Source organism: Nipponia nippon, unplaced genomic scaffold, assembly GCF_047370975.1.
Source record: "Nipponia nippon isolate SJK-2023a ecotype South Korea unplaced genomic scaffold, ASM4737097v1 scaffold_1, whole genome shotgun sequence".
Taxonomy (NCBI): domain Eukaryota; kingdom Metazoa; phylum Chordata; class Aves; order Pelecaniformes; family Threskiornithidae; genus Nipponia; species Nipponia nippon.
Window position 1 is genome coordinate 167124690 of NW_028262290.1, and position 121896 is coordinate 167246585.

Sequence of the window (121896 nt, forward strand, 5' to 3'; positions counted from 1 at the left end):
TTAAAGAAGAATCTCTGCCTCCAAAAATGCACTCGTATATTGTAGCAGAGGTTACTCTTTTTTTTTTTTTTTTTTTTTGGTCTGGGGCAGAAGCAGATGAGCGTTGCTCTTTCTCACCAATTTTAAACCTTAATCATGAAGTAGGAGATTAAAGCACTGGGAAAGCAAAGGAATACTGAAAGTTGGCCAGCTGGTCGCTAAAGAAACTTCCCTGACTTAGTTAGAAACTGAAACAAACTCTGCTAGTCTTCTGGTTAAGCCTGTAGGACCATATTCAGGCAGCAACCACAGCCCAGGTCCCCGTGCTGTACGTTACTGGTTGGCTGTGGGCCACCAGCGCCAAGGGGAAGGGCTGGAGCTGGGGAGATCGGAGGAATCGGGACCACCCGAGTCCCCGCAGCTTCAAAATCCTGTCCTTTCATTGCAGCGACGGCGCCTGCCCGCCGAGGAAACCCGCAAGCAAAATGGATCATTTTTTTTCTTCTGCTGACAGCTTTGCTGACACGGTTGCGCCCCAAGCTCCCCGTGCGCTGCCGCCGCCAGGCTTCAGTCTGGGAGAAGAGAACCGACAGCTTCGCTTGGCAGCATGATGAAAGAGCATCGGTGTAAGTATTGTTTCTAAGGTTCCTCATAGGGTTAGATTAAAAGATAGGTCGGAAGAAATCTTGGAGGGATTGTGATGAAAGAGAAATTTTCTGTTTGTATGGTAAACATGCCCAGTTATTAAAGAGTATTAGGATGCGATTTGTAACCAAATATTACAAATATGGCTATTTATTACCAAATGATCCTGTGGTAATCCCTTGGGGCTTCCCAGCCAAAATGCTCAGGCATGAAGAACAGAGAGAGAATCTCTCTTCTCGCAGTTGACAGACAGCCGCTTGTTCAGAGAGGAAAATCAGGCCAAAACTGAAAGAAGCGTTCAAAAAAAGGAAGTCTGTTGTTACGGGAAGGCTGGCGTCTCGGCGACCTACGGCACAAACCCAAAAAGCGCACAAATGGGGTGCTTAGCTGTGCCGTTGCCATTTATTTATTACTGAAAATACACTTAGCTGAAAACAATTAGCATATTTTTAAACACTAATGTTTGTTAAAAAATATCTTCTTTCCTGCCAGGACAGCTGAGAGGAGCTTAATGAAAGATCAGAAATGACATCCTGATGTTGTGCAGAGGCTAACTCCGCAGCCTCCGGAACAGAGCTCTTTCAGCTGAGCCTTGCAGTGATTATGTCTGGTTCTCATATTTACAGGCCATTAATTTTAAAGCATTTAAAGCTGCTGAACAAAGAGACAGCATAAAATTGCTATTTTGTGCATGTACATATGTACGATGATGCGCAGTATAGGATTGCTGCTGTTGTTTCCTCATAAGGCGTTCTGGAGCAGGAGTGGACGGCGTTGCTCTCTGTCATCACCGCGGACGCCTGCGGCAGGTCGCTGCTCGCCGCCGGCACAGCTCCGAGTGCGATGGGGAGGCAGGAGGCTAAAGGAACAACAAGGGGCTGGCGGGGAGGGATTCAGGCCGCCGCCAACCCCCACGTTTCTAAAAAGGCCAGGGCTGTCATGCCAGCGCCTATTGTCCCCACCTGGAACATCCCACATCTGTGGAAAGCAAGGCTCAGGGCTTGATTAAAATTAATTTTTGCACGGTTTGTCCAGCCAGGCTTATAAAAACCATTAAGGACCGTGAGTACTACCATTTGTGCAAATGTTGTCGTAGTACCCTTTGTACAAACCTTGGCTGCCGCTACTTGAATATTGAAATTCTTCTCAGTGGAAGTTTGGTGAAACAGAAAAGCGCCCCAGGGCATCGGTTATGGTGGGAAGAGAATGCGGTAAATCTCCGTATCTCCTGGACCCCTGCAAGCGCTGCGTACTGAAAGTCCCTGTGTACGCAGCTGAGCCATGCAGAGCTGAAGCATTTTGTTCTTTTCAACTAGAACAGCTTCTCCTCCTAGGCTGATGAAAATGTCTTGTAATGGATGCTTCCAGCAACCTGATACCGTGACTCAACCGAAATGCAGCCCTGGATGAGCTGGCTGCCCGGAGATCTGCTGCAGAGGCAGTTCTCGATAGGCCTGGCCTGCTGGGGAGCGGAGCAATGCTCGCCGCAGCACAGAGGCAGCCTGATTGCACAGGCGACTGCAGGAAATTATGGCAAAGACCAGCTCTGTTTGGAAATAACCGAGTTATTTATGAGTGGGTGGGTGTCTACATACTTCTGTCAATAGCAACATCATTCTAGGGAAAGAAAAGTCTATTCTAGCTGTCCTGCGGCGAGGGAGGAGAGAGAGCCTGGCTTACTGCGCTGGGATCTCCTCATCGCTTCCAGGAGGAAGAAAAAGCATCTGAACCCCAATTTTGCCATCAACGTATTCAGCAAGGCACGGAAGCTCCTACTCCGTTTTAGCCAAAAGCGGAGTGTGAATGCTTAGCTGCAGAAATGGGGGAGGAAGCTGCTTCAAGGCCCCTTAACCTAACGCTTGTCGTTTTTCTCAGGCTTTCTTACTGCGTCCCCACTAACACGCAGGAGGGTGTGAACGCGTGCGGCAGCCGGCGTTCCCTGCCACCCGCCAGCGGCCTGCCTCTGTCAATGCTCCCTCTGCAGCCCTGGGCCAGAGCCCAGGCTCCGATCCAAACTCGCTGCTCGCGACTCCGCACAAACATGCTTCTGACAAAAGGGACTCGTGCATCCATCTGGGGAAGAAAGGAGGCAGCACAAGAGTGTCTGGCTCCAAGTCCAGCTCCTGCTTCGTGGATGTGAAATGTCCAGGTTGCTGCAAATTCCCTGCTGTATTCAGCCGTGCTCAGCGCAGCTCCGGGCCCGTGCTGCTCCGCTCGGCTTTGCTGCCCCGGCCCGCTGGAGCAGAGGCAGGGCTGGCGGAAAGATGCTCTGTCAGGCAGAAGCAACACTATCCCAGCAAAGCGGGGTGTGAGTGTGAGAAGGTGAACGAGACACAGACAAGAAGGTGAAGAAGACCCTGAGGCTCGGCGGCTCACCTAAGCGCCGTGGCGCATCCAGGCTGCTGTGCGGCGATGCCCGGGGCTGCGGTGCCAGAGCCGCTCAGGAGCCGGTGCGTGGTCTCAGCCCCGCTTAGCCTGAGCGCTGGAGCGCTCCGCAGGGTGAGGGTCTGCATACGCCCGGGGGCTCCGTGCAGCCCGCCCTCTCCCTCACGTGGGCTGGATAGACCGAACAGAGGGCAGAGTGAGCATCCCGCGGTCCCCAGCCGGGATCCCAGGCTTTGAGCTTGCACGGCAGCTCGGCAGACAGCAGCGATGAAGACAGGGAGCATGGCAGATAGGGCCTTCAGCTTATGTACGGCTGCTCCACATCTCGTGGGGCCTGAGCATCGGCACAGCCCGGGGTCAGCAGGGCTGCCGGCATCCAGCAAAGCCCACGCGGAAATTCCCGGAGTGTTTTTCTATGAGGCACTGCTGGCTGTTTCTCTTCCCATCCCAGCACCCGTGAGCCAAACCCTGCACTTCTCCCTCGGCCAGAATCCCTCTGAAACCTGCCTCTCCCAGCAGCTGCAGGGTTGCTCTCCCCCTTCCCAGTCCTCTCTGCCGGTGCAGGCACTGCCAACCAGCCGGCCTCCACGCTCGGGATCAGGTCCCAGCTGCCAGGAGTTTCCCGGTGTTGAGAGGGGCATCGGGGAATTGTTTTCCACGGGCTCCAGCTGCTGTTTAGCAGCGCGCGAGCCCTCCAGGACTCGGCGGCTCCGCCGCAGCCTCCGTGCGCGACAGCCACTTGCCTCTTTGAAGCCCGTCCATGCTGTGGCGATAACAATCGTGCCTTTGTCTCCTCGGTCTGAATGTCTTTATTTCAACCGTCAGCTACCCAGGCAAGAGACGGTCTCCTAGGCCACGGACACACGTTCGTTTTGCAAACAGCTGCCGCAGTTTAAGATAATACCCCGCTCCCGCTCTCCCCTTCCCAAGCTGTTGTTGCAGCTTCTGCTGCCCCGCGGAGCTGGTGGACCTGGAGCTGAGAGCAGTCCCGTCTCTGCGCCGAACTCCACGGTGGGGCTTGTTGACACAGCACAGAAGGTGGGTTGAAATGACAGACCAAATCTTGCCTGATGTGAGTTTGGGGTGAGATCCCCTAGGAACGGGCCCTGGCCGCAGAGTGGGGTCAGACCGGGCGAGGAGCGGGGCGTTAGTGAGTGGAGAGACCCCAGTCCCCTGCTCGCTGCCCCCAGCACCCCGCAGCCCCACGGCCTCTGGTGCAGAGGTTTGCTGCTATCGCGGCTCTTGACAAAAACCAGACTGTGAACAACTCCAGTGGTCCCACCAGCACAGCAGCCAGCTAAAGGGTCAGCTGTGAGCAGCTGGGAACAGTAATGCGTTAAACGGCCTCAGCAGGATCCACAGGACGTCTGAGCACAGCCATAGCGCGTGTGCGTGTGCGTACACACGCACGCACAGCCCGCAGCACAACCAAGCTGTGATCTCCAGCAATGCTTCTGCTGCTAATCAGAGAGCAACTTCGGGCAATCGTTTAAGCAGGCGGTGCTGTAAATGAGAGCTCTGCCCCCGTAATCTCTCCTTCTCGAGCCGAGGGAGGAGCGGGTCCTGCTGGTTTCCGACAGGAGAAGAAGGAGGTGAGGAGAGAGCCTCTGAGGGCGGGAGGTGAAGCTGGAGAAGGGCTCCCCGCACCCCATTTCTACAGCCGTGCCCCGGTCGGCTCGAGCTGAGCCTGGCGAGACTCAGGGGAGGGGATGCTGGCCGTGCCCGCAGCATTTCCCCAAACGCCTCCCCAGCCCCTGCGCCAGGCCATCGTGGCGCGTTCTCGCTCTCACCCCCGGAGCGGTGCAGCCAGGGGAGGGCGAGGGGCGATGCCAGCTAGACGTGAGCTCCCCGCTGTCACCAAATTTCCTAAGATAATCCTGCAGCGCAGGGTAAGTCACTGTGGGCCACTGCCCCTCCGCTGGCTGTGGGCGCTTGTGTACCTGGAGACACGGGGCCGGCGCAGCCAGAGTCCTCCGTCGGGAAGGACGGGCAGCTTGTCGTCGAGAATATCTTGGTCTGACCACAGTGGTCTTCAGAGATGGTCTGAAAGCTGCGGGGGTCTGCAGTGGGCCTGGGAGTGAGCTTGGAGGTGGGAAACGGGGATTTCTGAGTGTGCCAGAGCCGGTGAGGGCGCGGAGGAGGGGAGCTCCTCCACCCATCCGTGCCATGGAGCACAGGCAGCTCTGCACTCCGGGACCTGCGCAGCGCGTAGTGCTGGACGCATGGAGATTTGGCACGGGGCCTCGGCCTCTCGCACCCTCTGAGTATTTTTGGGATTTAAGTGGCGCAACGCAGTGCTTTAGGGACCGGTTTCACCCCAGGGGAGAAAGGGACAGTGAGAAGCTCTGCCGAGCTAACGCGCCCCTCCAGCTAGCCAGGCTGGCTTGCACAAGCTGACCAGGCTGCGCTGCTTCCCATTAAAAGATCATTATCTTCCTCAGCAATTGTTTGAGCGCTCAGAGGACCCTCCAGGCTGCAGGAGAGGGTGGATGTCAAGGCATGGGCCCGTTTCAGCCCAGCCGTTTCCAGCTCAGCCGCGATGACGGACGGAGGCAGGACCACCTTTTGGAGGAAGAGCAGCGCTGCCGCCGAGGCCACCGCCCCGGTTTTTGCAGGGCACAGCCTGCCCAAGGGCAGCACCTTCAGGCTGGTGCAGAAGCTCATCGGCAAACGCCACGGTGGGCAATGGTCAGTGGCGTACGCGCTGCCGAAGGGCTCCCTGCGTGGCAGCGCTGTTTGAATCCAGGCGGTGCGTGGGGCTGCCTTCCGAGTCCTGCCTTGATTTTTGGTCAGGTTTCCCAGGGAAATGAGGCTGAGCAGCGGCTGTGTGCGTGGATCTGCCTTGCACAACAGCGTTCAACCTTCTCACCCAATTCCAGCCAGGTTTGATGGAGGGGAGAGGAGCAGCCGAGGGGGACGCAGATCTGTGGGACTGGTGGGGACGTGACCGGTTGTTCCCAGCGCGGAACTCGGGGCACCACTCCTCCTCCTGCAGCAACAGGGTAACGGCCAGGAGCAAAATCAGCCCTCTGCACCCAAAGCACCAACTCCACACCCAGGAAAACCCCAAACGCAGCCCCAAATGCTTTTGTGGTTGCTCTGCACGGGCAGACCCCGCGTCTCCTGGGACCGCAGCGATGCCTGGAGGGTTTCCGTGAGCACAGGGGTCCCCCACGGAGCTCGCCACATGCCGAACTGGTTAACCTGGTGGTGGGAGATAGGTCTGATTCCTTCATCATGCTGCTGCCTCCCAAAGCACAGCTCTGCTCTTCAGCCTGCGTGAGAAGGGCTGCAGTGGGTGGTGGCTGGAGTCGGAGACCTGCGTGGGCTCAGCTCCTGCTCCTGCCCCGTGCCGGCAGGACTGCCCCTGCCCCGGGGAGGAGGAAGCAGAGGTGAAGCAGGGCTGAACCAGGGACGAACCACAGCAGCTCTGGCACCTTCTAATTACGGCGTTGCTCAGTGTCATGCACAGCCAGGATTGCAGCGCTGCCGCGGTGCTGCCGGATCAGCCCTCCTCAGCGCGCAGCTCCGGGGCTGTTCCCAGGGCACACCCGCAACCCCCGCGCTCCCACCGCGCCGCTGCCCTCTGCCAGGGCGCGAGCCCCTCCAGCCCAGCTGCGGGATGGCTGTCCCCTGGCACGTGGAGCCTGCGCCCAAAAAGGGGCCGCGGCTCCTCCGTGAGCCTCCACGCAGCATCAAGCCACGGCAGCTGATCCGTGCCGGGTGGCGCGGAGGCCTGACACCGTGTGGGTCTCCCTGTGGGGCTGCTGCCAGCATCCCCCCAGGTGCCAGCCGCGCTTCCCGACCCACCGCCAGCACCGGGGTTTGCTTGCGGGGGGTTTGCGGCACGTGGGGAAGCCCCTACCCAGTGCGGGAATCCCGGTTAGGGGGTGGCGGGGATGAGCGCCGCGGAGCCAGGGTTGCACCTTCACGTGGCACCTGGCAGGCGTTTGAAGAGGCTTGTGCAACCACCGCGGTGGTGTTTGCAGGCGCTAATCTCAGCACCGCAGAGTAGCCGCTGTCTCCTTCCCCGTTCTGCTTAATTCCTTCGGTGGAGACACCCGGGATCCGGCCACAGGGCTCCTCTGCCGGCGCACGCGTCCCAGTGGGGACCGACCTTCCTGCCCCACCAAATGCCATGGCAAAAGTCACCCCACGCAGCCATCCACCGCAGTGGAGCGAAAGCTGCAGCACCGTTTCGGCCCAGCTCTGGAGGGGAGCTGCTTCCCTGGGCCCCTCTCCTCTGGCTGAGCCCCCCAGGTTCCCTGCCCTCCCCAGGACCCCTGAGCCGCTGTCGGGGACCCTCCTGCTCGCGTGGCCCCGTGGTGGCAGGGCCGCGCGGGGTCGGGGCCACGTCTCGCCTGGCAGACGGATGCAACGCAGTCCACGGCCTCGGGGATTTCCCACGCAGAGCAAAAGAGAAAGAAGGAAAGGGCGCTTGGCCACGTTCCTCTTGGCCTCCTTCCACTTTTGATGTTATTCTCCCTTTTTATGGCTCCTTCAAGCTTGAGCTTTAAGCCCCAGCAAACATCACTGGCGAGTTCATCCAACAGAAACAAACAGGGACATGTCTGCTGCGGGTGGAAAGCAGCAGAACCATCCCTCCGCCCCGGGACCAGCACGTCCTGGCTGCGGCTGCTGGGGCTGTGCCCCCCAGAAGCAGATAAAACCCCCAAAGGCAGGCCCGCGGTGGCCCGAGCGGCCAAGCCCTGGGCGCCTCGGTGACGTCCCTTCTCCAAGGGCACCCGAGGCTCTGCGGCACCTTGAGACGCTTGTGAGCGCAGCCCCGTCGCAGGAGGTGAAGCCGAGGGACGAAGCCTGGATGGGGCACGGAGGTGCCTCCCCGCCTGCCCACCCGCCCGGGGGAAGCATGTTGGGCGAGGAAGACCCCGGCGGTGCAGACCCCTGCCCCTCAGCAGCCGAGGGCAGCCCGTGCCCGGGGACCGGCGCCGGCAGCACGGCGTCGATGCGAGTGACAGGTCCGACGGCACCGGTGGCGTCCAGGAATAGTCCGGGCATGGCCTGCGATGCAGCAAAAATAAATTTCCCAGGAGCTGCTGGAAGGGAGGCAGGAGATGGGGGGAGGAGGCGGACGCAGCACCCGGGGAGCAGCCACTGCCCCCCACACCGCCCCACGGCCCTTTCCGGGTGGCAGCAGCATCATTTGCATCCACGCTCGCCGCTCCGCGGCTTCTCAGGGACAATTACGCCCTGGCCGCCTCGGCAGCAGGAGGAGGAAGATTTGTTGCTCCTGACTCGGCGGGAGCACAAGCGTTTTGGCCAACCCGCCCGCCGGCGGGTTTCTCGGCTCCGTGACATCCCGGTGAGGATGGTCCTGCCAGGGCGGTGCGGGAGGAGGCTGCGGGGCCAGGGATGCTCCTGCGCATGGCGAGGGGGGACGGGGCCCTCTCGGCCTGGGGGCTCCCCTTGTGCCACTGGCGAAGGGCAGCTGTGCCGCAGGGCGTTGCCCCCCCAAGGGGCAGGCGGTGCCTGGCTGCTGCCCACCTCCAGGACCCAGCCGACGGCGCCGGCCGCTGCCTAAGCACCTCTCAACAGAGCTCCCCGGGCAGACAAATGCACTGGATTTAATCTAAACGCACGTTCCTTGCCCGGCCCTGACGTGCAATCTTGCTTTAGCCACTTTAATCTGTTTCTGTGTGACTTGCAGGGCCTGCTCCCGTGGCAGGAGGAAGGATGGGGCGCTGCGGTCTTGCACAGCTGGGGACGGCCACGAGCCACGGGCACGAGTGAGCCACAGCCTGGACCTCCATCAGCCGGGGCATCACGCCTGCCTGGCCGCTGGGTCCCCTGGATCCCCGCCTCACGCACAGGGCAGAGGGTTTCCACCTGCCCCCGGGCGCTGGGTGACCCTGCCGTGCCTCCCCTCCACGCGCTGGAAGAGAGCAAATCGCACCGGAGCGAAGTGCCAGGTGAGCAGCGCGGGGCCGAGCCCCGCGCCCATCGGTTCCCCCACCCTGGGGGTCTGCGGCCCCTGGGGAGGGCTGGAGCTGGGGCATCCCGTCCTGGCCGTGGCACGGAGGGATGCACGCGGCATCGACCAAGAGCAGGCAGCACCAGGAGAGCGCGGCATCAGCTCCATGCCTCTAAAATAAGACACGGGGCAGAGCTGGGGCTGCCAACCGAGAGCCGCGGGGGCCGAGCGGAGCTGGGAGCGAGAGCTGCACGGGGGTGACAGCAGCTGCTCGGCGAGCACAGCCCCCAGCCCCAGCCGGGAAGAGAACAGGGCGCTGCCAGGGAAAACCCATCATTCCTTAACGCTGAGCAGACGGTCCGCGCCGCCCACCCGGGACCCCCGGCGTGCCGCTGCCTGCCGAGCGCCGCCGTGCAGGTTGGCAGACGATTCATCAGCCCAGAGCAGCCTTAAAAGGCAGCGGCCACCCGGGCCCCTCGGCGCCGGCGTGGGGTCCCGAGGAGCACGGAGGGACCCAGCGGCTCCCGCCACCGACGGCACAGAGCCGTGCAGGTGGCCGGACCCAGCGGGGAGGTGCAGGGGTGCACCCGGCGAAAGCCCCGGCGCTGGTGCATCGTGGCGGCCGCCCCCAGAGCCCCGTTCCCCGGGGCTGCGGTGCTGTGCCAGCCCGGCCTCCCGTGCGCCTTCCCCGTCGGCACGGGGACGCAGCCACGCTGCAGCCGCTGCCAGGCCCAGGGCTGGCACCCGCACGGGGAGTTTTCTCCAGCACGCCCGAAGCTTGGCTCGACAGCAGGAGATCCGCTTCGTTTCCAGCTCTGCCTGGATTTGGTGACCTGTAACAAGGACCTTCCACCCTCCGCCCTGGCTGGCAGCCTCCGCTCCTCGCTCCTGGCCCAGGGAAGGCAACGGGCCCCGCTCTCGGGGACAGAGCCGTCCCGTTTCTCACTGTTACTGGGCAAGTAGAGGCGCTGGTGCAGAGCCGGGAGCTGGGCCCGGCCCCTCGCCCTCCCCCACCCCTGCCCCGGTGACGGGGGGTAACTGTGCCCGAAGGGGAGCAGGGACCACGGGGCTTTTGATGGGGGACGGGCAATGGCAGGACGTCCCCGCGGAGCCACGGTGGACCAACGGGAGGCCGATGGGACACGGCACAGCACGGCCACCCCGTGCAGGAGAGGGCTCATGGGTTGTGCCACAGCCCCAGGAACGGCCCCATGGGAGCAGCCGCTGCCCGGCTCCGGTTCAAAGGAAACCCAAAAGGCAGCCTGGCCAAATCCCGGTACCAACGTTTCCGGGAATTACGCGGCACTGCCGCCCACACACCAGCTCTCCAGGGGACATCTTAGTCACACTCGTCACTAAAAGCCATTGCCAAGAGGAGAAGCCAATGGTTTTCTTAGCAAAGCAGCTTCTGCCCAGCAAAACCACCGGAATCTCCTTCCAAAAGCACTGCCCGCATCGCGGTACAGCCGAGATTTTGACGAGGGGACCCCTCCTGTCGCTTCTCCCTGCCGCGCCCCCAGCTTTGGGGAGGCAGCGCTCTCCCAGCCGCTGCCCTGAAACATCCAGCATCGCCGCTTGCAGCCTCGCGGGAGCAGGCTTGGTTCAGCAGCGCATTTTAGCTGCTCATTTGAGCCCCCCTGCCTCGATCCAGGCAGGAGCACTCAGGCCCTCACAGAGCACCTGGGTACCGGGGGGAGTTACCACGCTCCGTGCTCCTGCCAGAAGCCGAGATGATCCCTCCCGGCCTGGCAGAGCCTCAGGTGGGGGAATTTTCACTGGACAAATAACTACGGAAAATTGCAAGGCTGGGTTTCGCAGCGGCCAGGCTGCCGTGCACAGGGAAGGGAGGCTCCGAGAGGCCAGGCGAGAGCCATCGTGCAGCCGTCCCGGGCAGAGAAACCAGAGCTGGGAGAAAGGCAAAGGCAAGGTTTGGCAGAAAAGCTGCAAAAGGATTTAAAACCAGGGAATTGTCCACAGTTGGAGCTAAAACCACCTCTTCGTAGGGCCGCGGGGGGAACGCCGCGGCGAGGCAGCGCTGAGGGGACGTCCGACCCCGGCTCCTCAGCCCCCGCAGGAGGAGCTGCTGGCACGCCAGGGCGGCCGGCCCCGCGCAGCTCGCCTTTCTATCGGCCGCAAGCGTCGCAAGATAAAAAGACAGCACAAGCGTCCTTTTAGGGCAAAAAAGGTACAGCAATATGAAAGAAAAGACTAAGCTTTGCGGCATTCAGGAGCTCGCGGTAGGAGCCGATGAAGCCGTAAGCTGCTTTCCGCATCGGTGTTAAGGATGACAGACGGAGGGAAGGAAACCCCCCAGCTCTCTGCTTTAGCCTCCCCTGGGTCTGAAGCCACAGTGCTGTAGTTTAGTGGCGCTTTGAACGCTGACCCCGTTGCGGGCCACCCGCTCTTCGTCCCCACGCTTCCTGCGGAAGCTATGAGCGTCCTTAACCAAAGAGCCCTCCCAGGTGCAGCACAAGCAAGGATCTGCATCCAGCAGCGAGCCGCAACTCTCCGCCGCGCAGGCGGTACGATGGAAACGCGCGGCTTTGAGATTCAGGCGGCTGCAGCCCCGCTGTTCCCAAGTCACGGGAGCGATTGCAGACCCGAGCCCCCATCAGCCTGGCAACCGGCCGGACTGGGGCTGAACTGGGCTTTGCCAGCTCTGTCCATCCCTGCCCGGGTCCCGGCCGCCGCGCGAGGCCGTGAGCGGCGCCCACCCAGCCGCCTTTGCCAGCTACAGGCGCACAAATACCGTGCAGCCGGGCCAGAAAACTGTCCTTCCTCCAACGGGACCAATTCCTGCAGCTTCCAGGAAAACGCCCTGGTTTTCATCATTTAAAGTTATCCCGGAGCAAAGGCGGCGAGACAGGAGAAACAGCAACTGCCGAGGCAGGTTTCCTTCCGAGCCGCGGTGCGCGATGCCAGCGGCTCACAGCACACCCTCTCCCGCGAGACAAGCCGCCTTCGACAAACCGCCTGGATTTCGGTACTTTATTCCCTTAGGCCGCAGACGCCTATCGCGGTTGCGGGCTGATGGGGTGCAGACCCTGTTCAGACACATACGTCTCACAGCCTTCTCCTTCCCGCCCCCAGGACGCTTAAGGCACGCGCAGGACGGGGTGGGGTGTAACGCGAGGGGTCACTTCTCCATCTCCGCAGGGTTACCCAATGCCTCAAAGCGCACACTCGCGGCCCCCGATGCCGCTGGGCCGCAGAGCCGCAACGCCCGCAACGCAAATCTCGGGAAGTTTGGGCTGCTGAGCTGATTTAGGGGCACTCGCAGAGGTGCGACCGCAAAGCCGGGGATCGCTGCAATGGTGCTGCTGCAGCTGAGCGCCCTCAGAAGAGCACGGCGACCCCGGCACAGCCTCCATCTGCTTTTTTTGAAGGCGGCTGGCGAGTTAAACTTCCACGTGGAGCGACCATTTATTTACGTGCCGAGACACCGTGCCCAGCAGTCGTATTGCTAAACGGATTATTTACCGCTTGGGCTTGGCGCAATGGGTCTCGCGCCACAAAGCTTGGGTCGATGAGGTTGCTGCCGCGTGGCAGGCAGCCGGCCTCCCCCGCTGGCTCACCGGCACCAGATCTCCTCCCGCCCCGCGGCCCTCCCAGGCACCGCACCAGCCTCCTCCAGGTCAGACCTTCCAGGGGGGACGGGGGAGATCTGGTAACGGCCATTTCCGATTTAGCATCTCGCCATCTTCCCCTGAAGGTATTCAGCTTTGAGGGAAGCCAGCAAAATCTGATTTATTTTTTTTTTAAATGAGAAAGAGTTCAAAGTTTATCCTTTCAGTTATCACGATTAACAGCAGGTTTTACGAAGCAGTTTTTAAAAAATAAAATCAAGTTAAAATTCCACATAAAGCACCTCCATTTCAGTATTTTTTTGACACAGATACAAGGGCACGCAAGACTAGCTCGCACGGAGCAAGCCAAGCCGTGAGAAGCCTGGATTCCTGCTAAAGCAAGAGCCAAGAGCTTTCAGGACGCGTGGCTGCCCCCGGCTGCCCGCCCGGCCTCGGGAGCACTCGTTTCACCGAGGGGCGTGTGCGTGAGGAAGATGAGCCACAGCGATCGTCACGGCGTTGCTGCGGCAAGCAGCGGCCTTACCCTGAAATCACCGGGCCGCTGTAAGGTTCGTTAGTTGGGTCTTACATGACACTAAAAATTAGCAGCAAAGCAGTTCTAGGACCGGCACCGCTGCGCCGCGGAACCCCGCGTTCTGCTTTAGGTGGGCAAGTTGTAGGGTACAACGCCAGCGGAGGAAGCTCCTCTTCCTTCAAGAATTAATTGTGTTTCCTGCCTTTCCTGGCAGAAGGCGCTTCTGCTACTGGAGAAGCGGCCGAGGTCAAAGCCACGGCAGCAGGAGCAGTTTCAGAACGGCCTCCCAGGACCGTCAGCGCGATTCCTCACAGCCGGGCTCTTTTCTGGCCACATCTGATGATAATAATACGCAGCCTCGGAGGGAGCGGCCACAGTAAGTCGCTGCTGTTGAGAAACCTGGTAACAGCTTTGCCGCCCCGTACTTCTGGGATCACCCGAGCGCCTGTTTCCGAATTACCCTCCGTTCCCAGAAGTTCTCCTGACTTGAAACACCAACTCCTCTAGAACTAAAGCAGCAGCTAAATTCAAATTACTATGAAATAAAGCAATCTAGGTTAAGTAAACGAGGTGAACACGATATCTACGTACAATAAGCAATTTCCCCTTAGACTGTCAAGAGGCTTCCCACGGCGGAACACAGGAGTTCAGCGCAGCGGGAAGCTCTAGCTGTAATGAACTATTTCCCATTTTACATCACCGCGACGCGTTACGCTACCAAAACACAGAATCAAAGCTGCAGCTGAGAAAAAAAAGAATTAACACCCCCCCACCCCCCACCAGCAGGCTGCCCTTTAGCAGAAACAAGGTTTGAGTCCAGCCCAGATGATTCGACTGCAGCGGTATTAGCTTCATTTGACTGTATTTAAATAAAATAAAGCATTTAAAAAATAACAGGCACTAAAATACCCTCACTGCTTACACCACGCACCAGCCGAGCCCCGTGTACGTGGCGCGCGACAGCCTCTCCCCACCCCTCCCGGGGCAGGCTGTCGGGCAGTTTGTGGGTGTCGGAACAGGAGAAGCCATTCCCACGAAGCAGCCTAACAAGAATATTCAGAAGAGTCAGCTCCCAGCCAGCATCCGAGGTGCTCGGTTCAAGCCTGCGGCCGCAAGTTCCGCGGTGTTCCCAGTAAGACGAGGAGAGAGCCGGTACCCGAGAGCCCCAGGCAAGGAGCGGGCACCTCTCCCTCCCCCTGCAGCCTCCCCAGACGACGGGCAGTCTTTGCTTGCTCAGTTCAGCCCTTAGAGCTTCTTCAGGCGACTGTACAGTTCCCTTTTGCTCTTCTCACCCGCCCAGGTTCGGCTTTTGGTGCGGAACCTTTTCAAGTCTTCTTTAAAGTCCTCGTGGTGCATGGGGCGATAGCTCTGGGGCTCGCAGAAACTCTGGGGAAAGAGAGGCTGGTTTCATTTCAGCGTGTCGCAGGAGCGGTGATCTCCGAGACTCACCGACAGCAACCCTTTGAACAACTACCACCGGAACGAACAGAACTAGGACCCCCACCCTGAGCAGGAGCGTCATACCAGGGGGTGGTCAACAAAGCCAGGCAGCGGTCAGAGAACAGCTCCTTCAGAAGCGATAGCTGTTAAATGAGGGACTTTCAGTCCTGTATACAGAGCGCTCACCCCAAATTTTCCACCAGACACCAATACACAAAGTCAGTCCATCTGGTATTCACCCTGCAATAGCACAGATTTGAGGAATACCTCTCTCTCGGGCTGGCCAGCCCTGGCTCACGGCCCAGGCCGCTGAAGGCTGCCGTCGGCTGTTCCGTGCTGCCACCTCGAGGCCCTCGGTCCTCCCACCTCGGGAGAGGACACCCAGGCACCCACACCACAGGGGAGCCAGCAGATCGCAGGGAGAGCCAAAAAAAAAACCAGGACAGCACTCACTGCCATCAACACCGGCAGCCCCCAAGGCGGCCCAGGTGCTGGGAGACCCAGCATCCCCCTGGGACACGGCGCCCGGCCCCAGCCGGCCACAGACAGGCCAAAGAGCTCCCGTCTCTCTGACAACGCACCAAGTCACAGAACAGGAAGGTAATCCAAGAGATACTCTGAAATGCGGGGCCTGAGAGGGACTAAAGCGACAGCCAGGCCACCGCTGGTTTGTGTCAGAACAGCAGGAGGAACTAGCGGGAGAGAGAGTACGGCCGCCGAAACGCTGAAGCAGCAGAAGCCAAGCAATAGGAGAAACAGCATCCTCACAATGCTGGTGAGAAAGGTGCTGGGCATTTTTTAGTTTCCTTTTCTGAATTAAAGGCTGAAAACTCAAAACTCAAGCTTTTCAATGTTGCTATTTGAGTACAGTACGAGACTCCAGGTTTCCATTTGTTCTACGGCAATTCCTGTCAAGCCTCTCTCCTCTCCTAGGCCCAGGCTGAGAAGTCTTAAAGTCCTTCTCCGAATGCCATTTTGAACTCCTAGTTGTTATAAAAAGGCAGAAACCAGTTTTACATTTTCCTCTTGAGACAAGTGGAAAAACCTTTCAGCTATGGCAGCACGACAGCTCTGAAGTACGGAACCGGCTTAGAGAGCCTCGCTACCCAGTTTTAACCGCTCTCCATCCAGGAGACCACTGTGAAACGGAGCAGGAAAACCCACCCTGCTCCAAAGAGAAGTCTGATCGAGTATGAATGCATGGGTATTTCTTTCTCATTTCTTCTCTTCCGAGTGCGAAAGAGATGAATTTAAGAGAACGTTACTTACGCGGCATCTTAAGAAGAAGTCCTTGTAGCCCCCCTTCAGGACATAGAGCTCTGGGTAATGGAGGTTGGGGTATTCGTTACCCAGCCTGTCCCGCTCTCGCACAAACCGGCACCTGTAGCAGGAAAAAATCCTGCATTAAAGCTTGCACTTGACAAATAACGCACAAAAACAGCGCTCACCCCAAACTTCCCGTTCCTTGGACTACAGAAGCAGGCCGCTGCCCTATCGGGAGCGGGCTGACGAGCCACACCGGCTGCAAAGCCGCGGCTAACTGATTTTTCCCTTTCCGTCTCTAAGCCTTCCAGCGCGCCAGCCCAACTTCAACACGGCCGTTCGCATCATGGGTTGCGTCACATCCTTGCCAGAGGTGACAACCAACACCTGCTCATGACAAACTGCCTATTAAGTGGCACGCCAGCAGAGTGACTGGTGCCACCCCGAAGGCTTTGCTCTCGACTGGCACAGCAGCAAGCTCTTAGCTAGGGGTGCGCGGGATAACTCACATTCGAGGACCCCGCTCTGAAGAAAACTCGCAGTGGAACACTATTATCACTCGTTTGTTCTCCGATGGCTGGATTGGCTTCTTAAGCAAGTAGTCTTCCACGTCCTCTTCCATATGGAGGTTTACAGCACCCTGTAAAGGCAGAGTCACAGCCGAGCCCACACGGTGAGCGGAGGAGAACAGTTACAAACCCATCCCACTTCCTCGCAAGCTGTCTCCTCATCTTCGCTTCCCAGGAGTTCTGCCAGCCCTCTCCAGCCATTGGGAACACGGCTTCAAACCCAAGCAGGACGTTACAGATAGCCTAAGGCTGACTCTGGGCGACCCGGACCTGTTTCAGGTGGCCATTTCACCAGCTGTAGGTTGTGGCTCGCTGGATTTCCCTTCCCATCCCGTCGTGTTTGAGAGGGCCAGCCGGCTTGCTCAAGCAGCAAACCTCAAGGCCAATTATGTTTGCGCTACCGTTTGAAGTCTGTGGTTTAAACAAAGTTTAATATTCTAATTTTAGCTTCCCTAGATCTCAGGATGCTGGACAGCGAGTGTCTGACATCATCCTCCGGAACCCTTTCTCTGCTGGCCACACAGGCCACCTCCTCTGCTTAAGGAAAGCGGAACGCTCCCTCCTTTGAGGGAAAAGTCACTTTATGAACCAAGTGCAAGCTCAGTCTCCCGAGATTCCGGCAGTGCGTAGGCGTAACAGGATCCCAGACCCCAGGGGGGCACTTGGGCATCTCGGCTCTAACAGATCCACACGGCCTCGGATACAGAGCAGCCCCTCGTGGTGCCAAGTGACCCCAGTCTGCAACTTCAGACAACTCCGCGTCACTCCTACGGGGTCAACATACCTTGATGTGTCCTCCTTCATACTCATACGGGTATCTACAATCGATTATCACGCACTCCTTGATGAAGCTGGCAAACTTCCCAGTCAGAACAGACACAATCTGCAAAAAAAGGGAGTTCAGTTGTTTCAAGATGTTTTTGCGTTGGCTTCTCCCCCCCTCCCAGTAAAGAATTCTTCTATTGTCCCTGGAACACATACCATTTCCGAGTCGATATATTTTAAATCTTGATGCTTCCCATCGACAGTGTGGAATAAATAACCCTAGAAAACAGACAGCATTTAACTGAGAAAATTCCGAGTGTGAGCCGCACCGGGATAGCGCGGTGCTCAGCAGTTAATTTTGTAACGCGGATGCTTCGTTGTCAAGAATCTCTTCAGCAAAGCTCAAGAGTTAAAACTAAGAATTCTGAAATTCAGGGACAGAATTTTATTTCTTGCTCCTGTACCAAAGGGATTTTGTACATCTTTTTGAACAACCACAAGTGAATCACTTCATGTCTAAGGCATGAAAGCACCCTTCTCACCGACAGCCTTGACTAGGAATTTGCATATTTGAATATGAGTACTGTTAAAGACGGGAAGTGCTTTACTCGGGCTGGTTTGAGACATCTCTACCGAAAGAGACCGTTAAAACAAATCGCTTGAATTACCTTTGAGAAGTCACCGATAAGATCTCTCTGGTCGCTGTCCAAAATGCTTTCGATCTCTGCTGTGGAGGATTGCGTCCCTACTACCTTCAAACTCTAGAGGAACGCAGGTTAGAGATCAACGCCGAGCACTGGCAGCAGAGACCCCCTTTCCCAGAGCGTAACAGAAAACTCAGGGTTTACTCTGAGGCCCTGAACCACAACTCCCCAGATTCCCCTTTGGATTAAGGCAAAAAACTCAGGCTCAAGAGTACGCAACTACTGCACCAGCTCCCCTAATCCCCTACGCTATGCACAGGGGATGCAGGCTTGCTAGGTCAGCAATTCACCCAAAAAAGCTCTCTCGTTAACCTTCATAAACTCGACACCTATATTCGATCCTCTCCTCATCAATTCTCTGTTACAACATCAGATGCCAAGCCACCAACCATTGCATCCTCAGAAGGTGTTCCAGGCAGGCTTTTCCTCTTCTTGCTTTTCCCTGGAGAATTCTCTTCCTGCGACCTCTCCGTCCTCTTCTGGGTGGTTCTTCCTACACCACTGGGCAGAGATGAAGAGCCAAACAACCGGCATCGTTTGGCCTACGAGGAAGGAGAGAAGTTAGAGTTGCCCAGCAAAGACTGAGATTAGAAACTAAGCAAGCCTCAGACTTTCAGCCTATTACAAACTTTGCCTTGTACCAGACACTGCTGCTGCACAGCAACAGCGGGATGGCAGCAGGGTTGTCTAAACTCAGGCCCTGCATTTCCAGTAACACTTATTTCTTGCTGTGTGGACTGGGTGAGCCGGGAGCACCATAAGCAATACGATGTGCCAGCAGAGTGCTTTATCTCAATTAGCAGACAATCTATCAGCAGATTAAGGAGCTTTTTGCTGGAGTCTAAACTCCCTTCGCAGTCTGTTATCAGAAGATAGGGCTACAGGCATTCCAGGTAAGTCTGTGCCAAACGTATTCAAGATATGTCCCCAAGCATCTGATAAGGGAAGTCAAGATCTCCCTGCGTTTATGAAGTGTTTTTGTAAAAAAGAAAAGTTAATGCCTATATTCGCACACAACAAGCATTGTTTCACACTGACAGTCTTCCAGGGAAACAGGCTTTAGAGATAACAGAATACTGGAGGGGGTTTATGCCACGTCTTGGTTTGTTGTTATTAGGGACACAGTGCGATCGCTTGTCCCAGTAGTGACAACGGCTGCCAGAACAAAGTCCCCGCCTCTGTTCTGTTGTGCTCTGCCAGAACACTCACCCGATTGTCTGTTTTCCTCATGACTAGTGGTGCAGTCCAGAGGCTCGCCACATCAGATGGCATCTCCTCATCGTTCTGAGGAAAAAAGAAAGGTCATTCTCATCTATTTCACCGTGGGCAGACCGTAAATATCTCAGGCAAACATTCCAGTTGAAAACTGCTCTGGCAGCTGAATTAGGAATTTAACTCAATTACTAGCCCAGTACTCAATGAAATAACGGAACCGAGTTGGGACACGTTGGAGAAGGTAAGTTACATCAATTCATTGATTGATTAACAATGATGTTCCTCCAAAGCTTTAAGCATTTCAAATTCAGTTAGAAACGGGCTTCTGTTTAAGCGGCTTGAAAGCAAATACCACCTCTAGCTCTTTCAGCAAGTTGCTAAAGGAAAATGCCAACTGTTCAAATAATTCTCCCCAGTAACGCAATTTTCATCTGCCAACAGGAATAGCAGCAATTCTCGGACTAACTGCTGTTCGCACCCCACGTAAATCCCGTCGTCTGCACTAGGAAAGAGCACGTATAAGATAGAGACGCTGAAATACAAGAGTTGAAAACGATAAGGGTTTTCCCATCCATCTTCGAGGATTCCCTGGCACCTGGCTTTTTGCAGTTTGACTTTCCACACTGACTTCTGCTAGGACACGCGTGCACCACCGACACATATCGCTGGCAGACTCTTAACAGCAGACAGAGCTGATCTTGCAGTCTCCATCGTGTTTCCTTTGCACATACCTTCAAATCTTGCTCATCTAGCAGCTCTAGGAATCCATCATCATCTTCACTTTCAGAGGAAGTCAGAGAAGAGTGCGGCAGGAAAGCTGGCCTGTAGTTCTCCTGTTCACCCGTGGGCATTTCACCAGTGGGAGACTGCGACAAGACAGTTAGCTCTAACAACATTCCTCCTCTTTACTGCAGGGTGCCGTAACCACAGAGATGATGCCGTGCCTCTCACCGCACTACAGAAAACACGGTGGTTATTCCACCGCCTTGAATACACTGACGTGAGCAAACCCCAAACCGAGTTCCAATACTTTTCTTTGATCCTTACAACGGCAGAGTGCTTCATTAGCCTCGTTAAGCAATAACCCTCTTCTCTGGAAGAAGCTATCCAGTGAAGGCACAAAGGAGAGAAGTGGGTGGTGTCAATAGGAACAAGAATTAATATAAACTCGGCAGCTGATAAGAACAAGATCAAGAGTACGAAGCAGGATGAAGGACTACCAGATTCAAGGAGCAGAGACAAGACTTAGCCCCCGCAGCTCGGTTTCTGTGCAAGGACCCATCATGTTCTTTCAGTTGCTTTTTCTAAGCAATAGGATATGAAAAAGGTAGTATTTTCTTCCTGCCTGTCATGTCTGGGCATGAGATTCAGGTGCATCTACAGCTGGCTTCGCTATCCCAAATGCATCTGCCCCAATATAAATATCTACTTTACTGAGCATGAAAACCATTTCCAACGAGCTCCCTCTATTCCACATCGCTGCCCGCACTCCCTGGACTCACTGCAGCATAACCTCAGCTCTGTATTGACTAATCTCTCACAGACTACAGAACAATCCATGTTTCAAACTTCTGACCATCTCACGAGCCATACATGAGCAGAGTTTTCTTATCTGGCAGATAGATGAGTTTTTTTCTATTTGGCACATGAATAGCGGTGATTAACAGCATTGTCTTAGAATCGTGATGCAATTTTTCTTCCTCCCAGACCGCAGGTATGCAGAGGATTAGGTGAGAATTAGTTGTAAAGAACACTCAACTACTTACTATCTGAGCTGGAGATGAATTCTGCCTTGGTCCAGGAACACCTTTTCCATCACGGGAATGGACATGCACGGAGCTACGAGAAGCTGGTTTGGTTGGCTTCTTAAACTCAAACGATTCCTGAATTAAAAGAGGAGCAAAGCGATCATTTTACCAAAACTACAAACTGTGTAGGTTGTAGGATCATTTTCTCTGTTTAGTTTTTTTTTAAAACTACCTGACGTTTTAGATTTAAGTTCCCTGCTGCCAAGGGGAATAGTCTGAAGGCAAATGTTTTCAAATTAAAGGTGTTACAATAGCGATTCATTTAACATAACCAAGCTTTTATCCTCTTGATATCACCTACAGGCTTAAGGCTTTTCTATTTCTTTCGTCAGTCAACTTCTCGGCAAAAGAAATCATTGCTAAAGGCAGCCAAGGCTGTCTCCCGACGCCCGCTCTTCTGCGGAGACCTGTCGGAGTCCTACCGACAGGATTTCCAGCAGCAAGGCCTTCCAGACCAGGTAGGAAAAGGACATTTGTGCTGTGAGGAAGCAGGGCTCCCCGTGCCAGCAGGGGAACGAGAGGAGGTGATCTATCCAAACAGCTTTCTGGAGGCACCCCTCGTAGCTCTCTAAAGCTAGCAGTATGGATACATTTTCCCTTGCCACAGCCTAAGAGGAGTCAGGTTCGGTAGCACGCAGGTAGAGCTGCGCAATCAAAGTCTTCCAAATTTTTATTAACCTATAATCAGTTTGCAGTTGCTATAATCAGTGCTGTCACACTTCACTGCAAGTTCCCCCAAGATAAGCTACGCAAAACTTTGTAACGTCTGAACTACAGAAAGCAACACTTACGTTCTCCTTATTTTCTTCTTGTTCCAATAGTTGAAAAGCATCGTTATCCAGAGAATCAGAATGGCTTCTCTTCAGAGCAGGACTGCATCCCAGGAGGCTTTGCTACAACGTTCGTACAAAAGTGCCAGTTCAGTATTGCGCAATATAGCTTTTGCACAACTACATTTTAAGGAAAACGGGTTAATAAAGGCTGTAAGGGCTCCGACTGCAAATTGGCGCAAACTATGTACTATGTCTTTTGTGCCGACATCTCGGTACAGGTACCAAAATGCTTCGACTGCATTAGTGACAAAGCCCCATCACTGCAGTTTCACGCTAACTTCAATGAGATTTTGCGTTTACAAGCTGTAATTTTGACAGTTTTCATTAAGTACCACAGCAGCTGTTCTTGGAGACAGAAAATTAACAAGTTATGGAACGTATCCAACTAAAACCACTTAACACCCTAAATCCTTTCACGTTTATACAACACCGGTACCACCCTCACTTACTGGCAGCGAATGTATTCTTCTGAAAGGCATTCGAGTGCTACAATGAAAAAGAACCAAGATTTATTTCAACATTTTGTTTTAAAAGACAGTAACATGAGTAGAACTCGCTCCCCCCCCCCCCAAAACTCCATAAGCTACAACAGTCGCTGACAAAGAAGTGAAAATAGAAGTATACTTACTTCAGTCTGCTGGATTCAAGAATTGCTTTCTCAAACCTAAAAGCAAGCGAGATGCCCCACAGTTAGCACCGAGGGATAGCGCACTAAAAATCAACCTCGTATTTAAGTCGTGGAGTGGCATGCTAAGCAGAAGCCAGCATGCTTCTTGATGACACTTTGTCTTTCTCAAAAGCTATTTATAGCCAGCTTATCCCATTCTAGTTTTTGAAACACTAGCTAGACTCCTTCTCCCCCTCCTTTCCTTAAATTCTTTTCAGCATTGTTCAGACAAGAAGCTAGGTTAAAGGAAGAAGAGCCCAGTCAATCAGAGACCAAGGGCATCCATCCCCCATCCCTGGGGACAGAAGATTAGGAAAAGAAAAATAATCCAATTGAGAGCGGGAAATTCAAAGCTAAGAGCAACCGCCTGGTATCAGTTAAGGCATATACAAGCATCAATTATAATTTAAACGTTGAGCAAAAACTGCAACAATTTGGTGCAGCCTCAGGCTCCCGGCAAGGTGCCGATGTCGTGCTCAGACAGACTGGTTGGTACAACACATTCACTCAGACCCGAGACTTGTTAAGTGCTCGGGGACACAGACACGACAGAGCCTCGCATCTCCAGCTGCGGAGCACTGCAGCACACGCCTCGAGACGGTTAAGAGAGAAGAGCCCACTGCACACGTGCCAGCAAAGGGAAAGCCACCTCAAGCCTCTCATTAGCCTACGTTTGTTAACGGCGCAACGTGAAATGCCAAAGTCAGGCTTAGCATATGGTTACATACGTTTCCTCCATGATATCGCTTGAGGTTGCAGGACCAGGCGAATCCAAAGCACAACCTGCAGAGGAGAGACAGCGTTTTCTACCGAGTATTATCTAGGAAACACGAAGCATTGGACACTGCTACAGATTTCCTCAGAAAGACCCTGAGCTCAGACAGCAACCTAATGTGGAAAGTCCCATCTGCAGCCTCACCTTAGCGTAGGAGTAAATAAGGTACAGATACTCCATACCGTTGGGTTTGGCCATAGATAATCAGGTGTTGGTGCTTGGGGAAAAATAGGAGTAATTAAAAAAAGCCCCCCTAGCCCTGCCTAGAATGTCATATAGAAGAGAGCGCTGCCACATAACATGGAATACTCTTGGCTTATTCTCTCACACACACATCTTAATAAACAACTTAGTCCTTTAGGGTGTTTTAAGCCATGTTTTTAGTTACACCTCTTTGTAGGAAAAAATTTTGGGGTCGTTCCAAAAAAAAAAAAAAAGTAGTCAAAAGGCCCTTCTTAATGCATGCTAGTGTACTGGAAATAACAGCAAGCGCCCCATAAGCGCAAACCAAGTGAAACATCACAGCTACATAGCATTTAAGTACAGTCAAATACGAAGCTTACTTAAACACAGATTCCCCAAGGAGTTTTTGCATTGCGGTAGTAGTCACAAGCCCTAGGGATCGGCTGACAGCTTACCAGAATACACACTATGCCATCATGACAAGACTTGTTGCTACTTCAGCGACTGTGATCTAAACAAACAACTACAAAGAATTAATTTGACTAAGATGACAGGTAGTGGTCTCGGCACAGCAGAAACCTTCATCACGAGTGTTTTGTAAGCACTTAAGGCCTGCTTTGGAGACAGGAAAAAAAGAAAAAAAAGACAAGAAGAAAGTGGAGATTTAGCAAGCTTGGTTATTCTATCCCACTCCGTGGGTTTACGAGCTATACACGCATTTTAGCGGTTCGTAAAGTTCTTTTGAAGGCTGAAAGCACCATGCACCATCAGACTGGTGCATAAATTCAGATGGAGACACTGATTTCCATCGCTGGGCTGGACCAATGAAGTATCAGAAGCTTCCCTGATTCCACAAGTTATGGGGTAATAGCTTACTTCATTTTCGCTTATAAAACATCTCATCTGAACAAAAAAAAAAAAAAAAAACAAAAAACAAAAAAACAAACTTCTGGCCAAGTATCAGAACTAAGATGCAGCTCCCCAGGTTTCAGATAAACAATCAGCTCATGTTAACAAAAAGGCACCAAAAAAAAAAAAACCCAACCTCAAGCCACAAGGCAAACCCTCCTCAACAGCCTTGATTCGAGCGTGCAGAGCAGGTCAGCACAGTTTGGGTTTAAAGAGAGAAACCACATGGTGACAACTTGCTTTCATCAAAGTTATCGCCCTCCAAAGGGCAGAAACTCCAACCGGCCCCATTCAGAGCTGAACGCAGATATGCAACGGATCCTAACAATGAAGGACGAAACACTATCTCCCAGTTTTCCAGACCACAGCCCCAACACGCAACTATAAACACTCCCAAGCCAATATCTGCAAGACACCCCAGACCAGAGAATGGTGGGAATCCAATTCACCAGCGAAGCCTATCTTGGGCTATCTTCAGCAGCCTTCATCTTCAGCCGTCTCTACTGCAAGAAAGGCTGATAGACTCCCGATAAGGTGTTGACCTACTGCCATGTACAGAGCAGAACATCAAGGCAATCAGAAAATGGCAGTGATAAACATCATGCTGGAGTACAAAGCATGACAAGTCAGCAACCACGTCTAACAGCCATCCTAAGAAAAAAGGAAAAAGCCATCTCTGCCAGAGTCCCCCTGGGGGGGCAGAACCAGTTTTTCCTTCATGCTAGTTCTACTGCGAAGGTACTCCAGGACAATTAAAGCAAAAAAAAAAAAACAAAAAAAACCCACCCACAATCCAAACCGCGAACTGCAGAAGCTTGGCGAGTGATGGTTTGCCTGCCTCCCTCCTTCCAAGAGCGTGAGAATAAGAAGTGGCTGCGGGGACCGCAGGCAGGCAGCACTAGTTCTCTATCCAAACTGCTTGCAGTGGAAGCCACGTAAAGATACGATGCCTTTCATTTCTTCCTTGTTATTTATTAACTGAGAAAGCCGTACCTGAGTCTGTTGATTCCGATGACACTGTTCTTTGTAAACCGTTAGTATTCTTGTTTCCCAGATCTTGCTCAGCGTTTTCGTGCTGACTGTAAAGGAAGTTAGGTATTTGTTTTAAATGCTGATCGAAGCAAGAAATACAGTACAGGAGTGCCTGAAGGGAGATATACAGCACAGGTAATCGTAACCTGAAACCTTTGTCATCGGCCACACCAGCTTCAGGTTTTGGGTTTGTTTTTTTAAACCTGCACATGCAGCGCTGGTAACATTAGAAGTTAGGCTTCCGAAACAGAGATGGGGAGTGTCATTTAAGATAACCGTTCTGATAGCCTTTCTGGTCACCTTGCACCAAATCACCAAGCTTTTCTCCATGACATACTGTGAGGGGTTCTTTGAAATGTTTTAGAGCCTGTGCTGAGCTTGTGCCTTCACAAACGAAGGTTCTAATACAACAAAGTGACAGACCTTGCAATAGAACTTCAGGACTAAAAACTCTTTAAATGTGCAGTAGGATATCGGTGCCTGGAATCACATCAGCACCTCCCAAACCATTCTCTAGAAACGCCTATATCAGAGCCCCATTATCCTTCTTGGGACCGCAACCCTCTTTGGCAGCCGCGCATTTAATTATTGTTTTGCATAGAAAAAGTACCCAACTTCTAACTCAAACTCATTTTTATAAGTAGTTAGCTCTCAAATTTTGTCTTACAACTAAGCCAATTCTTCTCTGCTCACATAACCATCAGACCAGTCTAAATCACTCTGCAGAAGGGGCTGGAGGCATCCAGAGCCCGACTGATTAACACCAGCCCCTGACCTGACGCCGGTGCAAGTACAAACGCTGCTCTGCGAGCAGGCAGGGAACCTCCAAGCAAGCTCTCCTGCCCCACTGCTGAGCTGCATCAGGCACGCACTCGTTTCATACGTGGGCAGGGGTCACGGCGGCTTCAATACACAGAGGTGTGCATATCATATGTAGCCCTCCTCTATATTACCCTAAATAAGGGAAAAGCTACTTGAGCGTGGCTCCTCCATCACATGGGTTAATTAAAAAAATGCGCCAGGGCGCACGCTAGGGCTACAAACTCAAAGGACAGCATAATGAACGTGGAGGGGACGGGTGACTGGTGCGAACCGTTTACAGGAATTCCAGGAATCTGAAGGAGGGAAGGATCATACAGAAAGCAGGTGATTACAGAAATGAGAATGATATAAAAACAGCACACAAATGACAAATACCAGGAGGGCCATCAGGACCAGAGAGCAAGCCAGGGCAAAACAGGAGCCATACAAGAGACAAACTGTAAAGGTTACTGTAGAAATAACAAGACGAAGGAGTTAGAGACTAGTAACAGCAAAATTGGATTGAGCAACTGCACGGTTATGGGGAGAAAGGAGCGGCAGAGCCCCAGGACTGCAGCATTTTCCATATGTGAAACAGTAAAGGGAGGAGGGGTGGGCAGGAACAGGGTGAGGGTGCACATGGGGAGAAAGAAGGGGCTGAGATGATGCAGCTAACGTGGCGTGGAAGGCAGGAAGGACAGACACAAAGGTACCGGCATTAATTTGTGGGAGAGGTGAAAGCACCCAGTCCTGGGGCCAGGCACAGGAGCGAGGTGGATGCCCAGAGCAGAAGCAGGGGAAGATGGTGGCACATGGTGGGACGCTGCAGGGGGAAATGGCCCACAGCGCAGGAGCCAGCCGCATGTGGGCAGGGGAGCAGGGGCTCCCGTGGGGCAGAGCGGGGGAAGGCCCAGCCTCGGGGCTCCCTAGGGAGAAAGGGGCAGCAGAGAAGGGGGCTATTTGGTGGGAGAGGGGGAGGCCCCGAGCAGCAGGAAGGAGGGGGAGAGCTCTGCAGGGGTGGAAGCATCAGGAAAGGGGGGGTAAGGGAGTCGTGAAGGCCTCGGTTTTGCAAGGGGCGCATAGGAAAAAACTCCTCGAGGCCTCGGTTTGGGGGGGGGCGAGGAGAAACAGCTCCTCAAGGCCTCGCTTTTTTGGGGGGAAGGATAGGAGAAGAGGTCCCCGAGGCCTCAGTTTTAAGGGAGGGGAGTGTTTGGAAGGAGAGAACGGGGGGGTGAGGTCCTCAAGGCGTCACTTCTGGGGGGAAGAAGGAGATTAAGAGAAGAGCTCCTCAAGGCCTCGATTCGGGGGGTGGGGAGGGAGAAGAGATCCACGAGGCCTCACTTTTTGCGGGGGGTGAGGGGAGATGAGGTCCTGGAGGCCTTGCTTCTGAAATGGGGGGGCAGGGGAGGAGAAGAGTTCCCCGAGGCCTTGCAGTGGGGGGGGGAAGGCAGAGGTATAGGAGCTCCTTCAGGCCTCGGGGTGGGGGGGGTAGGAGAAAAGTTCTTTAAGGCTCCATTGCAGTGGATGGAACGGAAGGAGAATTTTTTTTTTTTAAATAGGGGGAGGAGAAGAGCTCCCCCAGGCCTCGCTTCGGGGCCGGAGTGGGGGAGAAGAGGCCCTTGAGGCCTCGCATGGCGGGGAGCTCCCGCAGGCCTCACTTCGGGTCCGGGAGGGAAGAAGCGGGGGGAATGGGTCCTCGAGGCCTCGCTTTTGGGGTTTTTTTTTGGGGAGGAGAGCATGGTAGAGGCCCTGAGGAGGAAGCGGGGGGTGCCCCGGCGCTCAGCAGAAGGGGCCCCCGCTTTGACTGACCCGCGTCCCAGCTGCTCCATGGTGAGGCGGAGGTCGGAGATCGGCGAGAGATCGGCGGGAAAAAGAGACTTGACCACGGCGGGTGAAGCGGGGGAAGCCGGGGAGAGAAGGAGGAGGCGGCGGCGGCGGTAGGAAGAGCCCGGTGTGGAATCCATGGAGCCGAGCCGAGCTGAACGCTCCCGCCCTCCTGTCAGCGCGGCCCGTACGGCTTTGACCCCAGCCGCTACCCGTCGCCCGCTCCGAAGCTGGCGCCAAACTCCCCCTCCACCAATCAAAACCCTTCTTTGCGCGACGTTTGAAAGGGGCGGGTGTTTTTCCTCAAATCTCCCCGCCCACCGCCCTCGTTCTGACCAGTAAGAACGGCCGCGGCCACCTCATTCCCCGCCTCCAACTGTTGCTTGACGTCGCTCCCGCCCAATAGAGAAGCCAGCCAATGGGGGCGCCTCAAGTAGCGTGGATGAGCGCCAAAGGGGGACTACATTTCCCAGCATGCAACGCCGAGGCGGGCAACGCGTGGAACGCGTTGCCCGCCTCGGCGTTGCACGCTGGGAAATGTAGTCCCCGCTTCACTGAGGCGCCCGCTTTGCCGCCACATCTCCGGCTGTCTCCCTTTTATCCCCCCTGGGCCTGAGGGGAAGCGGTTAAAACGGGGAAAGATGAGCGGGGGGAAAAGGGCATAAACCCAGCAGGTAACTAACTGTGCCTCGGTGAGCCGAGGAACCCTTCCCGCGTCGTTTCTCCTCAAACGAGATCTTTAAACGAGCAGCGTCACTGGCGGCCGCTTTTGTGAGGCGTTCGGTGAGCGGCGGCGTGAAATTAAGAAGCCAGCGCGCGTCCCTGCAGCGCCGAGACCTCGTGGAGCCATGGCACTTGTGAAATTGGAGTGGGAGAAGAGAGACTTGAGCGCACTGCGTGCCCACGTCAGCCCGCGGGGTGGTGCAGAAAGCAGGCGCAACTGGGCCGCCCCAAATAACCCCTGCAGACCTCGCTCGTGTCCTCCACCTGCAAGAACTGTGATATTTACCCAGGTGCTGCTATTTGCCTTAAAAATGGACACATGCCCAGCTTTTCAGAGGACCCGTTGCCCCACCTTGCCTTTTCCCAGCCCTGTCCCCTGCTGACGGTCGGGGAGCAGGACCGAGGCAGCAATGGCTGCGCTGTGGAAAGGAGGGGACTCCTGGCATGGGTCGTCCCTCAGGCCTGCCCGGTTGTGGGTGCTGCAGGCACAGGGGGGAGCAGTCCCAGCTCCAAAACACACAGTCCCATTTTACAGCTGGAGAAAGAGGGTGATACAGTGAAGCACTCGGGACAGGCAGCATGGCTCCAGCAGGTCGTGCCCCTTCTCCTCACATAAAGGTTTGCAGATCTCTGCTGTCAAGCCGAGTCCTTGGCAGATGCGCTCTGCCGGATCTCCCTGTGGCATTTCAGAGGCCGCTGTCTCTGGCTGCGAGGCTGATCACGTTGGGTTCAGCGTTCTCAGCGTGATGCAGAGACGTAAAGGCCTGGGCAGGGGATCCCACACCTCCAGGACGTGACCCGTGTTCCTCTGCCTGCATCCTGCCACCCACCAGATTCACAGGATCCTCCTGGTTCCTGCATTAGACAACACAGCATTTGCTCCCTCTCTGACCACCCAGAATCTCACAGATCCCCATCACACCCCCCATCACTGCTGCTCTTCCAGCCTGGGGAGGCTGGGGCTGTGCCCTCACTCCAGCTCTCCAGTTGGCCCTGTCCCCTCCCTGAACATTTTCCTTTCAAGCAAGTTTTTACAGGTTTACGTGAGCAGTTACCACCACTGTTAGCACCTCCATGGCTCCACCCCGAGTTCCTGGGTGTGGGGTGGCTGCATCCCCATGCTGCCCACAAGACAGCAGACCACACCGAGCCAAAGCAAGCCATGCAGCGCTGCCAAAGACCAGCACGGGCAATCACAGCATCTTCCCAGCCTCTCTCCGGCATATGTGTGTGTGTCCTCAGTGCCTGCAGGGACAGGTGGGACACCGCCACTGTGAGATCCGGCCAGGACACCAGCGAGCAGACACCCCCCGGGCAGGACAACACATCTTTAATGCTCCAAAGGACTTGGCAAGAGGAGATGCAGCCCAGGCAGAGCTGCAGTGAGTTTGCAACGCAATGCTGCGTCATTCCCACGCCTCTTGCCTGCTCAGCTAGCCAAGGGCACAGGGCACAGGGCAGGGGACCAGAAGGTGTCCGACCCCATCAGGCACACAGCTGGATGTAGGTTTCTTCTGACCAGAGCCAAAAGTATGGGAAGACCTTCTCGGTGAAGGAGGCCTTGAACTGCAAGATCTGCATCATGTTCTCTGCATTGTAGAAGGTCACTTGGCCCGCTTCGTAGTCCAGGTGGACTCTGATCCGCCGGGGCTCTTCCTCCAGTGCCAGCGGGGCGGGGGGCATGTGGAGGGCCGTGTACTGGAGATTCCAGTCCCGTCGCAGGGCCCAGATCTTCCCCATCGCCATGCTGAGCGAGTCCTTCCTCCGCACGGACTCCACGGCCACCCCCACGGCCCAGCTGTCCCCGTTCCCTACCTCCAGCTCCCAGTAATGCCTCCCGGCCGTGAACCCCTGGGAGCCCAGGATGCTGGGGCTGCCCGTGAATCTCTTGGGGGTGTCGGGGAGGTTTTGCTGTCCGTCTCCCAGCCGCACGGTTTTGCAGTCCTTCGAGAGGATCAGGTACGGGCCTGCTGTCTCTGGGTCCAGCGTCACCTTCACTAATGCACGACAGAGAGAAACGTCAGTCCGTTGCCTGCTGAGGAGCAGACCAGCACCTCTCCCTCCTCTTCCACAGGGCTGGGACGTGTCCTGTGAGCACAGCAGGCACTCGTGCCCCGTGAGCGCACACACAGCACCTGCGGTCCCCTCAGGTGGCACGGGACATGGGGCAGTCACTGCCCCCCATGCCAGGACCCATGGGAAAAGCAGCGCTCCCTGAAGCAGGACCGAGCCAGGCAGCGTCCCCACACACAGGGGATGGACACAATGGACTTTGCTAAACCTGCTTTGCTAATCCTGTGCTGGATATTGCTGGGTCTAAGCGCGATGGGGCTGCAGGCAGGCTGGGTGTGGGGGAGCAACATATCCCCAGAGCGTGAGGAAGCATTGCCTGCAAGGCAGCAGTGGTGCCAGGCCAGTCCCTGCTCCAGTGACAAGGGGAACGAATGCTCACCAAAGGGAAAACCAGCTCCTAACCCCGCTCCGCCGAGTAACCAGGCAATCTCACCGCAGAGCTGGAGCCGCCCATTCATGTGGGATGTTCTGCTGCCATCCCGCGGCCGTCCCACAAGGCCACAGAGGTGTCACCGCGCAGTGCCACAACCCCAGCCCCTCTGCTAAACCCGCTCCTCCAGGGCCCCGGTTCACGGCGGGGACCACAGCGTGGGGGAAACTGAGGCACACTTTCATCCCGAAAACTGAGAGGGCAGAGACTGGCCTCAGCGCAAACAGCTCCAGCCAGCCCCAAGCCCTGCGATGCTGCCAGGACTGCGTGGACCCCCAGCACCTGCAAAGGCATTTCCAACCTGTGCCTAAACGCCAGCTCAAAATGCATACGGCCCCTTTGCTTAACTAGTCACAGTCTTATACATCACGGCATAAGAATAAACTCTCCAGAGACAGGGAAGCTGAGGGCCTCGCGCTGCCCCAGGCCTCGTTTGGCGGGAGAGGACGGTGTCGCTGGGTGCTGCCGGGCATGGGGACGGACCTGGATTTTTATAGCAGGCCTAGTCAAAGTGAAAGGACCCGGTTTCAGACAGACCATGGATTTAGATGTCGTGGTGTGAGCCCATCTCTGCCCCAAGGACATAAGGAAACTCATTCTGGAAAGCTTTTCTTCCCTATTTGTGCCCATCAGCTCCAGAAACTTACCTCTTTCTCTGTCCACCTCGCTCAGCAGGTTCACTAGAGGAAGGAAAGGAAGATGCATGAGTCCCTCTCCTCTTGTGGCATCCTTCCTCCTCCCCGTCAGGACAGCAAGCCAGACGTGGAGCCTGCTCCCCAGCTCCCTGGGCTCCAGCAAAGCCCACCTCGGAGATGGGTCCCGGCTGGAGCAGGTGTGTTTTGCTCCCAAGCCCCAGGCAGAGGCCGTGGGTGGTGAGGATCTCCCACTGCATGGTGCGGGGACAGCAGTGCCCGGTGCCCTGGGGCAGCAGCACACCCGCCTGCGGCCTGGACACCGGCTCCACAGCCAGGCATCGCTCACCGTGTCTTTGCTTTACCTTTGAACTTGTCCACCGCACCCACGACCAGCTGGCTCATCTCAGAGAGGCTCTTAACGGTCCTCTGCAGCTCTGGGGAAACCGGCTCTGGGATCGGGGCCTTCGCCGCCTCGCAGCTGAAGGGGGAAACAACACGGAGAGGAGCTCTGACCCCAGCAGTCAGCCAGCACCCAGGGCCAGGAGGGAAACGGGGGGACAATCCCCTACAGCAACAGAACTCAGGGGAGCTGTGTCCCAGCTATTGGCACGGGAACCCCGTCTTTAACAGGGCTGCAACAGCCTCTGGTTCCAGATAACATCCCATTAAATCCCAACTCTTCAGCAGAGCAAAGCCATCTCCCCTCCGGCTGCTGCTGCTCGGCCACCTGCAGCGTTTCCAAACCTCCACCCAGAAGAGCCACGCGGGAGGAGAGCGACGCTGAGCCCATTTCATACCTGCTCAGGATTTTGCCAACATCCTGGAAGAGAGAAAACACCAGGTCAGCTCTGGCACTGCCGAGAAGGACCCCGGTCCCCGGGGCGGTGAGTTACAGTCGCTCCCCTGCTGCGTGAAGCAGGGTGATGGGGATTGGGGGGTGACACCGCTCTCCTGGGGACTCTCCGGTGACTCGCTCACCAAATCCTTGCCTCCCCTCAGTTCACACTGCAGGCCCAGACTCACGCCAGCCACACCACGCGCCGCGGCGTCACAGCCTGGCCGCTGGCACGCCGGCCAGCACCGTGCTGCCCTTCGCTCCCAGGCTCTGGGCTGCACGGGCACCGGGATGCAGGGGGGCCGGGTGGGTGTCCCCAGCCTTGCCGGGGGGTCACAGCGCCCGGGTGGGCAATGCAGCCTCACCATAAGGAATTCGACCACTGGCTGGTCACGTTTCTTCTCTATCTCCACAATCAGCGTGTCCAGCAGCGATTTCCTCTCCGAAACGCTGGAGATGTACTCGTGGCGCTCCTTGGTGAGCTCCCCGTGTGCCCGGTCGAGCTGGGCCAGCAGGACGCCCTCCTGCTCCCGCAGGAACTGCTGCAGCTGCTCGAAGGTGTCCCGCAGCCTCTGCCGCTCCGAGGCCACCTCCCCCTGCAAGGCACCCGCGCGGAGGCCCCTGAGCCATCCCGTCCTCCGGGAGCCTCCGCGCAGGCACGGGGACCCGGTGCTGCGAAGAGGCGGGCAAGGGTCATGGGGAAAAGGAGAAGAGTTTTTGGGGAGGAAAAGCTGGAAGGGTGGAGGGAGGAGAGGGGTGGCAAGCCTGGATGTTGATGGACACAAGCTGACAGCGGAGTCTGAATGACAGCAGGACGGAAGAAGGATATATGGGATGGACAGAGAGGGAGAGAGAAAGTAGTGTTGTTACGGAAAAGGGGATAAATATATGTGGGGAGAGGGAAAGATGGGATGCGCCCGTGAAGACGGGTAGGTCAGCAGGGGGGCACGGCGTGCGCACGGAGAGAGAAACGCCTACCAGCAGGCCATCGCTTTTCTTTTCTCCTTCGGGCTTAAATTCTTCTTTCTCTTTTTGTAGAAAAACCAGGTTGTTCTTGAGTGTCTCCTGGAAGGGGGGGGGAAACACAAAAAAAAAAGCGTTTTTGGTGATTTTGGGGTTATATTTGCAGGAGTGAGACGATGTCACCAAACAGCCCCTGTGGGGAGGGGTCACCGGGGTGGGTTTTGGGCTCAGCTCTGTGGGGAAGGGAAGCGCTCGGGGAAAGCACCCACCGCTCCCCGAGCACGCCTTAGAGACAGGCTAGGGAGATGCCCACGCGCAGCCGCTTTGGCCAGAAACATTGCTGGAATAGCTTCATGTGGAAACCCTGAAGTTTGTGGTTTGTTTGTTTTTGCTTTTTTTTTTTAATTAGGAAAAACAACTTTTGGTGTTGGAAGTGGGATTTGCGGGAAGAGGTCTGCAGTGACAGCAGCACTGCGTCTCGGACACACTCCATAAATTTGCTGGAGTATTAAAAAAAAACCCTCGTGCTCTTCCGCGGCAGAGCGAGCTGCTGGCAGGGGGGACCCCAGCCTACATCTCGGGGGGAGACCATGTCCCCTGTAGCTGCAGCCCCAGCCCCGTCCCTGGCTGGGGACACATGGGGCACGGGGACCTCGCGGGGCTGCGGAAGGGTGAGGAGCGAGAGGGACCTGCGTGGGCTGCGGGGAGGTGACGGGCAGTGGGAGCCACGGGAGAACCAGCAGCCCCAGCAGGGTGGTGGGGATATGGGACCCCAGCCCGTGGCCAGACGGGGACCCCAAACCCATACCCAGACGGGGACCCCAGCCAGCAGCTGGATGGGGACCCAAATCCGTGGCTGGACAGGGACCCCTAACCTGTGCCCCAGGGGGACCGTGACCTGCGCCCTGAGGGGACCCCAGCCCATGAATGGAGGGGGACCCCAGCCTGTGCTCAGAGGGGACCCCACCCCATGTGCAGAGCGGACCCAGATCCATGCCCAGAGGGGGCCCCAACCTGTGCCTGGAAGGGACCCCAGCCCATGCCCAGAGGGGACCCTGACCTCTGCCCCAAGGGGACCCCAATCTGTCCCCCGAGGGGACCTCAGCCCGTGCCTAGAGGGGACCCAGATCCATGCCCGGAGGGGACCCCAACCTGTGCCTGGAGGGGACCCCAGATGTGTGCCCCGAGGCGACCCCAGCCCATGCCTGGAGGGGACCCCAACTTGTGCCCAGAGGGGACCCCAGCCCATGCATGGAGAGGACCGAGATCCATGCTTAGAGGGGACCCCAGCCCATGCCCAGCGGAGACCCCAACCTGTTCTTGGAGGGGACCCCAGCCTGTGCCAGGAGGGGACCCCAACCCATGCCCAGAGGGGACCCCGACCTGTGCCTGGAGGGGATCCAGATCCACACCTGGAGGGGACCCCAACCTGTGCCTTGGAGGAACCCCAGCTCTGTGCCCGGAGGGGACCCCAACCTGTTCCCGGAAGGGACCCATTTCCAGGCTTAGAAGGGACCCCGGCCCGTGCCCGAGGGCGAGGGAAGGGACCCAGCCCGCGCCCCGCGCCCCGCGCCCCGCGCCCCGCTCCCCGGCGGCTCCCCTCCCCTCGCACCCTACCCGCAGCTGCTGGGCCGCCTCCTCGGCCGGGCGGGCGCGGTGCCGGCGGTGCGGGGGCTCCTCCCGGCAGCGGGCGCAGAGCGGGCCGCGGCAGCTCTCGCAGAAGAGCCCCAGGGCCTCGCCGTGGGCCGGGCAGCGGGGCCGCCGCGCCTCCTCCCCCAGGGCCCCCGCCAGCCCGGCCACGGCGCCCAGCGAGCGGTTGGGCCGCAGCGAGCCGGGGGCCACGGCAGCGCGGCACTGCGGGCAGGCGGCGGGGTGCGGCGGGGCCGCCAGCACCGCCGCCATGCAGGGGCCGCAGAAGTTGTGGCCGCACTCGGTGATGACGGGGTCGGTGAAGAGCTCCAGGCAGATGGGGCAAGTGGCCTCGGCCTGCAGGCTCTCGCCCAGGGCCAGCACGGCCCGCGCCATGCCAGCGGGGAACCGCGCTTCCCGGAACGGCCGCGGGGCGGGGCGGGGCTGCGGGGCACCCGGCGTGCGGTGGTGTCTGGGGGCACGCGTGTCCCTGCACACGCGTGTGCGTGCGGGCGTGTGCACGTCTGGAGCCCAAGGCTGGGGAGGAGCGGCTGGGGGAGCTGGGGGGGCTCAGCCTGGAGAGGAGGAGGCTGAGGGGAGCCCTCATCGCTCTCTGCAACGGCCTGAAAGGAGGCTGGAGCCGGGGGGGTCGGTCTCTTCTCCCCAGGAACAAGGGATGGGACGAGAGGGAACGGCCTCAAGCTGCGCCAGGGCAGGGTTGGGTTGGATGTTAGGGAAAATCCCTTCCCCAAAGGGCTGTCAGGCCCTGGCCCAGGCTGCCCAGGGCAGGGGCTGAGTCCCCATCCCTGGAGGGACTGAAAAGCCGGGGAGATGTGGTGCTTGGGGACATGGTTTAGTGGTGGCCTTGGCAGCGCTGGGTTAACAGCTGGACTCGAGGATCTCAAAGCTCTTTTCCAACCCAAACCATTCTGTGGTTCTGTGTGTGTATAGGTGTGCTGGCATGTGCATACGCGTGTGTATGCATGCAAGCGTGTGCATGTGTGTTGGCGCACGCGTGTGTGTGCACGTGTGCAGCCGTGTGCACGTAGGCATGCAAGTGTGCTTGCGTGTTGGTGTGTGCACATATGTGCGTGCATGTGTGCCTTTGCATTGGTGTGTGCATGAGTGTGTATGTGTATTTGTATGCATGCATGTTGGCATGTGCATGTATGGCAGTGCATCTGTGCACATATGTGTGCACGCACGTGCATATATGTGTGCATGCCCACGCGTATGCGTGGCCATGTGTGTTGGTGTGTGCGTGTTACTTGTGTGCCTTTGCATTGGCACGTGCACGTATGTATGCGTATGCACGCACGTGCATCTGCGTACACATGGATGTTGTGTGTGTGTGCGGACCTGTGGGTGTACATGTATCTGTGTGTGTGGGTACGAGCCTGCACGTTGGTGTGCGCACACGTGGATGCGTGTGCATGTCTGCATGTGTGTGTGTGTGCGCACAGGCACGTCTGGGTGTACGTGTCCGTGTGCATCTGTTTGCCTGTGTGTGTGGTGTGTGCATGTGCATGGTGTGTGCATGCTTGTGTGTGTGCATGTGCAAGCGTGAATGGTTTTGTACATGTGCAGCTGCACATTTGTGCGTGGCCATGTGTCTGTGTGCATGCATGCGTGTGTGTGCACATGTATGGGCGCACATGTCTGCGTGTGCGTGTCTCCAGACACGTATTTGGTTGTGTGTGTGTGTGCGTGCCTGTGCAAACGGGGGAGGAACGAGCAGGGAAGCCCAGGGCCCCGCTGCGTGTGGTGCGTGTGCCCGCATCTGCACGCGCGCGTGGCCATGGGCAGCCCACGGGAGTGGGGATGACGCCGGCAGCCGGCAGCCGCGGCCCGGGGAGGGCTGGTGCGTGTGTGAGCGTGAGTCTTCATCCCGCCCTGCACTGGGGCATTGGTGCAAGAGCCAGCGCGGGCCGTGGGGTGCAGCGGGGTGGGGAGACGGTCCCTGCTCCCAGACCCCGCTGCCGGCCCGTGCCCTCCAGCCACACCGCCCAGCAGCTCCCGGATGGGGAGGCCCCTTGAACCCCGCGGGACACCCAGCCTGGAGCCTGCCGCTGGGTTTTCACCCTCTCTGCTTTATAAATTGTTTAAAAAAGGGATGCTGCAGTCGGAGCCCTCCTGAGCACCCAGGGCTGCAAGCCGGCACGCTTCAGCACAGTGCTGCCAGCCGCCTTGGCTGCTCTGGCTGCTTAAATAAATTTAATCGTTTATAACCTGAAACGTGCCTGGGAGTGCTGGGGAGCTGCGCTCCGGCTCAGGCCGTTGCGGGCAGGTTGGGGGTGCAGAGCAGGGTCCTTCCCGAGGCCTCACGCTTGCGGGAGCCGCTTCCCACCCGCCGGGTTTGGGGGTTAATGCAGTTTAAGGGATTGTGTCAGCGTGGCAGCTGTGACATGCGGGAGCCGAGCGTAATCCGGTCCGTGAGCCGCTTCCCCGGGGCCGGTGGCCTCGCTGTGTGCTGCTGGCCCCTTCCTACATGCCTGAAATCCCACCAAACCGAGCGGCCGCCCCAGGGCAGGGGGGCTCTGGCTTCCATTCCTGCGCCCCATGGCCGCCGGCGGCTCTCCCAATGTCTCCTTTGCTCTTGCCCCAGCCCCAAAGCACCCAGAAGGCAGCAGCGGTGCGTAGGGAAGAGAAGAGGGCCCCCGGTAGCCCCCCAAGCCCCTTCAGGCATCTCTGCAGGCTGCGGGGGCACGTCCCCTCTGTGCTGCTGCCGGTGGGCTCAGCCCCTGCGGGTGGTGGGTGCCCAGAACCAAGCCCCCGTGTGCAGCCCTCGGCTCTGCTCCTCTGCCACCCTGCTGCGCTGCCAGCTGGGGCCCCAGGAGCGACCCCAGCGGTTTCGGGGGCACCATGCATCCCTGAAGTGCTGCTGGCGGCTGCGCTGTCCCTGGCCATAAAGCAGTCGAATAACCCTCCCTCCCCGGGTGGTTACTGCCCTGCCATGGGCTGTGCCCTGCCAAAAGCCCCTGCCGCCCTGCTGCCTGCTTCCCCACCACAGTGGGTCCCGTCCCGGCAGCTGCGGTGGGGTCGGCACAATGCTTTCAGCCCCCTGTTCACCGTCGTTGCAGCATCCCGAGGTGACAGCGTGGTTTCCCTGCTTGGCCAGAGCCTCTGGGCTGCAGTGCAGGCGGCACTGGGGTGCTGCCAGGGGGTACGCTGCCCACCTCACACCCAAGCGGGGACGGCGGTGGCTCCTGCTCGTCCCCTGTCCCCAGGCTGCTGCCTTCTGGCTGCAGCCACGTCCAGCTCTCCCAGCACCCTGGGCCAGGGAGGGCTGGGTGAACGTGATGGGGCCAAACCTGCGGGGACACGAGCCCTCGAAGAGTCGGTGCTGCTGCGGGACGGTGCCGTTAACCCCCTTAGTTGAGCAGTGTTTTAGCTGAGGACTGTGCAGTGTTCAGCACTCCCCAAACGAACCCACCCGCAATTAAGTGGAGGGTGCCGATCACCTGCAGACAGCTCGCGGGGCGGCGAGGCTGCTCGCAGCACGTGCCGCCCTCAGATTTGTGCCCTGCAGCACCGCCACCTCTGCGGTTTTTCAGCGCCGCTGCCACCCTGAGCTCGGTGCCCGCCGGGGCCCGCGATGGCTGTGTCCCCCCCGCCCTGGTGTGGGAGCTGCGGCTGCAGACAGGCTGTTGACACTCGGGGCGCTGAAGGTCACCTGGACGTTGTTAAATCTTGGTGGCGTCCAGTGACCGACGTGGCCAGCGAGGAGCAGCGCGAGCAGGAGAGCAGTCACTGCACGGGGCCCAGTGGCACCGAGCAGAGGGTGGGGACCGCCAGCCTGGCCACGCTGAGGCAAGGAGGGGGCTGCCCGTCCCCAGGGCTCCCGGCACTGCGGAGGGGCAGCCAGGCCCCCTTCGCTAGTATGGGCACCTAAGTGGCTGCTTTGCCAAAAAAAAGCAGAATCCGTCCATTTTTAGGAAGAAAAAAGGACAGTGCCAGGTCTGTGGCACTGCCAGCATGAACACAAGCTGCTGAGAAGCAGAGTCAGTTCTGCTTTTGATTTCTTTATCCCCCTTAATTGCATTTAGTCCTGATGAGGGGGATGCAGGGAAGCTGCCGAGGGGCACGGGACAGCCAGGCCCTCCTGTCCCACGCCAGCACCTCCCTCCCGGGACATCAGCCCCGTCGCAGCATGTTTAAGCCACGTCAGACTGCATGCCACAATCTGAAACCCCAAACTGTTCCCAGGGAGTTTCAAGCACCAGCCCGGCAGTGGGAACGCAGGAACCTTGGCTGGAGCCTGCCCTGGCAGCCCCGAAACGCTTCTCTCCGCGGCGGTGACCAGCCGGCAGCTCTCAGCAGCTCCGCGCACTTTCTAGTGCGGAAGAGGCTGTAAATTACAAATTTAGGAGGGGTTCATACACATGGAAAGTCCTGCAGCGAGGACTTTGGTTCTGCAAAGGCATTAACAGGTCCCGACAACTTATCCCATCATCGCTCTGTTTATTGATGCCACTGTCCAACATGAGATCCGACACCGCCTTCCCCACAGCACCCATCGGCCAGGAGCCCGGTGTGCACCAGGGAGCTGGCGTCACCGCTCCGGCCACGGCCCGGCCCTTCGGGTGCGCCTCACCCAGCCGCAGCCCAGCTACGGGAGCTGCGACGAGGACGAGCCGGGACCACGGAGAACTGAGCCGCTGGAGACGGGAGCTCAAACCAACAGCAAGGAGACTGACCCGTGTCCCACCCACCGCGACTGCAGCCATGGCTGCGTGGCGAGGGACCCCGGCAGCGGGTACCTGGGACCGGGAGGTCTCCCGCAGGCAGCCCCAAGCTGGGGCAGGAGTCCCGCTGCTCCCGCCGCTGGGGAGTGCGCGGTCGATGCCACCGGCAAGGGCAGCCCGCTCGCCGCAGCGCGTTTCAAAGAGAGCAGAAGAGCAGTTAAAACACGTCAAGGTCTTGCGCACAGGTACATCGTGACCCCACAGCACCCCGCGGCAAGACCCGCGTCTACAAACCGCTCCCGCGTTTCGCGCCGGCCGGCGATGCCTTCGGTGCAGCTCTCGTAGCGGCGGGAGGGCCGGGCGCCTGGGGTCGCCGCTCGCCGGAGAGGCGTCTGCCGCTGCAGAAGGATTAAGCGCTAGAAATGAGTGTTTGGAGGAGCCTTGCTGATGGGGTCCTACCAGAAAAAGGTTCTTTTACTGCAACTAGTATTTTATTCTATTGTATAATTCATGAGTGCATCACAGCCCCGAGAGCCGGGCAGGCACCTACCAGCGCTTCCAATCTAGACACACGGAGAACTTCCTCGTCATCTGGATCTATTTATTACTCACCTCCCCCTGGCCGGGAGCTCCTTGTCACCACGCGCTGCTGAGCGGCTGTCGCGTCCAGCCCGGAAAGCTGGGACGAGGCAGCGCCTCTGCAGAGCCCCTGGACAAAAGTGACTGTGCCAGAATCAGCCTACAGAGCATTTAAAAAAAAAAAAAAAAAAAAAATCTTGGCGATCCTAAGTTTGCTTATCAAATAAAACGTTCCTCCACATTTATTAAAAAAACAAACAGTAGATTTAAAAAGCAGTTAAGAGTCCTACTCCGGCAAAACACCCTGTACAGGTTTCTTTTGTTGTTGGTTTGTTTGCTTTTTTCTGATGGTGAGGATGCCCCCTAAATCAGCTGCTTCTGTTAATTTTATATATATATAATCTTTTAATTTTGCCGCGCATTGCTTGCTTTAATTAATTAATTTATTTCCAATCAGCCTAGCCGTCTCCACCAGACCAGCGGCGCTACCACACAAAGCTTCCTTGATGTCCATGCCCTGAGCTGGGGGGGGGAGGGATGGAGGGAGGGCGGATGAGCGGAGGAGGAGGAGGAGGAGGAGGAGGGCTGGAGGGATGGATGGAGGGAGGGAGGGGAGGGAGAGGAAGCCGTCGGCAGCCCCTCACTCTCCCATGTGCGTCCTCAGGTGGTACTTGAGGGACTGCTTGTAGCGGAAGCACTTGGTGCACTCGGTGCAGGGGTAGGGCCGCTCGCCAGTGTGCGCCCGCTGGTGCTCCAGGAGGTGATGCTTCTGGGTGAAGTTCTTGCCGCACTCGGTGCAGTGGTAGGGCCGCTCGCCCGTGTGGATGCGCTGGTGCTCCAGGAGGTGGTGCTTGCGAATGAAACCCTTCCCGCAGACGGCGCAGGCGTGCGGGCGCTCCCGGGTGTGGATGCGGTAATGGTTGGTGAGCTTGGACTTCTCGCTGAAGGTCTTCTCGCACTGGCTGCACTGGTAGGGCCGCTCGCCGGTGTGAGTCCGCTGGTGCCGCAGGAGGTGGGAGGGCCGGGTGAAGTTCTTCCCGCACTGGGGGCAGAGGAAGGCCATCTCGCTCTTGCCGGCGTGGATCCTCTGGTGCATGATGAGGCTGATCTGCAAGCGGAAGCTCCTCCGGCACTCGCCGCAGGTGAAGGGCCGCTCCCCAACGTGGGTGATCTGGTGTTTGCTGAGGCTCGACTTGTGGCTGAAGCTGCTCTCGCACTCGGAGCACTTGTAGGGCTTCCCCGGGGGCGGGGGCCGCGCCTGGGGCTTGAGGCCGTGCTCGGGGCGCCGGGGGACCCCCACGCCCCGGCGCGTGTGGCTGCGCTGGTGCAGCAGGAACTGCTGCTTGTTGCGGAAGCTGAGGTCGCAGTCGTGGCACTCGTAGGGCCCTTCCTTGAGGTGGTTGCGCTGGTGGATCATGAAGTTGATCTTGAGCATGAAGCTCTTCCCGCACTCGGGGCAGATGTAGGGTCTCTCCCTCGTCCGGTTCCGCTGCTGGGCGGTGGCCGGCTTCATCTCCCCGGAGTCCCTCTCGCAGGCGGGGGGCTTCCCCACACGGGCGGCCGCCAGGCTCCTGGGCTGCGTTTTGGAGCTGCACTGCGCCTCGCAGCCCAGCCCGGCCTCGTGGCTGGGGAACGCCGGCGGCTCGGTCCTGCCCGAGAACATGGCGCACGGCTCCAGGGTGTCGGGGTCGTCCTCCTCCTCCTCCTCTGTCTTGATCACGATCCCGTCCTCTGCGGGGAAAAAAACGGAACAGCGTTAGGGTCATCGGGTGGGACGGGGTGGCCTTTTATGCACCTGGGGGCTGCTACAGAAACATCTGCACAGGCTTCTGCAGCTGTTTGCGCCTGCCTGCCCTGCCTGACTGCCCAGACGTGAGCTGGCTCCAGCCCGGAGCCCCGCGCCCTGGGACGGGGCACGTCCTCTCGCGGCAGCAAGGCGAGCCTGCGCCCCCCAGACAGGCAGGACAGACAAACTGCCCCCTGGACAGGCTCCTTCGGAGGGTGCAGTGAGACCCGCCTGCCAAAAGATTCTGCAATTTCATGATGCTGCGAGACAGGGGGATAACAGCACCATCGGTTTGCAAGGACTCGGGCGGCAGAGCGATTTCAGAGCAGCTCCATCTGCTGCCGTTTCGCTGGGCTACAACAACGCTCCCCACACCCCGCACGGCACCGCTCGACGGAAACACAGCACGGGGCTGCCGAGACGACGTGCCCAGCCTGGGACCATCCCCTTCCTTCGGCCTCACTGCGACGGGGCGCGGGCAGAGACCCCCCTCCTTCCCAGAGGCAAACAGCGGTGGGACGGACGTCCGTGTGTCCGGCTCCCGCCTTGCGTCACTGACGCCAGAGGTGACCTGGTGTTTTTGTTTGGTGACACCTGCCCTATCGGGGACACACGCAGCCAGTGTGCCCCGAGGAAAGACCCACGGTGGATGCCTCGCACGTCACCCCGCGCTGGACTTTGAGCCAGGCCTATGTGCTTTTCCAGGAAGAGCAGCCACGCTTTCCCAAGAAGAGGCAGCCGATGGGCGCAGGATCTATCAAAGCTGTGGCCCTCTCCTCTAGGAAGGAGGGGTCAGTGGGGAAAACCCACATTCCCAGGTCCTCCTCCCCACCTCCTCGCAGCAAGGAGCTTTTCCTATGCAGAGCCAGGGGCTGTCGCTGCTCGAGCGCTGGTCACCGGCACCCGCACCCTGGTCAGAGCGTTGCCGCAGCTCCCGCTCAGCCCCACCAGCCAGGGCCCCACGCGTCAGCCAAGGCGCTGGCTCTCGGATGAGGATCGGCTCCAGCCCCACTGGCGACTTAACTGGTTTCCTTTAGAAAACCGTGAGGCCACAGGATCCACAAGACGGAGTTGAGGTGGACGTCAAGAACCCAACTCTATCTTTCTTGGTTGGCGTTACACCATTGCAAAGCCGTCAGAAGGCAGGAAACCCACCGTTCCCAACAGCCCATCTCCCCGCTCTCCCATCTCTCGCCCTCAAAGCACGTCTGTAGGACCTGGACTGTATCTGCCGCTCAGCCGGTGGACTTCTACACATGAAGCACCCAGTGCCATCTTCTCGTCTCTCCACTAACCTCACCGCACCCTTCCCTCTCAGCAGCTCACATCACGGACCCCTGGCCACCCTTGTCCCCATCCTCCAGACCTGCCCTGAGCGACCCCCACGCTGGTCGATGTGCAGGACCCCGCAACGTTCCTCCAGCAAAGTCTGGTGTGTAAGCACCCGAGCAGCTTACACCGTTCCTCCGCACGACTAACACCGGGGCAGGAGTCCTCGACCACCGTTCTGCCCTCTGCAACGGCGGGATTTTGGCAGCAGGAGCTCACTGGGGCTCTCATAAAGCGCTGTCTGGGACACGGCTTCCCTTGGTCCCTGTGTGTAACAAGGGCTTTTCCCACCCACGGAGGACTGAGCCGCTGCTCGCTCCGCTCTGGAACAGGGCAGGTGCCCTCAGCGTCCACGCTCTGATGTCCACCACGTATGGGCTGCCTCTTCCTCTCGGCCTGAGGTCTCACCGCAGCTGCTCTTGGGGTGGCGGCAGCCAAAAACTTTCCTTCTGGTGCTGGTTCTGGGGGGATTTACCCCTCCTCTTTCATCCAACCCTTTCCCCACCCTTGCCTGACCTCCCACAGCCTCTCCTGGGCCTCCAGCCCTGCGATGTGCCACGTGCCGCAGAGCTGCGTGCCAAGCATCTCACCTGTGCAGCTCCCGTGGTGAACGATGACCCTCTGGATCTCGTTGAAGTCAGCTACGTATTCGGACGAGTCACCCAGGCTGGTTCCTGGGAGGTCCCTCGGAGGGGAGACGGAACCGTAGGGGCTCTCGCAGGCTGCCTCCTCGTCTGGACTCTGGAAGCTCCCCTCCGACTGCCCCGACATCCCGTGCAGCTCAGGGTTTTCGGGGCTGTCTTCAGGAAGGAGCTCCTCCGTTTTGATCACAACCCTTATACCAGCTGCAGCAAAGAGAGATTCCCGCTCGCCGTCATTCCCGGGAGCCAGGATGAAGAAACCGCTCGCAACAATCCCTGCCGGCTCCCCGCGGACCAGCTCTGATCCTGCAGAGGAGTTTCGTTCGCTCGGCCTCTTCTGCTCTCCCTTCAGCCCCTGCCCTTCAACCATCCCCGCCACGCTCCCGCCTCTCGCCTGGGATCCTCTGCAGGCACAGGGGACTCCCTCCGCCCAGCCTGGGGGCTTGGCGCCTGCAGCTCAGCACCCCTCTGCCACCCCACATTCCCTGGCTGCAGCACTGAGCCAGCAGCTCCCTGCGGGCAGCTGATGATTTTTCTCTTCCCGTTGGCCTCAATTTAACTTCAAGATCCTCGTGACCAAGAGCATGGGCAGGGGGTCGGAGCGACCCCACATCCGCAGCCCAGGACCAGAGACCAGCAGCAGCGCTGGCACCATCTCTTCTAGGACACCTCCTTATCTCCCCCCCTTATCTCCGAGTGGGAGTTGCGCCGGGACTCGGGGTCCCTGGTGCCCTGCTCCCAGCCCAGCCCTGCCCTTGGAGAAACGCCTCAGCACCCCGGGTCCCTGCGTGCAGGATGGGGCAGGCTTCCCTGCCCCGGGGGGCTGCTCCAAGGATGAACCCAGGCACCATCCCCACAACCAGAGAGGGTGGAGAAGATTTTTTGGGAAGGCTACGGCTCCCTCGGGTGGATGGGGTTTCCCAATGGGACCCGATTCTCCTTTCTTGCTGGGCACGCCGGCTCCCTGAGGAGCTGAGCTGGTTGCAGATGTTTCCCTTGCTGACAGCTCCTAGTGCCCAACTCTCCGGGCTCCGCTTGCCCTGGTTTGTACGTTGAGCCGTACCTGGACATCAAATCTCTCATCAGTCAAACCTTTCCCGCTCGTACGCAAGGCTCCTCCCCATAACCTCCTCGGGCACGGCTCTCAGCAACACTCGCTTTAGCCTCGGGGCGAGCAGCTCCTCTGAAGGCAACCTAGGGCTCCCCTCGCGCGAAGCTGCCGTCTCACCTGCGGTGGCATCGGTAATGATCTCGCTCTCCTCCAAGTCCTGCTCATTCCTGACCCGTGATTCCTCTCCTTGCTCGATCTGAGACAAAACACCAGGTTTGGAAATTGCATAGTCTGTTGAGAGACAGAGGGATGGAGGAAGGGATTACTGCACAGGCAATCCTAATAGCGGCTTCCACCTCTCCCCAGCACCCGCGGGGACACGTGAAGACACTCAGGAGCATCCACAAAGGGTCTGCAGGCAGAAAAGCCTGGTGCTGCAGGCAGGCCAGGCTCCCTGGACGGGCAGAAGAGATTCACGGAGGCAGAGGCTGAGGTGCCACACACACAGAGGAACTGCCTTCGAGAAGAAACCCAACCCGTACGTTTTTCTGGCAGGGTTTTAGAACTTCTCAGGCAAACTCCTGGCTCTCCTGAAGCCAAAAGCGTTTCACCTCTGGCCCCAGCAGAGCCAGAATTTCTCCTGCAGCTTCAGTAGGAAATGCCCCAAAGGAGCGTAGCTAAGACTGCATCGGACAACTTTTCACTCTGCAAAAGCGTCCTCTGAAGGGGTGCATGGGCTGGTACCCGCTGCCGACCCAGAAGAGGAAGGGAAGCCCCTCCAACAGCCACGGGGAAGCTGCTGGTCCTCCAGGAGGACTCAGAAGACGCCCAGGCCTGCGGGCAGCCAGGAGCCCCAGGGAACCTGCCTTTCACCGGAGTGAGGACACCCCGTATTTACCCAGGGAGATCAGCGACTCATAGTTCCCCTTCATCACGTTCTTGTACAGCTCCTTCTGCCACTCCTCCAGCTTCTCCCATTCCTTGTTGTTGAAGTAGACGGACACGTCGTCAAACGTCACCGGCACCTGCAACCACAAGCAGCTCGGGTTCAGGCGGCCGCCTCGCTCCCCAGGAGCCCGGCGCGTTATCTCTGGCTGCCGGCAGCGGCAGCTCGCTCCCACTCGCACACGGCGAGGCTTCAGCTACTTCACGGCCATCAACAAGTGGGTTTTTATATCTAAACCAACTCCTGGGCAGGTATTTCTATGAGATTAAAAGTCTCAGCCAAACAGCCCGTTCCCGGTGATGAACCCAGAGCGTGATGTCCCCAAACGACACCGACCTCCTCCTCTTGGTCCCTGTGCCGGCGGGGACGACTCTCCAGAGGAGACCGGGCTTGTGCCCGCCTGGAGGCAGCATCAAGGAGATAAAAATCGGGCGCAAGGGCCAGACCTCATCTCTATTGATGAGCTGACGTAAAACCCCAGATTCAATTACCCCCGAACTCGAGGGAAAACTACCGGGGCCCGAAGGGCTCCCAGTTATCGTTAGTTATTGCGTGCAAGTTGGCCGGGAGCAGGCTGCGCTTTTAAGCCTGTCTGCTGAGTAATAATTTCTCAGGATAAATTCAGGATGCGCGAGCCGGGCTGTGTTCGGCTTCTGCTCCCCGACTGCGCTAACGGGGTGTCAGGGTGCGAAGCCCGCTCTTCCAGACCCGCGCCGCTGTCTCCGGCAAAGCGGCGGCTTTCACTTTGCCGTGGCTCACGCGGTCCCACCTGCAAACTTTCTTTTAGCGAGAGGGTCGTGAAACGGAAGGAGGAATTAGTGTTGATGGTGGGCTCCTTCGGATGCTCGGCTAAGGCCAGCTGTGAGCGCAGGGAGCTCGCCTGCCTTCCCCCGAATCCCAGAGGTTCCCCCTTCCTCGCAGCAGCGGCTCCCGCATGCTCCTTCCCCGGCCCGGGAGACCCCCACCGCAGCGCCAAGGTGGTAAAAGAAATGGTGGTGAAAAAAAAGAACCACCAAATCTGCGGGGTTTCTCTCAAACAGTGGTTAAAAAAAAGAAAAAAAAAAAAAGAGCAACTCGCACCCAGGCTGCCCAGCGTGGCGAAGCAGAACTGAAACCTCCGGCCGGAGTATGGGGGGCCGCTGCCCTCGGGGCCGTCTCCCACCGCAGGCGGGCCACGGCCAGGGAGGCGCCGGGAAGGTGCGAGGGGCAGCTCTGCTCTCGCCAGGTCCCGACGGCGAGCGACTCACCTGCGCCAGGGCCGTCCCCGCTCTCCCACCGCCTCTCCCCCCCCGTCCTGCCCTCCGCGAGCGTTTCGGGGTGCAGACCCGGGCTCCCGCACCCCAGGACACCGTTACCTTGGGGACTTCCCCCTTCCTGCCCGGGGGCAGCCGCAGGATCCAGAAGTTCCTGTTCTTCAGCAGGTTCTCCATGTTCTCCAGGCGCCGCTGGAGCAGCCCGTACTCCTGGATGAGGGTGCCCAGCGCCGCACACTTGCTCTCCAGCTGGTTCCCCAGCTCCGCCGCCGTCTTCTCGCAGTCGATCAGCTTCTTCTCCGCCATCCCCGTCCGCCCCTCCAGGTCGAGCAGGCGGGTGGAATGGGAGTCCACCTTCCTCTCCACCGCCTGCACGGCCGCCACCACCGTCAGGGACAGCTCGGCCGTCTGCGTCTCCCGCTCCGAGGTGCGCTCGGGGCCGGCCGGCGGCCGGAGGGGCGAGGGGCAGCGTGGCTGCAGCACCGGCTCTGGCGCCTGCGGGCAGAGGGGTGCCGGGGTCACGGTGCGGCGGGGGGGGGACACGACACCCCCGGGGCGATGGGGACCCCCGGGACGGGGGCCGCCGCAGAGCCCGGGGCGGCGGGGACGTCCCCACTAAGCTGCTTACAGTGGCGGCCCCGGGGGGGTCCCAGGGGACGGGGAGGGGGGGGGGCCCCGACACCGCGGGGACGGGAGGTGACACGGGAGAGCCGAGCCCTGCCGCCACGGGCACGGGCACGGGGAGGGGAGGCCCCGGGGGGCCGGCGGGCGCTGTCAGGGCCAGGCCGCCCCGTCGCCGCGGGGAGCGGGCGGTGTCACGGCGGGCGGGGGGGCGGCGGGGCTGTCACCGGGGCGGCGGGGGGGGCCCTCCCCGGCCCGCAGGGCCCGGCCGCCGGGGGCGCAGCGGGACGGGCAGGCCCGGCCCCCGACGGCAGCTCGGGCGCCGCCGGCCGCGGAGGCCCGGCCCGGGCGCGCCGCCCCCCGGGGCTGCCCGCGCCGCCGCCGGCCCGGCCCGTCGCTCGCCCGTCCCCCCGGGGGGCGGCCGCGGCCCCGCGCCCTGACAGCCCCCGCCGGCCTCCCGCCCCGCCGCCCGCCCCGCCGCCGCCCGCCGCGGCCCCGACGGCGCGGCCCGCCCCGACGTGCGGCCCGCGGGAGCCGGGCGAGCGGCGGCGGGCCGGGCCGCGACCCGCGGCGGGCGGGCGGGCGGGCGGGGCGCGGCGGGCGCCCTTACCTGAGCGGGAGCCCCCTCGGCCATGGCCCTTTGTTCCCTGCCCGGGGCCCCGGGGGCCGCGGCCGGGAGGATCCAGCGCCCGCTCGCTCCTTCACCTCCGCCCGCCGCCGGGCATCGGGCTGGGCCCGGGGCGGCGCGGCGCGGCGGGGCGGCGGCGGGGCGGGGGCGCGGCGGGGCGGCGCGGCGGGGCGGGGCGCGGCCCGGCCCGGCCGGGGGAGGAGAGGCGGCGGCGGCGGCGGCGGCGGCGGGGGCGGGGGGGGGGGGGGCGGCGGCGGCGAGAGACCGAGCGCGGCTCCGGGTCCCGGCTCCGCCGCTCCGCGCTGGGCGCTCCGGCCCCGCCGCTGCCCCGCCGAGCCGGGGGGGGGGGGGCGGGCCGCCGGCACCGCGCGGGCCGCGCCGGGGGCCGCGCCGGGCGGGGCGGAGCGGGGCGTCCGTCGCCAGCGCAGCGCCCCCTGTCGCACCGACGGCATCACCGCCCCGCCGCCGCCGCCGCGCACCGTCGGGGCCCCCCCCCGCCGCCGGCACCGCCCGGCACCGCCACCGCCGCCGCCCCCGCCCCGCCGGGAACCCACCGGGAACCCACCGGGGGGGGCGGGATCGGGCCCCTGGGGCCCCCGCGCGGGGCGGGGCGGGGGGAGGAACGGGGGGAGCGGGGGGGTGGGGGGGCGGAGGACGGGATGAGCGGGGGGTGAGGGAACGGGGAGCAACTGGGGAGAGACTGGAGAGTGGCTGGGGGGAACTGGGGAGGGACTGGGAGGAACTGGGGAGGGACTGGGTAGACACTGGGAAGAACTGGAGAGGGACTGGGGGGAACTGGGGAGGGGCTGGGGTGACTGGGGAGGGACTGCGGGAACTGGGGAGGGACTGGGGGGCACTGGGGTGACCGGAGGGGCTGGAGGATCTGGGGAATGACTGGGGGGGACTGGAGAGGGGCTTGGGGCGACTGGGGAGGGACTGGGGAAGGACTGAGGGCAACTGGGGGTGACTGGAGAGGGACTGGGGGTGACTGGAGAGGGACTGGGGTGACTGGAGGGGCTGGGGGAACTGGGGAAGGACTGGGAGTAGCTAGGGCAGCCCCAGGGGTAACTGGGCTGACAGGGAGGACTGGGGAGAGATGGGGGAACTGGGGAGGGGCTTGGGGCGACTGGGGGGGGACTGGAGAAGGACTGGGGGAACTGGGGAGAGGCTGAGGGTGACTGGAGAGGGGCTGGGGGGAACTGGGGAAGGATTGGGGGCAACTGGGGAGAGACTGGGGGTGACTGGAAAGGGGCTGGTGTAACTGGAGAGGGTGGGGGGGATGGGGGAGGGGTGGGAGTAACTGGGGCGGCCCCAGGGGTAACTGGGCTGACGGGGAGGACTGGGGAGAGATGGGGGAACTGGGGAGGGGCTTGGGGCGACTGGGGGGAACTGGAGAAGGGCTGGAACAACTGGGGAGAGACTGAGGGTGACTGGAGAGGGGCTGGGGGGAACTGGGGAAGGATTGGGGGCAACTGGGGAGAGACTGGGGGTGACTGGAAAGGGGCTGGTGTAACTGGAGAGGCTGGGGGAACTGGGGAAGGGCTGGGAGTAACTGGGTCGGCCCCAGGGGTAACGGGGCTGACAGGGAGGACTGGGGAGAGATGGGGGAACTGGGGAGGGGCTTGGGGCAACTGGCGAAGAACTGGGAAAGGACTGGGGGGAACTGGGGAAGGATTAGGGGCAACTGGGGAGAGACTGGGGGTGACTGGAGAGGGACTGGGGTGACTGGAGGGGTTGGGGGAACTGGGGAAGGGCTGGGAGTAATTGGAGGAGCCCCAGAGGTAACGGGGCTGACAGGGAGGACTGGTGGGGGCTGAGGGTAACTGGGGGGAACTGGGGCTGTTCCTGGGGTAACTGGGCTGACAGGGAGGACTGAGGGGTGACTGGGGAAGGACTGGAGGCAACTGGGGAGAGACTGGGAGTGACTGGAGAGGGACTGGGGTGACCAGAGGGGCTGGGTGAACTGGGGAAGGACTGGGAGTGACTGGGGAAGGACTGGGAGTGAGTGGTGAGGATGGCAGGGGAACTGGGGCTGTTCCCAGGATGACTGGGAGGACTGAGGGGTGACTGGGGAAGGACTGGGGGTGACTGGTGGGGATGGCAGGGGAACTGGGGAGGACTGAGGAAGGGCTGAGGAAACTGGGGGGGTGAGGGGTAACTGGGAAGGCCCTGGGGGGACTGGGGGGGGGGGGGGCAGGGGTAACGCGGGGCCCGAGGGACTGGGCTGACTGGGGGGAGCGAGCGGGGAGAGACTGGAGGGAACTGGGCAGGCACCGGGGGAGGCCGGGGTGACGGGGGAGGCCCTGCAGGGCCCGGGGGAGGACGGGGGGCCGGGGGCGGGCGGCAGCTGCCCCCCCCGCCCGCCCCGCCGGGCCCCGCCATGACGGGGGGCGGGGCTGGCGCGGGCGCCCCCTGCCGGCCCCCCCCCCCCCCGCGGCCTCGCGCCCCGCGGGCCCCTGAAATGGCGGCCGGAGGGCGGTGTCGCCATGGGAACCGCCCCCCCCCCCGGGACCGGGGCTGCCGGGGCGCCACCGCCCCACCGGACCCGACCGGACCCGACCGGACCCGACCCGGGCCATCCCGGCCCGACCGGACCCTCCCGGCCCGGCCCCGCCTCTCCTATCCCATCCGGCCCGGGCCCGGCCCATCCCACCCCAGCCCTGTCTGCTCATCCCGGCGCGTCCCCTCCTGTCCCGTCCCATCCCATCCCCATCCCATCCCATCCCATCCCATCCCATCCCATCCCATCCCATCCCATCCTAATGCCCATCCCATCCCATCCCATCCCCATCCCATCCCATCCCATCCCATCCCATCCTAATGCCCCTCCCATCCCATCCTAATGCCCATCCCATCCCATCCCATCCCCATCCCATCCTAATGCCCATCCCATCCTAATGCCCATCCCATCCCCATCCCATTGCACCCTGTCCCATCCCGTCCCGTCCCATCCCCTCCTGTCCCATCCCATCCCATCCTAATCCCCACCCCATCCCATTGCACCCTGTCCCATCCCATCCCATCCCACCCTGTCCTATCCCATCCCATCCCCTCCCGTCCCATCCCATCCCGTCCCATCCCATCTCGTCCTGTCCCCTCCTGTCCCATCCCATCCCGTCCCATCTCATCCCGTCCCACCCCATCCTGTCCCATCCCATCCCCACCCCATCCCATCCTGTCCCATCGCACCCTGTCCTATCCCATCCCATCCCGTCCCCTCCCCTCCCGTCCCATCCCATCCCCTCCTGTCCCGTCCCGTCCCGTCCCGTCCCGTCCCGTCCCCTCCCCTCCCATCCCCTCCCCTCCCCTCCCCTCCCCTCCCCTCCTGTGCTGTCCCATCCATCCCATCCCGTCCCATCCCACTCTGTCCCATCCTCTCCTGTCCCCTCCCGCCCCAGTGCAGCCGCTCCCGTGCTCAGCCCCGGCAGGGCCCCGTGCGTGGCGGCAGCCCCCGGCACTCGGCCTCGTGCCCGGTCCTGACCTCGGGGACCCCCGGCACGGGGTGACAATGGGGGGAAGTCGGCGACACGGAACACAGGGAAGGGCAGGAAACCCTTTGGAGTGCGGAAAAAGGGAGGGGACGAGGGGGACGGGATGAGGCCGCATCCCGTCGCCGCTGCGATGCCGGCACGGGGGGCGCAGGCTGCCCACCGGCACCCGCGTCTCGGGGAGGCACGCCTGGCCCCCCCATCTGGGGTGACACCGTCAGGAGGGGACACCGGGAGCAGCTTTGGGACAGGGAGGGTCACCACCCCGGGCCTTGTCCATCCCAGTGCAACTGGGGAGACTGGGATCCAGCGGCAGCTACTGGGCAGAGGGAGTGCCTGGGCCCAGCTGCGGGGGGGACCCACGCGGTGCGCAGGGTCCCGATGTATATTTACGGTGTATATTTACGGTGTATATTTACGGTGTATATTTACGGTGTATATTTATGGTGTATATTTATTTCCCGCTTGTGGACCTGCATCATGACCAGCCAGAGAGGGATCAGGATGCGGCCACTGGTGCTGTGTCCGTGTGAGTGCTGTGTGTCCATGACCTGTGCTGCCGGCCACATACGTATGAGTATGTATACACACACAGCGCACGTGTACGCCACAAAAACATACGTGTGTACGTATGGTGTCTCCGTGTGCTGGTACCAGGAGCTGCGCTCAGCCTCGCCACCGCCGGCAGCCGCCCTGCGCTCGGGCTGCCGGATCCAGCGCGGCGCTTTTCCCCCTGCCGCGAGCCGTCCCACGCGCTCGCCCCTTCTCCCTCCCCGCCACCCCCGTCCCCACAGCCCTCCCTGCGCGGGGCAGCCCCAGCCCCAGAGAGCGCGGTGGGGATTCGGCCGGGGTCACCCGGCACGGCTTGGGCCGGCTGAGGAGCCCCGGCACCCTCCGGTCTCAGCCCGGCAGCGAGGCCGGGGACCCGTGGGCCGCGAGTGCCACGTTCCCACGCTGGCTCGGGCCCACGGAGAGGCCCCACGGGCCCTGTCCACATCCCACATTTGGTCCCGAGCCAGAAAAACCCCGTGGGCCCTGCCAGGGCTCTGGGGGGCTCCGGCGGAGGCCAGGCTGCACCGCGGGCAGGGCTGGGAGAGGGGACCGACCCCTGTGCCAGGCTCTGGCAAGGAAGAGCGCCTGGAGGGGCAACGCATCCCCCCCAGCACCCCGTGTGCGGCATCGCCCAGGCACCCCGGCACGGCGGGCAGCTCCTTACCGCGGCCCAGGGGAGCAGGAGCCGGGCGGTTGCCCTGTGCCCGCTCCAGGATGGGAACAGAGGAGAAATGGGAGCTTCCACCAGCCCCAGGGCTTGGGCCCCATCTGCTCCAGCCGCGGCCACCACTGCAGAGCTGCAGCCCAGGGCACCGGGGACGGGGGGAGCAGGGGGAAGGTGGCAGAGGGGACACGGGGACAGCTGGGGACACGGGGACAGCCGAGGTCCCGGGGCAGAGGCCCAGGAGCAGCCCGGGATGCTGGTGCCTCTGGGGCTGCGCCAGTCTCTCCTCTGCCAACACCCCAGGAGCGAGGGGACCCCCCGGCACCCCCAGGGTGCGACGAGGGGGCGAAGGCCGAAGGGGCCCAGCCCAGGCGGGCACAGCGCTGGGGGACGGGCTGCTGGGGAAGGGCAGGACCCTCCTGGGACACCGCGGGGCACCCGCTGCCCCCCCGCCAGCCCCACGGCTCAGCCCTGGCAGCCGGCACCGCGTTCCCCGGGACGCGCGAGGCCCCTGCCCAGCGAGAGAAAACGGGGCGCTGCCCAGCAGGGCCAGGCCTGGCAGGAACAGTTTATTGGGAGCCCCGGTACAAAGAATTTAGGTACGTGCGAGCGAGGAAGCGGTGATGCAAATCCAGCGCGGCCCGGCTTGGTGGCTCCGGTGGGCAGCGGGCAGGAGCGAGCTCGGCCCCGCATGCCAAGGTCCTTCCGGCTCTTCCGGGACGCCACGGGGCCAGGCCACCCCATCTGGCGAGAGACGAACCCACAGCGTTGGTGGCCGGACCCTCGGCAGAGCACGCCGGGGCTCTTCTCGCCCGCCGCAGCAGGCCACAGTCAGTGCTGGAGGGCCAGTCCACGACATCCCAGCTCCACGGCGCAGGGCAGCACCGCAGCCGCATGTGCCGGCGCTTCTGGCACGGGACTGTCCCGGCTCTACCCCGCAGCAGCGCCTGGCTGCGGCCGGCGACTCCTTGGCCACTGCTGCAGCCCTATTTGTGCGTGGCGCAGATCAGCTCCCGGAGCTGTGACGTTATTCTCGCATAAAACCGAAGTCTGCATCCAGCCGTAGCGGCAGCAGAGAAAAAGCTTAAAAACACGAGCCCCGAACGCCGGACACCAACCACAGCAGCCCCAGAGCTGCGCCGAGCAGCCTCGCTTGCCGGCTCTGGCTCCCCGGATGCTCAGCGTGGACAGTAACAGTGCTGAGCAGAGCCCGCTGGGCTTGCGCAGTTCACCAGTTCTGCAAATTACCTGGAAAACGCTAATAAATAACAGCCGGGTGCTGGGCAAGGGCGCGTCAGGCGTCAGCGCAGGAGAGGGGCGAGCAAGGACGAAACACAGAGGCCAGCGAGGGGACCGGGGCTGCGATCACTCACCCGACACGGGCTTCAGAATGGAAACACTGTATTGACAGACTTTACAAAAGTTATTACAAAACACGATCACGAACCAGCAGCTGACGATACACAGCGGAAGAGACACCACTTACAGCCACCTCAGAACAACACCGATTAGCTCCGAGAACTCAACCAATATTTACACAGACGTCTGAAAAACTCCGGTCAGTTAGCTCATACATGTACGAGTTTTAGATCAACTGTGAAATATAGTGCCACACATTTCCTTGTAGTATTATAATAATAATAATAACAATAATAATAACAATAATAATAATAATTAATAATAATAATAATATACTACTTGTAGATTAACTAAAAACCAAACAGCTCTTTACAGGGGTTAGGAGAAGTTGCTTTCACTCATCTGACTTACCTGAGTGTGAGACCAAACCCAGTTAAAAAATAATAATAAAATCGCCTTCATTGACAGGAGTTCGTGTGACGGACCAGCGGCTCCGTTCCCTTGGGCCAGAGGGAAAGCACAGCCCCGCTGGTGCCAGTAACATCCTTCAAAAGAACAGAGACGCGTCTTCCTCGGGTGAGTTACCCGACCGCCTCCACACGCTGCCCTTCCCGACTCCTCCTGCTCCAATGTCCTCAGCCCCTTCTCCTGCCCGTCCTTTCCTCCTGCACCTACTTTTTCTCATCTTGCTCTTTGCCGCTCTCTCCTCTCCGCTTTTTTTTGCCTTCGACAAATCCTGCGTCGTGCCCCTAACCACGGTTTCTGCCTCGCCTCTCTTCCCTTCATCCCAGCCCCGGCCTCGCAGCACGGGGCTGCCGTTCGAGGTGCGGCAACGCAACGGGAGCGGGCGGCCGGTTGCCTGGGAATGGCACCTTCCTTCCTTCCCTCCCTCCCTCGCGCTTCCAGCCTTGCGGTGAAACGAGTGGAAAAAAGAAAGCGAAAGCTTGTCACTCCTGAATATGCACAAAGATAGGTGGGGAAACACCTGCTAAATACGGACCCCAGAGAATCGCTCGGGATTATTCTCTACAGGCAAAATCCAAACCTGCGTAGGGGACAACTAGTACGAGGCCTACGCCGCTATGGAAGTCCCACAGAACCCCGCGGGGTCGAAGAGGTGCCTAGGCCGTCCGATCAGAGTTTTTAAGAGGAATTCCTTTGATGCTTCAACAAAGCGGGCTTTGTAGCATGACCACATGGATTAGCTGCGATACAAGTTCACCTCCCATCATGCTGCACGTCCACCTGCTAGACCGTTATCGTCACCGCGAGCCCTTCTGCCCCGGCCTCCCACCGCAGCGCTACTGCTTAGTTTCTTTTTTCACGCAGAAATGGCCGGTTTGAGTTGCCGACTCCAGGTTGTGCTGCGAATCCTCCATGGGCCGGGGGTTGCGGGAGTGGATTTTCTGGTGACAATTCAGAGACTCTTTGTAGCGGAAGTGCTTCCCGCAGACGGGACACTGGTAGGGGGTCTCGCCGGTGTGGACGCGCCAGTGCTTGAGCAGGTGGTCCCGCCGGATGAAGCTCTTCCCGCACTCGGTGCACTGGTACGGCCTCTCCCCGGTGTGGATGCGCTGATGGCGGATGGCTTTGGACAGGTCTCGGAAGTCCTTCCCGCAGTAGGTGCACGTCAGCGGCCCGTCGCCCTTCCCCGTATGGAGCTTCTGGTGCAAGATAAGGCTCACTTCCAGGCTGAAGCTCTCCTTGCACTGGGAGCAGGTGTACGGCCTCTCCACCATGTTGTTCACCTGGCGCCTGACAAAGCCGTACTTGAAACCAGAGCTCTTCTCCCCATCAGGGCGCTTGGCCGGTTTGGAGCGGGAGGGCCCCTGGGCTTTTGTAGGGGTTGTTTTGGATTTCTGCCTGAAGCTTTCTCCGTGCTCCAGGGAAGTGCAGGCTTCCTCGCTGGCGTGCGCCTTCTGATGGGTGGCAAAGAGCTGCTTGTCCAGGAAGCTCTCCCCACACTCGCAGCAAATGTACGGCCCCTCTTCGGCGGCCACGTCCTCAGCAGCGTCCTTCTTGGCCAAGTCTCTCCCGCGGCGAGCGGAGCGCCTCAGCCCGTTGCCTGTTGCGGTTCTCTGCTGCGGGGTGGATCCGCTACGGCCCTTGCTGCTTGGCTTCATCTCTTCCTCTGGGCTTGAGAAAACCTCTTCCCACTTTCCTGCCAGCGAGCTAGGAAGCTCAAGGCTTTCGGGACCTTCCTCATCACACTGCTGTTCATCTGGCAGAGCAGAGACATTCATGTCATTTCTTTGAGATAACAACTGCCTCGTTAGTTAGACCGCAATTCTCTCGGGGCAGAGGTGGTCTCTGCTTTGCACACTCAGGACAGTACCCGGCACTACAGGGTTGCAAGTCCCATCTGGGAGCTACCTAAGCAGTACTGGAACACAGAAAAAGCCAAAGTATTTTGACTTACAAACATAGAATGGTTTAGGTTGGAAAAGACCTTTGAGATCCTCAAGTCCAGCTGTTAACCCAGCGCTGCCAAGGCCACCACTAAACCATGTCCCCAAGCACCACATCTCCCCGGCTTTTCAATCCCTCCAGGGATGGGGACTCAGCCCCTGCCCTGGGCAGCCTGGGCCAGGGCCTGACAGCCCTTTGGGGAAGGGATTTTCCCTAACATCCAACCTAACCCTGCCCTGGCGCAGCTTGAGGCCGTTCCCTCTCGTCCCATCGCTTGTTCCTGGGGAGAAGAGACCGACCCCCCCGGCTCCAGCCTCCTTTCAGGCAGTTGCAGAGAGCGATGAGGGCTCCCCTCAGCCTCCTCCTCTCCAGGCTGAGCCCCCCCAGCTCCCCCAGCCGCTCCTCCCCAGCCTTGGGCTCCAGCCCCTGCCCCAGCCTTGCTGCCCTGCTCTGGCCACGCTCCAGCCCCTCCGTGTCCTTCTTGGGGTGAGGGGCCCAGCGCTGAGCACAGAACAGGCCTCTCAGAACGTTGTTCAGGATAAAGGCAAAAAAATTGAGGGAAGGGGAATAAAACCTCTTTTCTTTCTGGGCTTGTACAGTGCCAGGGGCCGAAGGATCTCCCATGGTGTAAGTGGCAACTCAAAGCAACCACCAAGGACCCTGGCAAATGGAGGATGAAAAGAGCCCAGAGGATCTGGGGATGTGGAGAAGAGGGCTGAAAAAACCACAGGTTTCTGCAGAAGGCGAGAAGGTAAAGCCGTGCCGAGCGTTTGCGTGCCCAGAGAAGACCGCTCGGCACTCCCTATCGCAGGGCTCTTCATCTGCCTGTCACTTTGCCAGACATCTAACGGTACGGCTTGAAAACAGGCCGCTTTGTTTGCATCAGGCTGAAATTCTGGAAAAGCATCAGCCAGAACAGTTGAGCTGCTTCTGAGAAGGAGACCGGGAAGCCAAAAGCACATCCTCGCAAGGGACGCTTCCCAAAGCGGCTCCCGTGTCCCCGTGCTCCAGAGCAGCGAGCTGGAGTGATGGGGTGGTGACAAGGACACCCCTTTCGCTGCGCCACAAGAAGCCTCACGTTTGGCTGACAGAGAAAGCTGTGAAAAATATCACTTTACACACTCCTGGAAAAGACTTTTAAGAACTTTGTTGCTAACGCCATCGAAGCTTGCCCACTCCCGCTCATCTCTGCTTCGAGGCTGGCCAAACACGCTACCTTGCCGAGTGATGCGACACCGTACAGGTGATCCGCACCCCCGAGCCAGCCCGCAGCTGCTTTTACAGCCTGCTGCTCGTGTACCGCAGCTTCTTCTGTGCGTCTGCCATCCTTCTGCCTCGGCTGCCATCCAGCGCCCACGCTGACTCTTGAGGCGAGCCCAGCAGAGACCACGGCGCAGGCAGGATCTCACCCCGGTGATCCCCGGCCAGCGCCAAGAGCCTGAGCCCGCCTCTCTAACTCACATGTACTGGGGACCTCCATGCTTTCCTCTTCCTCAGAGCCCTCGTGGCTTTCAGCCAGAGTCTCTTCGTATTTACTCCACGAGCTGTCATCGGGACCAGGAAAGGAAAACTCTGTGCACAGGAGAAAGAACGACAGGAGTTTACGCTCACGCCTCCCAGCTGCTTTACAGAGGATTTCGGGAGAGATGGCTGCATCGGGTGAGAGCTGACTAGCAAAGCAAAGTCATAGAATCAGAGAATCATAGAATCGTTAAGGTTGGAAAAGACCCTTAAGATCATCGAGTCCAACCGTTAACCCAGCACTGCCAAGGCCACCACTAAACCATGTCCCCAAGCACCACATCTCCCCGGCTTTTCAATCCCTCCAGGGATGGGGACTCAGCCCCTGCCCTGGGCAGCCTGGGCCAGGGCCTGACAGCCCTTTGGGGAAGGGATTTTTCCTAACATCCAACCCAAACCTGCCCTGGCGCAGCTTGAGGCCGTTCCCTCTCGTCCCATCGCTTGTTCCTGGGGAGAAGAGACCGACCCCCCCGGCTCCAGCCTCCTTTCAGGCAGTTGCAGAGAGCGATGAGGGCTCCCCTCAGCCTCCTCCTCTCCAGGCTGAGCCCCCCCAGCTCCCCCAGCCGCTCCTCCCCAGCCTTGGGCTCCAGCCCCTGCCCCAGCCTCGCTGCCCTGCTCTGGCCACGCTCCAGCCCCTCCATGGCCGCCTTGGGGTGAGGGGCCCAGCGCTGAGCACAGCATTCGAGGGGCGGCCTCCCCAGTGCCCAGCACAGGGGGACGATCCCTGCCCTGCTCCTGCTGGCCACACTGTTCCTGATACAAGCCAGGATGCCACTGGCCCTCTTGGCCACCTGGGCACCCTGCTGGCTCGTGTTCAGGCAGCTGTTGACCATGTACCCCAGGACAGAGCCGGCAAAAGTCAACAGCAGAGGCAAGCAGAAGAGTGCGGGCGGGCGGTGGCAGCCACGTGTTTGCTTTCCACCTCCCCACCGAGTCCTCAGAACCGTATGGCTCACCGGTGCTGGGGTCTGTAGGGGTTTCTCCTCCCTCAGAGTCATCCTGATCCTCCGCGTTGGGATCCTCTCCCTGCTCAATCCGTGACAGGAGGTCAGGCTTCGAAATGGCAGCATCTGCAGGTAAAAAGAGGATCAGAACGTTTCCTTTGCCCTCGCAGGAGAGAGACTCTCAAACCTTCGCCCACCAACCTTCCTTCGCTGCTGGGGATGACGAGTAATGGAAAGAGAGGCTTAAGAAGATGCTCTCACACATCTGCACCGCTCACCTTGGCTGGGCCCTGGGAACATGAGCGGACTGCAGGAGCACACCCTGCTCCGGTGAGGAGCACCTCCCAGCCTGCAGCGTGAGGAGGAGAATAAGAAAATGCATCTGTGCTTACCTCCAGGCTTCCTTTCTTCTCCTCTCTGCTAAGGTCCGCGGATCCATTACAATGGGGACTTCAGCTCGGGGACAGCACCAGAGCTGTCAGCCAGCGGCAGCAGGGGAAGTGCCCTCCCCATGCGGATCCCTCCAGCCAGGACCGCTCCATCCTACTCGTCCGAGTCACAGGCTGCTTGCGGATTTTGGCGGGGGAAAGGGGACAATCGCAACCTCTCCTAGGGCGGAGAGCGGAAAACTTCATTTCCAAACAAGTGTGAGTCGCTGGGTATTAACTTCCACCGCTGCTCTGGTGGATCCGTTCGCCTTATATGAGGGCCAAACCCCTAAACCTCGTTACTCAAAGGAAACCTTCAGATGAAGCACAGATACATTTTTCTAAGCTCCAGGCTCAGATCCATAGATCCCCTTCAGCGGGACTGTTACGTTCCTGCGCCCCCAGAGTAGGAAACGGGACTGGTTTTTAAACAGGAGAATGGGGGCGCGTATTTATCCTTCACCTTTTTCCCTTACACACAGGGACTGCAGACGACCTCTGTCCAAAAAAAATAAAGGAAGAAAGGAAAAAAAAATAAAAGGACAAAAGGCCTGGCTCACCCAGAGTCGGATGGCAGGTGAGCCTGCACAGCAGCGGCCTCAGCACAGGGGGGAGACGCCCGTCTACCAGGGACGGTGTCTGCGCTCCCACCGCTGCACGCGGACGTCCAGCCAAGGCAAGGTCACTTCTCGGGACACGCGTAGGTGCTCGCGAAGGCAACGCGTCCCCCAGAGGGAATCCCCGCAGCCGGGACTGGAAGGAGCGAGCGGAGCACGTTCGTTTAGCTGCGATGGCGCTGCCCTGAGCTGCCGGAGGGGAAAGCAGAAGGCAGAGCTTGCCTTCGCCGGCTGCTTCTCCCCAGCTCTACCCCTGGCGATACAGGGGCAGACGCCGCAACAGCTTGTGCAAAAAAACGTTCCCTGGGCTGAGGCTGGGGTCAGACAGAGCACCAAGGCAGGCAGCTGACGAACCTCGCTCTCCTGCCTTACGGAAGGCTCTGCAGCAGAAGGACTGAAGGACTTTCTGCACAGAAAGGCCTGGAAGGAACCTCAGAGGCCAGGCACCCCTCTGCTGCCCTAAGCGGCGAGCAGGCTGATGCACCCAGCGCAGTGGATCTGTGGACCTTGGCGTGACAAAGAAAACTCCCCTCTTCCCCATCTTTGCTTGGCTTGAGGGTCCCCTCGCTTCCCCTCCTCCTCACGACCCAGGTGCCCGCTCGGCTCCCACCGGCCACAGAGACGCGGTCACTGCAGCGATGCTTGTGACGTCCAGCCACCGCTACACTGAACCGGGGAGGACTGAACTAACTGCCAGGGCTGCTGTCGAAAGCCGGCGTAACGCGTTCCCGGGCCAGCACGCCCTCCCCGATCCTGCCAGGCACGGCGGTGCTTCCATCCGCCAGGCCCCGGGAAAACCTGGCGCATCAGAAGGCTCAGGGCAAACCCCAGCCCGTCTTTACCCATCGAGATGACGGCCTCGTAGTTGCCTTTCATGATATGCCTGTACAGCTCCTTCTGCCACTCGTTCAAGCTCTTCCACTCCTCCTCGGAGAAGTTAAACGAAGCATCGTTGAACGCCACGGGGACCTGCAATTGAAGCGTCACACGCTCAGGCGTTTTGCTTCTTGTTGAAGAAAACAACCAGGGACGTTTTCTCCTTCAAACCCCTCGAGCACCGCACAGGACAGTTCCACGCAGCAACGCCCGCTCCTTCCCCAGGCAGCTTCCCCCCTGCCTGCGAGGGACAGGACGCGGCTCTCCCTCGTCACCTGCCCGCCCCCACCCCCTCGCGTTGCCCAGCACCCAACGACAGACCCTTTTCCCACTTCATTTTTGACACGGTTCTGCCTCTGAAGAGGAACCGGGCACACGTTGCCAAACCCGGGCAGGCAGACGGGGCTGAGCCACATCAATTCCGCGCGACTCAAACACGGCTCCGGCCACGCTAAGGAGTCTGCAACCCCGCGCAGAGCGGCCGATGCGCTTTGGCGAGGATCGCGTGTCTATAACGAGCGGCACGCAATTAACGCGAAGGGGCCTGTGCTGGCGCCTCTCGCCGAGCGCTAGAGGAAAGAGCTGCAGGGAAGCTGCGTCCCGCTCAGCACGGCGGCTGCCCTGAAACGGGGCTGCGAGCGCAGCGTACGTGCGGAAGAACCCCGTTTCGAAGACGCGGAGCAGAGGACCGTTACCTTGGGGACTTCCCCCTTCGCCCCCGGGGGCAGCCGCAGGATCCAGAAGTTCCTGTTCTTCAGCAGGTTCTCCATGTTCTCCAGGCGCCGCTGGAGCTGCCCGTACTCCTGGATGAGGGTGCCCAGCGCGGTCCACTTGCTCTCCAGCTGGTTCCCGAATTCCACCGCCGTTTTCTCGCAGCCGATCAGCTTGGTTTCCGCCATCCTCATCCTCCCCTCCAGGTTCATCAACTGGGCGGCCTGGGCGTCCACCTTCCTGTCCACGGCCTGGATCTCGGTGACCAGCGTCAGGGAGATCTCGGCGGCCGGTAGCTCGGCCTCCCCGCCGGGGCCCTGCTCGGGGGCGGGCAGGGGCTGCTCCAGGGCCAGCTCCTGCGGCTCCATGTCCCACTCCAGCTCCTGCGGGGGCACAGACAGGGCCGTGGGCTCCGCCGCCCGGCTGCGGGGTGAACGGGGTTCCGTGGGGGAGACGGGACAGGCCCGCACCGGCGCTGCGAGCCCTCAGGCCCGGGAGGCGGGAGACGGGGCCAGGCCCCGGGGGCGGCGGCCGGCGGGGGGGAGGGAAGGGGGGAGATGGCGGCGGCAGCGCTTACCTGAGCGGGGGCCCAGTCGGCCATGGCCCTGCGGGGGGCGGCGGGGGCGGCGGGGGCGGCGGCGGAGCGGGGCGGGGCGGAGCGGGGCGGCGGCGGCGCGGGCCCGGCGCCTCTCAGCAGCGGCGGGGCAGAGCGGCCATGCCGAGAGCGCGGCGCACGCTGGGAGCGGCGGCGGCGGCGGGCGGCGCCACAGCGACACCTAGCGGCGGGCGGACCGCGGAGCGGGCGGGACGGCGCCGGGGCAGCAGCAGCCGCCGCCGCCGCCGCCGCATCCCCCGGCCCCGCGCTGATTGGCCGGCAGCTCGGCCAATCCGCGCGGCGCCCGCTGGCGGCGGCCCAATGGCGAGGCGGAGCGGAGCGGGGCGGGGCGGGGCGACAGGCGCGGGGGCGGGGCGGCAGGCGCGCTCCCGCCGACGGCAGCGGGGCCGCGCGGGGCGGGGGCGGCGCGGCCGGGGCTGCACCGGGCACGGCCGGGCCTCACCGGGCGGGCGGGGACGCGGCCCGGGCCAGGTACGGCAGCGGCACCGGGGCGGCACCGCGGCCCACCGGGGCTCGGCGGCCCCGGCACCGGCCGCTCTCCACAGGCGGGCGCCGCCGGTGCCCCGTCCCCCCCCGGGCCGGCCGTGCGCCGTCATCCCGCTGCGGCGCATCCTTCAACCGCCACCGGCTCTCCCGCAGGCGAGGCCTCACCGGGAGCAGCACCGGGGGCAGCACCGGGAGCGGCACCGGGAGCAGCCGCCGCCTCTCCCCGAGGAGCCGGGACGGTGCCGGTGCCATGAAGGAGGACCGGGAGCACCCCGTCGCCCTGGGTGAGGCAGGCGGGTCCTGCCCGGTACCAGCCCTGGCGCTGCCGGTCGTGCATCAGAGCAGCCGGTCACCGCGCCGGCGGCACCGGCACGGCGGGTGGCGGGAGCAGGCGGCTGCGGGGTCACCGCGGGACTGCCGGTGTCCCTGTCCCCATCGGGGAGCCGTGACGGGCGAACGCCAGCCCGGGCCCCTCACGACCGGCTGCTGTGGTGCCGTGCGGCGGCATCACCGGCGGCATCACCGGCGGCATCACCGGCTGTCCCTCCTCTTGTCTCCATGACAGGTTACGCCGTCACCAAACCCGACATCCTGGCCGAGGTGGAGCGAGGGGAGGAGGTGGCAGCGGCGGCCGGGCGCTACGGGGAGCACCGGAGCCCCCGGCCGCGCACAGGGCCCGCCGGCCCCTCCCAGGGTGAGCGGGACACGGGGAACCGGCTGGGACCGGGCTGGGGTGACGGGCCGAAGCCTGCCGAGCTGGAGGGGTCGGCCCCGCGGCGTTCCCGGTGAGGGGGTCGCTCCCCAACGCGCTCCCGTCTCCGCAGGGGACTGGCTGGGGAAGGAGGTGAAGAGCGAGGAGGGGGTGTCCCCGCCGCCCGGATCCCCCCCGACCCGCCGCACCGGCCCCGGCGACTTCCCCGTCCCGCCGCGGGAGCGGGGCTGCAGCTACTGCGGTGTCCCCGAGCCGGAGCCGAATGCTGGTGCCGGTAACGGGGGGTTCATCCCCCCGCCGCCTGCCTTCGAGAGCCGCCGCTGCCGGCCGGCGGAGCCGCCGCTCGAGTGCACCGAGTGCGGCCGAGGCTTTGGGCAGAAGCCGGACCTGGTGCGGCACCGGCTGGTGCACGGCGGGGAGCGCGCCTACGCCTGCGGCCGCTGCGGAAGAGGCTTCGCCGAGCCGGCGGGGCTGGGGGCCGGGTCCCCTGCCGCGGGCAGCCCCTGCCGCCCAGCCCCGTGTGCCGGCCGCTCCCCAGGGACGGCGGAGGGGACGGCGGCACCCCGGAAGGAGCGGAAGGAGCTGTCGCTGACGGAGAAGGTGCGGGTGCTGGAGATGCTGGAAGGCCCCAAGGTGTCGCAGAGCGAGCTGGCCAAGCGCTTCGGGGTGTCGCAGCCCCAGATCTGCCGCATCATCAAGAACAAGGAGCGGATCCTGAACGAGTGGCACCGCAACGGCGACCCTGAGCGCAAACGCAAGCGGGAGGGGAAGGACGTGGCCCTCGAGGCCGCCCTGCTGCGCTGGGTGGAAGGCGCCCGCGCCGCCGACCTGCCCGTCAGCGGCCCGCTCCTCCAGCTCAAGGCCAAACACCTCGCCGAGGCGCTGGGCCAGCCCGACCCGGAGCCCAGTGGCGGCTGGCTGGCTCGCTTTGGGACGCGCCACAACCTCGCCTTCAAGAAGCCGCCGGCAGAGAAAGGGGACGCGGAGCAGCCCACAGCCGAGCACTGGGCCGGCACGGTGCTGCCCGGCCTCCTCCGCAGCTACGCGCTCTCCGAGATCTACGCCTGCGGGGAGACAGGGGTCCTCCTCCCGGCCAGCTCCCCCAGCAAGGGCGAGAGTGCTGGCGACCGGCTGACAGTCCTGCTCTGCACCAACGCTGACGGCTCGGAGAAGGTCCCGCTGCGGGCGGTAGGGGAGAGCCCCCGGCCCCGCTGCCTTCAGGGGGTCAACCTGGGGCAGATGCCCTGGAGCTACCGCGCCGGCAGCCTGGCCGCCGTGACCGCCCCCCTCTTTGCTGAGTGGCTGCAGGAGTTCAATGAGGGGATGCAGCGGCAGGGGAAGAGCGTCCTCCTCCTCCTCACCAAGCACGAGGCGCACCCCTACCTCCAGCTTTCCAATGTCAGGATGGTCTTCGTCCCACCGGCCACCGCCCTGGCCCAGCCCCTGGACCGCGGCATCGTCGGTGACCTCAAGGGCCACTACCGGCGCCGGTTGCTGAGGTGGCTGCCGGCGGAGCGTGGCGCGGGGCAGCCGACCCTCCTGGATGCCCTGCACATGCTGGCGCAAGCCTGGGGCGACGTGCGGCTGGGGCTCATCGCCAGCTGCTTCCGTGCCGCCGGCTTCAGCCCCGACGCCGGCGCCGAGGCCCCGGCGCTTGCCCTGGTGCCCGGCCCGCTCAGCCAGGAGCAGCGGGAGCGCCGCGCGCTGATGGACGAGGAGCTGGAGCACGACAGGGAGGCGGACAGGGACGAGGGGACAGCGGAGGGCGAGGACACGGGAGAGCCGGCGGCGGTGCAGCCCTGCCCCTCGGAGTGGGAGGTCTGGGGGAGCCTGGCCACGCTGCGGCGGTACCTGGAGTGCCGGGCCACCTCGCCGGACCTCTTCCAGGCGTTCTATGAGCTGGAGGACGTGGTGCACATGGTGTCGGCCAGCGCCGGGCGAGCCCTCGTCAGGGACGCCCCTCCCAAGCAGTGAGCGGAGCGGCCAGCGCGTGCCTGGACCCACTCGTGCCTGTGACTGGGACAGGCGCTCATGGGGGCTGTCACCGGATTGGCCTGGCCGCCGTCTGCTGCGGCAGTGCCAGCTGAGTTGTGCCATGGGGTTTGCTGTGGGTCCGACTGGCTCAGGGGCAAAGCGGGTGCCCGGCGGGGAGCACCATGCACGGGGGCTGTGGAGCCGCCGCGCCCTGGGTGCCACCCATCGGGGCAGTGCCGGGGGCTGGCGGTGGCAGCGCTGGAGGCACAAACCCGCTGCCAAAACCTTCTCCCAGGGGGTGGCTTCTGCAGCCGGCGGGAGCTGTCGTGGAGCTGCCCCTGGGGGGGATTTGCCCTGGGTGGGGTAGTTGTGTTTGCTGGGGGGGGACATGGGGTGGTGCTGGGGTGACCCCGTGCCGGGGGCAGTGGCTCCTTCCCGTGGGGGCTCGGGGGGACCGGGTGCCACCGGCTGCTGTCATCGTGCGGTGCCCGGCGGTTTGCAACAGGCATTAAAAAGGCAGAATGCAGCAAAGCGCAGCACGGGTGGTGGTTGTCATATTTTAACGTCACATCCAGCCCCGCCATGAGCCGGGCAGAGCCCCTGCACTCCCCCGGGGCTGCCGGGAGCAGCGGGGCCGCCCCAGACCTCCCCTTCCCCTCCCTCGTCCTGGCCCAGGGACACTGTGCCTGCTCCTGGGCCCCCGTGGCACCCCGATGCGCGCCGTCCCCGCCCGGGTACCAGGGCCCAGGGCAGCACCCACAGGCAGCGGGGACCTGGCGGACGACCCACGTGCACCCGAGGGTCCCCTGCACAGCCCCACTGTGTACGTGGGGCCGTGCGCCCTCAGAGGCGCCTCCGGGCACCCTGTCCCTGGCACGGTGACCGCTGCCATCCTCTGCCACACCGGGGTCCCCAAGGTGGGACGGGGCATGGGGACAACCCCCTGCGTGTGCACAGAGAACCAGCGGTGGCTGGAACCCGCCAGGCCAACCCGTAGCCTGCGGTCCCGGGGACAGACGTGTCCCCACAGCAGCATGGCACCCAGGGGTGCTCTGCACCCAGCCCTCACAGCTGCCCCTGCGGAGGGGACCCCGGCCAGGACCCGAGCGGCGGTGCCCGGGGGCGGCACAGGGGGGGTTGGGACACACCTGGGAAGGACACACAAGGGGTGCTTGTTGGGGTGTGCAGGGTGGGGGCCCATCGGGGGGCCCGGGGCAGGGGGCCCATTGGGACACAGCGAGCGGTGTGTGCGAGGGGCACCCAGGTGTGGGTTGGGGGGAAGGGGGCAGGGGGTGCAAGGGGCACCCATTGCATGGGACAGGGGGCACCCAGGGACCTGTTGGGGCGCTGGGTAAGTTTGCCCAGGGGTTGCCTGCGGGGATGCACGGGGTGGCCGTCGGGGTGCAAGGGGCACCCACGGGGGTGCATGAGGCACTGAGCACCATCAGGGTGCACAGGGCAGAGAGTGCAATGAGCAGGGTGCACCGGGACGTGTCTATCTGGGTGCAGGGGGTGCCAGGGTCCCCCCTGGGGTGCAGGGGGCACCCAGATGCCTGCCGGAGCAAACGGGGGAGAGGGCGCTCCCGGGGGTGCACAGGGCAGGCTGCACCGAACGGTGCCCGGTGGCATGCATGGGCACGGGGTGCAAGGGGCAGCCCGGGGGTGCGGAGGCAGGGTGCACCCAGGAGCCCATCAGGATGTGCAACACGGGTGCACAGGGGTCCCCCGCGGGTGCAGGGGCAGTTTGTACCGCAGGTGGGGGCATCAGGGTGCAAAGGGCATCGGGGTGCAAAGGAAGCGGGTGCAAGGGGCACCCAGGGGCGCGCGGGGAACTAGCCACCGGGATGCACAATCACGGGGGTGCAAGTGGCATCAGGGGGGGCTGCAGGGAGGGGGTGCACAGAGAAGAGCCCACAGGAGTGCATGATCACCGGGGTGCAAAGGGCACCCGGGGGGGAGCGGTGCAGGGACGGGGTGCACGGGGGGTGCCCACGGGGATGCGTAATCGTGGGGGTGCAGGGACGAGTAGCATGGGTGGGGACACTGGGGTGCAAAGGAAGGGGGTGCAAGGGGCACCCAGGGGCGCGCAGGGAAGTGCCCACCGGGATGCACAGCCACGGGGGTGCAAGCAGCGCCCCGGGGCGTGCAGGGACGGGGTGCACGGGGGGTGCCCACGGGGCCACACAGTCACGGGGGGGCGGGGGGCTCCGCCGGGGGCGCAGGGGCAGCGAGTACCGCGGGTGTGGACATCGGGGTGCAAAAGAAGGAGGTGCAAGGGGTCCCCGGGAGCGGCCACGGGGGCCGCACAATCACGGGGGTGCACGGGGCTCCCCCGGGGGTGCGGGGACAGCGTGGGGGCGTCGGTGTGCAGAGGAAGGGGCACCCCGGGATGCAGAGACGGGGTGCGCGGGAAAGCCCCCAGCGGGATGCACAATTACCGGGGTGCAAGCAGCACCCGGGGGAGCGGGGGGGGGGGGGTGTTGCAGGGCCGGGGCGCGCCGCGGGACCCCCGCGGGGATGCGCAATCACGGGTGCGCAAGCGGCCGCCGGGGGCGATGGGGTGCGGGGCCGGGGTGCGGAGGGAAGCGCCCGGCGGGGGTGCAGAGCGGCGGGGGCGCACGCGTGGCCCGGAGCGCGGGGCGGGGGCGGGGGCGGGGGGGGGTGCGTGGGGGGTGCGTGGCTCCCGTCCCCGTCCCCCCCCATCTCCCCCCCGCGTCCCTTCGCGCCGCGGCTCCGCGGCGGTGCCGCCAGGGGGCGCCCAAGGGCGGGCGCGCGCAGGGCCCGCGCCGCGCCGCGCCGCGCCGCTCGGAGGCGGAGGAAATGAAGGCGAGTTCCGCCGAGGCGGGAGCCATTACCCGCCGCCGCCGCCGGAGCTGAGCCCCCCTCCGAGCCCGGCCCCTCCGCCGCCGTCCCCCGTTCCCCCCCCCCCCCCCTTCGCACGCCCGTCCCGGCACAGGTAGGCGCCGCCGCCCTGCCCCGGGGGGGGCTGGGGGGGGGGGGGGGGAAAAGGCCTGCGGCCGCGGCCGGGGCCTGCCCCCGGCCCCCCCCCCCCCCCTCCTCCCGGGGGCAGGCACGGCCCCGGCCCCTTTGTCCCCGGTGCCCGGCGGAAGCGCGAACAAAAGCCGCCCGCTGAAGGCCCCGGCCCTGCCCTGGGGGTGCAGCCGGTAACCGGTCGCCCCCCCCCCCCCCCGCCCTCGGGGCAGCCCCGCCGCTGAGCGGGGAGAGGCCGTGGCACCGCGGGGAGGGCGGGTGAGGGTGCGAGGCCTTGCGGTGGCCGCCGGAGGGATCTCGGCGGGGCCTGGAGATGCTGAGGGCGGTCGAGGGCTTTGCCATGGCGCCGGGGGGCTGAGGGGGTCGGGGCCTGCGCCCTGGCGCTTGGGGCGCGCCGGGGCCGAGAGCCTGGCCCGGGCTCACGGCGTGGCCTTCGGGTGCTGACCGTGGGGCCCGGGACCTGCACCGCGGCCGCGGTCTTTGCCAGGGTCTTGAGGCACCCAACAGGAGCTTGAGGTGTTCACCGTGGCCAAGGTCTTCACCATGGCCTTGAAGCACTCGCCATGGTCTTGGCCTTTGCCGTGGCCCCAAGGCCCTCACCGGGAGCTTGAGGTGTTCACCATGGCCAAGGCCTTTGGCAAGGTCTTCACCGTGGCCTTGAAGCACTTGCCGTGGTCTTGGTCTTTGCTATGGCCTGAGGGCCGTTGTAAGAGCTCGAGGTGTTCGCCATGGCCAAGGCTTTCGCCGTGGCCTTGAAGCACTCACCATGGCCATGGTTTTCACCATGACCCTGAGGCCCTCAGTGGGAACTTGAGGTGTTCACCATGGCCAAGGCCTTCGCCATCACCTTGAAGCACTCGCCATGGTCACAGTCTTTGCCATGGCTCCAAGGCCCTCAACGGAAGCTTGAGGTGTTCACCATGGCCAAGGCCTTTGCCAAGGTCTTCGTCACAGCCTTGAAGCGCTTGCCGTGGCCACAGTCTTCGCCATGGGCCCAAGGCCCTGACTGGGATCTTGAGGTCTTCGCCATGGTCAAGGCTTTTGCTAATGTCTTTGCCATGGCCTTGAGGCGCTTGCCATGGCCAAGGACTTCACCATGGCCCCAAGGTCCTCACTGGCAACCTGAGGTGCTCACTGGGGTCCCGAGGGTCTCACCATGGCCAAGACCCTTGCCAAGGTCTGCATCATAGCCAAGGTCTTTGCCATGGCCTTGAGATGCTCACCATGGCCAAGGCCTTTGCCATGTCCCCGCGACCTGTGCTACGGCCGAGGTCTGTGCCGTGGCCCTGAGGCCGTTGCTGGGATCCTGAAGTGCTCACCGCGGCCAAGGCCTTCACCATGGCCCTGAGGCCCCATGCCGCAGCCCTGGTGCTTTCGTCATGGTCGTGGCCCTTGCCACAGCACCGAGGTGCTTGCCATCACGGAGGCCCTTGCTGTGGACCTGAGGTGCTCACCATGGCCAGGTCCCTCGCTGTGGTGCTCACTGTGGCCCAGAGGCGATGGCCGTGGCCCTGAAGTTGTTGCTGTGGCTCTTGCCATGGCCGTGGGGTGCTTGCCAAGGCCGTGTCCTGGAGGCACTCGCCCTTGCTGTCAACGTGGCCACGAGGCCCTCGCTGTGGCCTTGAGGGCTCCCCATCACCCTCAGCCTGGCCCCGAGGTGCTTCTTGTCACCCTCTGCATGGCCCTGAGGCACTCGCCACGGCCCCGAAGCGCGTGCCATGGCCGAGGCGCTCGCCACGGCCCCGAGGTGCGTGTCGTGACCCTCACCGCCGACTCTGTCGCGGTCCCAATGCTCGCACCGCGACCACGACCCTCTCTGAGGCCCCCGTGGTAGCTGGCCGGGGGCCCCCGGGTGCCTCTGGTTGGAGAGGGCCGGGGGCCCTTGCCGTCACCCCGCACTGCCGCCACCCACCGCTGCCCTTTCCTTTTCTCCCCTCCCAGGTGCTCTCGAGCCGGGGCGAGGGGATGAGGTGCCCCCCTGCCGCGTGGTGTGCCGAAGCGGCTCTTTAGATCCTCCCCGGCCCAAGCCTCCCCTGCCATGGATGCCTCGGGGGCTCTTGCTTCGGCTCCCTCCTCCGCGGCTCCCTCGGGCTCCCGCAGCCCCATGTTCCCCCCAGGAGCTGACAGAGAGGAGTGGGGACCGAGGTTCAATTGTGCCCCTTCCACCTCTGCCGCAGCCTCGCAGGCGATGCCAGCGTCTGGCCGGAAGAGGAAGGCCAACTTCTCCAATGACGAGACTGAGACGCTGGTCTGGAATGTGGTCCGGCATTTCAGCGCCCTGTATGGGTCTGAAGCCCTGCGGGCTCACCCCGTGCGGCGGAAGCAGCTCTGGACCCAAATCCAAAGCCGCGTCAACTTCCTGGGCTACACCGAACGCTCCATCGACGACCTCAAGCACAAGTGGCGCGACCTGCGGTTGGACGTCAAGAAAAAGATCACCTCCAAGAAGCACCTGCCGATGAACCGCGCCGGCGGGCCCCTCCACAAGCCGCGCCTCACGCCCCTGGAGAAGATGGTGGCTTCCACCTTCTTGCAGGCCAGCCACGACTCGGAGCCCGAAATCATCTTGGACCCAGGTCAGTCGTGGTGGTTCTCTGGGGAGAGGAGAGTTTGAGTAGCAGAGTCCTGTGCTGCGTCCCCACCTGCGCTCTCCGATGATGTCTGGCCTGAGAACGTCACCAGGCCGCGGTCCCCCCGAGCTCCGGGGTCTGCCGAGCGTTCGCGTTCCGTGCTAGCCGGTGCGGCGTGGATCGTGGAAGGAGACTTTGGGGTTTTGCTCTCGTGCGCGGTTTGTGTCGGGATGACGGCATCCGGCAGGGCCGTGGTCCTGTCCTGCCTGAGTAGCAAACCAGCAGGGCTGGAAACTGCGTGCGCTGGAATTAAAAATCCACTGTGGAAATAACCTGGGATCAACGGGAACATCTCAGGCTTTGTGGGAGCGGGTCTTTCCTGTCTTTTTTTTCTTTCTTTAATTTGACCCCGTGCCTGGCCTTGCTGGATACCGTCTAAAAGCAGCCGGTAAAAGATGGGATGGGATTTTATTTCCCCCGTTCCTGTCAGGGTCAGTGTCCCCCGTGGTTGGCCGAGGTCAGAGGGAGCGGGAGCAGCTGCCTCAGTGCGAAGTCGCACCGTCCTCCCGCAGCATCTTGCGCCCGGGTGCCGCGCGTGGCCGGGGGAAGCCTGCGGGTCCCTGGGCGGGCCGTGCCTTCTCGATGGCGCAGTGCCTCTGACCCCTCCGTCGCCTGCAGAGCAAACCCGTGTCTCAGCCTCCCGCAGAGCGCAGAGCCCTCTTGCCGGTCCTGCTCTCGGGTAACGCCTCTTTAGCTCAAACGCCCAAGAGATGCTCGGGGGGAAGATGTTGGCGAAAGACCCGACACCCGTCCTGCAGTAGTGCTGGGCTGGGCCCGCGGGTGCGCCCCGGCTGGGCTTTGTTACTGGCCAGGAGGCAAATACCCCCCCTGCCCTTTCATTTCCACAAAGGGGATGTGTCCGGCTTCTTTGCGTCCCCAGAGGACACCAGGGTTAGTTGTCCCTGCTCCTTCCTCTGCTCTTTGATTTCGGCTCAGCCCGGCAGGTTCCCGTGGGGATGGGTGGGTGGCCCCGGCAGGTTCCCGTGGGGATGGGTGGGTGGCCTGGGTCTCATTTGACTCGGTTCGTGCTTGGGCTGTCTCTGAACCAGACGCCCGGCTTGCTGCAAAGCAGAAAAGCTCCAGGCTGGAGGAAGAAGTCCTGCGGGACATTTAGGGGATGCCAACCCCCTCGGGGCTGGGCGAGTTCAGAATGGTCCTGGAGGGGGTGAGGGCGAGCGATCGCATGGGCCGGCCTTGCAGGAGGAGCATCTGCACCTCGGTGCAACCGTGTCCCCCGCACAGCGTCGCTCCCTGGCCGATTCCCGTGGGACCCTTCTTCTGGGGAGCCCCATCCGCCCTTCCGCGGGGGCACGTGAGCCGCCGGCACTGTCGTTGCAGCGGCTGAGGCTGGATTCTCTCTCTCCCCGCAGATCTGTTTTTCCCCGGCGCGACCAAGCAGTCCTTCATGCACCTGCAGCCCGGCGTCAGCCACCCCAGCATCTACATCGACACCAACGGGCAGCCCTCGTCCCTGCCGGACGTGGAGGGCTCCGCCGTGCCCCGGCTGGCGGTGCAGAGCCCCGACCCCTCCGTCATCTGCGAGTACAGCCGAGGGGAAGGACAGAGCAGTTCGGGTAAGGCTGCTGCGGGGCTTTAGGCAGCGGAGGGAGGGCGCAGGGTCTGGACGGAGATCCGCTGGGAGCGTGGCGGCCGGTAAAAAGTTGCGGTGGTTTTTTGCACCGAGAGCCCAGTCCCGGTGCGGCGTCTTGCTGCTGGCGGGGCTGGCTGCAGCCCTCGGCACGGCGCTGGGGGTGGCACTGCGGGGGACACCCTGATCGGAGACGCTTCCCTGCGCCTTCCCGGCCTGTGCCATTGTCTCCCGGTCTGCGAGTCCCAAAGGGTTGCGGATGCGTAACTGGGAACTCGGAGCACAGTTTTGTAACCGCTGAGGGTTGTGCGGTGGCAGGAGAAGGCGGCAAATCCAAGGGAAGGCGAAGGCCGTGGCCATCCCTGTGTCACCCAGCGGCCTGGGGAACTCACTGAGGGGGGGACGAGGGGCGTGCGAGGCAAGTAGGGGTGAGGACTGCACGGATGGGGCACGTTGGTCTGCTGTGTCCCGCAGGGATGTCTGTGAGGGGGATGTCCGTGTGCCGGAGAGGGGCAGGGGGCAGGGGCAGCGGCTGGGGCTCACCGGAGGGCTTCTCTTCTCTTCCAGCTGAGTCGGGACCGGAGCTGCGGACTCCGGACATGTCAGCCATTTCCCCGTCCCTGCGAAACGAGTCCCTCGTCTCCTACGCCTCCATGTCAGAGGAGGAGGAACGGGAAGGCCGGGAGGTGGAGAGGGGCCACGGCGGGGCCGTGGGGATGCAGCCGGGGCCCGAGGCCCCCATGTCTGCGGAGGAAGACATGAAACTGTCCCGCCAGGCCATGCTGATCCGCAGGTGCAGCTCCCAGGGCTCCGTCACCTCCCTGCCCGAGGACCCTCTTAACCCCGTGGACGCTCACTCGGACTGGGGCCACGAGGGGGTGTCCGACCTGCCCCCCTTGGGCCGCGGGCTCGACTCCTCGCACCCCGAGGAGCAGGCGGGGGGCCCGGGCCCGGAGATGGGCGCTTTGCCCAGGGTACTGATGGGGCCCACCTGGGAGAAGCCAACGGCAGAGGAGGAGCCCCCGGCCCGCTCCCCGCTGCACGGGGCCCTGACCGAGGAGTCGCTGCCCTCCTCCGCCTCCCCCCCGGGGGACGCCCCCGCCGCCCCCGGCCCGCCCCGCGGCCTGGGCTGCTCCCGCCTGCGGGAGGACCGGCGGGAGAGCTGGAGGACTAACATCCATCACCTGCTGGACCTGGAGGAGCAGTGGGACCAGCTGTACCACCAGGAGCTGGCCATGTGGCAGGAGGAGCGGGCCACCCAGCGCGAGGAGAGGGCCCGCGACCGCGAGCTCCAGTTTCGCCTGCTGGGCGTCCTGACGGACATCCGCGACGAGCTGCGCTACCTGCGCCAGGAGAGGGCCAGCGCCCGGCAGAGCCAGGCGCCGCCGGCTGAGCCGCGGCCGGACCCCAGCCCGCTCCTCGAGCAGCCCAAAGCCGAGCCCAGCTTCCCTGAGCCGCAGGCCGGGACCGCCAGCTGGGGAGAGACCGCTGTGCCCAGCCGAAGCCCCTTCGGGAACCGGGGCCGGGGCCGGCGTCGGGGCCGGCCGCGCGGCTCTGCCTCCAGACACAGACGGCTCTTCCTCACCAACAGCTAGGGATGGGCGGGGACGCTGTCCCGCGAAGGACATGGTGTGCCTGCGTCCCTCCCGGCGCCTGCGCGCAGGGCTCCGGCCACGCGGTGGGTGCCCGGCCATGGACAGAGGGGCGTGCGCGTGGGGGAATGGTGCGCGTGGGTGCGCGCGGGAGGCGTGCGCGAGCGTGCGGCCGCCAACAAGGTTGGCGCCTGCCCCGCTGGCGCGCCCGGGCCCCCGCGAGCGCGGGGAAGGTACAAGGGGGCGCGGGCGGCCGGCGCTGCGCACGCCTGCCCTGCGCTGGGAGCGTGCTGGGCACACGCGAACGCCTGGGGAGGCAGGCGGCGATAACACAAGCGCGCGAGCGCCCGGGAGGCCTGCCTGCGCCCACGGCTCTGCCTCTGCCTGCGCGGGCAGCCCCGGGGCAGGGCCCGCGAGCGTGGCCGGTGGGGCGCGCCTGGGCGAGCGGGGAGGCGTGGGCGTGCGCGGGTGTCAGCGGGGCCGTGTGACAGCGCTAGTCGAGTAGGATTACTACCTTCGGGGGGTGGGGAGTTAGGAACACTTAGTCGCTGATGTGCGAACATTTTATGCAAATCATTTAATGACCTAATTTGCATATAACCATAAACTTCTGTTAAAAAAAAATCCCCAAAAAACAGAAAAACCGTCTCTGTGTGTGGACTCGGTGCTGGGGCGGCGCGGCGAGGAGTCCATGCTGCCCGCCGTCAGCCTTCCCGCGCCGTGGTCCCCTCTCGGCCAGGAGCTGTGCCGGGTGCCGGCTGCGCCGTGCCGAGCCGGCAGCGATGCCCACCGTGGCGAGCCGCCCGTGTTGGACACGCACGGATTAATCCTGCCCTTGCGAAGGCAGCCCCTTTCCCTCCATCCTCCTCCCCGGGGGGTGCTGAGGCTCCCCGCGGAGCCTCGGGGAAGTTCCCGAGCCTCTTCCGCCGCCTCGGTCCCTGCTCGCTTGTGCCAACGCTGCTCGGTTGCTGTGTCATGCTGCTGATTCGCCGCTTGCCTGTGGTTCCTCCCCACTCAAAATCCCCGGTGCTGCTGGCACGCTGCCGCGCTGGCCTGCCCTATTCTCCGATACGAGGTCGTTTGCCCCATGGGCTTGCCCCGCGCAGCCCGTGGGCTGCGCGGGGCAAGCCCATGGGGCAAACGACCCCAGGCTCAGCACCGAGCTTCACCCCACTCATTTCGGGGAGCCCAGCACCCTGGGACCAGGGCTGAGGGGACCAGGACCCGCAGCCTCGGGCTGTGTTGTCCGTGCCTCGGCTGCCTGCGTGGTTCTGGGGCAGCGGGCACAGCTCGGGGCCAGCACTTGTGGTCCCCTGGGCAGCGGGCAGGGTCCCCAGGGAGTGTCCAGGGTCCCCAGGGAGCTCCGGCCCCGCACACCCTGCCTCCTCCTCTGGCTGCAGCCCACGTCGGGTTTACAGACCCAAATCGAGGGTAGGGGGGACCTGGGACCGGTTCGGTGACAGCGGGCAGGAGCTGGGGGGGTTCAGCTGGTTTAAGTGAAGGCAGGACACGCGGGAGGCTGCCTGCGCTGCTGCCGATGCCCTCCGTTTGTGTGTGACTGGTGAAATGGTTTGCGGAGGGGTGTGGGGACACAGGCTCCGTGCCCCGGGGAGGGCTTGGCCACAGCCTGCTGCCCACGAGTTTTGGGGAAAGGCAGGAAAAATGCGAAATGTTGGGGATCGGCGAGGCTAGAAAGGGTTTTGACGAGGGTTTGATGTGCACACGCGTGCCCGCACGCCCTGGAGCATCGGCACCTGTCCTTCCCTCTCCCTGCAGGGTTTCACCCACGGGTGCAGCTCTGGGGGGGTCTCTGCACAGCCCTGCCGGCACAAGGCCACCGCAGCCGGTGACGCCGGGACCCCTGGCAGCCCCCACACCCCTCAGCTCCGCGGCGCTGCCGTTCCCACTGCCCCATGCCCTGTGCTGAGCCACGATTCCCACCCCCCCTTCCCCATCCCCACTGCCGTCCCGGGTGCAGGACCCCGGGGATGGGGCTGGCGTGCGGCCGCAGGACCCAGGGGAGTTGGGGGACACCGGGGGGACGAAGGCGCTGCAGCCCAGCATGACTTTATTCCGTATCGCATGGTCCATACAAAACTACACCCCGAGCACTGTACAGAGCGGGACGGCGCGGGGCGGGGGCAGTAAAAATAAGCGGCGGGGGCTGGGGAGCAGAGCGGCAGGCGGGGGTGGTGGCGGGGGGACGTGGCGGGGGGCTGCTCCCCACCCTGTGCAGCGAGATTGTCTGGTGGGGGGAGCGGTGGGGGCCGAAGAGCGTCTGTCCGTGGCAGGGGCCGGCCCCGGCTGGGGAACCTGGGGGTACAAGGCCCCCCCGGGGCTCCCCGTGCCCCCCGCCCCGGCCGGGCACCTGTATTTGGTAGGAAGCTGCATGGCCGGCGCCTGCCCCCGTCCCGGGGGGGTGTCAGTCCGCGGCGGGGCGGCCCCTAGTCCCCGGGGGGCAAGATGCCGGAGGGGGGCAGCGGCGGGGGTCCCGCCTCGGCCCCGTGGACCCGCTGGTGGTCCTTGAGGGACTCCTTGTAGCGGAAGCTGCGGCCGCAGGCCGGGCACTGGTAGGGCCGCTCGCCGGTGTGGATGCGCTGGTGCTTGAGCAGGTTCTGCTTGCGGATGAAGCTCTTGCCGCAGGCGGTGCAGGCGAAGGGCCGCTCGCCCGTGTGCAGCCGCTGGTGGTTCTGCAGGTGCTCCTTGCGGCTGTAGCACTTGCCGCACTCGGTGCACTTGTAGGGCCGCTCGCCGCGGTGGATCATCTGGTGCCGCACCAGCCCCGAGTGGCAGTTGAAGCTCTTGCCGCACTCGGCGCAGGGGTAGGGCCGCTCGGCCGCGTGGCTCCGCTGGTGGATCCGCAGGCTCTTCTTCCCGCTGAAGCTCTTCCCGCACTCGGCGCAGCTGTGCGGCCGCTCCTCGGCGGGTCCCGGCGTCGCGGTGGGGACCCCAGCTGCCTCGGCCCCCGGCCCCGGCTCCGAGCCCGGGGCTTTGCCCAGTCTGTGCTGTGCTGGCAGAGCCACCGCCGCCGCCGCCGCCACCGCTGCCTGTCCCTCGGGGCTCCCGAAGCCCGCGCCGGGGAAGAGCAGCTCCCCGGAGGCGCCCGGCAAGCCCACCTCCTCGGGGGGCTCGGCGTGGGGGCACCGCTCCTCCGTCTTCACCAGCAGCCCCTCGCCGGCTGCAGGGGAGGGAAAGGCTCTGGTCAGTCCCTGCTGGGGACACTGGGGACGTCCCCAAGTCACAGCCCAGCCTGGGTGGGTGCTCCCCCCCCCCAGCCCCATGGGGCCAGGCTCAGCACCGCTCACCGGGACCAGGACCAGGACCCGTCAGCATCTCCCTCTCCGGCAGCTCCCAGGGCTCGCGGACGCAGGGCTCTTCCTCCTGCTTGATCCACGACAAGAAGTCGTGCGCTGTGATCAGGGCGTCCGCGCCTGCAGGGATGGATGGGGACGGGGACTGAGCTGAGCGGGGCCCCATCCTGCACCGGGCAGGCTGGAGGAGGCAATGGCTCCAAAAGACAGCAGCTGCTGCTGGGGTCGGGCAGCCGGTGGGCGAGCGGCGCAGCCCCGGGCTCACCTGCACAGGGGTCCGCCGGCATCCCCCGCTCCTCCGCAAACTGCTGCTCCCCGACGAAGGCCACCTCCTGCTTGATCCGGGACAGGATGTCGGAGGTGGAGATCAGCGACTCTGTTTTCAAGGAGAGACTTAGCTGGCAGCAGGCTGCGGCTGCCTGGCACGACCCACGGCCAACGCACCATCCCCGGGCTCTGGCCGTGAGGGACGTCCCCGTCCCACAGCAGTTATGGGGCATCAAACACCCCCCCGGGGGAGATGTGGGGATGGGTGACTGTGGGAGATCCCATGGGGACAGGTGACAGTGGCACAGCCCTTGGGGATGGGTGACTGCGGCACAGCCCACGGGCTCTGACGTGGCGTGGTGGCAGTGGGGGATGCAGGGATCTCCCAGCGGTGGATGCCCAAGGCCCCCGGCACATCAGCCATGGGGCATTTTCCCAGGTGACTGACGGTGGCCCCCAGTCAGGCAGGGGGACCAGAGCCCGGCTCTGCCTTCAGAACTGCTCCCTGCGGGGCTGGGACTGCCGGGGCAGAAGCAGGGGTGGGAGACGGTGGGGCCGGGGGGGACCCGCCACTGCCCTGGCTCCCGGCCGGTGCCTCACCCGCGCAGGCGTCCGGCGGCAGCTCCCTCTGCTCCAGCTCCCTCTGCTCGGGGACGCAGGGTCCCTCCCCGCGCTCGCTGCGGGGCTGCGCCTCGCTTCTGGAGAGGGCACCGTCTGTGCGGGGAGAGAGCGCGGCTGGCACCGGCGGCGGGGCTGCGCCCGCCCGACCCCCGTCACCGAGGTGGGGGGACGCACAGGGCTGCCAGGCCCTGGCATCTCTCCTGGCGGAGAAGCTGCCTAAATTCGGCAGGACCTCCGTGCTGGAGGCCTGTGCGGCACAGACGCTCAGGCCATCACTTTTGGGGGACGAGGACCCGCTCCAGCTCCCCGGGCGGCCCCACGCGACGGCACCAGCATGGCACGGCACGGCACGGCACGGCACGGCACGGCACATCATCCTGTCCCCACAGCACGAGCTGCAGAGGCTTCCCTCCGAAACGGGAGGCCCCGGGGCCACGGCGTGTGCCGCCACCGACCGCTCACGAGGCACCAGGGCACCCACGTCCGGGACCCTCCGGGGAGACGCCGCCATCACCCCGGCCTGCCGGGAAAGGGGCGAAAAGGGATGTTTACCCAGGGAGATCAAAGACTCATAGTTCTCCTTCACCAGGTTATTGTACAGCTCTTTCTGCCACTCCTCCAAATTCTTCCACTCCTCTGCCGAGAAGTAGACGGCAATGTCAACAAACGTCACCGGCACCTGCAGGGACAAGTCCCCGGCGGCTCAGCGGCGCCCGCTCCCTGGGGGAGCCGAGGCTTCCCCCCGCCCGGCCCGCAGCCCCCCGGGAGCCGTTACCTTGGGGACCTCGCCCCGGGGGCCGGGGGGCAGCCGCAGCACCCAGAAGTTCCTGTTCTTCAGCAGGTTCTCCACATTCTCCAGGCGCCGCTGGAGCAGCCCGTACTCCTGGATGAGGGTGCCCAGCACGGCCCACTTGCTCTCCAGCTGGTTCCCGAACTCCATGGCCGTCTTCTCGCAGTCCAGGAGCTTCTTCTCAGCCGTGCCGGACCGACCCTCCAGGCTGAGCAGGCGGGTGGCGAGGAGGTCGATCTTCCTCTCCATCGCCTGCACCGTGGCCACCACGGTCCAGAGCGAGGCCTCGGCGGAGTGGAGCTGCGCCTCCCGCACGTGCGCCCGCTCCGGCAGCAGCGGCGGCTGCAGCGGCATCAGGTGGGGGGCCTCCACGTTCCACTCCTGCACCTGGGCCGTGGGGAGGGCGCGGGTGGGAGGAGGCCCATGGTTGCCCCCCCCCGCCATGTCACGGCCGGAGCCCCGGCCCCGCAGCAGGCACCGCTGGCCACCACTGCCCGCCGCCACCCCCAGCGCCCCGCCGGGGACCCCCACGTGCGATGCCCACCGCCACCCACCCACCCAAGGCCAGCAGCCCTGCCCTCGTCCTGCCTGCCCACGCCGTGGGAAGGGCCCTGCCAGCCCCGGGCACCACTGGGGACCTGCCCTACAGCCGCCGCCATGCCCACCCCGGCACCCCCTGCTAACGGTTCGGCCCGGCAGGATTTGGCCCCTGGAGCGGTCGGCACTGCCCAGGCGAGGAAGGAGCTGCTGGGGCCTGGGCTGAGCTCCGGAAGGGGACAGGGCAGACAGGCCGGAGGGGACGGTGAGGGGCAGCCAAGGAGGGTCCGCCAGCACTGCTGGGCAGGATGCGTCCCTCTCGGCCAGCGGGCTGGGGAGGGATGGCAGTGCGGCCACGGTGGCCACAGAGTCCCCAGGGGACACCGGCCAGCAGCGGGCAGGTCACCGTGCCGTGCGGGCAGCAATCTCCTCCCCGGCACCCTGCACCCCCAGCCCTTGCGGGGGCTTCCCTGGGCCTGCCCAGGCAGGAGCCGCCCCGGGAGCAGGACGGGGCCGGGTGGGCAGGGAGCAGCCTGGACCAGGGGTGCCCGGGGACAGCCCGGGGACACACGGGCACCCAGCTCAGAGGTGCCCAGGGCATCCCGGGGCAGAGGTGCGGAGCATCCCAGGGGCACCAGAGCATCCCGGGGGCACAGGGACATCCCAGGGCACCAGGAGGCATCCCCGGGGCACCGGAGCATCCCGGGGGCAGAGGACATCCCGGGGCAGCGGTGCCCAGGGACATCCCAGGTGGCCGGGGACATCTCGGGGCAGAGGTGCGGAGCATCCTGGGGGCACCGGAGCATCCCGGCGGCAGGGGACATCCCGGGGCAGCGGTGCCCAAGGACAGCCTGGGGCACTGGAGCATCCCGGGGGCAGAGGACATCCCGGGGCAGAGGTGGCCGGGGACATCCCAGGTCAGAGGTGCGGAGCATCCCGGGGCGCAGGGACATCCCAGGTCAGAGGTGCGGAGCATCCCGGGGGCACCGGAGCGTCCCGGGGGCAGGGGACATCCCGGGGCAGCGGTGCCCGGGGACGCCCCGGGGGCGGCGGGAGCAGCCCGGGGCAGGTCCCCGGGGGCAGCCCGGGGCTGGAGGGCGCGGGGGCTCCGCGGGCTGGGGGTGCCGCTGGGGGCCGGGGGGGGCACCGCGGGGGTCCCGGCCCGGCCCCGGGCGGCGGCGGGGAGCGGCCGGCGGGCGCGGGCAGGGGCGGCTCCGCCTGCGGTGCCGGAGCCCGGTGCCGGTGCCCCGGGCCGGGCCGGGCCGGGCCGCGCTTACCTGGGCGGGCGCCCACTCGGCCATGGCCCCGCGGAGCTGGGCCGGGCCCCGGCGGCTGGGGCCGGGCCGCGGCGGGGAGACCGCGGAGCGGAGCGGGGCCGCGCTGCCGCCCGCCGCCGCGCCGGGGCCGGGGCCGGGGCCGGGAGCGGGGCCGGGGCCGGGGCCGCTGTCGGTGCCTGCGCGCTGCGGGCCGGGCCCCGCCGCCCCGCCGAGGAGCCAGGGGCAGCCGGGGAATTGCATCCGCCTCCTCCGGGCTTCGCGGCAGCGGGCGGGGGGAGCGGCGCCGAGCGCGGAGCACTGCCGCCTACCGGTACCGGCAGCCCCGGCCGCCCGCCGCCGCCGCCACCGCCGGGACTGCCACCGGCACCGAGCCCTGGCACCGCCACCGCCACCGGCACCGAGCCCTGGCACCGGCAGCCCCGGCCGCCCCACCACCACCAATGGCACCGGCACCGAGCCCTGGCACCGCCGCCACCACGGGCAGCCCCGGCCGCCCCGCCACCGCCACCACCGGTACTGCCACCGGCACCGGCACCAAGCCCTGGCACCGCCACCGGCACCGGCAGCCCCGGCTGCCCTGCCACTGTCGGTACTGCCACCGGCACCAGCACTGAGCCCTGGCACCGCCACTGCCACCAGCACCAGCACTGGCACTGCCACCGGCACCGCCACCGGCACCGGCACCAAGCCCTGGCACTGTCAGCCCTGGCCGCCCCGCCACCACCGGCAGCACCAGCAGCCCCGGCCGCCCTGGCACCAGCACTGAGCCCTGCCACTGGCACCAGCAGCCCCAGCCACTCCACCACCACTACCGGCACCAGCACAGGTACCGGCATGGGCACCAGCACCAGCATTGGCACCAGCACCGAGCCATGGCACCGGTATCAGCATTGGCATGGGCATTGGCACCAGTATGGGCACTGGCACCAGTATCGGCACCAGCACCGAGCCCCAGCACTGGTATAAGCACCAGCATGGGCATCAGCACTGGCGTGGCCACCGGCACCAGTATCAGCACCAAGCCCTGGCACCCATATCAGCACCAGCACCGAGCCCCAACACCAGTATTGCCATCAGCACCAGTGTCAGGATCAACATCAGCACTGGTACCGACACTGGTATTGGCACTGGCATGGGCATCGGCACCGGTATGGGCGCTGGCACAAGTATCAGCACTGGCACCAAGCCCTGGCACCGGTGTAAGCGCTGGCACAGGCATCGGCACCGGTATGGGCACCAGCACCGGTAGCAGCACCGAGCCCTGGCACTGATATCGGCACTGGCGTTAGCACTGACACGGGCATCAGCACTGGTACGGGTGCTGGCACCGGTATGAGCACTGATTCCTGGCACCAGTATCAGCACCAGCACTGAGCCCCAGCACTGGCATAAGCGCTGGCATGGGCATCGGCACTGGTGTGGGCACTGGCACCAAGCCCCAGCACCAGTATTGGCACCAGCACCAGTGTTGGGATCGACATCAGCACTGGTATCGGCACTGGTATTAGCACTGGCATGGCTGTCGGCACCGATATGAGCACTGGCACGGCCGTCGACACTGATATGAGCACTGGCACCAGTATCAGTACCAAGCGCTGGCACCCGTATTAGCATTGGCACTGGCACCAGTATTGGCAATGAGCCCTGGCACTAGTATTGGCATCCGCACCAGTGTCAGGATTGGCATCAGCACTGGTATCGGCACTGGCATCAGCACTGAGTGCTGGCACCAGTATCAGCATTGGGACCAGTGTCAGCATCGGCACTGGCACTGGTACCAGCACAAAGCCACAGCACCAGTATTGGCATCGGCGATGGTCTCAGGATCGGCGTCGGCAATGGTCTCAGGATCGGCATTGGCACCAGCACCAGTATCTGCATCAGCACCAGTATCAGCACCAGTACCAGCACTGAGCCCTGGCCCCAGCCCCAGCGTCGGCCCCAGCACCAGTACTGGCACCAGCACCGAGCCCAGTGGGAGCCCTGAGCCCAAAGCCCGCGGGCTGCCCCGCTCAGCCGGGCACCGCATCCCTGCCGCCCCCCAGGCTCGCGGCCCCGCAGGCGGCACGTCGGGGCTGGGGAAGGGGGTGTCTCTCCCCCCGCCCTCGCGCTGTGCTGCTGGGCCCCCCCTTCTCCCTCCAGCAAACACCTGGTGACACCGGAGGGCCGGGAGCCCGGGCCGTGGGGCGAGCGCCTGGTGCGGGGAGGGGACCCGGCCACCCACACCGGGACCCCAATCCTGGCCAGGGACGGGTGGGAGACCCACGTGCGGGGATGTACGGGGCTTGGGGGACCCCCTTGTGCGCTCACCCCAACCCCAGGACCCTTCGGTCTAACAGCGCCAGGGGCTGGTGCCGGTGGAGACCAGGGAAAAGCGTTACGGTCCTGCCTTCACGGAAACCTCCCGGGAAAAGCTCCTCCGGCACCTCGGTGCTCCAGGGGTCGTACGGGTGGGCCGCGGCAGGGGCTCCCCTCTGCCGGACACAGACCGGGATGGCCCCAGCCTCCGGGCAGAGAGGGAAGCGGGACGAGAAGGGTTAACGGGCTGAGCAGGCGTCACAGGAGCCCGAGCAGCCATTTCGCTGGAGGATGCCATCGCTCCTGCTCCCCTCCAGCGCCACGTCCCCCAGCTGGGGCACCCGGAGCCCCCTAAAGCCCCCGCACCGCTACCCTATGGCCCAGCACCCCGGGGGCTCCCACAGCCACTGCCCTCCCGGTCCCCGCGGCCGAACCGGGGCAGTTGGCACCCACCGGTGCCCCGGGCAGGATGAGGGCTCTCCAGGTCCTGCCCCGGGCTGGGGGACGAGGTCGTCCCCTGGGAGCGGGGGTACGGACTCAGCCCCAGGCGCGAGCTGGTGGGCAGCTGGTGGTGCCCCACGGGCGCCGGGGAGCTCCCAGAGCTGGGGGAGGCGGGACGGGGACCCCAAAGGGAACGGCTTAAGCAGCTTTTCTGGGGAGCTCGTTCTCTCTGTGCAATTAAGGGGAGGAGGTGGGAAAATGAAAAAAAAAAACTGTGCTCTGTGGCAAAATAAAAAAAAAACAGCTCAGGCGCGCAGAGCTGCTGCCCGTCCAGCACTGCCCTCTCCTCCCCGGTCCCAAAGGCGCCCGGAGCTCGGCACCCAGCACCTCCGACACGACCGCGGGGGACCGGGAGGGCTCCAGGGGACAGCGTTTGGTGGCGGGGACCAGCAGACAGACGCGGCACAGTCACAGAAGCCCCGTTTCTTTGGGAAACCAGCAAATAATGGCAGTTTGCTGTATTTTTTTCACTCCCCGCCATCCCCTCGCACCCAGCAGCTCCGGGTGGGAAGGAGCCAGCTCCTGCCGAAGGGCACGGCTGTCCCCGCCGGCTGGGGACAGGGACCGGCCGCTCTCCCACCTTCTCACCAGCGCCGTGCCGCAGGTCCGTGCTCGCGGGGAGCAGGCGCGGTGATGAACGCATGCAAAACTGACACCTCGACATGCAGGAGACAAGAGGGACCCATGCGGGCACCGTGGCCAGCAGCAGTTTTGGTTATAAAAAACAACGTGTCTCCATAAAACCTGCTCCGAGCTGCTCAGGATCGGTGACCCTCGGAGACCAGGGTAGGAAACCAAGCCCTTTCGGTGATGGGTGAGAGGAGGGACCCGCTGCGTCGCCGCTGCTGGTCCCTGGGGGCTGCTGAAATCCCTCCCCACCTGCAGCGGGTTTGCATCTCTCGCGTCCCCTCTGAGCTCTCCCTGCCGTGTTTCGGTACACCCACCACGCAAAGCCACCGCTGCCGGGAGGGCACAGGACCAAAAAGGCTCCCTGGACGGCGCAGGGGGCTGGGGCACCCAGCACCCCATGCCCAGGGCAGCGAGCCCCACGTTTTAGCCTCTCCTCCCACGGGACCTCTCGCTGGCACGTGGTTTTGGTGAGATTTGAGGTTACGGCTGCTCCTGCGCCATATAAAAAGGCAGGTTAAATCAAGAGCCGGGCAGCAGCAGGCAGCGCTGCCCACGATGGCTCACCCGGGTCGGAGACTCGCTGCGCTCGGAGCCGGTGCTGAGCCAGTGCTCGTCCGCTGCTGGAGCGGACCAGGAGTTCCCGTGCTGGGGCCACTGGGAAGAAATGTAAAACAACTCCTGGGACCTGGGGGTTTCTTCTTCTCGGCCATGGATCCAGCTGGCGTCAGCTCAGGCAGGGTTTGCTTGTTTTATCCCTGAGATTTTTCAAATGTCTCTTACCACGCGGGTAATATTTCCCCGGGAACGTCAAGTACTCCTGGGGGAAGCTTTGATCACCCAGAACAGCTTTTGCTAAAGACCCCGCTCTTTGCGGCGGTGGGGAATGAAAAGCGTGGTCCGATGCCATGGCTTTGCCCCCTCAGGAGGAGCGAGGGGTGCTGGGGCCAGGAGCATCCCGCGGGATCCAGCGCTCGGGAGACAGAGGAATCATCCCCTCTGCAGGGACCGAGAGGCACCCCGGCCCGGGAGGACGCATGCTCTGGGAGGGCTGGCAGCGGTGCAGGATGCCGGGGCTGTGACGCCATGTCCGTGATGCCACGTCCCACGCCGGAGCAGCCCGAGCGTCTCCAGGACTGGGTGAGTTTTGCCCGTTTTGGCACTGACAGCTCAAGAGCTGCCCGCTCGCTGCCACAGACCCGGGGCTCCCTCGAGGTGGACGCTGCACCCACGCAGCCTGTCCACGCCGCCGCTCGCTCCCCACGTCCTCTCCCCGACGTCCCTCCGCGGGCGCCTGGAAGATCCCAGGAGGCCGTAACCCCACAAGGCCAGCGGCAGCAGGTCAGGCCCAAGGTCCAGCTGGGCTCAGACCTGTCCCAGGAGCAGCTAAGGCGTCGCCTAGGAAGGGCCTAAGACCCCGGCGAGGGTGCAGTACTCACGCTGAAGCCTCTCCGCCACCCTGCAGCCCAGGGACACCCTGAGCCAGAAGCGGCATCTCTCTATTTAAGAGTTTCTATCCATTTTTTTTTTTCTTCTGGGAATTTATCCAGCTGATTCTGAACCAGCGTTAAGTCCCTGCACCTGCAGCAACTTGCTGCACAGAGGTCACCAGCGTAACCAACGCTGCGTGAAGAACCATCGCCTTCCCTTCGCTTTGAACCCGCCGCTTTCCGGCTTCACTCGATGTCTCCCAGGCACCCTCCGCGAAACCGTTTCCAGTTCTGCCTCCAAACTGGAGCAACTGGAAGCGCCTGGGGTACACAGCGCGTGGGCACAGCCCGGATCCACTCGGGATGGGGCAGGATGGGAATTCTGCACAATAAACAAGATAAGGCCAAACCCCCACAAAAGCAGATGGAGCTTTCTGGAAAAGGGGTTCTTTTTTTGACTGCTTTATCGAGAAGGGAAGACAATCTCTTCCCAGAAAGCGCTTGTACAAGACCTCAGCTTCTGTTGTTTTGTGTTTATTTGCGTCACAGCAGCACCCGCAGCCCACGGGGCACCCATCGAACACGCGAGATGAGGCCCTTCGTCTGAAGGGGTAAGCAGAGAGGGAGAGATGCAGAGAAATTTTAAAAAGAAGTAATCTTTTATCAACACTCAGCATGAAACGCCCGACCTCTCTGAATTTGCAAAACAGAGAGAACAGAGGGCCCCGGCCAGGCTGGAGCCATGGGCCCAGGCCACGGGGTGAGGGTCAGCAAGGCTCAGGGCCGGGTCCTGCACTGGGGGCACAGCAACCCCAGGCACCGCTGCAGGCGTGGGGAGGAGCGGCTGGGAGCTGCCCGGCGGGAAAGGGCCTGGGGCTGCTGGTCGACAGCCGCTGAACACGAGCCAGCAGGGTGCCCAGGTGGCCAAGGGGGCCAGTGGCATCCTGGCTTGTATCAGGACCAGTGTGGCCAGCAGGAGCAGGGCAGGGATCGTCCCCCTGTGCTGGGCACTGGTGAGGCCGCCCCTCGAATGCTGTGCTCAGCGCTGGGCCCCTCACCCCAAGGCGGCCATGGAGGGGCTGGAGCGTGGCCAGAGCAGGGCAGCGAGGCTGGGGCAGGGGCTGGAGCCCAAGGCTGGGGAGGAGCGGCTGGGGGAGCTGGGGGGGCTCAGCCTGGAGAAGAGGAGGCTGAGGGGAGCCCTCATCGCTCTCTGCAACGGCCTGAAAGGAGGCTGGAGCCGGGGGGGTCGGTCTCTTCTCCCCAGGAACAAGCGATGGGACGAGAGGGAACAGCCTCAAGCTGCGCCAGGGCAGGTTTGGGTTGGACATTAGGAAAAACTTCTTCCCCGAAAGGGCTGTCAGGCCCTGGCCCAGGCTGCCCAGGGCAGGGGCTGAGTCCCCATCCCTGGAGGGATTTAAAGAACGGATAGATGTGGTGCTCGAGGACATGGTATAGATGGACTTGGCAGCGCTGGGTTAACGGTTGGACTCGATGATCTTAAGGGTCTTTTCCAACCTTGACAATTCTATGATTCTATGAATGGGAGAGGGCACTTCAGGCAGCAATCCGTAAAGCGTAATTAAAACAGAATGGACAGAAAAGTGCCACGTGCTACGTCCTGACCTTGCTCCTACCGCTCAGAGGACATAAGGGCTCTCAAAACTAAAAACGCTTTATTCTCAAAGGTGTTTCTGTCCCCGCCGCTCCTGACAAGGTGGTATGCAGCGGGGCGAGCTTTACATTGGCAGATTAAACATGACCTAAAGGTTTTATAAATAAATAAATAAATGTGTTGGAAATTCTCTTTAAGGAAAGCCTGTCTTGCCAAAGATCTGACATTTTTTCCTCTGACTGCACAAACCCAAGAGTTGATGCAGTCGCTTCTATTTCCCAAGGCATGGATGTTGTTTCTCAAGGCAAGTACACGGATTCTCAGCTTAGGTTTCTTATTAAATAACACAGTCTATGAAAAACTCTTACTCTGCCTGCTGCAAGAGAATTAAAGTTTCCCAGAGAGGAACTGAGAGAATCTCGCGATTCCCAGTTCCCGTGCCTGCTCCTGGGAAAAAGACTGGGGAACAGCGACTTTCTACACCCCTTCCGCTCGCTTCCCACCTCAGCTTCCCACCGACCGCAGCAGATGCCGCACTAAAGGATTACCCCATTTCTACCCCACTTCAGTCAAGTTTGTCCTGTTCTCCCGCAGCCTAAGCTAATTGCTAAGATAACTGTTTATCTCCCTGCGCTTTCTGATGCTTACCTTATCCTCATTTATTTTTTTTTTTTTCAATTTAAGCAGCACGTTCATTGCGCAGGTGATTTAGGTCCGGTGACAAGGGGGACAACGCTGCCTCGTGACAGAAGACACCCGAAGAGATGCGCCGTAAAAGCGGCCGCGCGGGAGGGCATCGCACCGCTCGGGTCTTCCTGCGAACGGGCTGCTGCGCTCTGCCGTGAATTGCTCCGTGATACCGAAGGGCAGAAACGCCCCGAGCAACCTCTGCGCGTTCACGTTTCACGTCCCTTAGCGCGGGGCAAAGATCTTTCACGTTTTACCTTTCAGTGTTATTTTTTTCCATGCAGACTGGAAACACAATGTTTAAATATAGCTTCAGAAAGAACTCTTTTTGAAGTTTGTAACAGTATAACAGCAACGCGCGGAGGGAACGATTACTCTCACGCATCAACTATTTGTTTAATCATTCTGGGCTAAGCCAAGGCTCAATCAAGGCAAAATTCCCACCAGCATCAGTGGAATGGGAAATCGCATCCGCACTAGGAACAAACCCAACAACACTTATCTTTTTTTAAGCTGGATCTCCGCATTAACATCTCTGCACTTTTTATATCCCGAGCAGAGAACATCCCACCGGGCCGGCGCAGCGAGATGCTGGAAGAAGTCGTGTTTCTCTCCGCGTGCGCTCCGAGCTTCAGGCGAGAGGGTCGGGACGCTGGCAGAAACCCGCCTGCCGCCCCGGAGCCCTCCTGCTTACAGGCGAAAGGAAACCGACACAAAAGTTTTTACCAAGTCATAGATAGAGCGTCTCCTCCCGCTGCTTCTGTCGCTCGTTTCTCAGGATCCGCCATTCCAGTGCCGTCTGACTCCGGATCTCCCCTGCATGCCTGAACTTCTCCTGCTCAAACAAGAGCACGGACCCGAGGAGCTGATCTTTCAGTGCTTCTCACCCAGTTTTATTACTGAACCTCTTCAACGTTTTTGCTTAATTTTGTTGCTTAAGATTCGCTCAGCGTTTTGAGCAAGTGAAACACCACACACCGTCACCGTTTCAGACAGCCCCGCTGCCCGTGCGGCTTTCCGTCTCGAACTCCATTTGATCTCTGTCTCCACTTAAACCTCCAAACAGGGTGATTATCTGTATTTCGGTGCATACAGAGTCTCAGATTTAAGCGACCGCCTCTGCCTGGCGGGACGCTCCTTAGCTCTGTGCTTGCAAGCGGGGGAAGGAGGCAGAGCTTCCTACACGCGGTTTCATCCCAGATTTACTTCCAGCAGCTCCTGAACCAACCGCTGCAGGCGTGTGACCACAAGCCCTGCTATTCCAGGTGTTCTGCCACCGTTTCACAGAGGGAACCGCAGTTTGGGTAGGATGATGTTTTACAGGATTTGCTCCACAAGGAATCGCCTCGCTCCAAAGAATCCTCATTCAGGAGCAGAAAGCGTACTCGTGACCACGAAGGCATTAAGCTGTGTGGGAGAAGACTAAAAGAAAAGCTGATCCCAAGGCGATTATGAGAAGGAAATAACGAGAAGACAGTGATAAAAGTTTTCTGGCCATTATTCCCACATTTGGGATGGGCAGGGATCCCTCGGGCCGAACGTATTCCCCCAGTCCCCTTCAGAAGCCACCGAACCCCCGCAGCACCAGCCGTTTCTCGCTCTGCTGCTCCGCACGGAAGCTGAGGACGTCGACGTCCCTCACGGGCTCGCTGCAAAGCAGGTGCCCGAGCTGGAGGTAACACGACTTTTTCACTCTTTGCACTCAACTGGAATAAGCAAAAATGCTGAGGATCAGCAGCCTGGGGAGAGAAGAGGCGCGATCTATGAACGCCGTCCTGCAGGACCCCCCTCCCGCCTGCTGATCCTGTCCCCGCAGCTGCAGCCACTGCTTTCTTTTTCGTTTACCGAGTAATGTTACCTATACTTTGCACAGACGTTAAGAATAGGCCCGTGCTCTTTTCCAGAAGCTCAGAAATTAAATGGGCATCTCGCCCCCAGTAAACAGGTGTTTGAAGCAACCGATTCTGGTCATCATTGCCATGTGACAGCGCGTTCACTGCCACCGCTGCCCTGCTACGACTGTAACTGCTAAACTAACTTTTTTTTTGGTTGCTATTTTTACATCAAACCCAACCGTTCACCTTAACCTCCGCTCTCAGAAGCTCCATTTCCTGCGTACAGCTCTGCGGACGATCCCGTTCTGATCACGACATTTTCTCAGTCTTCTCATACCTGAAAAACTCCCAGCGTTTTTCCACATTATTCCAGGCATTCCCTAGCACGCGCCCTTTGGTGCGCCAGAAGAGGTTTTCAGTAACGCTTTTCGGTACAGTCAGTGCTGCTCTACACAACCCTTCCTCCCTGATATCATCTAGCCGCTAATTAAAATCAACTCCTAATCAATGACTATGAGGCTGGTACCAACCAGATACTTTTCATGCTTGAACTTGATTCAGTTTAGTAAAACCGTCTTATCCTAAAGCTTCCCCTATAATCGATACGTGACTATGAGCCATCATCTCCGGATGGAGAGGGATTTTTTGATAACTGAATGGAAAATCCATCCCAGGACAGCTTCTGGCGCACCCACTACATGTATATGTTATGCGTTCGCAAGTGATTAGTGAGTCTCGGTTTTTCCATAAAACTTTTTTCACATTCCGTGCACTTGTAAGGCCTCTCCCCCGTGTGAGTTCTCTGGTGGCGAATCAAGTCTGCGTGGCGACCGAAGCTTTTACCGCAGTCTGTGCATATGTACGATGAGCCCGGATTCTTTTTGGTGTGGATTTGCTTATGTTTTAGAAGTCCAATTTTCAATTTAAAAGTCTTCTGACATTCTGTACAGAGGTACAGTCGTTCTCCTGCATGGGTTTGCTGATAGAAAAGGACCTCTTTGAATTCCTTAGATTCTCCTTCCTCACGAGAGCTGTTACCTCTTCTGCTTCCCGTTGGATTTGTCTGATCTGTTGCGGAATTCTGATGACTCTCGGATGTTACCCCCTTGTCCGAACTTTGGCAAGTCAGGTCTCGGGATCCTCCTGAGAACGATCCACGCAGTTCTGCGTTTTCTGCACTCTTTGTGTGATTCTGCAACTCGGATCTGATCACAAAACCACCGCAGCCTGGAACGGAAAGATTCCAAACGCTCCCTTTATCTGATGTGCTAGAACATCAATCTCCAAATAACAAAAATTCCCGATTCACTGTGGCTACATCCGTACAAACAAAAAGTTTTGGGTAAAAAAGCAGGGATGCATTAGAATCCCCCCCTCCCTCTAATCCTACAGGCCCGTGCAGTTTCAACGTGTTGCCAATTTAACTTTTGATGCGTCTCAGAGCACCACGCACCTGCGCTAAGATTTGCGGGAATCTCCCTTTCCTCAAAATCCTGCTGACCCTTGACATGCAGCGCTTCTCTTGCCTGGATATTGCTTTTGGGAACAGGATGGTCTGCACAAGGAACAGAACATGGAAGTGATGGTTATTATTTTCCTCTGATTTTTTTCCATTATTACAAAGATATTTCCTAACCTACTTTAATTGCATCGATGTGGACAATGGATACGTTGCACAAAGACCAGTGCCGAAGACAGCTTTTTGTCAGCCTGTTCACTTCACCTCTCTGAGCCCTGTAGTTCACTTATGGCCTTTTTTTGGTAACATGACTCATTTTTGTTAATTTACATTAAAAATACTGCCTTTTCCTTTCTGGAAGAACAACAATTTTCTAGTTGTTCCTAGAACTATAAGACAAGACTTTGTGATGCTGTTTTCTAGCCAATACCTGCACTGTCTCTTTTACTCCGGGGAAAGGTCCAACGAGGAGGTACCAGCAAATGCAGCTGCTCTGGCATCTGGAGAGGGTGGCTGGGAAGCAGGTGAGCAATATTTGTTTTCCAATTTTTAAAATACTCCAGAAATTATATCCAAAAGGTTGAAAAGTTAAATGTTCAGAAGTGGAAGGCCTCAAATTGATTACAGCCATAAAAGTGTAATTCAGCTGTCCGGTGCTGTATTTGTGGTTCAGTCCTAACCGCCTTTCTGATACGTGAACGTATTTTCCCCCAGCCAATCCCTCCTCGTGCAAGGCACAGCACATACTTTTTTAACAGACCAGAACTGTACAAAATCGAGGCAGCTGTCTGCAGACTCTAGCTCCTCTGCTGTAAAAAATAGAAGGTATGTAAAGAATAATAAAAAAAAAAAAAGTGGAATTACGTCGTCTCATTATTTCACGAAACGTCAAATTTGAAAGTGCAGAAGCAGCAACAGAATGAGGGTAGGCTGGATCAGCGCTTCTCAGCTGAAGCTTCCTCAGAACTGAAGAGCGTCACAAAGCGCAAACTAGAGTATGTGACACCTGCGGCTCCTGGGGTTCCCAGCGCTTCTGTTCCTCCAGTCCAGAGGACAAGCAAAAGCGCTTTTAGCCCTTAATCCCAGCAGGTTCTTCTTCTATTGATCCAAGGAATTACCTGAGTTGAGGAGCCAGTGAGGGCTCACACCTGCAAATTTAAAAAACCAATGACTTCAAACAAACGTTGAGTTGGGCACTTGAAACCAACTGAGACTTCTTCACTTTCTAGGGCATCGTTCATGTTATTTAACTATTTCTGCATCAAAACAGTTCAACACTCTTTAGCGAATCACAAACCCAAATGTACATCAGGATTTGGGGACGATGAAAACATTCACAACTTAACTATAGTTAACAAGTCCACAGGATTCACGATACCGTACGTCACTGCAGCTCCTGTATCTGGACCTTTCCCACTCTCCTTTGCTCCTTCTTTTAACTGGCACGTGCATCGGGGGGGGGCACGGTCAGAGATCCCCTCAACCAGGGAGGGCCTCCCACTCTCTGTTATTCCACCCGTGTCACGCAGAGAAGGTGCCACCTACACGCACAGAGCGAGCGCCTGTTGATACAGAGCGCGAGGAGGCAGCAGTCGTGGAGGCGCCAGAAAAGCGACCGTCCTTCAATCTTTAAAGAAAAGGCTGTGGAGCTTATTGCCTCTCACAAAGATTCAGAAGTGTCTAAAGAATAATTCACCAGAAACCAAGGGATTTGAGGAGCGACTGTTAGACAAGAGCCAGGCCAGAAACAGCATAGACATGTTAGAAAGGGAAAACTCACCTTTACCCAACGTGGTTAAAGATTCACAATTCTCCTTTATCACTTTCTTGTGAAGTTCTTTCTGCCAGTCTTCCAAGTCCTTCCCCTCACGCGCTGCAGCACTGTCAGATGTCCCAGCGACCTAAAACAAAGCGTTCGATAGTCAACGCCATTGGCGAGTCGTACATCCTTGAAATCCTCTTTTTCAAACAGTATTAAACAAGCGGTCACTAATTAAGGACTTTATACAGGAATCTTTTACTGTTATTTCTGTATGTAGCTCACGATGAGTAAAATTACTTAAAAATAATGGGACTCAGCTGAAACAATGACTTTCTGTAATGACTGGGTCAAACACTAGTTGTAAAAAAATAAAATTATCTCTGGTCACCATCGATACCCAGCCCCATCAGAGAACTTGGCTCTGCCTTTCACTGAACAACAGAAAATACTCCAGAGCGTATTTTAAATAAGCCCTGATAATATATTTTAAATAAGTTGATAAATTGACAAATATTTTAAATAAGTGCCAGGGTCTGCCAGATCTGCCCGCGACAGTTCTAACACAAACGAAAAATTAAGCCCTACAAACACTGAGAGATGAATCCCGCATCTTTTGCGGTGTATATGTACATACCGTCTGCGTGTGTTGTATCTGGACTTTATATCTAGAGTGCCACGTTTGTACGTGCTTGCCTTTGAATACGCTTTGATTTGCCTTTTAACCTAACGCCCACCTCACTGGTTCGGGTGTTTTGCGGCTCGCACCACGTATAAACCCAACTGTACAAATCCCCCGCCAAGAGAAATAATTACGTTTCATTCGTTTGTCGCTAGATGGGATCACAATCCAAATTAAATACACAGGGGAGAAGGCTGAGCGGAAGCTAAGCCGTGGTCTCAGCCCCGACCACCCACACCGCGGGCACTGGGCCACCAACAAATCATCGCGCTGACTCTAAAGGCAATTTTTCCGAGCACAAGGACTGTCGCGTCCCAATACAGGTCTGCGGGGAGCGAACCCGTTTTACAGCGTGAAGCGGGACCGCGTTGCCAACAAACAGCAGATTTTTCTCCCTGACGTTTCGGCACAAAATTGGCATGGGAGCACAAAGAGCACCAAGAGGCCTTGAATTTCCCCAGTCACCGACCTCCCAGCGCCGCCTCCACCCTCTGCAACACCAGGGAGAAAAACGAAACCCGCTGCCTCACTGGCAACATTTTACGGCCACGTAGCATGTTTCACCTACCGCCGCTTCCTTGAAATGCTTTACATGCAAATCTTCCTTTAATTTAAGGGAAGGAAATACAATAGCAAACATCTTAATTACCCTCGAGTGCTCAGGATTCCGGATTCGTTTTCGAGTTTTATTACTTATCCCACCACAGAAACTTCGGGGTGTGCCAACGAGCCAGCTTCCGTCTTCACCCAAAATGAATTTTTTGGGAACAGCTTCTTTCAGCAGACGTCTGTTTTTCCTAATTTTTAAGGGGTCAATTTCAAAAGAACTGTCCTCAAAATGCTTCGAACACAGGCGCTGATGCCTGGAAGGCGTTCCCATGTCCCGGCCCATGTTGTGAATCCACTGCTCCAAGAGAGGTTGATTTTGTAAAGGAAAACCGTAGAAAGTAACAGAACTGTTCTTGTACACCCCGCTGGTGGCGTTTTGACAGTTCAGCGCCGAGCAATAAACCATTGTAAAATGAGAAACAGGAACAAATCCAAAAACAACGTGCCAGGAGGAGGGTTTAAAGCGTTTCTAATCAACTTCAGTACTAAACGGGCCTAAACTTCTCAAGAAGGAACATGGTTTTGAAAGACAGAAAGGGCTGAGGTCACAAGAAGTAAAACACGGTGCTGAACTTCACCGCCAGAGACACGGAGCTCCCCGCCGCTGAGGTCTGCAGCCCACGGAGAGGAGGAGCCGGGTCCCCTTTCACAGCACGCGGCTTCCCCGCTTCAAAGCGGCAGCATACAATCTGGAAGGCAAAAAGCTTTAAAATCAGCTTAATGGACCATTCCTATGCAGATTTACATTTAAAGTAACTCCCGCTATGTATACATATTTATATGCCCTTTTTTTTGCGTATCCACGAGGAATCCTCCCGCGCTCCAAAACAATGCTCGTTATACAGTTATTCAGAAGGCAGCAAGAAAAGGGCAACGGCCAAATAACTTCCAAAAAAACTGAAGACTTGGGTTTATAGGTAGGGTCCGAACAAGGGCTTCCCCACCGTATGGGCTGCGCGCTGGAGGCGGAGAGGAGATCTTTGGACGGGCGCATTGGAAAGAGGAGAAAACCACAAAGAGGCACCGCTAGAAAAGGACGAGGATAGAAATCGTCGGGGCGCGCCCCGGCACAAAGAACCCCGGAAGGGAGCGAGCTCTGCAGAGCACACGGGGAACGTTTCTGGAAACAAACATAGCCCGGATCTAGCAACGACCCTCACCGTCCCGTGCGCCTCGGGCAGCGCGCGCGGTTCGCGACCCGTTCCGGTAGCGGATGCGGGAGGACTCTGCCAACCCGGAGCCCCGCTGCGGGCCCCACTCACCGCCCGGCGGGGCGGCAGGCGGTGGTTATCTCCCCCGGGGCCGACGCCCCGGCTCGGTCAGGCTGGCACCGGAGGAAAACAGGGCACGGGGAGCAGCGGCGGCCCTGCTGCCGCCCCCGGGGGTCTGTCACACCCTGCCCCCGCGCTCCACAGCCGCCGGGGGACGCCCGCACCAGCGCCCCCCACCCCCCCCCGCCGTGCTGCGGGGCAGCCCCCGGGCCCCGACGGAACGCGCCCCTGCCGCCCGCCCGGGGGAGGCGGGACACGGCCCACGGCGGCCGGCAAAGCCCGCTCCGGCGGCCGCGGCACCGCGGGGGGACGCAGGCCTCCCCCGCCCCGGCCCCGGGCCTCTCCCGCGGCCCCCCGGGGCGGCCGTTCCCCCGCACACCACCGGTGCCGGGGGGGGGGGGGGACGCGGGCCTCCCCTCAGGGCCCCCGCACCCCGGGGGGAGGCCCCGAGCGCCGCGGGCCTCTCACCGCCGCCGCCATCTTCCTCCGCGGCGCCACGCCCCGCCCCTCGCCTGGGCAGCAGCCAATCGGACGGGGCGCCGGCCGCCACGCGCAGCCAGCCCGGGGCGGGGTGGGCCGGACCACTTCCCCCCGCCATTGGCCGGCCGCCGTTTGTCCCCGCCCTCCCGTTGGGGGCGCGCTGCCCCACGACAGCCAATCACGCGCGTGAGGCGCGGCCTCCACGGGGTCGGTTCATTCCAATTGGCCACCGCGCAAAGAACCGGGACGCCGATTGGAGGAGAGAAGCGTGACCTCACGGGCAGGGAAGCGGGGGTTACGAGCCCGCGCTTTCTCGTTGTCATAGCGACGGCGGCGCGGCGCGGCCGGGCCTGAGGCGCTTCCCGCCGCGGCGGGGCCGGGGGGAGCGGGCGGGGAGGCGCCGAACGCAGCGGGCGGCTCCCGGGAGGCGGCGAAGCCCCGCGTCCCGCAGAAGGAGCGGGGCGCAGGCCCGGGGCCTCCTCATGGAGCGAGCGGCGGGAAGGGCGCTGAGGGCGGTGGCGGGAAGGGGGATGCGGCCCGGGGACCGGGGGCACGCTCGGAGTGCCCCCCGCCTGGAGGGCGGGCTGACCGCGGGGCCGAGCCCCAGCCCTGCCCGGTGCTGACTATTTCCACAGAAAGCAGAGATTTGCCTTGAAAACGGGGCTTGGCGGGCAGCAGGCCCAGCGCTCTTGCTTCAACCTCGCTCACCTTTCCTCCACCCCCTGCAGAACGGCCCACGGCATTTCTCTAACGACTTTAATTAAAAAAAAAAAAAAAAAAAAAAGGAGAGAGAAATTTCTAACCCACAAAAAAGCAACTTAGCAAGAAACATGCACATAAAAAGGCTGTTTAACAAAATTTGCCACAACCGGCTGCCGGCGAAGGAGCGCTGCACCAACGCCGGCTCTTGCCCGACTCCGCCAGCGCGGCCGCTTCCGTATTTTTTTTCCCCACGAGGCTCACCGCCATCGACAAGGTGACAGACGATACACCCAGACTCTCTTTATTACTAAAAGGAATGAATCGCGTCCTTGCAACGTCACGACATGTCAGACTCCCAACAGCGCTCTCCCCCGTGAGCAAAACCACAGGTTCTGAAGGAGAATGTTTAACGAGCATCTAAATTTTCTGGTTTCATAGGATTCAGAAAATTGAACAAACACAGAAGACCTGTAACAACGTGGTCAAGTCAGTGCAACACAACTTTAAGGCTATGAAAAAATGAAAATCCTATTCCAGGCTTCCCGGTCATTCTACAACTGTGGGCGAGGACGCCAGCCTTGGGGAATCCTCTCCCGGGGTTCAGCAGCACGGAGCCCCGGGAGCTCCGTGGTTTCCCTGCGGGAACGAGCTGCCTCTCGGGCTCTGCTCCCCTCTACTCGCCGCTTCCGGAAGAGGCTGCTTTCAGGCAGCCACAGGGTCAACGCTTCCTTTCATCAAAGCGTTTCACACGAAGTGGGTGTTTCCTCACACCGTCTCACTTGTTTGGGGGACAATCAGTAACTTTAACTCGTTTTCAGCGCAGTCCCCGGACTCCGGACTCTCAGCAGCCTAGGGACAGCATTTCGGATGCTCTCCAGCCTGAAGCGTTACAAACTGTTCCCGTGTGTCGATGCGATTTCTCTCCTGTGTGGATTCACGGCTAGCAGTAACTCCGAGCACCGCAGACTCCCTACAGAGCTCCAACACAGCCTCGACAGCTACAGCCACCGGTCAAAGCTGTGAAACAGCTCCGCAGCCCACTGCAACACCGCCTGCGGAAAATAACCCCCCGACCTTCCCCTTTTGCCGGGGAGGGGGCTCGGGACGGCTGTTGGACAGCCTCCGCCTCCCGCCAGGGTCCGGCACAGAGCTGGGAGATCCTGCCATGGCCCTGCCTCCCGCCCAGCACGGGCGATGGCCAAGTGGGCTGCGAAACCCCCGGCTGGACGGGATTTTCTACACGGAGTGCAGCACAGACCCCCTGATCTCCGTGCAGGGCCAACCCGCCAACGTCAGGTGTGTTTCTTGCATGTGACTTTCCTGATGCTTCATGAAACTCCTCCTGAGCACAAACCTCTTCCTGCAGAGGGGGCACTGGAAGAGCCCCTCTCCCGAGTGCCGGCGCTGGTGGTTCAGGAGGTAATCCTTTCTCCTGTAGCTTTTGTCGCACTCGGAGCACTTGTAGGGCCTCTCTCCCGTGTGAGTCATCTGGTGTCTAACGAGCCACGAATGGCAAATGAAGCTTTTCCCACAGTCGCTGCAAATGTAGGACTTGCCCCTGCCCTGGCTCTGCTGCTGGCTTGCTGGGCTGCCCCGGGGCGCCGAGTGCCGCCGGCACCTGCTGCAGGCCTCCGGCTTGTCCTGCGGGTGATCCCAGCAGGGGCTGGCTAACGGCTGTTCCGCAGGGAAGCTCTCCTCGCTTTCCGCAGGCGGCAGCTCCTCCGCGCCGAGGCCGCTGTGGTCACGAAGCCCGGTTCCGCCCGCGGGGTTTTGTCGGCGCTCGGTGCAGGGCACCGGCTGCGGCCCCGCGGGCAGCCCCTCGCAGCAGGCGGGAGCAGCCCCCTGCCTGACGCCCTTCTCACCCGGAGCGCACGGCTGCGAGTGCAGCAGATGGAGCGCCCTTTCGCCGAGACTCTTCTCACACGTGGGGCCTGCAAACATCTCCCCTTCTCGGGCTCCCTGGGGAGTCTGAAGATGTTCCTGCTGGCTGGAGTTTCTCTCACGTTTGTTGTACGCGCACGGTCCCTTTCCGACACTGTTTTCCTGAGTGCTAAAGAGATCTAAGTGCTCACCAAACCCTCGGTCGTACCGATTGTCACCCTCAAGGCTGCTCCTGGTGGTGTTTGTTTCCATCGTTTCTGAATTCCACTGACTGTCCCACGTCACTCCGGGGCTGGGATCCTTGGAAAACTTCTCTCCAGGTCTTCCCGGTACCTCCAAGTCACACACCGTGCTTTCAAAGCGATCTGCCGGAGGGCCCCTCTTTGTGTTTTCATCGGGCACTGAAACAGACAGATTTCAGAGTCTTTCAATTAAGGAAGCCGCTTAAGAATATCCCTCCAACCTACAGCCATGTCACGCTAACGGAAAGACAAAGTAACCAAGGTGGGAGGCTTTAATACTGAGGGGAAGAGCGAGTACTAGCGTTCCACTGAAACAAAACCTCCAGGAAAATAAAAGGTCTTTTTGCAATTATTTTTTTAAATCTAGGGGAAAATTCGTGAATGCAATGCTTCATCTTCACCCTCGCATTCAGGTGCCTGAAGTGTGAGGCCCGAGTTCCCTGCCAGAGCGGACACCGTCGCACGTCCGCGCTCTCAGCCGCTCTCCAGACACTCCAGCGAGCACCTAGAGAAGCAAGGGTCCGAGCCGAGGCACCGAAGCCAGCTCAGCAGGGGTGCACCCCTTCTGCTACGCGAACCGTTGTCTCCGCAGGCCGGGCTTCTGCGGGGAGATGCTCTCCTGCCATGTCTCGGTTCAGAGAGCTCGGAGCAGCGCTGAGCAGAGAGGACGGCTCTTGCCCCTTACAAGTGATCCCCAGAGAGGCGGAGAGCTCCGGCTCGATGCAGAGGCATGCCCAGACTGAGGGCTGTCAGTCAGACTGCCTCTCCCCTAGACGCCTCTCCTGCTTTCCTTGCAAAACACTTACAATTCCTGATAATCCAACCCAAAAAGGCACCTGGCGCCTTAGCTGCTTAGGCACAGCTCTAGATTTGCCACTGGACAAAACTGTTCTGCTGACCCCCAGATTCCCTCATTCTGTAATTACTGTTTCCTGCGACAAATATCCAGTGTTTCATTTTCCTGATTATTTTCACCAGTCCTCTTCAGCCCAGCTTTCTAACGCTCTGAGATTTTTCTGTCCCCTAAGACCCGTGACCCTTCCTACATCTGAGAGCTGCTACAGAAAGACGCCACCGAGCATCGTGAAGGACCACGGGTCTCTCCGCAATGCCAGCCAGGTAAGTCCAAAGCTACCCACACCGCGTAAACATCCTGAGCTCTTATTTCTCTGGCTGCGTAGTAGGACATCAGCACACAAACGTGTTACCACAGGCCAAGCTAAAGCGTGAACGTAAAAGGCAGCGGTTGCTCTACGGTAATTGTCTAAGCATGTCCTCTCACCCCAGTAACTCCAGGTTACGGGTAAGCACAGACTGGAAGGTCTGGAACAGAGTCGGCTGGGGAGCCCACCCTGCGAGCTCTCTCGGAGCAGCTGGAACAGCTCTGACTCAGGAAGGGGTCAGGTGGAGCTGATCCAGCCTTGCACCAGGGCCATATCCTGGACAACCTGTTTCTGCGAGGCAAAACCATTCACATCGGCAGCTCCCATGCAGTTCCCAGCATACCGAGAGTTTATCCCTTGATTTACTCTATAGGAACTTCATCACGTGCTCATGAATGTTTAAATAACTCACGTGAAGGGAAGGAATTCCAGGCTACCAACCGATTTCTACGCAGGATATTCCTCCGCACCCCCTCCTCAGTGACCCACTTGAGAGCTACGCTGAGCGGTCCCGGGCTGTGGCCCAGGAGGTTGTATTTAATTAATATCCCCATCCAAACTGCACGCCCGTTCCCTGAGGTTAAGCCTCGATCCAAAGATGAATCTCCCTCTATTAACTCCACCCCAAGCGTGACCCATACCCCAAGCGCGCTCTGTACAAAAACTCCTCGGAACGAACGTTAGCATGTACGTCTCCAAACAGCACGTCCTAAAATCGTTTTGCATTAAAGCTGCCTTCTCTTTTGCTGCAGGATGGCTCTCCTGCTTGGGAGCGGGAAGCCAGGGCTCCACGTTCATCGGTACCAGGTTTAGACACCGTCAAGCCAGCTGAAAGTACAAACCTGATCCGTAAGGCCTGAGCACCCCACTGTGCTTGCCTAAACAGAAACTCAAGACAGCGCCTATGACAGTTTTAGGCCAGCTGAAGGAGGAAGGAGCCCCTTCAGCTGACAGAATCTGAAATTTTTGTGAACAAATATTAACTAGCAGGCTGAGGTTTGTTCTTGTTCTTTCATGGCTTACATTATAAGGTCGTGACATTTAATACAGTATAAAAAAAACGCTTTAAATTAGATTTACTGTCCCAGAAATCTCAGCTGAAATCCATTACTGACCCGTGCTTGGACTTGTAGAGACTTCTTCTTTCTCCAAGTCTTGTCGTTCAGGGCAGCGTGGCTCCTCCTCTTGTTTAATCCATGATAGAACGTCAGTTGCATAAGTCTGAAATCCTGTTCATCGGGGAGAATTTACACAACTGAGAAACACTGGGGAAAGATGCAAAGCACGGAAGATTCGGGAATTCACAAAGATAAGAAAAGTGCTGAACAAAGCCTCAGGGAAGGCACGGCACGAAGAGCCACCCGAGGGGTGATTCCAGCAGCGGGAGTTTCTGCCAGGGAATCCTCACCTGTGTCCGGGTCTCTCGGGAGTTCCTCGCCCTCTGCGCCCGGCAGCTCCCTGGCGTACGCCTCCTTGCCTTTCTGGGCCTGACTTGAAGCCTCAGGCTCATACAACGCTTGCTCTGCTAAAGGAGAAAATTCAAGGCAAGCGTATCAAAAGAGCGTAAGCTCAGGATTTCACAAGGGCTCTTATTTTCCCCCAAGCCAACCCTAGATTTTACACCAGCTCCCATGAGCCCAGTTTCTTAACGAAACCTGATGGAAAGGTCTACAAATCCCAGCTGGCTACATGCACTGGAAGCCAAGCAAAATTACAGCAGAGCCAACAGATAGAGCTGCTACCCTTTGTAAAGCGTACGGACAGCCAAGCTCCAAAGCGGAATACTTTATTTGTAACGCAAAGAGGTACCACCAAGTGAGAAGGCAAGAAACAGGTCCCTGGGCTGCGCGGCCTCCCCGGCTACCACCCGTTACGGCAACAGCACCACCAAGGAGTCAGCGCGCTCGCTCGTGTACAGAAAAACCACAGAGGAGAAGGGAGGAGGGAAAAGGCAACCTGAAGCCACTGGATATGCAGAAGGAGAGGCACCGTGGCCCCTGCAAGAGAAGGCTGCAGGGGATGTGGAGCTGAGGAGCTGCCACAGCCGCTCCGATTCCCCTCCAATTCCTCCACGCAGGCGCAGCCCCGTGCAGCCGATGGCACCAACCACAGACCTCACTCCGGCGCTGATTTTTGCCTCCTCCAAGTTAACCCATTGGCCCCAAAAAAGCGACTAATGGCCCACTTTGCACTAGATATTTAACCAGCTTTGAGCTATCAACTTGACGGAAGCAAAGTAAGGAATTTACAGGAGAATGAAACATTCCCTATTCCCCACTGCCCTGCTGGGATGAAAACCAGCCACGTACTTGGCAAACTCCAAAATGGCCGTGAGAAGGGAAAGACGGAATACCAGCCCTTACCCGTCGGGACTGGTGGCAAGCCTGTTCAAAACTCGTGAGCTTTTTATAAAAGATTTGGAATACACGAGAAGAGGTGGAAAAAAAACAACCCTGGAATTTAATTCCTCTGTTTCATTTTCCCTCCGAGCTATGCAGTTACTCACCCGGGCAGGGCTCTTCAGGAGCTTCTCCAGCCTCCCCCTCCTGCTGATCTGCAGCGCACAACTCGTCCTCTTGCTTAATATGGATTATGCTGTCTTCTGTTAATAGGAACCAATGTTATTTTAATTCCATACACAAAATTAATTCCAATTCCCATCCTGTCCCAGGCACAGCAGCTCTGGTCTAGCTCACATTCTAGAGAAAACCTCACTCCAGTTCTAGTTCTCGCTGACCAAGGTCTCCTAAACAGATCTAAAATATTTGTCACAAACCCCTCAGCAGATGTTTGAGCTTCAGAAACACAAAAGTTTCATGCAAGTGTAATGTCCATTTTGTTGCGGTGCCCATTAGCAAATGCAAACACTCCCTACATGGCCCCGGGAGAGGAGAGCACCACTTGAGTTCTCGTTCTCGAGTTCTGTTTCTCTTTTGGCTCTGCCAGAGTTATGCCGTTCCCTTTTCAGTCGCTCTCGGTAAAACACACACCGCTTCTAACCCATCAGAAAAGCACTAGTGAGAATTATGAATGAACCTTTTTGGAAAAAGAAAAAAAAAATTAAATATATAAGGAAAAACAGACGGGCTACTGCTCTGCACGTTACCTTCAAGCCTCTAACACAATGAATTAGAGGAATACTTCGCACGTGTGTAAAAGAACCTACAGCGCGTACGTTTGTGCACACAGAACAGAAAGTCCTCTTGACAGCCAGCCTTCGGGCTGGAAAGCAGAACGTCATCCCGCTCTGGCCGGCAACGCAGGCACGGCCTAACGGCCAGGGTTTGACACAGGCAATCGCAGGCAGCTCGGCAAGCGGGAGAGGGAAAAAAAGGTGGTTTGATGTAGCGACCTGGTTAAGCCTGGGAGGGACGAGATGCCCAACGGCCAAGTTTGGAAGACCACGCTCAACACGGCAAGCGCCGCGGAGAGAGGGTGATGTCCCAAAAAGAGCCCGGCTGCCGGGTTTTTGGCGGTCGTCCTGAAGCCACTCACCGGTGCCGGCCTCCGCAGGATCACCTCTCCCGTCCCCATCCTCGCAGCGCCGAGCACACGTCTGGTTCCCATCCTCCGACCGGGCGCAGGCATCGCGTCTGGAAGCGTCGGGCTCTGCGGGAGGCGTGAGGTGAGGCGCAGCCGGGGGTCCCGCCGGCGCGGGACGGACGGGGGGGACGGCAGGGACCCGCCACCTGCCCGTCTCCCGCTCCGACCCCTCGCCGCACGCCCGCCGTCGCCCCACGCCCGCTCGCCTCGAGGCCGAGGGCAGCGGCCGGCGCTCACCGAGGGAGAGCAGCATGCGGTGGTTGCTCCTCATGACGGCGCGGCGCAGGGCCCGCTGCCAGCCGCGCAGCGCCCGCCACTCCCGCTCGCTGAAGTGCACCCACACGTCCTCCAGGTTCACCGGTACCCGCGCTGCCGGAGGCCGCGCTGCCTCCCGGCCGCCGCCGGCCGCCCCACGCCTCGCCGACAGCCGAAGGGCCCCGCCGCCGCCGTTCTCCAGCCGCCGCTCCAGCGCCTGGAGGCGGCCGCGCAGAGCCAGCGCGGCCCGCAGCTGCCGCTCCGCCCGCGCCAGGCGGGCCTCCAGGCGGAGCAGCCGCGCCGCCACCGCCTCCGCTCGCCCGGCCCGGGGACCGGCCATGGCCGCCGCCGCCGCCGGCCCCGCCGCCGCCGCGCTCCGCCGCCGGCCCCGCAGCGCCCCCTGCCGCCGCCCCGCGCCGCGCACTGCGGCGCCCCCCGGCGGGAGGGCCCGGGGCGGGCGCGGGGGCCGCGGGGACCGAGGAGCGCGGGGCCGGCGGCGCCGCGGAGCCGGGGGGGATCGGGGGCCCCTCTGAGGCGGGAGGGACCGGGGGTCCTCTCAGAGCCGGCGGGGATCAGGGTCCCCTCAGAGCTGTGAGGGACTGGGGATCCCCTCAGAGCCAGGAGGGACTGGGGATCCTCTCAGAGCTGTGAGGGACTGGGGATCCCCTCAGAGCCAGGAGGGATCAGGGTCCCCTCAGAGCCAGGAGGGACTGGGGATCCTCTCAGAGCTGTGAGGGACTGGGGATCCTCTCAGAGCCATGAGGGATCAGGGTCCCCTCTGAGCGATCAGGGATCCTCTCAGAGCCATGAGGGATCGGGTCCCCTCAGAGCTGCGGGAGCTCAGGATCCCCGCAGAGCTGTGAGGGATCAGTATCCCCTCAGATCCATGATGCACTGGGGGTCCCCTCAGAGCCATGATGGACCAGCATCTCCTCAGAACTGGGGCGGCTCAGGATCCCCTCAGAGCCGTGAGGGATAAGTTCCCCACAGAGCCATGAGGGTGCAAGATGCTCAGAGCCATGACGGATCAGAGTCCCCTCAGAGCTGTGAGGGATTGGGATCCCCTCAGAGCCGTGAGGGTGCAGCATCCCCTCAGACCTGTGAGGGATCAGGGTCCCCTCAGAGCTGCGAGGGACTGGGGATCCTCTCATAGACGTGAGGGATCAGTTCCCCGCAGAGCCATGCTGAGGGTGGCTGGAGCAGACTTCCCCTCCAGTGTTCGGAAAGGACCAGGCCCATCCCAGGATTATCGTGACACGTGCGTGGTTGTGGTCCTCTTGGCGAGGGACAGACCTGCGGGGAGAGCCAGGCTGCCAGAGGACAGTAGGGCTTCTCCGTACTTACACGTATTCTTCTTGTCTTGCATTTAATCGTTAGGTAAGGAGCTGGATGCAGGAGAGCCCGTGTACCTCTCCAGAATGCAGCGTTCCATGGGACGCAAAGAATCCCTGCCTCTACCTGGTAAAACACAAAGAGGCTTTTATAAGCAAAAACCTGAAGTCATAAAGCAATAAAAAACTTGGAGTTGCTCTAACAGCAGCAAGTACTTGCAAAACGAACACACAAAAGCTTGAGCTGCTTTTAAGCAAAACAGTTTGCATTTGCCAGAACTTGAGAATCCAATAAGACGTTGCTGTCCTGGGTGCGCCTGGGTCAGCTTTGGGGTTTTTTTTTCTGTTTTTCTGCACACGCCTTTGCCTTCTTTTGTGAAGAACACCTCAGCCTGGACATCTGGCTTTGCAGTGGAGGCTGCTGTCCTGCTCCAGCCTGAGCTATAGCAGCCCAAGTAACGGAGGCTCAGAAAAAAGTTGCACACAGAGAAGCGCTACCCAAGGACGATAAAAGCTCGGCGCTTGTTCATAGAAGGCACGAAGACTTCACGATGCATCTCAGGGTGGGTGCAGGAGACCTTGCGCTCCCAAAATACCCCCTCCCTCCCCATCACCACGTCTTCTCTTGCCTTCCCCTGCAGCTTCTGCTCTTTTCTGTAAGCATCCCTCTGTCTGTGCAAGGGGAGGATTTATCTTCTTTCTCTTGGTCTCAGAAGAGCAGCGCGTTTCTATGTCACTCAACATTTCTTCTTGGATTCCGGGTTGAATTTTTGCAATTTAAGCAGTGCTAATCTCAAAATAGCTCTGTGATTTGTTATAAATATACATATTTGTCTCTGAAATACAGGGGAGCTGGGCTAGGACAGGGAAACTATGACTCACTGTGCAAAATACTGCTTTATCTGTATTATCAAAGGCAGCATCAAGAAGTGATGAAACAGGAGCACGTCAAGCGCTTCTGATGCTCAGACAGCAGCTAACATATGACATCTTCCAGTAAAAATAGGAGAGCACTGTTGAGATGGCGTAACCCTCCCCAGCTCGTGCTTCTAAAACACCCATCTTCTCACCATCCGGACACCGATTCTTTCACGGTCGTGGCTACAGAGACATCTCTCGGATGTGAACACGACAGCTTCTTCGTTTTCTCTTTCACTAATGTTTAAAACTAAACTGTCTAACGACAATGAAGTGGTAGGAGGTCAGCCTTAGAACACAGACGACAATAGTGCAACGGGGAGGAGAGATGCAATGTGGCAGTACTTCGATGTTTCTTGTTATTGGCCTTTTGTAAGACGCAGAAACAGCCCAGGAAAGGCACCTGAAATTGTTTGTTTGTAGAATAACGAACGAGCGCTGCCGAAGCGATCCTAACCAAGACTCGGGATGTTCTGGTCCCAGGGGGATCGGTGACAAGTGCCCCTCCGCTGCTTTATGCGGCAGCATCTTCGCATCTTTATCCCAGAACACATCCTGCCCCTCCTCGACTCAACTGAGTGCGCTAAACTGATAACAACTGCAACGCGGCGGTTGCGGAAAACTTCTCGCTGGCAGCAGGATCGATGTGACCTCCCTGCAGGATGAGAACTGTACAGTGAGCTTACTTACATCCTATTTTTTTTTTTCAGATGCTCTGACTGTTCAGGCTCTGTTCGATTCTCGGATACACACACGGAAAACAATGCTCCTGCTCAGGTTCCACTGCAATATTAAAAAACCCAATGAAACCCGCTCCATTCTTTTTCCACTTCAAGGTAGACTTTTGTCTCTCCATCAGTAAGGTCCGATACTACAAACTGCCATTTACCAGCAGGTAGAGTGATTTAAAAAAATAGACCAAAAAAAATGCAGCATTTAGAACTTCACAACTTTAATCCACTCAGGTTTAATGTGATTGTTATTAAAAATCGAGTATCTACTCCTGCACATTTAACTGGCATTTTACAAACAGACAGAAACAAGTTCCCTGTCCTGAAGGCTCACAGTCTAAGTAACAAGAGTGTAAAACATAAAGAAGCGGTTTAACTGGAGTCAGCAGGAAACCACTGAGGAACCGATTAATTTACCTGCGTATTGGACAAGACCCAGACTGTTTGCCTGGGTATCAAATGCCCCGTACCGCCAGCTGCCAAGAGACTTCCTTCAGCATGTCAAACGGTGGAGAAAAAACAGTCCACGTTCACTGCTTGATGGTAGCAAGTGGCCGCTGAACACCGAGAAGTGACAAAAGACGACACCCTCTGTCCTCACAGATTTCTTATTTGGAAAAAAAATGGATGCGTGCACAGAGAGGGGCTCACCACACACAGCCCTACTCAGACACGTCAGGAGCCGCGAGACCTCAGCAGCACCGGGACGAGAAAAGGCGGCTGACAGTTGGTCACCGGGCAAACACCTGCAGTGGTTGAAGATGCTTCGGCACGCGTGGCTCTGTGCCAGCTCCCACAGCGCGGGTTCAGAGCGGGTTCACACAGGCTCACCCCGATCCGCTCCGGGCAAGATTCAGATTAGCTTAAACAGCCCAGAGCTCTGAGCTGGCTGGGCCGAGGCAGGCGCCGGAGCGCTCCTGTCTCACACTGCTGGCAGGGCAGGCGCCAATGAACAGCAAGAACCTGGAAAGAGACCTCACGCCTTGGCCAAAGCAGTTTCCAGACTAAAACATCTGCCACAGCAGCCAGCAGGAGCAAGAGGAACGTCTCCGAGGGGATGAGCCAGCCACCGGCACCCTCCCCTTGGCAGGCACTTTGGGACCAGGAAGCGACAGAGGGGTTTCTAAAGCCCAATTAGTGATGAGGAGAACAAGCAGCAGGTTTAAAACAGGTCAGGCAGCAACGCCAGCCCTGAAGTCGCACTACGTATTTGGGCAATTTGCTAAACACGTTTCAGATGCTGGGATTTTTTTCTTAACGGCTTGGGATATGATGAAAGCTGACCCCCAAGAACAAAAAACATCTGCACCCCCAGCTAGCAGGAGGAGAGGGAGATAAAGGCAATAACAAAATACAAAGAAAATAAGTGTTAATGTACGGGCAGTCAGCACAAAGTCATCCCAACACTCGCGTCAGCCTGGGAGTAGAGGCTTACAAGTGGTTTCCCCATTCAGTTCCACCGGGGGCCTCGCAGAGGCATGAGAAGGGGTCTGGGCGATGCCACCTCCTTCAGGTGGGCTCAGAGGTGCCCGACAACGGAGCAGATTCCCCGCAGTTACTGCAGCGCAAACCAAGTCTCCGGCGGAGCACGTTCCAGCGCACATCAGAAGAACCCCAAGCAGAACGTGGCCCTGTCATCATCATTTATGGCAAACTGATTTCAAGCTCTAGAGAAGGAACGGAACCTATCTTTTCCAGCTAGCTTCCTAAGCAGAAGCAGCAGTGAAAACATCACTTGGCCTGTGCCGAGGCACGGAGAGAGCTGGGAACCGACTGACGGCCCCTCCTTGCCAAGGGGGCACCTGCGTGAGCCGTCAGCAAGGCCTCGCCCCGTGCGCCTGTTTAGTTGCCAGGAGTCTTCTGCGAATGTGCAACTCAAACTCGCCCGTGAAACTGAGGACAGCGGAACTTTGTCAAGGAGAGCAGCCAGGGAAACTCCAGGCGAAGGAGAGCTTCAACAAACTCAGCCTCGCTGGAAGCAGTTCAAACAACTGACTCGAACTTGAAGAGCCCCAAAACACTTTTATTCTGGAGAGATTTTTGGACAGACTATGAGGTACTGCGGCATACCATCACCACCATGAAGAAAAGGGTGCCAGGGTGGATCCTAATTCTACTTTCCTTGGATCTTTGGGATAAATTGTCAGAGGGCCTTTAACGCTGAGCAGCAGAGACTCTCCTCTCCTCTCCTCCCTCCTCCGGGGGCTGCAGGCTGCGTGAGCCCGCACGGCCTAGCAGCTGTGTAGCGGTGCCTTCTTCGCGCTGTGCGTGACCACGCAGTTCCTCTCACGCAGGTGGATCTTCTCGTGCTGGAGGAGGTGCTGCTTCTGGGTGAAGCGCTTTGGGCACTCGTTGCATTGGTAAGGCCTCTCCCCCGTGTGGATCCTCTGATGCCGGATCAGAGTGGAGGGGTGGCTGAAGGTCTTCCCACAGTAAGAGCACCAAAGGACCCCTCCGCTCCGGCCCGAGTGCATACGCCGGTGGATGATGAGTGTTTTCTTTTGGGAGAAGCACTCCTGACACTTGTCGCACCTGTAAGGCCTCCCCCGCGGGTGGCTCCTCTGGCTTGGCTTGCAGTTGCCATTAGTGTTGACGCTTTTCACGCACCTGGGATTGCCGTACACCTTGTCCGTGGCCGGGACGCTGGCGTGGGCTTTTGCATTCTGGTTCTGCTTGAACCTCTCCGTGGCCACGTGGGTCCTGTCTTCCCCGTGGGTCCTGTCTTCCCTGTGGGTCCCATCTTCCCCATGGGTCTGCCAGTGCTGCTGACGGAGGAAGCCCTCCTCATCTTCAGCGTGCTCACTGCTGTGCTGTGTGCCGTGGCTCTCCTGGTGAGTCACCAGCATCTTCTTGAGACAGAAGCCCTTCCCACACGCAGCACACGAGTGAGGTTTCTTCTTGGGACAGTTTTGCCCATAGAACACGACAGCGTTGCTTTCGCCGAGATCCTCTTCCCCCGGAGTGGATGGCACCAGCCTGCTCACGCTCTGGTTGCCCTGCTGCACGGGAGAGCTGTACTGACTATCAAAGGGCAGCGCCTCGCTGGGACCCTGGAAAACCAGCTCCTCTGACTCCCTGGTTAAAGTCGCGGGGGGCTCTGAGCTTTGGGGGCACTCCTCCGAGTCCAGCTGCTCTATTTTGAATGTTATCACTTCATCTGCTGGAACTGACAAGAACAACAATGGGGACATTGACTGGTGTGAGACGCGAGAGCTTCTGGAATCCCCCCCGCTCCTTCCCCCCGCCGCCCGTGAATCAAACAGATCTGTCTTCCACAGCGAGCGTGAAAGGCAGCTGTGCTCACAGACCAACAGTGAGCCGAAAGACTAAAAGGCAGAATGTGAGTGCAAAGCAGAGGAGGGCTTCCCTTTCAGCTGGCTGAGCAGCTGTGAGGGAGGGGGCAGAGGGAAGCGCTGCCTTCCAAGATAGCAGAGTTCAGCAGTTTCCAAAATCATCTCCAGCCGTCTTCCTTCTCCTAAGCGCTAAGATCTCATGGACCTGGGGCAGCCCTTTGCCTCCCTCATCAGCACGCCTGCCTCCCTCCCCACACCAGTGACTCGGCGTTTCTCACTCTTCAGAGCGCACCAGCTCATCCCCAAGATCCACCCTCCCTCTGCTCCCAGGACGCGATGACCCACACGTGTAGCCCCCTTCTTGAAAGGGGACACGTGAACACTGGCTGGTTTGACTCGAGACATGCCTGCTACTGCTCAGGATACGTGTGTAACGAGGAAGCCTCCTCTGTAGCCCTCACTGAGGCAGTCCAAGTAAGTTTTCTCTGAGGGTTCATTGCTTTTCATCTCCGAGCTAGGTGCCGGGGGTTTGCTATTCACGCTTAACCTGTCTCAGACTTTCTCTTGACTCTCATTCCTACCTGAACACTGACTTTTAATTGACCCGGATACGAATATGACCCATCGGTGGAAAACCAGCCGAAGGTCAAGGATGGAAACTGCCAAGACACGACCATTTTGAAAGCTGTCGGCAGTGTGAGGGCAGAATCTAAACAAGGGTTGGTCTCCTGTCTGGAGAGTGTCCTTCCCCAGTTCACTAGTGCTGTGCAGTGACAGACAGCGGAGAGGTGACAACATGCGGAGGCTACAGGAGGGGCATGAGAAAAAGCGTCTAAGATTTAGTCACAGCACGGCAAATACCATCAAAAACCGAGCAAGCCCCACTGACACCTCTGAGGTGGCACAAGGAGAATAAGCAGAGACCAGGACGCAGGGTGAGGAGGTGACTGGTGAGCTGGGGACGGTCTGCTAATCGAGCAAATATTAGATTGCTACTGGGAATAACAGAGCCGTCCCAGCTCACCGCTGACTTCCCCAGCCTCCAGGCAGCCATCGAGGCACTGCTCTGGAGCACAGCTCCCTCTTCTGAGGATGCAGCTACTGAGCAGAAGCAGCTCCAGGAGAGGAGCAGCGGATGGGCTCTGGAGGACGCGAGACGGGACCCACAAGAGGGAGAAGAGCGTTCTGGGCCGGGTACGGAGAAGCCCAGGGGCTGCAGGGAAGAGCCAAGCTCCTCATCAGCCACGGCTTTGCCGAATGCTGGGGACAGCCTCCCTCCAGCAGGATGGGAGCCGGAGGTGACATTCATAGAATCGTTAAGGTTGGAAAAGACCCTTAAGATCATCAAGTCCAACCGTTAACCCAGCGCTGCCAAGTCCATCTATACCATGTCCTCGAGCACCACATCTATCCGTCCTTTAAATACCTCCAGGGATGGGGACTCAGCCCCTGCCCTGGGCAGTCTGGGCCAGTGCTTGACCACCCTTTCGGTGAAGAAGTTTTTCCTAATACCCAACCCAAACCTGCCCTGGCGCAGCTTGAGGCCGTTCCCTCTCGTCCCATCGCTTGTTCCTGGGGAGAAGAGACCGACCCCCCCCGGCTCCAGCCTCCTTTCAGGCAGTTGCAGAGAGCGATGAGGGCTCCCCTCAGCCTCCTCTTCTCCAGGCTGAGCCCCCCCAGCTCCCCCAGCCGCTCCTCCCCAGCCTTGGGCTCCAGCCCCTGCCCCAGCCTCGCTGCCCTGCTCTGGCCACGCTCCAGCCCCTCCATGGCCTTCTTGGGGTGAGGGGCCCAGCGCTGAGCACAGCATTCGAGGGGCGGCCTCCCCAGTGCCCAGCACAGGGGGACGATCCCTGCCCTGCTCCTGCTGGCCACACTGGTCCTGATACAAGCCAGGATGCCGTTGGCCCCCTTGGCCACCTGGGCACCCTGCTGGCTCGTGTTCAGCGGCTGTCGACCACCCCCCCCAGGCCCTTTCCCGCCGGGCAGCTCCCAGCCGCTCCTCCCCACGCCTGCAGCGGTGCCTGGGGTTGCTGTGCCCCCAGTGCAGGACCCGGCCCTGAGCCTTGCTGACCCTCACCCCGTGGCCTGGGCCCATGGCTCCAGCCTGGCCAGGGCCCTCTGCAGAGCCTCCCTGCCCTCCGGCAGATCGACGCTCCCACCCAGCTTGGTGTCACCTGCAAACTGACTGAGGGTGCCCTCGATCCCCTCCTGCAGATCATCAGTGAAGATGTTGAACAGGATCAGCCCCAACACTGAGCCCTGGGGACACCACTGGTGACAGGCCGCCAACTGGATTTGACTCCATTCACCACCACTCTCTGGGCTCGGCCGTCCAGCCAGTTTTCAACCCAGTGTAGAGTGCACCCGGGAATTTGTCCAACCCCCTTCGAAGCCCGCTTTGCTCTCAGCCTTTGCTGTGCCCTGTGGCAGTGGGTTCCACAGCTTGCACACGTATGATAACAGACGTTGCCCTGCTTGGCTTACAGCAAACGCCTGCTCGTTTCACTGGGTGCTCCCTGGATCTCGGAGAGTGAGGAAGAGCAAAGGTTCATTCCCTCAGCTCCCGCTGCGCCCCAGGCACAGACCCGCGTTGCATCCCCCTCTCTGCCACACTTCCTCAGCCTGAGGAGTCCTGCTGCGTTCAGCCTCTCCCGATGCGGAAGCTCTGCACCTCGCTGCCCTGCTCTGGACTGCGTCCCTGCCTACCGCGTTTCTTTCAAGACTGAGTGAGCAAACTTCGCTCAGTTCCCCAAATACTTTGGCGTAACATCGTCTTTGGAGAAGACCTTGAGAATTGTTCTTGACTTCATTCCTCATGATTCCTTGTATTCTGTTTGGTTTATTTCAGGGACGCCTGTCTCCTCACCCGCGGTGTCTTATCTACTCAGCACTTTAACCTTCCTCCTAGTAAAACGATCCGTACATTTTCTGCCCGCTTTCCTAACCTCAGCGAGGCTCTCGCCCTTTCCCCGCCGCCCTGCCTGCCTCTCCTCAGTCCCTGCATCTCGGCATACGCTGTCCCACAGCGGGAACGTCGGGAATTCTCCTGCATCTCCAGCTGCACAGTGCGCTGTGGGATTGCTCGGAACTCACCCACGCTGAGCTCGGTAAACTCTGCATCCTCCGTGGCTCCCGGCTCCTCCGCACACAGCTCCTCCTCTTGCTTCACGACGCCCACAAAGCTCAGCTCTGGAATGCCGTAGTCTGTTGATGGAGAGAGGAAACTTCTTTACTGGTTAGCACAGCACCACTCAGCTCTTCCTTCGCCCGGGAGGTTTGCGGCCAGCTACCCTACAGCCTCTCTCCAGCATCTCCCATTCCTGCTTCTGGGAACTTTACTCCACCCCGTGGAGCAGCGGTTTCCCCTTCACCCGCCGTTTCAGGAGCGCGTCCTCCCTGCCCGTGTGTCCAAGCAACGCTCACCGGCTCCGGCTCCGGCTTCAGCCAGCATTGTTCTTCCCTCCAGGCTTTCCTGTCCCGTCGGGCACTGCGCTCCTTCTCTGCTGTCCTGGACGTTCGCATCAAGTCTGAAGAGCAGAGACTCTGCTAGTGGGGAAGAGCAAACCCGCTGTTAGGTTTTTTCCTAACGCTCTGTTGCTCCCTCTGAACCCGCTCCTCCTGAGATGGGAGGAGCTCCCTCCGCAGCGAGTCAGGACTATCGCCTCGTGATGTCCTCTGTCTGGTGACAACACCACGCAAACGTTACAGCTGAGAATAAAGTAGTAATTCATCCCTTGCCTGCGCTTGGTTCTGCTGGAATCTCTCTGGAGGTCGCCTTGTCCTCATCGCAGGGCGTTTCTCCCCTCTGAAGCCGGGACAGGAGCTCAGGTTTGGAGATTGCGTAATCTGTGGAGGAACAGAGATACAAAGGTTTCTGTGCCGCATCAAAATGCCCGCTGCGTCCGCGGGGAGGAACACACTCAGCCGCGCTCCCCAAACCGGCTCCATCGGCCACAACGCACCGCCGGGCAGCATGGAGAGCCCTCTGCTCCTGCCTCCGCCGGCAAAAAAAAAAGCCCACGAGCCGAGGGAAGGGGCCTGCAGGCTGCGCCGGGCACCGCAGGGAGCAGGCTGCGACACTGAGGCGACTGCGGCCAGCGCCCGCACCCAGCGAGCGCTGGAGACGGCGGGACTGGACGTGACGCATGCACAGCGACGGGCACCGACTTCTCCGCGTTTCCGCAAATCTGCTTCCCAGGTGTGGGAAAACGTCCCCAAAATGGGGCCAGCCCGGGAGCGGCGATAACTGACTGAGACGGCGATGCTTACCCAGAGAGATCAGAGACTCGCTCTTCCCTCTCAGCACGTTTTTGTACAGCTCCCTCTGCCATTCCTCCAGATTCTCCCACTCTTGCGCGGAAAAGTAAGCGGCGGCGCTTTCGAACGCCACCGGGGCCTGGAATTGTGAAAGTGAGACGCTTGGCACCGGGGCTGGCACCTGGAGCTGAGGACACATCCCTAGGAACCATCCTCATCCCCGGGAACCATCCTCGTCCCCGGGAACCATCCTTGTCCCTGGGAACCATCCTTGTCCCTGGGAACCATCCTCGTCCCCGGGAAACATCCTTGTCCCTGGGAACCATCCTCATCCCGGGAAACATCCTCGCCCCCGGGAACCATCCTCATCCCGGGAAACATCCTTACCCCCGGGAACCATCCTCGTCCCGGGAAACATCCTCGCCCCCGGGACCCATCCTCGTCCCTGGGAACCATCCTCGTCCCGGGAAACATCCTCGCCCCTGGGAAACATCCTCGTCCCTGGGAAACATTCTCATCCTGGGAAACATCCTCATCCCTGGGAACCATCCTCGTCCTGGGAACCATCCTCATCCCCGGGAACCATCCTCATCCCCGGGAACCATCCTCATCCCCGGGAAACATCCTCGTCCCTGGGAAACATCCTCCTTTCTACTTCTTACTGCTGCTGTGTATCAAGTACTGAAAACAGGAAAAAAAAAATCCTGCCCTGGGGCATTCCTGTGGCACAGAGAGAGACACGGCTCAGCTCCTCTCAGCTCCTCGGTTTAATGCGCTAATTCCGGGAGAAGGAGCTGTGAATTCCACAATATTCACGCTTCCCCCTGGGCAGAGCCCGGTCCCGTCCCGCGGGCAGTTTGTGGGCCCCGCTCTGGGGAAAGAACCCAGCATTTAGGGCAAAATGCCACGACCTGGCTCCTGCAGCGAGATACGGCTGGACCGAAACACCGACCTGAGCCACCTGACGCCTATGTGCCGTTCCCGCGGGATTCGGGCCTCCCGGGAGACGCCGCCGGGTGAAGGCGAGGCGCGTCGGAGCACGGCCACCCCCGTGTCCCCCCCCAGAGCCATTTGTCACCTTGGGGAGCTCGCCCCCGGGGGGCAGCCGCAGGATCCAGAAGTTCCTGTTCTTCAGCAGGTTCTCCATGTTCTCCAGGCGCCGCTGGAGCTGCCCGTACTCCTGGATGAGGGTGCCCAGCACGGCCAGCTTGCTCTCCAGCTGGTTCCCGAAATCCACCACCGTTTTCTCGCAGTCGAAGTACTTCTTCTCGGTGGTCACCGTCCGGCGTTCCAGGTTGAGCAACCGCGAGGCGTGGGCGTCCACGCTCCGCTCCACCGCCTGCACGGCCGCTACCACCGTCCACAGCGAGATGCTGGTGCCGCTGGGGCTCGGGGCTTTGACCGGTGCCGGCGGGGGAGCGGCGGGGAAGCAGAAGCTCGTCGAGTGCGGGGACTCCATTCCCGCTCGCTGTGCGGCCTCCGGGGCCGCTCGCTGCTGCGGGGCGGGAGGCAACCGGCTCAGGACCGGACCGGGCCATGCTACCGCGCCCGGGGCCACGGCTCACTGGGACCGCCCGGGACCCGCACACCGGGACCGGGCTCCCCACCCGCCCGGGGCCCCGCACACCGGGACCGGGCTCCCCTCCCGCCCGGGGCTACGCACACCGGGACCGGGCTCCCCTCCCACCCCGCACACCGGGACCGGGCTCCCCTCCCACCCCGCACACCGGGACCGGGCTCCCCTCCCGCCCGGGGCTACGCACACCGGGACCGGGCTCCCCTCCCACCCCGCACACCGGGACCGGGCTCCCCTCCCGCCCGGGCCCCGCACACCCGGACCGGCCCCGCTCACCGCCGCCTCTCCGGCCCCGCCGCGCCGTGACCGGCCCCGCCTCCTGAACCGCACCGCCTGGCCGCTAGGGGGCGCCCCGCCCGCCGCCTCTCGCAACAGCGCCCCCTTACCGGCCGGCGGTCCGCAGCGCCGCGGGAGTGATTGACAGCTATCAATCACCGAGAAGCCGTCGATCTGAAAAAGGAGCCAGCCGGCCGGGAGGAAATCCTCCGGACTCCCCCCGGGGCGGCGCGGCGGCCAGCGGGAGGAGCCCGCCCCGCCGCGACACCGGGGAGGCGGTGGGCGGCACCGCCTGGCCGGCAGGGGGCGCTGTGCGGCGGGGCGGGCGGGGGGAGGCGCTCCTCCTGGCGGCGGGAGGGCGGGCCGAGCCCTGCCCAGCCCCAGGCCCAGGCCCAGGCCCTGCCCGTTCCCGCGGCCGCGGCGGGGGCCATGGCGGAGCTCCACGGCCGCCTCGAGGTCCTGGAGCGGCGGTTGGAGCGGGCGGAGGCGGCGCTGCGGGACGGGCCCCCCTGGGGGCTGCGGCTGCCCGCGGTACGGAGCGGGCGGGGGGGCGCGGGATCAGCCGGGGGGGTCGCTTGGGGCAGGGGTGAGCCCGGGGCGACGGGGGAAGTCGCTTGTGGAGCCATTGTGGGACTGGGAGCGAGCCATGGGGCCACGAAGGGGGCTGTTGGGGGGCGACGGGGGCTGGAAGTGGACTGGGGGGGTCAGTCACGGGCCGTCGTGGGGCTGAGGGGCGCTCGGGGGCTGGGGGGACGCCGAGGGGCTGCCGGGAGGCTGGGAGGGAGCCGGGGGCTCGCTTGTGGAGCCGTCGAGGGGCTGGGAGGGGTTTGCGGGGGCTGAGGGGGCTTTTAGGGGGCTGCGGGTGAATCCAGTGGGGTGCTGGTGGGGCTGGGAGCTCGGGGGAGCTGGGAGGGAACTGCTCGTGGGGGCTTTTGGGGAGCTGCTTTCTGGGCCCTGGGAGGGCTGGGGGGTGATGTCTGAGGGGCTGGGGGCTGTCCGGGGGGAGCCGCCCCCTCCCACAGCCCAGCCCCCGCGCTCCCAGGTGCTGGTGACTTTTGAGGACGTGGCGGTGCACTTCAGCAGGCAGGAGTGGGAGAGCCTGGACGACGGGCAGAAGGAGCTGTACAGGAGCGTGATGGAGGGCAACTACGAGATGCTGGTGTCCCTGTGTAGGCTCCGTTTGCGCTGGTTTGGCAGCCACCGTCGCTGCCCGGGGAGCTCTCTCGGGGTTACTTTTCTGCCTCTCCGCGTTTCACTGCGATCTCCAGCCCTCAAATGATCCTCTCAATTCCCTGTCCCCTCCGGCAGTGGTCGGAGGGCGCAGGTACACGCAGGAGCGGGTAGTAAGTGCTGGGTGTCTCCTCCTCGTAGAGAACAGGTACACTGAGCTCTCTGGGTTGTCGTCACAGAAATTCCCTCTTTTCGTCACAGAAATTCCCTCTTCCAAGTCTGTCTAGATCCTCCTGTGGTTTCCTGTCGGCGTGGCGGATGTGCCACCCGTTTGGCCTGGCACGGGGACCGAGGCTGGTCGCGCTGCCTCGTCGCGGGGGGAGAGCTAGGCAGGCGAGAAGATCTTGCGGGGCAGCCTTTGGGGTGATTCTGGCTGGATTTTTGAACGTGTGGCCCTCGCAGCTGGAAATGAGCTTTCCAATAAAGTCTGCTTGGCCTCGATGATCTTAAAGGTCTTTTCCATCCTAAGTGATTCTCTGGCACCCCGCTTGGCCCAGCCAGGGCCTCGTCCTCGTAATTAATGCTTTCCATTGCTCAGACGATGGAGCGGGGGCCTGGGCTTCCCCGCCAGGGCTGCCCCCTCTTGCCGTGGGGCTCCCCCGCAAGCGCAGCCTGAGGAGCAGGGATTTCCCCCCCGCGGAGCAGGGGTGCATTTTCTGGTGTCAGATGTGCCGGAGGGGGCTTTTCAGGTCCCCCCCTAGAAGCGCTGCCTGCGGCTCCCTGTCTGTGTCCGTAACTCCCCGTGTGCCGGCACTGACTGCCCCGGTTGGAGATGGAGTTTTTCTGGGCCGGGACTGACTCTGTGTTGGGTGCCCCCGCAAAGACGCTGTCGCATCTCGCCTCTGATGCCTGTCTTGCTCTTGCACAGACTGTGCCCTATCCAAGCCCGAACTCTTATCTCGGATCGAAAGAGGAGAGGAGCTGTGCACGCCGGCGGAGTCAGACACGGCCCCGGAGCCAGCCGTAGGTGCGTGACACCGGGTTTCTTCCATGCCGGGATCCTGGCTCCTGGCCGCTTACCGGGATGATTGCAGTCCCTGCCCTCAGCCGCAGGGATTGAGGTGTCTCCCGCGATGGCTGGGCACGGTCTGTGCTGGGAGAGGACACAGGGAACGTGCTGGGACGCGGTGATAGCCTGGAAGCCCTCCCCTGGCCCAGCAGCGTGCTGCAGGGCTCCTGATGCCTCGGGGGCCGGGGAGTGGGGGACACCCACCCCTGCGCTTGCTCCTCTGAGCTCCCAGCTGGCTGCCGGTAACGCCGAGCGCCCTTCTCCTCCCCAGAGCCAGACCGCCCGAGCTGCGCGAGCGATGATGGTCTGCTGGAGATGAAGACAAGGGAGTCTCGCGAGGGGAACTGCAGGGACCCAGAGGAAAGCAGGAGCCTGGCGGTCACAGCAACCTGCAGCGCACGTGAGTGGCTGGCAAACCCAGCTGCCGCGAGGGCTCCTGGGCCCCGCCTGGCTGCATCTCACCCAGGTCGTCACCACTCCTCTTGCCTTCGCAGCGCACATCCCTCACGAAGCCTCCGCTGTCCCCGCGGATCTCAGCCAGCCAACCCCGTCCCCGTCCTGCCCTCTGTCCGTGTGTTGTGAAGCGGTGAATCTGAACCGGTCTCCATCGCCTTCCCCCGCAGCAGGTACTGGGATAGAGCCCTTCATCCCTCCGTGGCGGGGCCGGCGGCCTGGGGGAGCGCCGGCACGCTCAGAGAGCCGCAGGAGGTTCATGCGAGGCTCTCTCTGAGCCTGGGGCTTTCAGGGCAGGGTTTTACATGCTTCAGACAGGCCAAGAAAGGGTTCTGGCAGTAAATTCTGTTGCCAGCCTTGAAACCATAAAGGACGAGGCATGGCACGGTGTGAACCAGCCCACCCGGTCGGTTTGCTTGGAAGGACGAGCCCCCGTGTGTCTGTTAGACTCCCCCCATCCCACCTAAGTGACGTTTGTCATCTCGAACCGCCCCCGGGGTGTCGTGGGGACGAGCCGTGGCAGTCCGGGTGTGCAGAGGCTGAGCGAGAAGGGGAGAACGGGGCTGGGGCTCGCGCTGGCTGCTGGCTGGGGAGGGCGCGGGAGGTGAGGCGGGGGCGGGAGGAAAGGCTCTTGCTGTTCATGCCTTGTCCTCAAAACCGTGTGGAAGAGCGATGTTTGGGTTCTGAAAAATTTCCAGCAGATGCCGAGGTGGAGATCCCAACGGAGGTACCGCAAGAGGAGGTCGCTGTGGAGAAGCCGGCAGTGCCTGAAACGCCCTCGAAGGGTCTGGAAGAGGACGTGAAAGATTCAGGGAACGGTGGCCAGGGAGCGGAGGAGCCAGGGAAGGCGACGATACCAGACGTCTGCAGAGCAACGGCGCAAGCGGATCCCAGCTGCGCGGTCGCCTCCCCGGGAGAGCCGGTGGAGGGCTCCTGCGTGGGCCGGACGGCGGCCTGCCAGCGGAACTCCACCCGGGAGAAATTCTACTCCTGCCCCGTCTGCAGGAAAAACTTTCTGCTGAAGATCAACCTCGTCATCCACCAGTGGAGCCACAGCAACTGGGTGCCCTACGTCTGCGCGCACTGCGACCGGAGCTTCATGTCCAAGAAGAAAATGCGGCGTCACCTGCAGGCCCGGGCGGCCAAAGGGTTCTGCGAGCCCTCGGAGGTGGAGGAGTGCTCCAGCCGGGCGCCATGCCCTGCCTCCCAGCCCCGAGCCCCGAGCCGGGACTGCGGCACCGTGTGGGGGAAGCCCGGCCCCAACAGATACCCGCTGTCACCTGGGAAAATGATGTATACGTGCAACGAATGCATGGAGAACTTCTCCAGCCAGAGCTTTCTGATCCTGCACCAGCGCCGACACACTAACCACCACCTCATCCTCTGCCCCTGCTGCAACAGGAGCTTCACCTGGGTCTCTGACTTTGTCCGCCACCACCAGACCCACACGGGCGAGCGGCCCTACCAGTGCGGCGTGTGCCAGAAGACTTTCAAGCGGCACTACCACCTGAACGTGCACCAGAGGATCCACGTGCGGCAGGAGGGGCCGTACCGCTGCGGGGACCAGCTCCCCGTGCCACCGGCACCCGTTTAAAGTGCCGACGGGGACGCGGGGAGCGGGAAGCGTAGCAGGAGAGGGGGCGGGAAGCCGGGAGGTGTCCTCCCGGGGGCAGGAGGACGCTGTCGGATCTTCTCTCGCCCTCCTTGACCGCCGGCGCCAGCGGGTCGGGTGAAAGCTGGAGCACGGGCGGCGGCGCCCAGCTCCTCCTGCCCCGCCGCGGGGACGGAGGGCGCCCAGCACCGCCCGTGCCGACCCTCGGTGCGCCGGTCGCTCCTTCCCGAGCCCCGGTGGGGCGGGTGGGACGCTGGGAGCGGGCGCTGCTGCTGCTGTGGCGGAAGACTCTTCCCTTTTCTGGAGAGCGCCAATAGATGCTGTAGAAATCGGGATGCTTCCCGTGGCTGAACGTGGCTTCCTCCGGCTCCGGGGAGGGGGGCAGGCTGCATCCACTGGGAACGCTGGTGGGGTCCTCCCGGTGGGATGGGATGGGGGAGTGAGGCTGGAGGAGCACCGGGCATGGAGTAATGGGCAGGACCCGTGGTCCCGGTGTGGGGATGGGATGGGATGGGATGGGATGGGGACAGGATGGGATGGGATGCGATGGGGCTGGGATGAGATGGGGATGGGGAC

The 121896-nt window shown here is 61.1% G+C and overlaps 10 protein-coding genes across 16 annotated transcripts; 2 read left to right on the forward strand and 8 right to left on the reverse strand.

Annotated features, from left to right (window-relative positions):
• Positions 1 to 12669: 12669 nt before the first annotated feature.
• Positions 12670 to 28076, reverse strand: CDC25A (cell division cycle 25A). Its single transcript, XM_009472465.2, has 16 exons — positions 27816 to 28076; positions 25167 to 25252; positions 23035 to 23089; positions 22268 to 22303; positions 22089 to 22125; positions 21598 to 21699; positions 20765 to 20881; positions 19730 to 19864; positions 18993 to 19067; positions 18173 to 18325; positions 17748 to 17840; positions 17296 to 17358; positions 17099 to 17197; positions 16255 to 16385; positions 15752 to 15863; positions 12670 to 14428 (listed from the first exon to the last, which is right to left on the reverse strand). The coding sequence occupies exons 1-16, from the start codon at positions 27968 to 27970 to the stop codon at positions 14288 to 14290; spliced, it is 1590 nt and encodes a 529-aa protein (XP_009470740.1). The 5' UTR covers positions 27971 to 28076; the 3' UTR covers positions 12670 to 14287.
• A 1790-nt stretch (positions 28077 to 29866) lies between these two features.
• Positions 29867 to 35533, reverse strand: LOC104019248 (E3 ubiquitin-protein ligase TRIM7). Its single transcript, XM_087733246.1, has 7 exons — positions 35107 to 35533; positions 33505 to 33591; positions 32892 to 33122; positions 32489 to 32511; positions 32054 to 32169; positions 31704 to 31736; positions 29867 to 30550 (listed from the first exon to the last, which is right to left on the reverse strand). The coding sequence occupies exons 1-7, from the start codon at positions 35512 to 35514 to the stop codon at positions 30039 to 30041; spliced, it is 1410 nt and encodes a 469-aa protein (XP_087589372.1). The 5' UTR covers positions 35515 to 35533; the 3' UTR covers positions 29867 to 30038.
• Positions 35534 to 39565: 4032 nt separating this feature from the next.
• Positions 39566 to 48840, reverse strand: LOC104019250 (zinc finger protein 783-like). Of its 2 annotated transcripts, XR_015698950.1 has the most exons (7): positions 48620 to 48840; positions 47491 to 47883; positions 46088 to 46214; positions 45367 to 45480; positions 44088 to 44342; positions 40416 to 42113; positions 39566 to 40201 (listed from the first exon to the last, which is right to left on the reverse strand). XR_015698950.1 is itself a non-coding variant. In XM_087732990.1 (6 exons), exons 1-6 carry the CDS (start codon positions 48641 to 48643, stop codon positions 41023 to 41025), a joined length of 2004 nt encoding a protein of 667 aa, XP_087589116.1. In that variant the 5' UTR covers positions 48644 to 48840; the 3' UTR covers positions 39566 to 41022. The 2 variants fall into 2 exon arrangements, 1 of the variants encoding a protein (XP_087589116.1); XM_087732990.1 differs by having other exon boundaries at positions 39566 to 42113.
• Positions 48841 to 53888: 5048 nt separating this feature from the next.
• Positions 53889 to 62938, reverse strand: LOC148057714 (zinc finger protein 783-like). Its single transcript, XM_087733164.1, has 6 exons — positions 62784 to 62938; positions 62191 to 62589; positions 61462 to 61588; positions 59587 to 59700; positions 58571 to 58681; positions 53889 to 56921 (listed from the first exon to the last, which is right to left on the reverse strand). The coding sequence occupies exons 1-6, from the start codon at positions 62805 to 62807 to the stop codon at positions 56002 to 56004; spliced, it is 1695 nt and encodes a 564-aa protein (XP_087589290.1). The 5' UTR covers positions 62808 to 62938; the 3' UTR covers positions 53889 to 56001.
• Positions 62939 to 68841: 5903 nt separating this feature from the next.
• LOC104015829 (uncharacterized) lies at positions 68842 to 75365 on the forward strand. 2 transcript variants are annotated; one of them, XM_087733112.1, is made up of 4 exons: positions 68842 to 68950; positions 70927 to 71561; positions 72986 to 73189; positions 73771 to 75365. In XM_087733112.1, exons 2-4 carry the CDS (start codon positions 71024 to 71026, stop codon positions 74796 to 74798), a joined length of 1770 nt encoding a protein of 589 aa, XP_087589238.1. In that variant the 5' UTR covers positions 68842 to 68950; positions 70927 to 71023; the 3' UTR covers positions 74799 to 75365. The 2 variants fall into 2 exon arrangements, with proteins under 2 accessions (XP_087589238.1, XP_087589246.1); XM_087733120.1 differs by having other exon boundaries at positions 68845 to 68950; positions 71163 to 71561.
• Positions 75366 to 76846: 1481 nt separating this feature from the next.
• On the reverse strand, positions 76847 to 81838 carry LOC104015828 (zinc finger protein 783-like). The gene is made up of 7 exons (XM_087733007.1): positions 81599 to 81838; positions 79770 to 80171; positions 79547 to 79673; positions 78974 to 79087; positions 78372 to 78482; positions 78101 to 78226; positions 76847 to 77973 (listed from the first exon to the last, which is right to left on the reverse strand). Exons 1-7 carry the CDS (start codon positions 81836 to 81838, stop codon positions 77240 to 77242), a joined length of 1854 nt encoding a protein of 617 aa, XP_087589133.1. The 3' UTR covers positions 76847 to 77239.
• A 7295-nt stretch (positions 81839 to 89133) lies between these two features.
• On the reverse strand, positions 89134 to 96861 carry LOC148057715 (uncharacterized). 3 transcript variants are annotated; one of them, XM_087733324.1, is made up of 5 exons: positions 96837 to 96861; positions 95138 to 95786; positions 93828 to 93948; positions 92042 to 92143; positions 89134 to 91815 (listed from the first exon to the last, which is right to left on the reverse strand). In XM_087733324.1, the coding sequence occupies exons 2-5, from the start codon at positions 95501 to 95503 to the stop codon at positions 91283 to 91285; spliced, it is 1122 nt and encodes a 373-aa protein (XP_087589450.1). In that variant the 5' UTR covers positions 95504 to 95786; positions 96837 to 96861; the 3' UTR covers positions 89134 to 91282. The 3 variants fall into 3 exon arrangements, with proteins under 3 accessions (XP_087589450.1, XP_087589441.1, XP_087589458.1); XM_087733315.1 differs by lacking the exon at positions 96837 to 96861 and adding an exon at positions 96258 to 96806; XM_087733332.1 differs by lacking the exons at positions 92042 to 92143; positions 96837 to 96861 and adding an exon at positions 96258 to 96809.
• A 986-nt stretch (positions 96862 to 97847) lies between these two features.
• Positions 97848 to 104974, reverse strand: LOC148057716 (uncharacterized). Its single transcript, XM_087733015.1, has 6 exons — positions 104617 to 104974; positions 104332 to 104445; positions 103343 to 103438; positions 102245 to 102361; positions 101952 to 102065; positions 97848 to 99832 (listed from the first exon to the last, which is right to left on the reverse strand). Exons 1-6 carry the CDS (start codon positions 104972 to 104974, stop codon positions 98787 to 98789), a joined length of 1845 nt encoding a protein of 614 aa, XP_087589141.1. The 3' UTR covers positions 97848 to 98786.
• Positions 104975 to 107818: 2844 nt separating this feature from the next.
• LOC104015827 (zinc finger protein 777) lies at positions 107819 to 117162 on the reverse strand. 2 transcript variants are annotated; one of them, XM_087733094.1, is made up of 7 exons: positions 117017 to 117162; positions 116243 to 116659; positions 115177 to 115303; positions 114646 to 114753; positions 114331 to 114453; positions 114001 to 114111; positions 107819 to 110780 (listed from the first exon to the last, which is right to left on the reverse strand). In XM_087733094.1, exons 2-7 carry the CDS (start codon positions 116621 to 116623, stop codon positions 109846 to 109848), a joined length of 1785 nt encoding a protein of 594 aa, XP_087589220.1. In that variant the 5' UTR covers positions 116624 to 116659; positions 117017 to 117162; the 3' UTR covers positions 107819 to 109845. The 2 variants fall into 2 exon arrangements, with proteins under 2 accessions (XP_087589220.1, XP_087589229.1); XM_087733103.1 differs by having other exon boundaries at positions 114331 to 114450; positions 117017 to 117161.
• Positions 117163 to 117350: 188 nt separating this feature from the next.
• LOC148057717 (zinc finger protein 212-like) lies at positions 117351 to 121667 on the forward strand. 2 transcript variants are annotated; one of them, XM_087733232.1, is made up of 6 exons: positions 117351 to 117547; positions 118059 to 118185; positions 119115 to 119213; positions 119527 to 119655; positions 119750 to 119881; positions 120410 to 121667. In XM_087733232.1, the coding sequence occupies exons 1-6, from the start codon at positions 117446 to 117448 to the stop codon at positions 121300 to 121302; spliced, it is 1482 nt and encodes a 493-aa protein (XP_087589358.1). In that variant the 5' UTR covers positions 117351 to 117445; the 3' UTR covers positions 121303 to 121667. The 2 variants fall into 2 exon arrangements, with proteins under 2 accessions (XP_087589358.1, XP_087589348.1); XM_087733222.1 differs by having other exon boundaries at positions 120407 to 121666.
• Positions 121668 to 121896: the final 229 nt, after the last annotated feature.

Coding starts and splice junctions, on each gene's coding strand:
- LOC148057715 (XM_087733324.1), bottom strand. CDS start 95,503: ATGGTTTATTGCTCGGCGCTGAACTGTCAAAACGCCACCAGCGGGGTG. Junction 93,949..95,137: donor GGAATCCTGAGCACTCGAGG/GTAATTAAGATG, acceptor GCTTTGTTTTAG/GTCGCTGGGACATCTGACAG. Junction 91,816..92,041: donor TCCCGCAAATCTTAGCGCAG/GTGCGTGGTGCT, acceptor TTTCCGTTCCAG/GCTGCGGTGGTTTTGTGATC.
- CDC25A (XM_009472465.2), bottom strand. CDS start 27,970: ATGGATTCCACACCGGGCTCTTCCTACCGCCGCCGCCGCCTCCTCCTT. Junction 25,253..27,815: donor ATGGAGCAGCTGGGACGCGG/GTCAGTCAAAGC, acceptor CTTCCTTTACAG/TCAGCACGAAAACGCTGAGC. Junction 22,126..22,267: donor CTTGAATCCAGCAGACTGAA/GTAAGTATACTT, acceptor TTTTCATTGTAG/CACTCGAATGCCTTTCAGAA.
- LOC148057714 (XM_087733164.1), bottom strand. CDS start 62,807: ATGGCCGACTGGGCCCCCGCTCAG. Junction 59,701..61,461: donor CGAGGCCGTCATCTCGATGG/GTAAAGACGGGC, acceptor TTTTACCTGCAG/ATGCTGCCATTTCGAAGCCT. Junction 56,922..58,570: donor CATGGAGGTCCCCAGTACAT/GTGAGTTAGAGA, acceptor CTGCTCTGCCAG/ATGAACAGCAGTGTGATGAG.
- LOC104019248 (XM_087733246.1), bottom strand. CDS start 35,514: ATGGCGCGGGCCGTGCTGGCCCTGGGCGAGAGCCTGCAGGCCGAGGCC. Junction 32,170..32,488: donor GTTGGCAAAATCCTGAGCAG/GTATGAAATGGG, acceptor TTCCCCCTTCAG/CTGCGAGGCGGCGAAGGCCC. Junction 30,551..31,703: donor CGAGGTGGACAGAGAAAGAG/GTAAGTTTCTGG, acceptor GTCGTGCATTAG/TGAAGGTGACGCTGGACCCA.
- LOC104015829 (XM_087733112.1), top strand. CDS start 71,024: ATGGATGCCTCGGGGGCTCTTGCTTCGGCTCCCTCCTCCGCGGCTCCC. Junction 71,562..72,985: donor CGAAATCATCTTGGACCCAG/GTCAGTCGTGGT, acceptor CTCTCCCCGCAG/ATCTGTTTTTCCCCGGCGCG. Junction 73,190..73,770: donor GGAAGGACAGAGCAGTTCGG/GTAAGGCTGCTG, acceptor CTTCTCTTCCAG/CTGAGTCGGGACCGGAGCTG.
- LOC148057716 (XM_087733015.1), bottom strand. CDS start 104,974: ATGGCCGGTCCCCGGGCCGGGCGAGCGGAGGCGGTGGCGGCGCGGCTG. Junction 104,446..104,616: donor CCGCATGCTGCTCTCCCTCG/GTGAGCGCCGGC, acceptor CGCCTCCCGCAG/AGCCCGACGCTTCCAGACGC. Junction 103,439..104,331: donor TCCTGCGGAGGCCGGCACCG/GTGAGTGGCTTC, acceptor TCCTATTAACAG/AAGACAGCATAATCCATATT.
- LOC104019250 (XM_087732990.1), bottom strand. CDS start 48,643: ATGGCCGAGGGGGCTCCCGCTCAG. Junction 47,884..48,619: donor CCGAGGGGGCTCCCGCTCAG/GTAAGGGCGCCC, acceptor CTCTGCCCGCAG/GCGCCAGAGCCGGTGCTGCA. Junction 46,215..47,490: donor GGAAGGGGGAAGTCCCCAAG/GTAACGGTGTCC, acceptor TTGTGGTTGCAG/GTGCCGGTGACGTTTGACGA.
- LOC148057717 (XM_087733222.1), top strand. CDS start 117,446: ATGGCGGAGCTCCACGGCCGCCTCGAGGTCCTGGAGCGGCGGTTGGAG. Junction 118,186..119,114: donor CGAGATGCTGGTGTCCCTGT/GTAGGCTCCGTT, acceptor GCTCTTGCACAG/ACTGTGCCCTATCCAAGCCC. Junction 119,214..119,526: donor GGCCCCGGAGCCAGCCGTAG/GTGCGTGACACC, acceptor TCTCCTCCCCAG/AGCCAGACCGCCCGAGCTGC.
- LOC104015828 (XM_087733007.1), bottom strand. CDS start 81,838: ATGCAATTCCCCGGCTGCCCCTGGCTCCTCGGCGGGGCGGCGGGGCCC. Junction 79,088..79,546: donor TGAGTCTTTGATCTCCCTGG/GTAAACATCCCT, acceptor CTCCCCGCACAG/ACGGTGCCCTCTCCAGAAGC. Junction 77,974..78,100: donor GGGTCCTGGTCCTGGTCCCG/GTGAGCGGTGCT, acceptor CCTCCCCTGCAG/CCGGCGAGGGGCTGCTGGTG.
- LOC104015827 (XM_087733094.1), bottom strand. CDS start 116,623: ATGGAGTCCCCGCACTCGACGAGCTTCTGCTTCCCCGCCGCTCCCCCG. Junction 115,304..116,242: donor CCGGGGGCGAGCTCCCCAAG/GTGACAAATGGC, acceptor TCACAATTCCAG/GCCCCGGTGGCGTTCGAAAG. Junction 114,112..114,330: donor TGAAGCCGGAGCCGGAGCCG/GTGAGCGTTGCT, acceptor CTCCATCAACAG/ACTACGGCATTCCAGAGCTG.